General features: G+C 28.0%; 1 protein-coding gene and 3 long non-coding RNA genes across 7 annotated transcripts in view; 1 reads left to right on the top strand and 3 right to left on the bottom strand.

Annotated features, from left to right (window-relative positions):
* Positions 1-11,140: 11,140 nt before the first annotated feature.
* LOC129958700 (uncharacterized) lies at positions 11,141-29,424 on the bottom strand. Of its 2 annotated transcripts, none has more exons than XR_008783283.1 (5): positions 29,184-29,424; positions 23,398-23,455; positions 22,485-22,535; positions 21,428-21,486; positions 11,141-12,627 (listed from the first exon to the last, which is right to left on the bottom strand). It is a non-coding gene; the product is annotated as an uncharacterized LOC129958700 (long non-coding RNA). The 2 variants fall into 2 exon arrangements; XR_008783284.1 differs by lacking the exon at positions 29,184-29,424 and adding an exon at positions 27,332-28,028.
* Positions 29,425-45,997: 16,573 nt separating this feature from the next.
* LOC129958701 (uncharacterized) lies at positions 45,998-66,975 on the bottom strand. The gene is made up of 7 exons (XR_008783285.1): positions 66,728-66,975; positions 59,487-59,623; positions 58,020-58,077; positions 55,349-55,406; positions 54,435-54,488; positions 53,361-53,419; positions 45,998-46,184 (listed from the first exon to the last, which is right to left on the bottom strand). It is a non-coding gene; the product is annotated as an uncharacterized LOC129958701 (long non-coding RNA).
* A 14,565-nt stretch (positions 66,976-81,540) lies between these two features.
* On the bottom strand, positions 81,541-94,685 carry LOC129958734 (gastrula zinc finger protein XlCGF49.1-like). The gene is made up of 2 exons (XM_056071390.1): positions 94,429-94,685; positions 81,541-82,586 (listed from the first exon to the last, which is right to left on the bottom strand). The coding sequence occupies exon 2, from the start codon at positions 82,461-82,463 to the stop codon at positions 81,693-81,695; it is 771 nt and encodes a 256-aa protein (XP_055927365.1). The 5' UTR covers positions 82,464-82,586; positions 94,429-94,685; the 3' UTR covers positions 81,541-81,692.
* A 31,457-nt stretch (positions 94,686-126,142) lies between these two features.
* The window catches only part of LOC129958235 (uncharacterized), a 22,278-nt gene continuing 18,129 nt past the window's right edge, over positions 126,143-130,291 (top strand). For 2 of the 3 annotated variants that reach the window (XR_008783184.1, XR_008783182.1), the window contains exon 1: positions 126,143-126,276. This is a non-coding gene — a long non-coding RNA (uncharacterized LOC129958235). Of the gene's footprint in view, positions 126,277-127,366; positions 128,818-130,291 lie in introns of those variants that run through there. The other variant, XR_008783183.1, reaches the window with a different exon arrangement.

Genomic DNA, 130,291 nt, shown 5'->3' with positions numbered 1-130,291 from the left:
AGTGTGCGTAGTAAGTTTGCAATGCAATTGTAGGATTGGTTTGATCTGTGATTTTCAAAAAGAAGTTTCTAGATATTTTGGATATGTAAGTCCTAAAAGCCTCAATCTTGTGATCATTATGAATGACATCATTACGAACATACCAAAGTGCATTAGTTATCATTCTTAGAATTTTGAATTCGGTTTCTGTGCGCTTCAGCTGTAAGTCCACAAATTCGGCTGCATAAGTTAGGATAGGTCGTATTACTTGCTTGTATAATCTGATTTTGTTATTGAGAGAAGGCGGGGCATGTCGACCAATTAGAGAAATTATTTCGTGAACTTTAGCCCAGAATTTTTCAGAATTGAACTTAACATAATTTTTGAAGGTTAATTTGGAGTCATGAAGGAGGTCGAGGTGCTTGATTTAAGTATTCCATTTTAGATCACCATCGAAGAAGGAGAGTTGCTTGATAATTTTCTTGGATTTACCTTCTCGGAACAGGATAGCGTGAGTCTTTTCAGTATTGATGGAGACTCGCCAACGTGTGCACCAGTATTCAATTTGTGCAATGCACCTTGTAATTCGTGAACGACATATTTTGGGTTTATGCCTTGAATGAGAACTGCTGTATTATCAGAAAGCAGACAATTCATATTATGGTCAAGCTTAGGAAAGTCAGCGTTGAAGATACAGTAGAGAAGCGGGCTAAGGGCGCTTCCCTGCGGTGCCGGCCTGAATTTCACCAACTATGAATAACGTTTGTTGTAAATTTGAAATTTCCGATTAGAGAGGAAGTTGGAAATAGGTGCAGTGGGGTAGAATGGGAATTTGAAATTAATCAGTTTAAAAGTAAGGACTTCATACCACATTCGGTCAAATGAATGGAGGTGAATATATTTACTTTTTAATTATAATCTTCATATTAAAATACTGGTAGTAGATGAAAAATATTGAAATTAGAAATCACTATATTTAATTAGATATAATTCAATTCAATATTAATATTACAAAATTCATCAAAAACAACTGCAAATAAGCAAAATTAATTTATCTATCATGCATTTTATCAAATGACGTTTAGATTAATTAATAATTACAAGAAGTTTTTCAAATAAAAATTAAAAAGAAAGTGTTTCATAAATATATGAGATTAATACAAACTGATCGAAATCTAATACTGACACTCCATGAGTCAAAACAAGAAAAACATATATGGAAAAAAATGCATAGGTTTCATGAGAACGATTGCGGTGACATCCAACGACATGAATGGAAATTAATGGCCTCTTCGAAAATGAAATAATAGTCTAATAGCCTTTTGATAGAGATTCTCAAGATATTTTATTGAACTATTCATGTCCATTTTAATAATCAGAACAGGAAGGCATTCTAAACATTCAATAATTAAAACTTTGTCAAAATGATTAGAACTTCTTTACTGTAACTTTACACATTGACAAAATCGATACTGATTTTCTTAGGTTTCAATAACTAGTTTGAACCAAGGTGAGAATATTTTTCAGAATGTTTATATAAACCAATGAAGTAGTATTTTAGATTTAAGAATAATAGTGATTATAAATAATATTAAATAATAATAATAATTAACTTCACAAATGATTTCCTTTGTATGTAAATGAAACAAAAGTAAAATTATTTAAAAGATTTAAGTTAAATAAAGGTGACTTAATATTAATTTATTATTCAAGTAAAAAATTCTAAAAGTGATAGCGCAATACATTTAATTTCTCAAAATAATTAATTTTCTTTTCAATTACTTAAAATTCATATGTTTTGAGAGTTCATTTCACGAGAAGGAAAGTGCGAAACTAAATACAGGGTGTCGATACTTAAGTGACCCTATTTTAAAGTTGTCTATAGAAAAAATTATTGTTCAGAAAGATATGAAATTTTGTATGGAACATAATGAATTAATTTAAATTTATTTAAGCGAATAGAAAAATTAGTTCATAATTTCGTAGCCAGAGACCGCTTTTTAATGAATTGCGCATTTAGCATGCATTTACGATAAATTACAAATTTATTACAACAAAGTTTCAATATTACGGCCATCATTTTCAGCTCCAACTGGAATAGTAAGACAGCATGTTTCACTGATAACCGCAGTAGGCTTTGATAAATATTATGGACATATTCTGAACTGCTGTGTTTAAGATCAGGTAAAGTTCTTCGTTTATCATGACTTTTCAAATGATTTCAAAGCAAAAAGTTACATGGACTATGGATCGAAAAATCCACAGATCAAGAAACATGAGCCCGATGATAGGTTCTGGGAAGCGATTTTTGAGAACGTCCTTAAAGCAAATGTTAATGCATGGAATAACACCATCTTGCATAAAAATTGTCAGTGAAAAGCTTTGACTTGCATGTTGGGACAATTTTATTCTGGAACAACAATGCATATAGCTGCCTGGTGATCAAGCGTGTTACTGGACCCCTAGCACTTCACTCCTAAAAGAAATTTGAGCCAAGAATAAATGGCGCAATAAGCCTACACCATGTGCATTTACTTTTGGTACTGCAAAGAAGAATCTGTAAAACTGAACTCGGATTTACCGAATTCGACGGTTGTGAGTATTCATCGAATCGCCCAAATGAAAGTGCGCTTCATCTCTTCAGAGGATATTACACTCCATTCTGTATGAGCTTCAAAGCGAGCAAAAAACTGAAATGAAAGCCATTGTGAAGTATCGAAATCATGTGGAAATAACCTCTGCACTAGTTGAAGCTTTTACTGATAATATAAAGGATATATTGTATGATCTGGAACGGGGAGTTCCTCAGTTTTGTGCCATAAAACACTGCTTGTTTGTTGGAAGTTTTGTTCTCTTCTGCCTGAAGTGCAACCTTTTTTATTGCTTCTGCTAAAATATGTTTTTTTTCTTCCCATCTTTCAACAGTAGCTATTGATTTTCTATATTGTACAGTATTGATTAATCTCTTACCTTTCATTTTAGAAATTCTCAAAAATTTTGCTGAAATGTTTGACATGTTCCCGATGCTCCTGGTCATTTTCTGTTTCGTTTTGAAACGAGGATCAATCCATGTTTCTAAAGCTTTCTTCACTAAAGTCTATTAATATTGAAGTATACAATATTGGTTAGTTGTATTTAAAATTATAATACTGAGACTATTTATTATATTTGAAACTCCTAATAATTTGGTATTAAAAATTTTGGGAATTAAAATTATTCAGTTGCTGTTATCAAAATATCATCTTATGACTGTTCCAGAATCATTTTTATGACAAATGTCTATACGTTTCATCTAGATATACCTTCTCTAGCTAACGTTTATTTTAAACATTTTCATTACATGACCATAAGGCTACAGTTAGTTACAGTGATCAAATTTATGTTAGTAACTATGCTTTCTTACACTTTTCAATAACCAAGTAAAAATTGTAATGTTTCAAACAACCTTAATATCAAAGTTTTTCTATGATATTATGAATCTCTTCGTTGTGCTTGATGTTGTTACTATATTTATAATGATAATGTGAAGGTTTCCTGCCGGAACAATATATAATGTGGTATGCTTAATGATTAAAAAACGAAAAGCAAAACTGCGTTGCTCACAATATCATTATATATCCTGGAACTTTAGTAAAACTTGAAAACAGAACATTATATAAAGTTGCTTTTTTTTCTTCGGCAGATTACTTTTGGATAACTTAAGACTTATGCAAGAACTTCATTTTCCCCCCTTGAAACAAATTAACTCATGCTGTTTGAAAAGGTACTGTTTCAAGTAGGAAATTTTACTGAGAGAATTTGAAACTATTAATTGTGTATGGTAATGTATTTCTGTTGTTGGTACACATTTCCCATTATCCGAAATATGTATTTGGATATCATAGCTTTAAAGTCAATGATCTACTCTGTTGAGAAAAACCGAAATATGTTCTTCTTTATTAATCTTTTGTTTTCACAAGGGTGCAAAATTTTGACTTTTTTTCTGATTAACTTAAAAAAAACATCCAATTTTAATCTTTTTCATATTGAATTTAAGCATGTAAGTAATTTGGTTTTTATCATTCGGGAGTTGAATTGAAATTTGTCATTAATAAAATGAAAAAAGTATGCTGCAGTAAATGTTTATCATTTATAAAAGTAACAAAGTTTACAGACAGCTAATTACAACATAATATTATCATAATTTTGATACCTGCAGCTCCTCAATTTGGTCCTAATGCAACATGGTATCAGAAATATTTCAGATAAAAAATCAGAAAAGGTAAGGGGGGGGGTACATATGGGAAAAGTTATAAAGTATTTAAGAAGTAAAGAAAAATTCTAAATTGGCAAAGTTGCTCCATTCTTATCTAGATTTCTGGTATACCTTTGACACGTTATGTATTTAAACCAAAATTTAACAAAATTGAAATCTAAATATAATTTTGAATTGGAATTATATGCTGATTTAAGCAAAATAAGTGTTTTTTGTTTATTTTTGATGGGATGGACTGTTTAAATCACTTATATTGACTACCAAAAATATTTGTTTAAATAGTTGAAAGCAAAAGTGTTGATAAAACTTGTAAATAACTTATAAATGTTAAAACCGGCAGAAAAGCTCTTTTTAAATGTTTCTGTATGTGATGAAATCATTGTCACCTCTATTAATTGATTTAGGAACTTGGTAGCAAATTAAACTACCTTATTTGTTAAAAAATACGACATTTGCCACAGATGACAAAGCTGACCTACTGGAATTATGCTGACATGCAAGCTGTTCAGTAAAAGTCAAGAACTATCTCCATCTGTCTTTATGCTTTTATAAATTCTCAAATTGCATCTGCCGTTCTCAGAAGGTTTGATAAAATATATTTAGTACAGTTATATCATCCATGTATTGGTAGTGATCTCTAACTTTCAAACCAGTAAGAGTAGTCTTCTCACAACCTCCTTGCATATTCTTTGATAATAGTCCCCCCCCCCCTTTCCGAACAATTATGGACTTTGGCCAATGTGATGAATCCCGAGAGTACTAAGATTTTTATTTTCAGAGACTTGCACTTCTGTGTTTTGTGTTTCACAGTACAGTAAAGAAGGCCATTCATGAATGAAAAATGCCATTCAGTTCATGGGACAAAGAACATCGATACTGTTTATTCAAGTTTGAATAGAATATAAATAGGAATATTTTCCCTCAGCAGTTCTCGGTTTATAATAAAACATGTTATAATTAATGAAAAAAATTGGGGATATAAGTCCTCAATACACTTTTAAAAAACTGATATATTTATCAAGAATAATTTTTCAGTTCCAAAAATTGAATGTCTGAAAACTGTAATGTTCATCCTAATGTAATGTAAATACTCAAAGACAGAAATAAAAATTGTCAATTTAATATTCATATTATTTTAGATGTGTGTGGAGCTGTGGCGTCATCTACCCACAGCAACCCAAAGTCGTCAGACTCATTTGGCGCAACAGCAACCACCACAGACGCTCGCCATAACGCTTCGCAATAGACAGACAGTCTCATGTTGTAACTTACCTCAATTTGTTTTATACATATTCTTTTAAACTATTTTGGAAATCAAATTTTTTCATTCATTGGCCATGATAGCCAGAAAATTCAGGCATTCTTGCATTTTCGACAAATTATAAAAGATTTTAAGCAGCTTTAGTTTCGTGAAACTGCTTGCATTACTGACCTTTAAGCATCTGTAAATTTCACCACAGCCATTGCATTCGGGAAAGTTCATTGCACTATATCATCATTTCCTGAAAGTAAGTTAAATCGCATTATTGCATTCCCAACAATAGTTTTTAGCATATCCCTCTTACAGAACGACACCTTTGCGAAGCACGTCGTTCAATGCTATCGCATTCGTAATTACATTTAACGAGGAAAACAAAATTACAAACATTCGATTCGTAACAATAAGAACTTAACATACGGGCTCACTTTTATCTGGAAAGTCAAATGACGTGTAAAGCGCATCTGCATAAATCATTTGCTTCTTCCTGCCGTAAGCAAATAACAAGACACTGCGATTTTACATAACCCCACAAACAGTTTCTTTCAGAAACATTTTAAACCGATGTCTTTATATTATTTTAACAATATTGCATACAGCGCCATTTCTTCCCCTGATGGTCGTTTTTGAATATTATTATTATTATTTTTGGTGGAAATTTCCCATGTCATTCTTTAAACTATTACAAAGTTTGATAACATCTGGTCCAGTAGTTTTCCTTTTATGAACATTTCAAAGATGAACTTTAATTATAATCATCCTGTACTCTTGTTCAATTCTGAAATATTAAAAGTTATTCATATAAACAAAATAGGCAAATTTTAAACTACCACTTTTAAATAAAAGAAGCATTGTATATAAAATTTATCACTGCAAAATGTTGGTATACGCTCCATTGCGTTGTAGACGGAAATTAAAATTTTCAAGACAACGGCTGAAATAGCCGTTTATTTAAATAATGAAATATCTGGATCGCTCTGGTTTCCAATATGGTTTACATACTTATCATGGGTGAGTGAATTTATCCTTGTCCATCCCAAACCGTACATGTCGGAGGTTTGAGCGTTTTTGAGGGAGAAGTGTCATCATTTATATGTTGAGCACAGTGTGCTGGATATATATATATAAAAACACACATTTTATTTTATTTGTACCTTCATTTCCTCTCAAGTATTATCCTTCCGGACACTTTTAATAACAACATTAGTTGGCTTTTCTGCTTGGGAGGAGATCCCATGGTTTCTTTATCTAAATATTTGGTCAATTTCCGGAGATCTTCTGTTGTCTGGAAGAAGTGGAAACATTTGCTTAATGGTTTGGCCTAGCATTTTATATGAGGGTTTTCGTTAAGTAGTTGGAGTATAGTTTTGTATTTATTGGTTCGCTTAAGAACGACGGGGGGATTTTTTTTAAACCATTAATTTCTTCTATTTTCTTTCCTGGTTGATTTTTTTTTTTTTTTCCTTCATTAAAGATGTCTTCTTATGAGGGTTTTTGTTGTTGTTGTTGTTTGTTTCTTTTAATGTTCTTCGTTAACTGAGAGTGATCGTAACATTTTGTTTTTGAAATCTCTTTCGTTGTCAGGTTCAGTAACTGAATTTTTCCCTAAGAAGATAGCTAAGCCATATTCTAAATTGAGCATCTGTTTATAGGTTTATTTTTCATTTGATACTGGATGGACCTCTAGTTTATATATTCAGTGACACTGATTGTTACCCTACAAAATTAAAACTGTTCCTTCCTTTGATGCTTTCATTACAGTGCTTTGTGGAAATCTAAAATTTTATCAGGATACCCGACATTTTATTTCTATTTACATTTAAAATCGCTATAAATTATTAAAATCTTCAAAATAATAAAAAAATATATATATTTTTTTAATTCTCCAAACTAAAATATTTTGTCGAAAAAAGATTTTTTTCGGCGTAACTCAAGATAGAGGGCGCTAAAAGCATATATTACTATACGCCCACATTGGTATGATTTATTGATAAGAAAATAACGAAGCATAATTTCTTTATTTATCGAATAATGGAATAGAAATAAAGAATTCTAGTTCCAATTTCTCAGAAAGACATCATCATTTGATTTGAGAGATGCAGTATTAGAACTATACCACGATCTCACTAGTCAGCAACAAACCATTGTGTATACAAACATCTATAAATTCCAAATCTGCGCCAGTCCTCGTAAAGTACAGTCTTTATTTAATATTCTTTTTTGCAATTTAATTTGTTTATTAGTTAGCAATTTAATTTCAGTGGGGAGAATCCTAATTTTATCACTGTGCTGATCAGTATGGAAGCTGAGAACTGCAAACGAGATCGAAGCGCCACATTTACGATTAGAAAAAAATAAGCAGCAATGATTTGTTCCCATTCAGAAGAATTAAGTGCGTTTTGAAAGAAAGAATCCATAGAAAAAGTTTTAAATTTATTTTATGTTTATTCATATTTTATATATGACGCAAAGTAAACAAGCATATTATCAGTGACGGATTTTGATAATTTGAGGTCACAGGCGATAAATTATTCAGAGGCTTCCTTCTAGGTAAATTGCATGGTGATTAGAAAATAACGTGAACTAAACTTATTTGCGCTTTTAAATTCCTCTTTAAGCTAATTTTAATTATGTATATATATATGTGTGTGTGGCGGCTAGTTATGAGCGAGGATAGAACCTGGAACCTTGAGGTTCCCAGCTGAGTAACAAGACCACATTACAAAAGGAATTGCCCGTGTTACGTAGCTGTTAACTGGCTTATAAGCTTTTCACCACAGTACTCTCCCTCCAGTGAGTCGAACGATTTGGCAGTTGAGTGGTGATGGTATAAATGGCATGGTATAAATATAAAATATAATTTGTTTTATAATTCTATCGCATTTTATTTTTAATTTTAAAACTATCCGATCATTTAATTAAACAGTATTTAAATGGTGTTAAAAAGTTTTGGCATCTTTTTATTATTTTGCTGCCAATAAAATATTTGTGATTGCGATTTATTCTAATGTTTTTTTACTTAAAAATGCTTAATGGGAAATTTTTAGGTCATCAATTTTTCAATAATTGAGTTAGTTCTTTAAGTAATTTTAAATCATTATTTTGATAAGTTTATTAGCTTAATTTTAAACTTGAGTATTAATTCATTATAGTAAGATAATAATAATCTAATTATTTTAATACACCTTTTTACAAAAAAAATAAATAAATAAATAAAATAAAATACAGATATGCAATTGAATGGAAAAATACAATTCAGTTCATGAGACAAAGAACATAGGCAGTTTATTCCAATTTGAATAGAATATAAATAGGAATATTTTCCCTCGGCAGTTCTCGATTTATAATATTACTCCTTATAGTTAATGAAAAAAAAATTAGGAATACAAGTCCTCAAATTATTAAAAAAAATAATAATAATGCTGATATATTTGTCAAGAATAAATTTTCAGTTTCAAAATTTGAATGTTTGGAAACTGTAATGTTTAAACTAATGTAATGTAAATGCACAAAGACAGAAATAAATCATTGTCACATTATCATTTTATATTATCAAAACAGATAATGAAGATAAATGGTAGCAACTTTATTAATTATATATATGTATATATTACATAACTAAAAGAAGAAAAAATATGAATTTAAAAGTGCAAATAAGTTTCGTCATGTTACTTTCTAATCATCGGGCAATTTACCTAGAAGGAGGTCTCGGAATAATTTAGCGCCTGCGGCCTCAAATTGTCAAAATTCAACGCTGTATTTACAATATCCAGTTCTTTGTAACTGTAAGTTCATTATGAAAATTTAGATAGCATATTTCTGGTCGGGTATTTATTGTTTTCTAATTTTGTTAAAGGCCCTTTTGAATTCTATGTCCGTATGTTATGAACGAGACCATACAAAATTACAATAAGAAATTGATTTTTAATGCCCTACCTCTTCAATCAGATCATAAAATATTTCATTTTCTTCAGAACTACCTTCAGTCTCTGTAATTTAAATTCTGTTCTTGATTATATAAATTACATAATAGTAAATAAAAATAAAGGAGTTTTTTTCCTTCCATTTCTTTAAGCTAACTTTCGTTCCTAGTTAAGTTAAAAAATTTTTTTTGTCCAGATTTAAAGCTTAATAAACACAGAATAAATTGTAAATTATTTAAACTGCAATAGAAATATATATTATTACACGCATAATATATCAATAATTTTTAACAGATTGCATTCTTTATAGGTATCTCTTTGTGAAAGGAAGAATGTTTGTACATCATTGAAAAAACATTCTTTTAGAAGGTAAGCTTTTTAAATTTAATTTTAGCATATTTATTAATACAGATGATAGGTTTTGGATTTTAAATTAAAATTCATTTTAATTATTATGTATATGCAAAAAGATATATTTATATAATCTGTATTTGTGTATTTTGTATAAAGAAATTCATGAAGTATTTTATGATGTATCTTTAATTAGTTGATTTGATTTTTTGATATTAAATAGTATAAAATTTTCAAAACTATTTTTATATTTGTTATTAGTAAATTATAATTATTTATTTCACATAATTTTTTTCATACAAACTTTCAAATTCTGTTATCTATTTAGTATTTTCTAGGTTATATAAATTTCTAGAATCAATCATAGCAAAGTAAAGTAAATTAGATAAAATCTTCACCTCATAACTAAAATGTATTCATATTTTTATAGTGATTTCTTTTTTAATCTGATATAAAAATAGTTCTTATTTCTCATCATTTCTGTCATTGCCTTTTATAGGAATTATCTGTTAGTTCATTTATTAAATAGTAATTATTAACAATATATGTTTAAGTTTTATAAGATGCACAATTTTTAAAGCAAGGTGCTTACTTTAATATACAATAATAATATCTAAATTCTTTCTCTCATTTGCTTATTTCTTCCTTATTGACTAAGATTTCTGAAGTTAATAGAAAATGAAATGCAGAGGTTGCTCGGTTTGCTCACTTAGAGATTATTTTTTGTATGCATTTGTTGCCAGTTAGAAATTATTGTAAATTTTATTGTTGTGACTTTTGATGTTTCTTTGCACATTTTATTATTTATTAAAAAAATAACTTGATTTATTTAAGAGCATGATTGATTTTAATTTGTTAGTTCATTCATGTTAAACTGGTGTCAAAGAAGCATTCCAAATATTGTTCTGTTATTGAAACTGTGAAATTTTGTATATGTGCCACTGATTTCCTGCTTTAATTTTTTAATGAAATACATTTTTTTCATCATACGTTTTCTTCATATTTGACTTTTTTTTTTGTTCAAATATTATTTATATTAAGTATTGATAAAATTTATTATGTGTATGATAATGTATATATAATTTGCCGATAAATTTTTATATATTAAATGATTTAAACTTTATAAAAACATCTTTGTGTTTTGCTGTTCTTGATTATTTTATTATTCGACTCTGATTCTAGAGCTCATTATATTGCAGTGATATTAAGAGTGATTCTGATACTAAAATTGTTTTTGCAAAATTAGCTCCAATTTTTATGCTCAAGTGAAAATGAAATTTCTTGTTAATTCATTTTCTCTATGTGTATGACACTCAAATCACATCAAAACTGTTTAAGTTGGGAAAAAAATTATAATTAAATCATTGCCACAAACAGTCTTTATTGTGAAAAATAATCAATATATAAATCAAAAATTTAAATCAGTATACAAATGGATATTATATGCAAGTTAGAAAATTTTTTTAAACAAAATGAATGAATGAAAAAGCAGTAAATTTACTTTGATGTTTTTGGTTCATTACTATGGTATCCAGATGGAACTTTCTTTTTTGTGTATTACAGATATGTCCTAGATTTTAAGATGTGTTCAAATTACTTTGTAGAAAATGAACCTTTATGCTTATATTGGAATACAATTTTTCAAAATTTTTCAGCATACTTTGCACCATTTCTTTATTGTTTTCTGCTTTGTTATAACCTGAAAGATTCTAAATAACTAATGTGAAACATAACCGTGCAAAAAAAAAAAAAAAAAAAAAAAAAAAAAACTTTCCATATCTATGTCTGATATTGACTCTTTAAGGAATTTCTGGAAAGTAAAAAATATCTGCTTGTAGATTTTTATTATTCAGTCCAGAAAATGCTGTAAACATATTGAAAGAAACCATCATTATTATTTTGTGTCCAAATCAATTATTTCTTTAGATTCGAAGAATTATGAATCTATCATTCTAAGGATCCCAGATAATATCTACTGCACTTATAGCTAGGTTTCCTTTTAAATGCCATTTCATTGGTTTTGATTAGTGCATTCTTTACTATGTTGTAATAAAATAAAACAGGAGTATCTCCCATAACTGTTGGAAGGAGGCAATATTTAGATCTACACGAATAGACCTCTGACGCAGAGTTTCTTCAAGACCTTTTGATATTCTTTTCCAGGATGAGAATTTGAAAGTGAAAATAACTGATAGACATTGTGTGGCAACATACATTTGAATCATCTGCTTGTATTGTTTATAATAGGCCTCAAATCAAAATCATATTTTATTTCCATAAGAAAGAGAAGCTAGTGATTATTATTACAATATACAAGGTGCTTGCCTGAAGAATTTTCACCCCCTGGTTCTGTAAAGCAGTTATTTTAACATCAAATTTTAAAAATCACCCATCCTCTCTCTAATATAGATCCTAAAGATTCGGAGTTTTACTTTTACAGGTCAACCTGATAACTGAATGGAAATGCAAACAATCCATATTATGCAAGACTAAAAAATTTACTATTGATAACCTTTCTGTGCAAGGGCTCTGTACAGGTCGGGCAATCTCCCAAACAACTTTCTGGCCCTGGGGAAGAATAGATGAACTGTATGGCGAGTTCCCCTAATCTGGTCCATTTGTCCATCTGCCACATAAGTCGATCATATTTGAAATATAGTGTCATGGCAAACTCAATCAGATAGGGGATTCCTTCCATCTTCCGCAAACACCATAGCAGTCCATCTCGTTTCCTTGCGAAGGATTTCAATTCCTCGCTGAAGAAACTTTTATAAACAGGCAACAACCTCGCATCGTTAGTCGGAACCATCTCATTCACTAGATCGATCATCTCTTGCATGTCGGCCTCACCCACACTAACCCTAATATAAAAGACAACATTATTAGAGTATTTTATCCTAGTGTAGAATCAAAGCATATTATTACATGACATAGATAAATTAATAATCATGTGTAATTCATGATTTCAGTATTCCTACAATTAAGGAAGACAATTATTCCTATAACTTTTGAGAGTGAATAATCAAATTTTTAAAAATATATCTACTCAGAAGTCTTAAAAGGTGCATAAGAACAATTACTAATATAAGAATTTTGATTTTAGAATTATATGCAACAATGAAATTCACTAAGTTCAGCAAGATTTATACAATATAAATACAGTATATTGCCAATAATTGTTGAATATTTTTCACAAATATAGAAGCAATATTTTTTAATTTGCAAGTTTCTTATGAAAAAGCACTTTCAATGTATTCATAAAAATATTTTGTCATGCTACAGTTCTTATATTTATTTATATGTACCAAGAAAAAAATAAATATACTACCATTTCACTAAGACATCAATTCCTTCAAAGAAAAATGAAAGTTAAGGATCTAAGTTAACACATCTGAAACATACAAACCTGCATGTTTTATTAATAATACAACCAAAGATTTCTGTTCCATTTAATATTAAATTCTTACAAATGTTTAGTTTTTTCATCAATAACACTCAGCAACACATTAAATTTTGTCAACAAAGTAAAATTGGTTCACTTACTTTGCTCACAGAAAGGATAAGTTCTACAATCGAGTTCAAATATTTTCTTTTCAAAGAAATTTTCTTTTAAAGTAAAGACACAAATAAACCAGATTCTAATTTTCTCATATTTATGTTACTATCAGTAATTTATTTATTCCCCTCTTCCTTAAAAACAAACAATATTTTGAATGAAGAAATGGTAAGGACATTTTGTAGTAATTTTTATTGCATTACTTTTATTTTTGAATTCCTTAACTATTGTAAAAATATTCACTTTTATAGTCCATAATACTAAATTCATATTTTCCCTGGCATACTGTAAAAAAAGTTTTAAAACGTTTATATAAAAATTATTTGCATTAAAAATACCAAAATAATTTACTACTAATAATGTTCAAATACAATAAATAAATTCTCTATAAAAAAAGTAACCACAAGTAAAAAATGCAACAATAAGCTGAAGCCATTTGAAAACAAATTTATGCCATTTCTGGAAATACAAATTTATCTTTGAAGAGACTATTTTTAAAAACTTTTTTTCTTGCACTGATAAGTAAAAGGTGAAATAAGAAGAGTCAAGTCAATGAATAGATTATCTTCCTCACACTACCAGTAGTTCTCTAAACTGAATGAAAATCTTTTACAGTGGGTCTCAGTACTCAAAACATAAGCACGCTTCAAGAGATGAAACATCACACAACCACAAAGAAATTTCAGTCACATAATTCTACATTTCTAGACCAAAGAAAATTCTGCATTTTTTATGATTATTATTATCAACAGGGGAAAAAGAAAAAAAAACATCTAGAAAAATTATAGTTCTAAATGAGTTTTACTGATGCTACACAACACTATATAAGTGATTTTGAAAATTAATTTTGAGATTAAAAACAATTAAATTTCATTTAATGAAATGAATCATTTATCTTAATTTTACTCAATTAAATGTTACATCATGATAAGTTATAACTTACGATTACTATTTTAGTGCATCTCTACTAATGATCACTTTGATTTCCTGACCTTTCTTTTCATTCATTAATGTTTTCAAATTTTAAACTTTAATATACATTTGACACAAATGTAATGCAATTTCTGGATTGATTTACCTTCCAATTTACATAATAATCACTTTCTAGGATTAAACTGATTTATTGTATAGATTGAATTATATCACTGTTTTGCAACTGCTACAGTTGCATTGAGATTTTAATGCTACATACCCAGAAACCAGATTGATTCTCTGATTTCTGTTACTATCAGTAATTTATTTAGTCCTCTCTCCCCCCCCCCAAAACAAGCGATATTTGGAATGGGAAAATATTGACATTTTTTAGTAATGTTTATTGCATTACTTTTATTTTTGAACCCTTTAACTATACACAGTATTCACTTTTGTAGTCCACAATAAATTAAGTTCTTTTATAATACACCTGGAAAAATAAGAACTTTACAAACTTTCATATAAAAATTGCTTGCATTAATAATACAAAAATAATTTACTACTAATAATGTTCAAATACAATGCATAGCTTGCATTTCATTAAAATACATTGAACAGATAATATTATTATTTAATTTAAAAAAAATACTAAGCACATGTTTAATAAAAATAGAAATTATTAAAAATTTCTTAAGATAACTATTTTAATATATGTTAGAATAAAATTTCACAATTTCATTTGAAATGAAGGTAAGTGAAACAATATGCATATTATACAAAATTAGAAAAACAATTATTAAAAGACACAGGTGAATATATTTAATGCAGTTTACTTATAAGAAAGACGCAAGAAAAACGAAACTTTACATTATATATAATCAATATATAAAATTAGTCATTAAGAAGAAAAATTTTCAAATCATTCCTCAAGACCTTTTGAAATAAATTTAGAATATTGAGGGGGGGGGGGAGACCAAAATTTAAGACCATCAGAAAGGTTTAGAATTGATTCCAACAATTATGATAAGCTCTATCCTTATGAACATGTTAGAGAGGTTGCTCTTTCTTATTATCAATTATCTGCCTAAAAAAATTACTAATAATTTAACTAGAGAAAGACATTAAGCATCTTCCACTAAGAAATAACATTAAAAAAATTTTTTAGACACATTATTATTATTTTAATAATTACTTTTTCATTACTAATATTTACAAAATGAATGCCCACACATGTTGAAATAGTTGTTTAAGAACTTTATAGAGAATTAACTAAAACTGATAAATACTATATCTAGCAGTGTTTAAAATTTCGAAAGTCTTCTGATGACATAAACATAACAAGCACAAAGATGTGCATGCACAAAGTGAAATGAAACTAATCCTATTACATTCCAAAAACTAAAGAAAAGAAAGTCATTCGAACAACTAGTAAAAACCATAAAATAATATTAAGTGGATGTTAAATAAAAAAAAGAAATAAAACATAAAATTTAGAAAATTACTATTTTCAGATATTTTATAATAAAATCCAACATTTTCATTTGAAGTGAGAGTAAGTGAAATAATTTATGCAGTATTCAACATATGAAGAACAAAATGTAATAATTATCATGACATATATGTAGTTAAAGCAAATTTAATACAATCTACTATTAAGATTGATTCAAGAAAAATTTAAATCGCCAATAAAAAATTTATTAAATATTGAAGTCAAAATAAATTAATGAGTGAGATTCAGTATCAACTCTAAAGTTTAAAATACATTCTACCAATTAAGATACAACATTCCAAAGAATAGCACATTACGATCTTCATCATCCCCAGAAATGATTTTACATTCTAACAAAAGAAAGGTGTACAAATATATTTATATGAACATGGTACAGAAAGAGTAAACTATTTCCTATTTTTATAACTCAACCTATTAAATTTAATTTAAGTAGAAAAGGAAATTTAGCATTCTCCATTAAAATAAAAGAATTTTTAATGAACTTTATGGCATAAAATAATTTAAATTCACATTTTATATCATGGGTATTTGCACAACAAATTTCAACACAAACTAGAATTGATATTCTTGAAATTTTTTTAAAAATATCTATATTTTTAAATTAACTATATTATATCCAGCAGTATGTATTTATGAATATTCTAAGGGGAAAAAAAATTATAGAATCAGTATTTTAACTGTGACAAAATTCATTCTCAAATTTAAAAGATTTTCAAAAATATAAATCCATTCATATTTCCAAAGTTAAATCTGATACTGATCATTAATACCAAATTTTTTTTTATATGCAATTGTGCTTTAGTGTGAAAAGTAGAAATCCAATTATGTAAAAAAAAAAAAAAAAAAAAAAAAAAAAAAATGCGAATTGCGAAAAAAAATATTTTAACTGAGTTCAAAAATATGTTATTTTATAATCAAGATATTAATCCCCCAATAAGAATTTATATATAATAAATGAGCTTTAAAAGACCTTGAAGGCAAAACATTTAATGCAAGTGAATATTTTAATTATTCAAGTAAAATTCAGTTTTTTTTTTTTTTTTTTATTACTGTTTAATGTTCCGTTTTAAATGTTCAATACTCAAACATGTCAGAAATTTCTCCATTGAAAAGCAAAAACATCATCTAAAATAAAAACATAACACAATATATTTAGTGCATTAATATCAAAGGACAAAATAACACTGAGAAATATTAAGTGACACCTTAGAAGAGCTTAAATAATTTCTATTGGCACGGCATACTAGATGTGCATATGGTAATTCAGATTAAAAAGACTTTCAAACATTTAATATGAATTATAATAATTAGTAATGAGCCCTTAAATGAGGGATAAAATGCAATAATGAAATAAGAAAGTAAGAATAAAATCAATTCTACTACACTTAAAATGTTCTGGAACTTAAAAATTGCTTTCCAAATGTAATTAACATGACTTCTACAGAGCAAGCTAATAATATAGAGCAATATATTTTTTTTGCCAGTATCAGCATGTTATATTCTGTTCAAATATACAAAATCCATGCATATTTCTTGTAATTCCTGACATATACTTTCTGTCCCATGAACAGCACAGTTCTGTGTATTCTATCATAAAAATACTTTACTAGACACCTACAGGAATCAAATTATCTGTCTATTTCATTACTTCCTGAAACAATATATTTCCCCTATGTAATTGAATGAGTTTTTTACTGAGAGGAAGAGTTTCCATCTAGATACAATTCTCAACCATCATAAAAAATCAGAAACTAAATCACTGAAGGATGTGGGGAAAAAAAAAGACTTGAAGTGCCCCAAAACATCCTCATAAAGATAATAGCATAGAGTAATTTTTTTATTTTGAAGTCAACACAAGATGAAAATGTTTCATTTTCGTTCATCCTCTCATCATAAAATAAATATCAAGAGTTTTCGGGCATCATAAGGAAAGGGAATGCATTAAAGATGAAGAATTTTAGATTCAAGATCATAAAAATAATTAGTAGACACTACCAATTTTTATCTACAAAAATTAAACTACAAAGAAAAGTGTAAAATAAGATGAAAAGGAGCACAATATTTAAAAAGTATTAAAACAGAGGTAAAATATCTTTAAAGCATTATGTTTCTAAGAATGTTTCAAAAGGAAAATAAAACTTTATAATACATAATCAATATTCAATTTATGTCATTAAAAGAAAAGAAAATTTCCAAATAATCCAAAAGAATAAAATGTGACAGCATAAACATTAATAAAATTCAGTACTATATGAAAGTGTAGAATTCATTCCAACAGTTATGACAACATTTCAATGAATAGAAGAATCCGATCCTGCAGTGACAAATTGCTGCAAAAATTACACACCTTTTTATATGCATGCATATGTAAATCAGTGAGTGTATATTCTAAGAAAAGTTCGTCTCATTTTATAATAATACATAGTTTTTATTGAAATTTTTTTTTAATTAACTTTAAATGAGTTTTTAAAAAATTTAACATTTATTTCTGTATTTGCACAGCATCTTGTAATGCAAAACAAATGATGTTTTTTATTTTTATTTTTTTGTTTTTATAAAAACTATCACTACCAAAATATTTAGCTTTCAGAACACTTCCATTAAAAATTGTCATCTTTTCCAACAATAATTAAAATTAATAAATTATCAAATAATTAGTATGGATACATTATTTCAGAAATAAATATTGATTTCTTTTTAAGAAATGCAGCAACAAGTAAAATGCAACATGGCTCAGACAGAAAATGCAAATTTGCTCCTGCCCCAACTGGCCATATTTCGCAGTCTAGAACATTTTATTAGCAACCTTAGGAAGCAATGAGCTAATGCATTTCAGGATGGCTATTATAAAAAGAATTGCAAAACTGCCAGAAAATTGATAGAACAATACCATGTTCTAATTGACTTTTCCTAGATCAAGTTTTTTTTTTTTTTTTTTAACAGAAAAGAAGAGCAGCATTGAGAAAGGGACAGGATATAAAAAAATTATCTTAATGTTTATTTCTGAAGTTCAGTACACAGCTTTTTTGAAAATCACATTTCATAAACTTAATAAAAAATGCTTTTCAATCGATATGCAAAATTAAAAATAATTTTTTTTGGTATGTTTTTAAAAAGTTACCAATAACATGATCACATATTTTTCAAAATGAAAATGAATTAACAATTCCATGTTTTTATAAATAACACAAACAAATCCACAAAGTAAAAAAAAATGCCATTTTTGCAGTTAGTAATTAAATGAAAATAAAAAAGAAAAAACAGTTGATATATTTTTTAAATGTATCAACTGTTAAAGGCAATAAATGTTAATATATAACACTGACCTGAAAATTTAATAACTCATCAAGTACAGAATCTTATTCAATGAATTTCTTTTAAAGTTTCTTTTAAGTTAAATTAAATTATTTTAAAATAATTAAAAGGTGTTTTTATCATGATGCTGACAGCAGTAAAATCACAATGACTTGATGTAGCAAAATTAAAGAGTGTTTTGAATTTCATTACATTTAAAATAATTATTGCAAAAAGAGTCCAAACTTTATTTCCCAAAAACTATTATAATTAAATACAAAATACATTGAAATAAAATTGATATCATTGAAAAGTCACCTTTTTTTTCATCCCTAGGATGCTGCATTGCAAAAGTATGCTTTGATATTATGGTGGGAAAATGTTTAAATTTCTGTTTTTATTTATAACCATACTTCTAATAAAAATTTTCAGAAATCATTCTTAGAGGATCTGTATTGTCCAAGAAGCAACTTAATGAAAAATTTCATGTTCCTAACTTTTACCAAAATTGATATACAGATTTCACTGCGAATGGAAAAACCGAAAAGTCTGTAAGAGTTACAAAAAGAGAAAAAGCAAAAATCGTTAAAAAAGTGATGGAATCTGAATTCTGAGAAGTAAAAGCTTTGAAAAACAGTTTTCAATTTTAATTTAAGATCTAATCTAGAAATGTTTTAAAAATTAAAATTAAAATTTGGCAAGAGAGATCCAACAAATTATAACTAACAAAAAAATGGCACATAAAACACTGCACAAGAAGTCACAATCACTGAAAACGTATGACTTCCAAGTTAAAATTTCAGCATACTGGATATTAGGCAATCCACTAATGTATAAATGTCCACAATAAAACTGCTTTAACGAATTACTTTAAAACAATTTTTTAACCAGAACGATGATTGAATGTGTAATGTATTACAGAGGCTCCATTCCAAGTGTTTTTAGAGTAGCTTCCACCATATATTTGAGATGAATAAAATTAACCTTGATAATCCATATTCCATTTCCCATTGATAGGCACAATCTGCCTATTCTTTAACAACACATAAAAGGTAGAACATAAATTTGTCCGGCATAAATAAATAAATTCTTTGCTATCTAAAACAATAAAAATTTAATTTTGAAGTTTTTTGAATTGCAAGAATAACTCGGTACATATTTCATACTCCCTCTTTGAGATAATAATTCTAGTGTTTCAATAAACAGTGTTGAAGAAAAAGGGAACTGGGGGGAAAAAAATCTCTGAATTCCTTCTCCAAATTTTCCAATTACTTACCCCCTCCTTGATACATCTGATGAACAAAGCATTACAATGATGCTTTCAATTTATTGTATCCAGTGTCTGGAGGAAACAGAAACCAGAAAGTTTTTACAATTTTAAGAAAATTAAGCACTTCACAAGGACTCTTTTTCAAACTTAAGCATGTTTAAGGAGCTTAAAAATGATTTTAAAATTTATGCAATTCTCAAGACTACGCACAAGAGCAAAATTTTAATTTCAGCAGAAATTATTTTACAAATGAATCAAAGTATTCAAATATTGCCCAATTCTTGTGAAAATGGTAGAGAGGAAGCGTTTTCTTAATTTCTACATTTTGCCTCTAAAATTTACTTTTAATTTAACTAGAGAAAGGCAGTTAACATTTTCAAAAACACTTTTCAATGAACTGTTAGATATAAAACATTAATTTGAATACTCAACTTATTAGCATCTTCACAAATTTCAACACATTCTACCAGCTGTATATAGCAACAATTATTTGAAAGAATAGTTTCAGATAAGTCTGTACTCAAATCCCACCAACATTCATTATCAGTTTTTGAGACATTGTCTATTAAATTAAGACATGCAAAATTTTCCACTGAATAGCATATTCTATAATGCTGTTAAATACAAAGTTTGAATTTCATTACTTTCTTTTATATTATAATAATTTGCAAATTAAATATCAATCCATCCTGGATAAGCTGTTTACGAGTTAAATGGAGAATCACATATAAACCACTAGGAAAGAAATTACATCCATCCATGTGTGGCATTTCTATAACCTTCAGAACATTATATTTGCCTAACCTATATTTTAAATCTGACATTCATTCTCTAATAAACAATAATGACAAATTAATATTTATATACATTATAGTATTAATATATTCAGAGCAGAATGTGACAAAGATCACTTATTTAAATTGCACAAAATTGTATTTAAATATGAAAAGTTTAGATTTAATTGTGTTTAAAAAATTTTTTATAATTTTGCAACCAAGAAGCATATGCCTAGTAAGAATTTACGTTAATATTTGGGATTTAAAAGAATATGGATACACAGTAAATAAAACACAAGCTACCATTTTTAATATTTCAGACAAAACATAATTTAAAACTTACCACTCGTCAATATACACAATATATCAGAATATTCTCAAGTGAAATCAAAAAGTAACTATCTGAAATAGAAACATAACCATCAATATCAAAGAACAAATTATTATAAGGAAAATTAAATATAAAAAGTATTAAATACAGAAGTATTTAAAGCAATTTAATTCAAAAAATGATGCATAACAAAAGTAAATTTTATACTGCCTAACTAACACTGAAAATATGCATTCAAAGAGAAGAGAATTATCAAACCATTGAAAAGAAATATTTGAAATAACAAATTTATTAAATATTGCAGTAAAAAATTTTACGAGTAAAATTTAGTAACATCCCAAAAGTCTGAAATTCATTTCAATAATTATCACACAACTTTTCAAAGAATAACAAAATATAATTTTCATTATCAGCAGAAATGACTTTATATATCCACAAAAGAAAATATTCAATTACTGATGTATCTTGGTGAAGATTGTTGATTTGTTGCATTTTCTTATTTTTAACTCCATGCTTAAAAAACTTAATTTCAATTATCTAGAGAAAAATATTTACCATTCCCTATTAGAAAATAACTCTTTCAAATATTTTAAACACAATTCTTTTTTTATTATTATTATTTCAGTATTTTACATCATGAATATTTACACAACACATTTCTGCACATATTGGAACAGCTGCTTTGAATATTATGGAGAATTAACATTTACTAAATAATACAAAAAATTATATGCAGCACCATCTACTAGTTCTAAAATTTCCTGACATAGTAAATTTAATTTGTATGTATTGTAATTTTGCCATCATTCTCAAACATAATAGAGATGTTCATGAGTATTAATCCTAAAACACGCAAGAAGCTGAATGTTACAATGATCAATGATGCAAGCCTTCTTAAGGGAATTGCGTTTTAAATGAGATCACAATCATTTCATAGTTTTGCAACAAAACTTTTATGCCTAGTAAGAATTTAAAAACAATATTTGGTTTTTAAAGTACATGGAGCCATAGCACACTTAATGCAAGCTACCATCTTTAATAATTAAGCAAAATTTAAATTATTACTTACCACTGCTTAATTTTCACCAAAAAGTCTTTGAGCAATGTCCAAAAGCATCACCTGATATGAAAATAATATATTTAATTCCATTAGCATCAAGAAACTGAATAATAATGAGAAATATCAAAAGGCCTCCACAACAGCTATAAATATACAGCATTCTATGCAGAGTGAAAATGAATTCTAGCTGATATAAAACTTTCATGCACACAATATACTTGATGTGCATATAGTTTTCAAGTTAAAAAGATTTTAAGTGATGTAACATGAATTCAAAAAATTAGTAAAGCGTCATGGAATGAGTATTATGATGTAATGATAAAAAGAGAAATTAGAATAAACACACACATTTTTTTTTTAATTTGAATTTTGTTTCACATTTAAAATTTTGGAAATTTTTAAAATCTCTTTCCAAATCTAATTAACACAATTTCCACAAAGTAGGCAAATAATATGATGAAACTGGCTAGTCAGTTTAAATACACACATATCATACATTATACTGTGCATTTTCAGTAAGAGTAAACTTCCTGTCAATTCAAAAGAAATGCTCGAAATAAAATTAGCAAATGCAACAATAGTAAAAAAAGAAGTAAAACCTCAGTATCATCTTAAATTTTGGAATTGATTTCAAGAATGACATAACATTTAAATTAACATTAATATTTTCAAAGCTGAATTTGAGAATGAATACTGATGGAAACTTCTTAAACTATATTTAAATGTGAAAATTAGAAATACAATTGCATTCACAAAATATATTAATTGTGTACAAAAATATTTCATAATATAACAAAAAGATATGTCTAGTAAGATTGTACAGTCAATTAATTGTCTTTTAAAGCAAGAATAGGGAGGCACAATACATTTAATATAAGTAACTTATTTAATATTTCCATGTAAAATTTAATTTATTACTGACCACTCTTCAATGTTCTAAACATGCCTGAATTTTCTCAAGTCAAATCCAAAAGTAGCATCTGAAATAGAAAAGTATTATAATATATACAGTGCCATCAACAACAAAGGACAAAATTATTACGAGAAATATCAAGAGCCACCTTAACAGCAACTGAATAAACTACATTACGATACTTTTAGACAAGTAGAATAAAATTTTAGCTATTACAATTAAATGCACATTGTGAACTTAACATACATATAGAATGCAAGATTAGGATTTTCAATGATGTATTATGAATTGAAACAACAATTGAATAGCCATTCAATGCAAGTTTAATTCAGGTAAAATATAATACAAACAGCACAAAAATATATTTTGCAACTCCAGACAGGAAAACTTCCTATTACATGAACAGCAAAATCAACAGATTCCAATCACAATAAACCACTAGTTCATAGGCACCATTTGGACTGAAATTATTTGTTACAATGACACACTTCAGTACTTCCTCAAACTATTTATTTGACTCATCTAACCTGATGAGATATTTTCTCAGATAAAGAATGTATAAAAAGAATTATTGTTATTAAAGTAAAAAAATAAATACTATATGCATGCGGAATAAGAAAATATCTGAAGATAACTATTTCAATATACCTTAGAATAAAAATCAATATCATTTGACTAAGTGTAAGTAATACAAATTATGTGTAATGTATAAAACATGGCAAGATCAAGAAAAAAGAATTTAGAAAATTAAGGTAAAATATACTTAATGCAATTTACTTGCAAGAATCATTAAAAAGAAAAATAAACTTTATATTACCTAAACAATAATATGCGATTAAAAATATGTGATTAAAAAGGTCAAAGATCTTCAAATCAATCAAAAGAATTATTAGAAATTTATTGAAAGATGTTGTTGCATGTTTCTAGTGCATTGATATTTATTTTTTAAAAAAATTTGAAAAAATCATTCCACAAGTATTTTAAAAATTCTGAACTAATTCACCAAATATTATATAATAAATCTATGAATAGGAGAATAAGATTTTCATCATAGGCAGATACGATTTTATATCATAATGAAAGAAAAATGCAGAAAATATATCTTTCTAAACATGGTAAAAAAAACTTTTTTATACTTTTTACTCTCTGCCTATAAAATTTACCTTTCTCTGGAGAAAGGCATTTAGCATTCTCAACTAAAAAATACTACTTTTTGAAAAACTTTTAGCCACAAAATATTGATTTAAATACTTATTTTGCATTATGATTATTTGCACAATAAATTTCACTTCATGTCAGAATCATTGTTTTTAAACATTACCCAAAAGTATCTATTAATTATCAATAAAGAATGTTATATCCAGAAGCAGGAGCTAAAAATCTTCTGATGCAAATTATTACAAGCCAGTGCACAATATTCAAAGTTTATCAACAATTCATCAGGTAAAAAAGCACCAGCTGAAATAGAAATATATTTAGTTGCATCAACATCAAAGGCCAAAAATGATGATGAGAATTATCAATAATCACCATAGCAGCTATTAAATGACATTACAACACTTTTATGCAGGATACAATAAACCTCTGGCTATTACAATATTTTCATGCACATGATGTGCATATGGCTTTTCAAATTTAAGAATTCCAACAATATAATATATATTATACTAATTTGTAATGAGCCACTTAATTAGTATGAAAATACAATAATTAAAAGAAAATACAGAATGAAAGCAGTCATACAACATTCAAAATTACTCTATATAAGTAAATAACACTTCTGCTGCATTGCAAGTAAATAGTATGGTGCGACTGTTTAGTCAGGATATGTTTCATTCATTTCAAATATATGCACTTTGAAATCCCAGGCAGTCAATCTCCTTGCTACAAGAGTAGGAAAGTTGTGGATATCCTATTGTATGTTTTGTTCATAAAAAACTACACAACATTCTTTGACCTGGTAGATAAATTATAAACCGCTTGCTCAATATTTTTTTTTTTTTTTTTACATTTTATATTAAATATTCTGCACTTTTCTTTGATGAATTTATTATAAGGCAAGAATTCATTTATAAGTCACTTATGAATCCCATTTTATATATAGTTTTGTTCTTGAATCTTTAAAAATCAAACTAATACTGCTGTTGTTACCTATAAGCAAATAGGAAATTTCCAGATCAATATTATACTAATTTTTGTTCCACTTTCCAACAGATCATCCTACAGTTTAAGTTATGTACCCTGTTCAAGATTTCCCCAATACAAGAATAAGTCTTGAATTTTAAATAACCTAATCAATTTTGTTTAAGATTAAAAAGTTATGGCAGATATAAGTTTAACATAAATATTCGAAGAAGTATTTTTTTTTTTTTTTTACTACTACAGCACAGATCTTCTGAAATATCATCATTTCAACTGCACATGATAAATCAAATATATATAAAACGAAGTTCTTTTGTTAACTGATATCTATTTCATTTGTAAAACTGTCGAGAGAGCATACTGATGAAGGAGCTTTTAATTGCACACTGAAAGTTTAATAAAATGTAATCTCATTCAGGAAATCTATATTTTGATTTAATTAATAATCATCTTTATATGACCACCTGTTAAGTGATTTCTAGGACTGTATTTAATTAAAATTTACAGTAAGAATTTGTCAAGGATAATTGCTTAAGCCTAATATCAACAGAACCATTAAAATGTTTAATTTTTCCTTTTGTGTTAACCTTTCAACAATCCCAAACAAGGACTGATCCCAATGATGTAACGGAATAATTGGCTATTCAGATAATGTTATATGAATACGACGATAACTTAGAATGATGCGATTTTATTAAATAATATTTTCTTGCTATATAAATGCTCATTATTATTATTATTTAAATTCAGGCTCTATTACTCTTTCTTTATCACATGAGTGGCTGAGGTTGCCTATTATAGGTATTTTAGATGAATTTAAATTGACTTAACCACACTCAAATGAACATAATGAAATCTATTGAAAATTTTATAAGACGATATTGGATTGCTTGGTAAATATCAAGTTTAAATTCCTGAAACTTATTCTCGCCAAACTAGATCACAGTCTCCTCTCAGAATCAATTTAGTTGTCTAATGCAATATTCCAATGTTTCATCAATCAATTTATTTCTCTGATATAATCTAATGAGATCATTTCTCAGAGAAGAAATTTAAAAAAGGACACAAACTTCAACTTTTAGCAGAAATAAAGATATTTAAAAGTCAAATATTAAAATATTGAAAGAGCGAAAGAAGGTTTATATATATATATATATATATATATATATATATATATATATATATATATATATATATATATATATATGTGTGTGTGTGTGTGTGTATGTGTATTAGATCGAAAGCCATTTTACATTCAAATCATTCCTAACATGCATTCTTCAGTGAGAGAAAATTTTGCATTAAAAAAAAAGTGGCCAAATGTTTAAACAAAAACTAAATACAACCTTCACAAAATGACCACAAATACCTTGGTCAGACATAAACAGACACTAGATTTGAAATTAAATGAAAGTATCATACGCAAAAGATTTTTTTGCAAGGTCTGATAAAACTAGCAGAAAAAATAAATAATAAAAAATAAACATAAACCTAATTTAATATCACATAATAAATAAGGCACAAATACCAAGTGTTTCACATTGCAACAAATATTTTACTTATATGAAAGTTTGTCCAAAATGAACATTAGAAACAAACAGAAAAGTAAAATAATGGTAGACTTAATGCCTTTATATTATGTTAATAACAGAATAAAGGTTTCTATTATTCATATTTATCAGAGATTCAAAGCCTTTTCCTAAAGTCAAAATTTTCTAGTTCCAGGTTTAAAAGAAACCCCTGTAGTGAATAAATTATCTTTAAAAAATTTTAATTAAAGACTGAAAACATATATACATACCATCCAACAGCTACAAAATTTCTGTACTTGCTATGGAAATTGGAGGAAAACTACACAGTTATGGATATATAATAAGAAATTACAAAAAAACTTTAAGTGCTGAAAATGCCCTCTGTCCGAATCTTCACTCACAGCAATGGAAGTATTTTTAGCAAGGTTACATGGGGGGAAGGGGGGGGGGAGGATTTTGTTCTAGCATGAATGCAAAAACTTTGCAGTTACTCCTCATAACAAAAATGTATATTTGACTTTGTTTTGATGTTAAATTGAGCAATGCAATAATTTTAAACTGCAAAAGTCTTTGCTATGTAATAGAAATTAAAAAATAATAATAAAATGTTTAGCAAATAGTGTTAATTAGTTCGATGAACAAAACTGTTTTGTGTGATAAAATTTCACTTTTATATTTAATCAATAATAAATGCAAGTTAAATAATTTTGAATTAAGTTTGAAAACATTTGTTTCAATTAATAATTATTCTTTGGAAATATCTACTCTTTAACAATCTATTGATACTATATTATTTGCAATATATTGGCAGGAAGTGCTACTGATGACTGGACAACAATATTAGAGAGTATACATATACGTAAAATGTTGCTCTGAAGTCAAATTTTTCTAAATTCAGATGAATTTTTTGTGTTCATCTGAGTGAGAAAAGATTCATACTGAACAAACATACAAATGGAAAAGATTATAATAAATATTCAAAATAATTACTCAAATATTCATAATAATTACATAAATATTGCTGAAATAAAAAATAAATGAAATATGATTATAATAAATACTGAATAATAAAAATTCATGTGTAATAACACTTTTAACACATGTTTAAACTGCACATTAAAAGGTTTTTATTTGAATTTTTTTTCGGAATGTCACAAATAAGAAATATTTTTTCACTGTGGAAGAAAATATACTTTTGAAATGTAAAAAATGAAAACGAAATTCAGAATGAACCTAAATATCACATAGGAGTTACAGAAAAATTTAAAAGAAATGAGAAGAAAGTTTTAGAAAATTTATTTTAGTTAGAAAGTTTAAGTAAATAGATCAAAATGATGGAAACCGAGAGAAAAATATATACTATATGTTTCAGGGTAGTAAATAAAATAAAGAACTCGGTGAATAAAAAATGTTTAAGTTGAATGTACAGAAGATTGCATTTACATCATTTTCTAAATAGTTCAATAGTATATAAAATTAAACAGAATTAAAAATACAGAATGTGCTCAAAAGTGAAGCATAGCTGGGGGAAAAGGGAGGCGGCTATGTCCAACTCACGTCCATGAAATAAACTCAAGCCTGATATGACTGGTGAAACAGAAGTAAAATTTAAAAATTAATGAGCAGTGTAACTCATAGTTGGTATAAAATCAAATGAAAATAAAAACTTATGGAAAGAAACATTGTTAGTTTCTTAAAAATTGATCAGTCTTTTCGCAAGAATGTCCGGGCTATAGATGAAATGAATTAATAATCTTTTACAAATTTCTTACAAATTATATTACTTGTTTATGTCAACAAAATACATTTGTGTACATTTCGAACTGATCATGAAAATTAAATAAAGGATAGAAAAAAAGATGTACGCTTTCACGTGCCATTTCGAAAACAAATGTCGGCAAGGTTTAAGAATATAGTTCGATTTATCGTTTTACAAACTACAATCGAAGAATTCCGATCAGTAAGTATGATTAGTTACAATTACTTTGGCGAACTTAGTCTATTTTTAAGAAACTATTAAATAAATCTAATCTTAATATCACAGTGGAATTAAAGAAGGTAAAACTCATATCTGTGGTAAATGTATCATGCACTTCTTATTCAGAAATAAAAATTACTTACATTTAAAAATATGCACAAATGAAATATTCGCGCAATTTGTTAAAGGCCAAAGAAATACCTCCAAAAAAAATCTAAAGCACTTTAAAACAAATGAAATGGAAGGAAGGAATGAGGTTTGTTTTCCGGCGTATGCTCCTGTTCGGATTCTTAGCTTGTGCCGGGTTCACAAAAATCAAAACTCGAATAACACAAAAACAAATGAAATGATAAAATATTTTCATTTCTCCCTAAATAAATACACCCTTCTTATAATTTCAGTTCACTTCGCTACTACGAAATCTAATAAGTGTCCGTTTTCCCACTGCATATTTATTATATTATTTCTCGAAAAAAAGAAGAAAAAAAAAAAAAAGAATGACTGCGAATAAATTTTTTGAAACGACATTTAATATGGGATCATTTATTACAATCAAAATTTCTTGTTTGTTCTTTTCAGCATTTATTTCTGAAGGTTAACTTGAAACCTCACCAGAAATTGTTAATGGTTGCAAAGAAACGAAAAATCCAGAAATGCAAGATGAAAAATCAGTCAGTGCGAAATTTAACATGATGTTTGACGCAGTTTTTATTACTTAACATGTTCGTTTATACAATTGCATGCGTTTTTATACAATCTGAATATTTTCCACTTTATTATTTAGGAAAGGTAAATAGCTTTTCAACTAATTTATTAAAAAATATATTATAAAAATCAAGGACGAAGGATATTTTTTCTCATATAATTACTATATCTCTTTTTTTATACAAAATAAAATTTCCTATGTGTGAGGTCTACAACGAATTAAGAATCTCAGAATAATAACTATTATGTAGCAGAAAAGTTGCATTCTAAAATGTGGACTGTATCAACTCATTTAAAAAATGCTATTTCAGTTTCATAGTTTTATTGCAGATGCGACACTTTGGCGATCTTGAACTTTCACAATTCAATTCGTAACAAACTACACAGTATATGTACATTTTAGCAATCGCAGCACCACTTTAACATAACTAATGAAGAAAGTCAGCACATTTCCCAGGATTAATTAGAATAATTTCATTAAAGTTCCAAGGAAAATTAAATGTTAACAAACATAAACAAAGATATTTAAAATATCACATAGCAGACAACAAAATATTTATATTACATTATATGTGAAATTTTGTCATTCATTCTCATTGCCCTCTATGTTCGGGGATGATTTAAATTAGTGGAAATGTAATCCTTGCACAACTCCGGAATATCTTTGCTTTTCTGTACCCTGGGCATTCGAAATTAGCATAGTTTTTAATTTCTAAAATTAATTATATTTTAAGTAATAAATTAAAATAATTTTATATATGAAATAAATCGTAAATTGCTCGTATGTATATTTTTTGTTATCTCTTTCCAGTGGTACAATTAATGGATTTATAAATAAAGATATCAAAGTAATAATGCTTCCTTTCCCTCTCTCCATGGATTGTCTGATTAAGCGGTGTGAAATACGAAATTATCAAGCATCAAATCATACATAAAGCAAACATAAGAAATATAAAATAAATTTCATTGATCTAGAAAGCATTATTTAATATAAAAAACATTTCAAGTTTCAGCTTACATCTGTAATCCTTGTTCCGGAATACCACTTTTTGCATACAAAATTTATATTTTCCTGAAAGTTTAAAATAAATAAGAATTGTAATATATGCTTTTTCAAATGACCGAAGAGGCAAACAGTACTATACTTGTGTAATACTTGGGTCAAATATAGACGCAATGAAAATAATTTTCGAAACAAGCAAAAAGTGTGGAGTGTTCTTTGCGTAGAGGGTAATGTTAATCTCTGATAAAAACGACAAAGTATATCAACAATAAATTTCAGCACTTTTATTTCCCATGAAGAATATATTCAGTTATTTCCAAAACTATCAGACATCCATGATTATTAACCAATGGAAATGTATATTCAGAACTAGATGACAATTTATCAAAATTACTGGTTATCGAAATCGAAAGGAGAATATTTTCATTTTGGTAAATCAATTAAAAATAGCGTTTGTAAAGATGCAGGAAAATATTTATTTCACAAACAGAAATATGTGTTTCCTTACCTTAAGAAATTATGTACAGATATAAAAAAATAGTATTAAAACATTTTTTCTGATATAATATTATCTACCACTATTTTTAAAATGTTTGATTTTATAAAGTTTTAGCACTATACATGGAAAGGTTGAAGATTACCAGCACATAATATCCAGGACATGGCTGAATAAGCCGTGATAAATGAAGAATAGTATACCGCCGGTTGAAGAGCATTGGCAGACGATTCATGGCAACTTCATAAAAGTCATGTTATTTAGCTCAGTCTGCTAACAATGTGACGATTGTCCTGTTCCAAGGAATGGAAGAAAGCGATGTTAAAAAATGCCGCATTCTTAGTTGACTAAAATTAGTTCATGTAGGGAGGATCTCTGAAAATATTCGTATATTAATGTATATAAACGTATATTTTTCATTCCAGTCTGTGTTTATTTCATAAAAAAAAGTAATGAAATGATAATTTTATTTTTTAGAAAATTTTAAAAACTTTTTTTTTTCTGGTACAAAATGCTAAATGTTTTTCTCTGGTTAAAGTAAATTCTACGGGCAAAGGTTCAAAAATTATATATATATGTTCTGTCTTTCATTTTCATATATTTTAGCCTTTTTTTAAAAAAAAAATTCCAATTATACTTCTATATTTAGAATTTAAATACAAATCTATTTTTAAAATGTGTTTGCATAAGTGATCATTGTTAACATTCAGCTCTGAAAATATTGAGGGATTATTGTATGCAAACATAAATTTTAATTCGAGAATGAATAATGATATAAAAGTAATATTGAGTAAATTTAATGCGTCAGGAGATTTTAGAACTACTACACTTGGATATATACTTTATTTTTTTGCTGGCAGATAATTGATAATTCCCCATTATGCTCACATAAAAAAAAACCTCATTCCTTTAAGAGTTTAATTTCATAAAGTAAAAAATAGTAATAAAATTAAAATTTTATATCTCGGAATATTTTGAAAACTTTTTTCACTGTTTAAAACTTCCTGGCACTGATGGATATAATACTTTTTACTGGCAGATAATTGATAATTCTCCATTATGCTCACATAAAAAAAAAAAAAAAAAAAAACCCAAATTCCTTTATGAGTTTAATTTCATAAAGTAAAAAATAGTTATCAAATTAAAACTTTATATCTCGGAATATTTTGAAAACTTTTTTCACTGTTTAAAACTTCCTGGCACTAATGGATATAATACTTTTTACTGGCAGATAATAGGTAATTCTCCATTATGCACATAAACAATCATTTCAGTATGGTGTTATTTCGATAAAGTAAATTAGAAATTTTTAAAATGGACAATCCTATGATTAAAGATTATTAAATTCTTTTGCATCTTTTCACAATTTTGTTTAAAATAAAGTATTTGCTATTTCGCTTTGTTCTAATTTTTTAAATATAAAAAGCTCTGATTAAAAAATATACTTAAGTAGGTCAACAATTTTTGAATAATTAATTTAGTATATTAAAGAATTTTAAATTATTATTCCTAATAATAAATTTAGTAATTTAAATTAAAAAAAGTTAAGAATAAATTAATATAATGTAATATTTCGAATTTATTTTTAATATGCATTTTTAATAAAAAAAATTCACAAACAAATATGTAATTGAATAGAAAATACCACTCAGTCTTGGTAGAGAGTACGGTGACACTATGTATGCCAGTACGAATTAAGAATTAGAGTTATTAATTTTTCTTCATAATTTTCGACTCACTGGAGGGAGGGAGCAGCTGTTTTGATATAACTGTTCAGTTACTGGACTGCTAACCACACGGTCCGAAGTTCTATCCTTCGTCCATCACCCACCGCGTCATTGGTGACCCCGGACGCTGAACCTACTACCTTCGTACAGCTGTTGTGGCGCCATCTACCCGCAACCAAAGTCGTCAGACTCACTTGACGCAGCAACCCAAAGCCGTCAGACACACTTGGCGCATCAGCACCCACACACGCTCGCCATAACGCTTGGCGCTATTGAACTGGGTACCGGCCCATTTAGACAACAGCTAATAACTATTACTAATATTACATCACCACTTAACGTCCATATCGTTCGACTCACTGGAGGGAGAGTACTGTGGTGAATAGCATATAAGCCAGTAACAACTCTTCCTAGCAGCTGTTTTGGTAAAATGGTTTAGTTACTGGACTGCTAACCAAAAGGTCCCAGGTCCTATCTTAAGCACATCTCACTATCGCAAAATTATGCTATTCACCACAGGTGATTCAATAAACAATTCTGGGTTGCTTTTTTTTATTTTTGTAATTCGACATCAAATACAAAACACGAAAGAAAATCGCATAACATTGCATCCGACAATGAGCCAGCTATGCCTGATTGCACCAATTTAACATACAGTAGTCACGTTGATGTAAGAAGAAAAACTAAAGCTCGCCATTCACTCTCCAACTGTACAGTAGGAGAATAAATACACCGCTTTCACACACATACGCAGCATTAATTAGCATATTTAGGATATGGATAATTATACAAAAAATACCAATAAAAAATAACAGAATTGCACAAACACGGTTTATAATACTCAGTTCTTAAAAAAAAGTCAGTGATATATGAATCAAAGACAAAGTTTTAAAATTAAATAAGTTTCCTTTTTCACACTTAAACAAACAAATAAAAAAAAAAAACAGAGAATGATGTATTCGTCAAGAATACGCATTTCGATTTTTATTCCTGTTTAAATAAAAATTTGAAGTTTTGGGCAATCTAAAGTCTATCCTAATTGGAAAATAAACAAAGATAAAAAGAAATCACTGCTCATTTTTTTTCTTTTAAATAATAAAAATAAAGAGCAGAAACTTTATTCGTTTGATACATATCACATAAATAAAATTGCATATAATTTGTTTTCATACAAATTACAAGTCCACATTATAAGATAAAACACTTGTGCTTTTCTTGTCTGGAATTTCGTCAGCAATCGCAGCGCCCCAGTTTTTTAAGCTTGGCAAACAATAATTATCCGCAAAATTAAATCGTTATTATAACAAAGCTTTCTAAGCCTATGTAATGGAAAGACATCTTATAAATTATTCTGGCTAATTTTTAATCATAGTATAATGGATCACTCGTAAATAGTAACCAAATTATTTCAGAAACTCCAAACCAAATCTCAACTTATAAAGCTGAATACAACTACAGCAAAAAACTATACAAAAAAAAGACAAGAAATTAGCATTAAACCATTAAAATATGAACGTCAATAAGTTTGAAAACTAAGAAAAATTGCAATGTACTGTAGCCACCATTCTTGTTTTATTCTTCAAAGCATTGATCAACGGTAAATATACATAACCCGAGATATTAATTATTTTATTTTAGTGGTAGCACCATTTTAATTATGTACTGATCTTTTAGAGTTAGCAGAAAAACCAGCTTCTAATGAGAAGCTATCTCCTGTAGTGACGATAGTTTGGAGAAATTTCCATTCGTTGTTTCTATATTTAAATCCAAATAATTAGGGTTCCATATATTTTCGTTTTTTCAGTTAACTTGAAATCTTTTGGAAAATAATTAATTATAACAGTATAATAACTATTTATAATTATAACAGTAATAAATAATTATAACAGTAATAATTAATTATAACCGTATAGTAATATAACTATAAAGACGACCGTGCACTTCTACTACTTGATATAGTATATCATATCAAAATAAAGAAACAGTACTAAAGCTTCATAATAACTTTACATTGTCTGACTGATCATATGCATTCGCATCGTATTAGACGCAGTTTAAGGTCAATAAATTTGAGATATAATTTGAGAGACAATAAAAACTATTTAATATTTAACAATTTTTTAATATATAAATGTTCCTTGTATAACAATACAAATCAATTACACTATTCATTCTTTTGATTAATAAAAGGAGGGAAGCATTCAAAACGGTAAATTCACTATTTTAAAATATTTGAACTAGAAATTCTTCTGTGAAGCAAGAGATTTTATTAATAACTTTTATCTGTAAACAAGCATACCACTATTTTTATAAAATAATATTTTTGATAGAATTCACTGTATCCTTATGCGATATTTATTTTTCCAAACAATTCAAGCAAAGCGCGGTACTACCCTTGTGGTTGGTTACAGGCGCTGGTGATAAAAAAAGAAGCTTAATCGATGTGTAGAGATATTACTACTAACTTTTCAATTGTAACATTTATTATCCATATGGGATGGGCGAAACATCGCAAACTTTATTTTCTCAGGTGGGAGTGTCTAAGCGAGAGGGGTACTATCCATTGCCGTCTAGAAACGTTCTTACTCGCGTTCAACAGGGGGCGCTTTCCTCAACGTAAGTATTTTTTTTTTCTGTATAAGGGACTCTTAACAAAGAAGACAAAAATTTAATTAAGTAAATTCAATCTTTCAAAATTAAGTTAGTCAGCAATCTGGAAACATCACAATCAATTGCATCAGACTCCAGAAGTGAAACTTTACTGATTAGACATATTGTGCGAAATCATTTATTAATGTTATATGAACAAAGCTGCCCCAAAAGATCGCAAACGAAGTAGCATCAATTTCTGAACTTTAAAAAAAAGACAATATGATGTCTGGAGTTTTTTATATTAAGAAGTAAGTAAAATCGCTGCCACTCCTTTTTATGTATAACGGAAAATCACACATATTGATCGCAAAATTAATTTTGTTTTGAATCATATAAAAAAGCTTTTTTTTTTAATTACCCCAGTTTCTCAGTACATTATAGTAATTATCAGCATATGGTCAATTTATTCCAAGTTCTTGCAAGAGACCACGAACCATATTTAATCAAGTAGTGGAGAATTTTGCAGCTCTCAAAAGATACCATGATCTGAGCACAATCAATGAGAATCTCGACCCAATTATGACTCAAACTTACGCACATTAGATAACTTATTATTATACTGAGTAAATTGTGTGCTTTGTAAAGGACTCTATAATCCTTAAATTAGACCAATTATGAAAATGTTCACTCTAGTTCCTAAATTTGCTTAACCCTTTAAAGGGCCATTTTTTTCTAGTCATATTATGTTAAAATATTTTTAGGCTTGAAATTAGAATAAGAAAAGGGATTCATTTAACTTATTAACCATCCGAATAAGCCAACATTCAGTACATTCAGCTTTACTATTTTATTGCGAGGTAAGATGGTTATCGCGTGGGAAATTTTTGCAACGTGTTTATGAATTAAGAGAAGAATTCGCCATTTTCCTAGATGAAGAAAACAGACCGGAGGCCGAGAATTTTCGCAATGGTTTATTTGTGATGAAATTGAACTACTGGGTCGACATATTCGAGAAATAAAATAACTTGAATCTTCAACTCCAAGGAACAAATAGACGTATGTTGTATACCAGTGATAAAGTTAATGCTTTTTGTAGAAAATAGGAATTTTGGAGCAGAAATTTAAAGCAAAAAAACCTAACAATGTTTGCAAATGTGGATGATTGTACTAAAACTTACAAGGCTAAAGAAGAACATGTAGAAGTTGGTTTTGTACCCATTGAAAATTATTTAGTCATGCTGGAAAATAATTTTAAAAGGTATTTTCTTGTTGACGACAAATGGATAGGAAGTTACGAGTGGGTTAGGGATTCATTTCATAAGACTCCCGAAGGACTCTCAATTCATGAGAAAGAAAAATTCATAGACTTCACTACAAGTGGCGAAACTAAAAGACAATTTAGTAATAAATCACTATTTGAATTTTGGGCAGGAGTAGAGGATGATTTTTCTGCACTAAAAACAAAGGAATTTCGCTTTCTATTACCATTTTCAACATCCTACCTTTGTGAAACTGAATTTTCTGCTGTGGCTTCTTTAAAGACAAAATACAGATCTCGGCAAAGTATAGAAACATAACTCAGAGTAGCTATTTCAAATATTAAGCCTTCCTTCGAAAAATTTTGCTCTGAAAGACAGGTCCAAGAAAGTCACTAATAATTATTAAATTTGTTTTTTATTTAGTATGTTTTAATTAAGTAAATTTTGATTTAGTAAGTTGTTTTACTTTAATAAGTTATTAAATATGTCGAAATGTATTTTGTTTTATATGTGTAAGCTTTCCTTTCAGTCAGTTGATCAATTTTTTAAATAATATTTTATCTTGGATATTAATAACTAAATAATATTTATCTTGGATATCTTGAATATTAAATAATATTTTATCTTAGATATTCTATTCCCTTCTAGTGTGCTCACAAGTTGAGAATCGCTGCCTTAACACGTTTACTGCCATTACTCACGCCTGATATCCGGAACATTTATCTAATTAGATGACCCCTTCTTTGCTATCTTTTAACTGTAGTAGAGAAGGTGTCATCTAATAACATAGGTGGTTTGGTAAAATTACATATTAACTGTATTTGCGGCAGTCAATGTGTTAAAAGTTTTTATTTCCATAGTATATATTCGTGGTGTAAATTGGAATAAGTTTAAAAATTTCAACATGTGTATTTCGCCTTCAACTAAAAACCACAATTCTGGTAAGTAACTCTGGTTAAAAACAAACTGTTTTTCACATTAACTCAATGATTTCAAAGATAATTGATTCTTCGCTGCACGTCTACTGGCTGTGACTCCCTTTTCAAAACTATATCTTTATCTTCTTCTATCATCTGACACATTTTAAATTTGTATTTAAAAAAAAATAAAGCTAAATTTTTTAAAACATGTATGAGCTAAGTGTAAAATTGAAATGGCAAATTCTTACCCTCAGCCGATGACTAAAAGTCGTGGGTTTCCCGCATGATATTCGAAACGAATCCAAGTTGTATTTCAAACTTTTCTAGTTTATCATTTGGGATTCTATAGAATAGGTAGGAAATGTGCGATATATTATCACTAGTTTTATATGTTAGCGCCAGGTTTTCGGCTTTTACTTATACATTCTACATAATTTTGGATTTCGAAGTTTAACAGGAATATATAAAACATACCAGTAATAAAAATAAAATTTCATTTTGTATATTCGGAATATTAAAAAAGGGCTTTTCCAGATTGTTTTTCATTGAATGGACAAGATACACAATACCAAATTCCAGTATCTCAGTAAGAGGCCGCTACGATCGTTGATGAAACTCCGACGGCGAATCGGTTCAACTGTGTATTAAATAGAACTGAAGTTTGCTGACTTTTATTATTTTGATCAAATGCTCAAAACAATAAAAAGCAAAATAGGTGTGTTGGAACAAGGTGTCTATATACGAATTAAATAAAAGTTAAAATTTTTGTTGTGTCCAGAATGTTATTTTTAAACAGATTTAAAATACTTCTTATAGTTATATATGAATATATGCTTGTGTAGAGTACCACTTTTTTATTAAAAGATATGTTTTATAAATAAATACACCTACAGTGTATATCAATTCTTCTTTATTAGAATCCTTCAATATTCATTAAAGTTTTAGAAACAAAAGCTCATAATCTAATAATGTAGGTCACATCGACGTCCACTGTAAAAGCGGTGTATTTTTTTTTTTTTTTTTTTTTTTTTCTATTCGTTATGGCTAGGTCATTTCGTTTTGAAAATTTGCATACTCGGAAGTGGTACAGATTCTGAATTACAGCCCTAAATTTTTTTAGAATAAATATTTAATATTAAGATTCTATAATTGAGAATTAAATGAATAATTTTATTATTAATAATCATATTGTCATCTAGAAGGAATAATTAATATTGCTGTTAGAATAATTCAATTTGTTCCCTTTTTTATAAATTTGGATACAAAATTTTTTTAATTTTAATTAAACTCCTTCACATTAATCTTCTTGAGAAATTAAGTTCCGGATAGTGATAATCTTTTTAAAATAATATTCTTTTTGAAATTGAAATGTATGTTTTTTTTTTATTATTATTATTATTATCATTATTCTGTTTTACTCTGGTGTTTAAACCCAAAGTATTATTTGAAAAATATAATATAATGCAATACCTCTGTTAACTTTTAACCGTTACTGCAAACAAGTCTTTCCTAAAGTATAAATATTCATATCGTCGTAAAGTGTTACTCAGGGAACTTACTGTTTATAATAAAAGTACAAAGGGGAAAAAAAAAAAAAAATGCAAGTTCTTGGGAATTAAAGTTAAAAAAAATGATATTTTGCCGTCTTTCAATGACTAATATTTTATTCCTATTTCTTTTGTTATCGTTTATTGCCGTTATCCTTTCATTATCATTTCAAAAATATTATTTAAATGCTACTTAATATTTATTTTCTTAACTCCCTCTAAACTTTAATTTTTTTTATCATTTATCAATATAATTTCTTTTATTGCCATTCGAAAATGCTCGCTTAATTTTGCTTTCTTTATCAGAAAATATGTGAATAAATTAAATTTAGGACGCTGCTATATTTTGTGGTACACAATTTAGTTATGTTAGATTTGAAATTCTACATCATTGTTTTAATTTACAATTTATATTATCATTTTTTAAAAACATAACCTTTTAGAAGGCAATGGAAACATAATTGATAATTATTTTGGATTGGACTAGAAAATATTTTTTTTTTAAGTTTTATCTTAAATTGTGTAAAAATGCTTTTTTAAAAACATTCTGGGAAAGACAATTTTATGATGACCCTCTTTGTTTTCTGTATTGTTAATAGAGTATATAATTCAGTTCTCTGGGACAAAAGCATTTTGCACTATTTGCTTCAGCGTGAAGTTCAGATGGAATATTAATGTGCACTTAATTTTTATGTCAATAGGTGAAAAAATCATTACAATTCGTAAATAAGTTGATGATTAATGATTTCATTTTCCATATTTTTGTTGAATAAGGTTTTTTTTTTTTTTTTTTTTTTTTTTTTTTAACGTAGAAGAGAACTTCTACATTTAATGCTTCATTGGACAATAAGCTTTAAGTTCCGAAATGTGAAAGTAAAGCTTATCTCCCAGACTGTATATATCAGACTGTAAAATTTAATACCAACCGGCATAGATTTACCAAGCGGTGAGGCATAGATCTGTAAAATATTGAAGTGATATTCATGCATGTATACGCATCTAAGTACATGCAATATGACTGCAGTTATGTGGAATTTACATTCACCACATAATTTGTGTATTTATTCCTTTGTTCCTCATTTTCTTAAATATTGCAATTTCACTTTTTATTCATTTTCCCAAATAATTAAGTCTCAGTAATTTATTCATCCTAATAAAATTTGATTGATTAATCCTACAACTGTATTTTATCGTAAACATTTCATCATTGCATAAAAAACATTAGTGTCACATTTTTCTATTTTCTTTTTTTATGATGCAGTTTATTTGTTGATTACTGTATGTCTCAAATATAGATAATTAATTACAATTTATGTAGTACATATGAAGTAGTAATTTGAAAATAAATAATTTGAAAACAATGCAAGCTAAAATGATTAGATATAATTGAAAAAAAAATAGTATTCAGCTAAATAATCAATATTAATTGTATCAAACGTAGTGAAAAGTTTATTATTATTAAAATAAAAAAATAAATTTATTGATATTAAATATAGTAAATAATAATTATTACAATGGTAAATTAATATTATGATAACATTAATTATTTTTAGTACATTGAAAATTACTAATTATTTGAATCCAGTAAAGTTCACACAAAAAAAAAAAAAAAAAAAAAAAATGATTATTTTACCAGGAATTTTGCATATTTCTTGGTTTTTATTAATTTTATGAATGTTCTTTTTAATATCATTTCTAACTTTAACTTCAGTCCTTAAGACGAAACACATTCTCATCTAACTTCAAAGAAAAAGAAACGAATGAATATCCAAATATCGACTCAAAATTTAATAAATCTGTAACCAAAAGAGCATTATACTATTTATTTACAAAGAATTAAATAATAATGCTTAAGAATTTTTACAGTTTTGTATATGTAAATCCGAAAGAATATACTCCATAAATTCTGTTACATTCGGATGTTTTCTAAATTCTTTTTTTAGCATAAAAGTTTCCAAATCAAGCAAATTTCTGTACAGTTTAGCCAATCATCATTTAAAACTGAATGACATGAAATATTGTATGATAATTGTTTAAATGTAGAATTTGTTTGTTTCTTGTAGAATTTTAAGAACATTTTTGCAGGAAAGTGTCTATTGTGTTCAATGGATAGGAATGCATTTATTTCTAATTAATTATTTGTATTTTTGTCCTATAAAGCATGTTCATGTTTTCTTTTTGTGATATTACCTATCTTGCAATGTTTTTTTTTTTATATATATATATGAACAATATCCATTGTCTTGTAACAGTGAGTTCATTCTGTTTGGGCCTGTATTGTTTTAGTTATTTGTTTTCTAATTTTGCTCAAGGCCTTTTTAAATTGTCTGTCGTTAGGTGATGAGTGAGATCATACAAAATTACAATAAGAAATCAATTATTCTTAATGCCCTCCTCTTTAATCAAATAATAAAATATTTAATTTTTTTCAGAATTGCTTCTGTGTAATTTAAATTCTATTCTTGATTATATAAATTATATATTAGTAAATAAAAAGAAAAAAGACCCCCCACCTTCCATCTTGTATATATTAAGCTAACTTCCATTTCTAGTTAATATTAAAAACATTTTAGTGTTGAAGCTTAGTAAACACAGAATAAATTGTAAACGATTTAAACCACAATAGCAATATATATATTGCATATTATATTTTATTACATGTATAATATTTTTATAGTTTTAATGGATTTCATTATTAATAAGTATCTCTTTGTGAAAGTAAGAATGTATGTTCAGCATTTAAAGAACATTCTTTTAAAAGGTAAGCTTTTAAAATTTAATTTTAGCATATTTATTAATACTTACAATATACGTTTTTGCTCTTAATTTAAAATTCATTTAAATCATTTATCTCTATACAAAGAGATATATTTATATAATCTGAAGTTCTGCACATTGTATAAAAAAGAATTTTATTTATTATTGATATTGAATTGTATAAAATTTTTAAAACTATTTTTATATTTGTTATTGGTAAACTATAACTATTTATTCCCCATAATTTTCTTTTCATACAAACTGTTTTATTTAAAAAATTTCAACCTCTTTCCTTTCAGAATTTGTAAGACTGAAAGCAGAGATCTCTGCATGATCTAAGACTGAAAAATCTTCCTAAGGTTAGCGCTTCCCAAATTCTTTTATGTGTGTATTATTTGCTGGTTTGTATAAATTTTTAAAATCAACGATAGCAAATTAAAGTAAATTAGATAAAATCTTCACCTCATTATTGAAATTTATTCATGTTTAATAGTAATTTCTTTTTTAATCTGATGCAAAAATAATTCTTATTTTTCGGCATGTCTTTGATAGGAATTATCTCTTAGTTCATTTTTTAAATATATATTGTTAATAATTACTATTTAAGATTTATAAGATGGATATTTTTTAATGCAAGGTGCTTATTTTAATATACAATAATAATATCTTAAGTTTTCCTCTCATTTGCTTAATTTTTCCTTATTGAATAAGATTTATGAAATTAATAGAAAATGAACTGCAGAGGTCTGTTGCCAGTCAGAAATTGTTGTAAATTTTGTTGTTGGGATGATTCTTTGCACATTTTGCTCTCAGCTGTTTTATTAAAAATATAGCTTGATTTATTTATGAGCATGCATTCATTTTAGTTTGTTAGTTTATCCACGTTGAACTGATCTCAGGGAAGCATTTTAAATAGTCTTCTTCAAACTCTATTTTTAAAGTTTAGATAATAAAACTGTGTTCAGCTATGAAACATTTTTTATAATTTCATTTAAAAGATTAGTTGAAAGATCAAACGTTTTGATTTCGTGTGTGTTGGAAGCGCTTAAGAAACTATTTGCAGAATCTTTGATTTCTTATAGTAAAAAGTAAAACGACTAAAATCTTATGTTAAATTTCTTAAAATCTTCTGTGCCATCTTCTATTCCCAAATGTGAAAAAAATCTTCCCCTGAGAATAACCCTAACTAGAATCGATATTCATATATCTCTAATTTTAATTAAGCAACAGGATGCATTTTACCAGTTTTCTTGAGTTAAATATGAGCATGGGTAGAGAAACTCAACACAGAAGAAAAAATCAATAAATAGGACAGACAGACAGACAGACAATGTGGCTACACAATGAATAGTTCTTGAAAACCTAAAAATACATGAATTGAGCTCAGTTGAGTGACACATCGGGAGAAGACAAACAAGCAGCTAACCAATTGATTTCTGTATCCTCCCTCCCACAAATCAAATAAAAGGTTCACCTTCACTCTTTTGATTCTTTTTCCTCATTTTGTCAGAAGTCGCTCACCAAAAATGATACATCAGTAAATATTTAATATAAAAAAAAAATAATTACAGTCATAAATTTTGAATTGCAGAGATCAAGCCAATTTTTTAACTGTACATTTCTGAGAAATATCTTTTAAGTAATGTTCATCTTTGAGTCAATGAAGAGTCAGTAGTAGAATGCTCTGGATACTGTTTTTAATAAACTTAGTTCTGAAAGAAAGAAGAATAAAGAAAGAAATTGAGAATTTTTTTTCTTCTTCATTACAAATCTATTATATATATATATTATAAAAAGATGAAACTTAAAATATGTATTATTATGGACATTTTAATGTCATTATCTAAAATTTACAAGTAAATAAAAAAAAAGCATACTAAAAGTGAAAAGAATAATTCTTGTAAAGTAATTGTATTTGAATTCAGAATGAATTCAAGACTACCATCTAAAGTGATAAAATAGTTTAACATAATATTTTTTTAAAAAAAATCATGATTGATTACTTCAATATTTTCACAATTTATAAAACATAGAAACAGCATAAAATAAGGGGAAAATTTATAAAACCTTTAAATTATTGAATTCGTAATAATTTACGAAATCCCAACAACAAAATGTATTTATTATATCAACACTCCTACGTTATGAATTTCTAGAATTTGTATTATGGCTGTTTATTTATATGAAAACAACATATATTTTAATTAGCCAAGTTTTTAAAAGCTGAATAATACATGAAACCAAATTTCAAAATGCAAACATTTTTAAATAACTTAAAGGTGTTCAAGAAAATCTACTACAGATGTGGAGCAAATAAATAATTGTCTCCACAAATGAGTGAATCATCTTGCTGATAGAATTTAAGCAGGGATTCTTTGGGTTCTAAAAATATTCATTCTTCAGATTCAGTATCCATTATGAGAAAAGCTGAGTTGATAGACGTTTTGTGCATAAAATATATAAAGATGCAAATGACAAACATAAATTCAGCAAAAGGAGATGAGAAGAATAATCTTGAATCAGAAACTGTTATGAAAGGCAGTTCCACAGCAAAAACTCAAACCCTATCATACAAAGAAACATGTCAAGTAAAATTTGTAAAGCACTTAAAAATGGACAAAACAATATTTAATGACAAAACTAAAAATATAAAGAAACATTAACAGATTTGCTATATATTAATGTCTTGTTTACAAGTTATATGAAATAAATCTTAGGAAGATCACATATTAATCTATAAAATAAGAAATAATGGATGCAATTATGACAATAATTAAAAACAGACTATAAAAAACAATATTACGAGAGTATTTTGCCCTAGCATAGAACCAATCATAGTGTTAACGATATAGATTAAATAATAATTTTGTTTAAATCATGATTTTAGTATTCCTACAATTAAGGAAGATTATTACTTTGAGGGTGAATAATCAAATGTTTAAGAAGCTACTTCCGAGAAGATATAAGAACAAACATTCATATAATGGTTGTGATTATAGAATTATATGTTACAATGAAATTAACTAAGTTGAGCAAGATTTATACAATATAAATATAGCACATTACCAATAATTGATGAAATATTTTTCACAGACATTGAAACAAATGTTTTTAAAGCACTTTCAATGTATTCATAAAAATATTTTGTTATACCAGTATTCTTACATTTATATGTACTAAGAAAAAAAAAAAAAAAAAAAAACAATATTATACTACAATTTCACTAACATATCAATTCCTTAAAAGAAAGTTAAGGATCTAAGTTAATAAATCTGAAACACAAAAGCCTACATGTTTTATTAATAATACGATTTCCGTTTCATTTAATATTAAATTCTTACAACTGTTTAGTTTTTTTCATCAGTAACGCTCCACAACACATTAAATTTTGTCAGCAAAGTAAAATATTTGGCTCACTAACTTTGCTGACAGAAAGGATTAGTTCTACATATTCGGGTTCAAATATTTCCTTTTATAAGAAAATTTCCTTTTTATGTAAAGACACCAAGAAACCAGATTCTAATTTTCTCTGCTTTATGTTACTGGCAATAATTTATTTAGTCCTCTCTTCCTCCAAAAAACCCCCCAATATTTTGAATGGTGAAATGTTGATGATATTTTATAGTAATCTTTATTGCATTACTTTTATTTTTGAATTCCTTAACTATTGTAAGAATATTCACTTTTGTAGTCCACAATACTAAGTTCATATTTTCCCTGGCATACTATAAAAAAGTTTTAAAACATTTATATAAAAATTATTTGCATTAAAAATACCAAAATAATTTACTACTAATAATGTTCAAATACAATAAATAAATTCTCTATAAAAAAGTAACCACAAGTAAAGAAAGCAACAATAAGCTGAAACCATTTGAAGACAAATTTATGCCATTTCTGGAAATACAAATTTATCTTTGAAGAGACAATTTTTAAAAACTTTTTCTTGCCTTCATAAGTAAAAGGTGAAATAAGAAGAGTCCAGTCAATGAAAAGATTATCTTCCTCACACTACCAGTAGTTCTCTAACCTGAATGAAAATCTTTTACAGTGGTCTTAGTACTCAAAACATAAGCACGCTTCAAGAGATGAAACATCACACAACCACAAAGAAATTTCAGTCACATAATTGACAGTTCTAGAGCAGAGAAAAATATGCATTTTTTATGATTATTATTATCAACAGAAAAAAAAAACCATCTAGAAAAAAAATATAGTTCCAAATGAATTTTATTGATGCTACACAACTCTATATAAGTGATTGAAAAGAATGATTTATCTTCATTTTACTAAATTTAATGTTAAATCATAATCAGTTGTAACTTATGATTGCTATTTTAGTGCATCTCTACTAATGATCACTTTGATTTCCTGACATTTCTTTCTTTTCATTCATTAATATTTTCAAATTTTAAACTTTAATATACATTTGACACAAATTTAATGCAATTTCTGTATTGATTTACCTTCCAATTTATATTAAACTGATTCATTGTATGATTTATTTATACCGCTGTTTTGCAACTGCTACAGCTGTATTGCAATTTCAGCGCTACATACTCATTACAATCAGAAATATCAACATTATTTTTCAAATTAAAATTAGATAACAGAAAAAAAGGCAGATTTGGAATTAGTACCCTGAAATATTCATATTCATTACTGGTACACCATTAGCAAAAAGATAGTTGCAATTCTAGACAGTTAAAATTTCCTGTCACAAGACAAGCAAAGCCGTGATTGTTCAATAATTATAAGACTTTAGTTGAAAAGGTCGACTGAGAATAAAATTATTTTCCTAAACGCACAGCCCAGTACTTCTACCATCAATTTATTTCTCTACTCTAACTTAAGAAGAATTTTTACCAAATGAATTTTTAAAAGGAAACAATTCTCAACATGAAAAAATAAGAAACAGACATTTAGTCATGCAAGACATTTTATGCTCAGTTTTTATTTGGATTATTTCACAGATATTTATTAACTTTGAAAGAAACAACCAATAAAAAGATTCAATTTAAATTCATTCTCCCATCAAAGGATCAATCTTTTAAACTTGCTTTTCATTAAAATACATTTAACAGATAACATTACTATTTAATCTTTCAAAAAATACTAAGCACATGTTAAAAAAAAAAAAAAAAAAAAAAAAAGAAATTATCAAAAATTTCTTAAGATAACTATTTTAAGATATCTTAGAATAAAATTTCACAATTTCATTTGAAGTGAGGGTAAGAGAAATAATATGTGCATTATACAAAATTAGAAGAACAATTATTAGAAGACACAGGTGAATACGCAATCTACTCACAAGAATGATTCAAGAAAAACTGAATTTTATATTATATAATCAGTATTTAAGATTAGTCATGAAAAAGAAAAATTTTCAAACAATTCCTCAAAACTTTTTGGGTATTATTAAATATTGTATTAAAAAAGGGAGAGGGGGGAGGAAAAAAAAAGCAAAATATATGTCCATCTCAAATGTTTGAATTGATTTCAACAATTATAATAAGATCTATAGTTGTGAAGATGATAATAAGAACTCTACCATCTATCTGCCTAAAATTAAATAATAATTTAACTAGAGAAATACATTAAACATCTTCCACTAAGAAATACTATTTTTAAAAAAAATTTTTAGACACATTATTATTTTAATAATTACGCTTTCCATTACGAATATTTGCAAAATAAATACCAACACACATTGAAAAAGTTGGTTAAGAAATTTATAGAGAATTAACTGAAAATGATAGATATTATGTCTAGCAATGTTTAAAATTTCGAAAGCCTACTGATGCAGCAGATTTACGTCATTTGTAACTCGCATCATTCATTCTGAAACATAAAAGGTGTTCATAAGTATTAATCCAATAATTGTCTCAAGGCTAAATGTGATATCAATCATTTATGCTAGGTTTGTTAAAAGAATTGTGCTTATACGTTAAACATATGTGTTCAAAAATATTTTATAATTTTCCAACCAAAAACTATAAGAATTTATGAGTTTGAAAAGAACTTGGAAGAATACAACATTTAAAGCAAGTTCCATCATTAAATATAACAGATAAAATTTAATTTATTACTGGACACTGCTTAATTTTCAAAATACGTCAAAAAATTCTTAAGTCCATAAGTACTATCTGAAACACTATATATGTTTAGTACAATAAACAACAAAAAGAAATAATTATAAAGATAAATGATATATCACATAAGAAGCTATTATGGCATCATGATATTTTAAAATGTGAAATAAAAGCCCTGCCTGACATAAACAATTAATGCACAGAGATATGAATAAGAATAAATAATGAGCGATTAGAGTCGAATAATAAAAAGTAGAATGAAACTAATCCTATTACTTTCCAAAAACTAAATAAGTCATTTGAAACTATTAAATAATATTGTAGATGTTAAATAAAAATTAAAAAGAAATAAAACAGAAATTTTAGAAAATAACTATTTTCCAATATTTTATAATAAAATTCAACTACTTCATTTGATGTGAGAAAGTGAAATAATTTATGCAGTAATCAACATATCAAGGAATGAAGAACAATATTTAATAATTGTTAGAACATACAGTGAAAACAAATTTAATACATACAATCTACCATCAAGAATGATTCAAGAAAAATTTAAATTGCAAAGCAAAAATATTTGAAAAAATTTATTAAATATTGAAGTAAAAATAAATTAATGAGGGAGATTCAGTACCAACTCTAAAGTTTAAAATACATTCCAACAATTAAGACACAACATTCCAAAAAAAGTGCACAAATATATTTTTATGAACATTAATGCAGAAAGAGTAAGCTTTTTCATATTTTTAAAACTCAGCCTATTAAATGTACTTTTAATTTAAGTAGAAAAGGAAATTAGCATTCTCCACTAAAATAAAGAATTTTTAATGAACTTTCAGGCATAAAACTGTTTAAATCCGCTTTTTATATCATGGGTATTTGCACAATAAATTTCAACACAAACTAGAATTTGTCATTCTTGAACATTCTTTTAAAGTATCTATATTTTTCAATAAAGTATATTATATCCAGCAGTATGTATTTATGAATATTCTAAGAAAAAAAAAAGTTTGTATTTTAACTTTGACAAAATTCATTCTACAATTTAAAAGAGATTTTCATAAATATCAATCTATTAATATTTCACAAGTTAAATATGATGCTGATCATTAATGCCAACTTTTTTTAAAAACACAATTGTGATTTTATGTGAAAAGTAGAAATCTAATTGTGTTAAAAAATGCTAATTGTGCAAAAAATATTTTAAATGTGTTCAAAAATATATTATAATTTTGTAACCAAGATATTTATCCCCAATAAGAATTCATATATAATAAATGAGATATAAAACACCTTGAAGAAAAAAAATATCCGCTTGCATTAAATATGAAAACTATTCAAGTAAAATTCAGTTTATTTTACTTATAAATGTGGAATACTCAAACATGTCTGAAATTTCTCCATTGAAAAGCATCATCTAAAATAGAAATGTAACCCAATATATTTAGGGCCTTAATATCAAAGAGCAAAACAACATTGAGAAATATTATGACACCTTAGCAGCGATTAAATAATTTATATGGGCACAGTGTACTTGATGTGCATATGGCTATTTGGATTAAAAATACTTTCAAACATTTCATATGAATTATAAAAATTAGTAATGGGTCATTAAATGAAGGATAAAATGTATTAATACCATAACAAAGTAAAATAAAAGCAATTTGACTATATTCAAAATATTCTGAAGCTCAAAAATAGCTTTCAATATGTAATTAACCTGAATTCCATAGAGCAAACAAATAATATAGGGCAATATATTTTTGGCCAGTATCGGCATGTTATATTCTGTTCAAATATAAAAAATTCATGCACATTTCTTGTAATTCCAGAAAAATACTTTCTGTCCCATGAACAGCACAGTTGCGTGTATTCTATCATAAAAATACTTTACTAGACATTTGCAGCAATCAAATTATCTGTCTATTTCATTACTTCCTGAATCAATATATTTCCTTATGTAATTGAATGAGTGTTTTTCTGAGAGGAAGAGTTTGCAAATGGATACAATTCTTAACCATCATAGAAAATCAGAAACTAAATCACTGAAGGATGTGGGGAGAAGAAGACTTGTAGTGCTCCAAAACATCCTCATAAAGATAATAGCACAGAGTATTTTTTATTTTGAAGTAAACACCAGATGAAAATGTTACATTTTCGTTCATCCTCTCATCATAAAATAAATATCAAGAGTTTTCGGGCATCATAAGGGAAGGGAATGCATTAAAGATGAAGAATTTTAGATTCAAGATCATAAAAATAATTAGTACACAATATTAATTTTTTTGACCAAAAATTAAACTACAAAGAAAAGTGTAAAATAAGAAAAAAAATTCAAACTTTCAAAAATTTTGGAAGAAAGTAAAGTATAAAAAAGAATATAAAATATGATGAAATGAAGCACAATATTTAACAAGTATTAAAACACATAAAATAATTTACTTTTCCTAGATTAAGTTTCTTTCTTTCTTTTTTATCAGAAAAGAAAAGCAGCATTTAGAAACGGACAGGTTATAAAAAAATTATCTTAATGTTTATTTCCAAACTTCAGTACACAGCTCTTTTGAAAATCGCATTTCAGAAACTTAATTTTGCATATCGATTGAAAAGCATTTTTAATTTAAAAAGAATTTTCTTTGGTATGCTTTTAAAAAGTTATCAAAAACATGATCACATATTTTCAAAATGAAAATGAATTAACAATTCCATGTTATCATAAATAATACAAACAAATCCACAAAGCTAAAAAAATGCCATTTTTGTAGTTAGCAGTAAAATGGACAGAAAAACCATTTGATACATTTTTAAAATGTATTTTTTGAAGGCAATACCAGTTAATATATGACACTGACATGAAAATTTAATGACTCATCAAGTAAAGAATCTTATTCAATGAATTTCTTAATTAAGTTAGATTAAATTATTTTAAAACTAACAAAAGGTGTGTTTATCACGACGCTGACAGCAGTAAAATCACAAGACTGAATGATCTGATTTAGCAATATTTTAATCAATATTAGCAATCTTTTGAATTTCATTACATTTAAAACAATTGTTACAAACAGGGTACAAACTTAATTTTCCAAAAAATTACTATAATTAAATACAAAATACAGTGAAATAAAATTGATATCATTCAAAAGTCACCTTTTTTTAATCCCTGGGATGCTGCATTGCAAAAATATGCTTTGATATTATGGTGGGAAAATATTTAAATTCTTGTTTTTAATTTTTAACCAGACTTCTAATAAAAATTTTCAGAAATCCTTCTTTGAGGACCTGTATTGTCCAAGAAGCAACTTAATGCCAAATTTCATGTTCCTAACTTTTACCAAAATCGATATACAGATTTCACTGCGAAAGAAAAAAAAACAAAGTCTGTAAGAGTTACAAAAAGAGAAAAAGCAAAAATCGTTAAAAAAAGTGATGGAATCTGAACTCTGAAGAGTAAAAGCTTTGAAAAACTGTTTTTATTTTTAATTTAAGATCTAGTCTAGAATTTTTTTTTTCTTTTTTTTTAAATAAAAATCACAATTTGGGAAGAGTGGTTCAACAAAAAATAACTTTCGAAAGGATGGCACATAAAAAAAAGACTGCACAAGAAATCACAATCACTGAAAACTTATGACTGCCAAGTTAAAATTTCAGCATACTGGATATCAGGCAATCCACTAATGTATAAATGTCCACAATGAAACAGCTTTAATGGATTACTTTAAAAAAATTTTTTAACCAGAACGATGATTGAATGTGTAATGTATTACAGAGGCTCCATTCCAAGTGTTTTTAGAGTAGCTTCCACCATATATTTGCGATGAATAAAATTAACCTTGATAATCCATATTCCATTTCCCATTGATAGGCACAATCTGCCTATTCTTTAACAGCACATAAAAGGTAGAACATAAATTTGTGCGGCATAAATAAATTCTTTGCTATCTAAATATCTAAAAATTTAATTTTGAAGTTTTTTGAATTGCAAGAATAACTCAGTACATATATCATACTGCCTCTTTGAGATAATAATTCTAGGGTTTCAATAAACAGTGTTGAAGAAAAAGGGAACTGGGGCAAAAAAATATCTGAATTCCTTCTCCAAATTTTCCAATTACTTACCCCCTCTTTGATACATCTGATGAACAAAGCATTACAATGATGCTTTCAATTTATTGTATCCAGTGTCTGGAGGAAACAGAAACCAGAAAGTTTTTACAATTTTAAGAAAATTAAGCACTTCATAGAGATTCTTTTCAGACTTAAGCACGTTTAAGATGCTTAAAAATTATTTTCAAATTTATGCAATTCTCAAGACTACGCACAAGAGCAAAATTTTAATTACAGCAGAAATTATTTTACACATTAATAAAAGTACTCAAATATTGCCCAATTCTTGTGAAGATGGTACAGAGCAACCTTTTTCTTAATTTCAACTTTTTGCCTCAAAAATTTACTTTTAATTTAACTAGAAACAGACAGTTAATACTTTCAAAAACACTTTTCAATAAACTTTTAAATATAAAACATTAATTTGAATACTCAAGTTATTAGCATCTTCACAATAAATTGCAACACATACTACCAGCTATATGTAGCAACAATTATATAAAACAATAGTTTCACTTAAATCCAACCAACATTCATTATTAGTTTTTGAGACTTTGTCTATTAAATTAAGACATGCAACATTTCATACTGGATAATAGAATATTTTATAATATTGTTAGATATAAAGTTGAATTTCCATTACCTTTATATTATAATAATTTGCCACTTAAATATCAATACATACTGGAATAGTTGTTTATGAGCTACATGCAGTATCACATATAACCCACTAGGAAAGAAATTACATCAATCCATGTGTAGTAGTGGTATTTCTAAAACATTATGATGCATTAAATTTACTTGACCTGCATTTTAAATGTCATTATTCATTCTCTAATAAATAATGATCTCAAATTAATATTTATATACATTATAGTATTAATATATTCAGAGCAGAATGTGACAAAGATCACTTATTTAAATTGCACAAAATTGTAATTAAATATGAAAAGTATAGATTTAATTGTGTTTAAAAATATTTTATAAATTTGCAACAAAGAAGCATATGCCCAGTAAGAATTTGCTTATAATATTTGGCTCTAAAAGAATATGGATACAAGGTAAATAAAATACAAGCTACCATTTTTAATATTTCAGACAAAACATAATTTACAACTTACCACTCGTCAATATACAAAATATATCAGAATATTCTCAATTGAAATCAAAAAGTAATTATCTGAAATAGAAACATAACTATTAATATCAAAGAAGAAATTATTATAAGGATTATGAAATATAAAAAGTATTGAATACAGAAGTATTTAAAGCAATTTACTTCAAAAAATTATGAATAACAAAACTAAATTTTATATTGCCCAATTAATATCGAAAATATGCCATTCAAAGAGAAGAGAATTATCAAAATATTGAAAACAAAATATTTTAAATAACAAATTTATTAAATATTGCAGTAAAAAAAAGTTACGAGTAAAATTTAGTAACATTCCAAAAGACAAATTCTTTTCAATAATTATCACACAACTATTCAAAGAATAACAAAATATAATTTTCATTATCAGCAGAAATGGCTTTATATATCCACAAAAGAAAATATTCAATTACTGATGTATCTTGGTGAAGATTGTTGATTTGTTGCATTTATTATAGATCTTGCATTTTCTTATTTTTAACTCCATGCTTAAAAAAACTTAATTTTAATTATCTAGAGAAAGATATTTACCATTCCCTATTAGAAAATAACTCTTTCAAATATTTTTAGACATTATTTTTTTTATATTTTATTTCAGTACTTTACATCATGAATATTTACAAAACACATTTCTGCACATATTGGAACAGCTGCTTTGAATATTATGGAGAATTAACATTTACTAAATAATACAAAAAATTATATGCAGCACCATCTACTAGTTCTAAAATTTCCTGACATAGTAAATTTAATTCGTATGTATTGTAATTTTGCCATCATTCTTGAACATAAAAGAGATGTTCATGAGTATTAATCCTAAAATAATTAAGAAGCTGAATGTTACAATGATCAACGATGCAAGCCTTCTTAAGGGAATTGTGTTTTAAATGTGATCACAATCATTTCATAGTTTTGAAACAAAAGTTTTATGCCTAGTAAGAATTTAAAAACAATATTTGGTTTTTAAAGTACATGGAGCCATAGCACACTTAATGCAAGCTATCATCTTTCATAATAAAGCAAAATTTAATTTATTTCTTACCACTGCTTAATTTTCACCGAAAAGTCTTTGAATTATGTCCAAAAGCATCACCTGCTATGAAAATAATATATTTAATTCCATTAGCATCAAGAAACTGAATAATAATGAGAAATATCAAAAGGCCTCCACAACAGCTATAAATATACAGCATTCTATGCAGAGTGAAAATGAATTCTAGCTGATATAAAACTTTCATGCACACAATATACTTGATGTGCATATAGTTTTCAAGTTAAAAAGATTTTAAGTGATGTAACATGAATTCAAAAAGTTAGTAAAGCGTCATGGAATGAGTATTATGATGTAATGATAAAAAGATAAATTAGAATAAACACACACTTTTTTTTTGAATTTGAATTTTGTTTCACATTTAAAATTTTGGAAATTTCTGAAATCTCTTTCCAAATCTAATTAAAACAATTTCCACAAAGTAGGCAAATAATATGATGAGACTGGCTAGTCAGTTTAAATACACACATATCATACATTATACTGTGCATTTTCAGTAAGAGTAAACTTCCTGTCAATTCAAAAGAAATGCTCGAAATAAAATTAGCAAATGCAACAACAGTAAAAAAAGAAATAAAACCTCAGTATTATCTTAAATTTTGGAATTCATTTCAAGAATGACATAACATTTAAATTAACATTAATATTTTCAAAGCTGAATTTGAGAATGAATACTGATGGAAACTTCTTAAAAAAAAACTATATGTAAATGTGAAAATTAGAAATACAATTGCATTCACAAAATATTTTAATTGTGTACAAAAATATTTCATAATATAACAAAAAGATATGTCTAGTAAGATTGTACAGTCAATTAATTGGCTTTAAAAGAATAGGGAGGCACATTACATTTAATATAAGTAACTTATTTAATATTTCCATGTAAAATTTAATTTATTACTGACCACTCTTCAATGTTCTAAACATGCCTAAATTTTCTCAAGTCAAATCCAAAAGTAGCATCTGAAATAGAAAAGTATTATAATATATACAGTGCCATCAACAACAAAGGACAAAATTATTACGAGAAATATCAAGAGCCACCTTAACAGCTACTGAATAAACTACATTATGATACTTTTAGACAAGTAGAATAAAATTTTACTTATTACAATTAAATACACATTAACATACATATAGAATGCAAGATTAGGATCTTCAATGATATATCATGAATTCAAACAACAATTGAATAGCCATTCAATGCAAGTTTAATTCAGGTAAAATATAATACAAACAGCACAAAAATATATTTTGCAACTCCAGGCAGGAAAACTTCCTATTACATGAACAGCAAAATCAACAGATTACAATCACAATAAACCTCTAGTTCATAGGCACCATTTGGACTGAAATTATTTGTTACAATGACACACTTCAGTACTTCCTCAATCTATTTATTTGACTCATCTAAGCTGATGAGATATTTTCTCACATAAAGAATGTTTAAAAAGAATTGTTATTAAAGTAAAAAAATAAATAAATATTATATGCATGTGGAATAAGAATGAGAAGAATCACAGAATGAGTAGTATGATGCAATGATAAAAAGAGAAATTAGAATGAAAGCAATCCTTTCACATTCAAAATTTTGGAAATTTTTAAAATCTCTTTCCAAATCTAATTAAAACAATTTCCACATAGTAGGCAAGTAATATGATGAGACTGGTTAGTCAGTTTAAATACACACATCTCATACATTATACTGTGCATTTTCAGGAAGAGTAAACTTCCTGTCAAAGGAGCAGCAAAGTCCAGAAAGTTTTGTAACGATAAGACTCGCAGACCACACATAAAATCAAATGATCAGTTACAACATCAATTTCTAATATTTTTCCCACACATTTTTTCTAACTTATCTAACATGATGAGAATTTTCACTAAGACGTAAAATCTTAAAATAGGATACAATTCTCAAACAGTGCAATATAAATAAGAGAAATTTCAATAATAAGTCAGCAAAAGATTTAACAAAAGAAGGCTTGTAATCCTAATTTACACCTTCTTATGGATAATTATACAATGCAATTATTTACTTTTTTTTTTTTTTTAATAAACACCAGATAAAAAATTTCAATCTGAAATGATTCCCTCAGTAATGCCAGAACTCTTTTAAAAACCATATGGAGATTAAAATTAAGTTGCAATATTTTAATTTACATCTAATAAAAATATATTTTAAACACACTACAATTTTAAACCATTAAAACACATTAAGTGGATGTTAAATGCAAAAAAGGAAACCATCGGAAATTTTACAATTTAAATATTTTGAGGTAAAATAATATTCAACAATATCATTTCAAGTGAATGCAAGAAAAATAATTTACATGTTGTATACATAAAATGGGAGAATGAAAAACAATACTTAAGAATTATTAGAAAATGTCCGTAAAATATATTAAATGTAGCATACAAAACTTGGAGGAATTATGCACAATAATAAATAAGTGTTAAAAAGGAGGAAATAATATTTAAAACAATGTGCTTAAAAGAAAAGAATGATTCAAAAGCAAACTAAAACTTTATATTACATAAACCGAATTGAAAATATATCATTAACAGAAAATTTCCAAATAACACAAAAGAAATGCAGGAAATAATAAAATTAGTATATGCAACAGTAAAAAAACAGTAAAACCTCAGTACTCTCATAAAATTTTAGAATTGATTTCAACAATGGCGTTTTGCTAGGAATTGAAATGTTACAAGATTTTCATTATCAGCAGAAATGATTTACAAGCTAATAAAAGAGTACTAATATATTGATCAACCCTTGAGAAAATTATAGAGAATATGCTTTTTCTTAATTTCAATTCGCTTCTTATATAATTTACTTTCAATTTAAGTAACACTTTTAGCATTCTTTATTATAAATTATAGAATTTGAATAAACTTTGACATAAAATTATTATTTTACCCCTTTTAATCTATTGTTTTTATTACAGTATCTGTAGATAATGTAATAAAAACAATAGATGTAGGTCCAAGATGACTTATACAACAAAATAAATCAATTTGAATAAATTGAGGGGAAAAAATGGTATACAACATTAATTTCAGGAAAACTAAATTATGAATTTTATGTCCAGAGACACCAGACAGTAGAACGCAAAAGGCAACATTCATGTTTCAAGAGTATCTGCACAGTGAACTTCAACACAAAATTGAATTATCATCTTTGATTATTACATGAAAGCATCTATTATTTACTAATAATGAATATATCCAATGATAAATTTACATAATTACTTTAATTTTGATTCTATTCATTCTCAAATTTAAGAAATAATGAAGTTTTATAAATATTAATCTATTAATATTTTGAAAGCTGAATTTGAGAATGAATACTGATGGAGACTTCTTAAAAAGAACTGTATTTAAATGAGAAAAGTAGAAATACAATTGCATTCACAAAATATATTGTGTCCAAAAATATTTCATAATATAGCAAAAAGATACGTCTTGCAAGATTGCATATTCAATTAATTGGCTTTAAAAGAATAGGGAGGCATATTACATTTAATATAAGTAACTTGTTTAATATTTCCATGTAAAATTTAATTTATTACTGACCACTCTTCAATGTTCTAAACATGTCTGAATTTTCTCAAGTCAAATCCAAAAGTAGCATCTGAAATAGGAAAGTATTATAATATATACAGTGCCATCAACAACAAAGGACAAAATTATTACGAAAAATATCAAGAGCCACCTTAAGAGCTACTGAATAAACTACATTATGATACTTTTAGACAAGTAGAATAAAATTTTAGCTATTACAATTAAATGCACATTGTGAACTTAACATACATATAGAATGCAAGATTAAGATCTTCAATGATGTAATATGAATTCAAACAACTATTTAATAGCCATTCAAAGCAAATTTAATTCAGGTAAAATATAATACACACAGCACAAAAATATACCTATCAAGTCCAAATAGGGAAAACTTCCTATTACATGAACATCAAAATCAAGAGAGTGCAATGACAATATACCTCTAGTTCACAGGCCCTTTTTGGACCGATATTATTTGTTATACTTCAGTACTTCCTCAAAGTATTTATTTGACCCATCTAACCTGACGAGAGTTTTTCTCAGATTAAGATTGTTTAAAGAGAATGAAATTCTCAAATCTCATGAGAAATCGGATACTAATTTACTAAACAGGTGAGAAAAGAAGCCTTGAAATAACCATTTGAATCTTTATACATTTATTCCACAGTGTATTTATTTATTTTGAAGACAATACCAGATTAAAAAAAGTTCAATTTGCATTCAGTCTCATTAAAATAAATACCACATCTTATATGGCGATCCAATAAAGATGCAATACTCTAAGTTGCATCTTCTAAAAATACATTTAATAGATGTTATTGCTAGTAAAGTATGCATGTGATACGAAATATGTGTAGTTTATTAAACATGGCAATATGATGAAAAAATTTTAAGAATTATTAGGAAATTGAGGTAAAATAATACTTAATGCAATTTACTTGCAAGAATCATTAAAAAGAAAAATAAACTTTATATTACCTCACAATATACAAAATATGTGATTAAAAAGGTCAAAGATCTTCAAATCAATCAAAAGAATTATTAGAAATTTATTGAAAGATGTTGTTGCATGTTTCTAGTGCATTGATATTTATTATAAAAAATTTTTTTTGAAAAAATCATTCCACAAGTATTTTAAAAATTCTGAACTAATTTAACAAATATTATACAATAAATCGAGGAATAGGAGAATAAAATTTTCATCATACATAGATATGATTTTACATCATAATGAAAGAAAAATGCAGAAAATATATCTTTCTAAACTTGGTACAAAACACTTTTTCTTATTTTTTACTCTCTGCCTATAAAATTTACCTTCCTCTGGAGAAAGGCATTTAGCATTCTCAACTAAAAAATCTACTTTTTGAAAAACTTTTAGCCATGAAATATTGATTTAAATACTTATTTTGCATTATAATGATTTGCACAATAAATTTCATTTCATTTCATGTCAGAATCATTGTTTTAAAACATTACCCAAAAGTATCTATTAATCATCAATAAAGAATATTATATCCAGCAGCATGCGGTAAAAATCTTCTGAAGTAAATTATTAGAAGCCACTGCTCAGTATTCAAAGTATATCAGTAATTCTTCAAGTACAAAAGCACCACCTGAAATAGAAATATATTTAGTAGCATCAACATCAAAGGGCAATAATCATCATAGCTGCTATTAAATGACATTCCAACACTTTTATGCAGGATGGAATAAACCTCTAGCTATTACAATATTTTCATGCACATGATGTGAATATGGCTTTTCAAATTTAAGAATCCCAACAGTATAATATATATTATACTAATTTGTAATGAGCCATTTAATTACTGTGAAAATACAATAATTAAAAGAAAAGAGAGAATGAAAGCAATCGTACAACATTCAAAAAGTTCAAAATTACTTTATATTAGTAAATAAGACTTCTGCTGCATAACAAGCAAATAGTATGTTGGGACTGTTTAGTCAGGATACATTTCATTTATTTCAAATATACGCACCTTGCAATCCTAGGTAGTCAAACTTCTTGCTCCAAGAGCAGAAAAGTTGTGGATATCCTAGTGTGTGTCTGTTCATAAAACACACAACATTCTATGACCTGATTGATAAATTATAAACTCTTCACTCAATAAAATATATATATATATATATATATATATATATATATATATAATAAATATTCTGTGCTTTTACTTAATAAATTTGTGATAAGGCAAGATTTCATTTAAAAATCACTTATGAATCATATTTTATGTATTATTTTGTTTTTGAATCTTTTGAAAGCAAACTAATGCTGCTGTTATAAGCAAAAAGGAGATCTGTATTATGCAATTTTTTTCTGCACTTATCCTGTAGTTTAAGACAGGATTCCTGTTAAAGATTTCCCTAGAACAAAAATAAGTCTTGATTTTTGAATAAGCTGTTCAATTTTATTTAAGATAAAAAAAATTATGGCAGATAAAAGTTAAACATAAAAATTCTATGAAGTATTTTTTTACTATCAGAGCACAAATCTTCTGAAATCTCAGCATTTCAATTTTGCATGATAAATCAAATATATATAAAAAACGAGCTCTTTTGTTAACTGATATCTATCCGATTTGATTTGTAAAACTGTTGAAAGAGCATACTGATGAAGAATTTAAACTGTTCACTGAAAGTTTAAGAATCTGTCAAGGATAATTGCTTAAGCCTAATATCAACATGAAGATTAAAATGTTTCTTTATTTTTCCTTTTGTGTTAACTTTCAAACAATCCCAAAATAGGACTGATCCCAATGATATAACTGAATAATTGGCTATTCAGATAATGTTATATGAATATGACGATAACCTCGAATGATGCAATTTTATTAAATAATGTTTTCTTGCTATATAAATGCTTATTATTATTATTATTTAAATTCCGGCTCTGTTACTCTTTAACACATGAGTGGCTGAGGTTGCCTATTATAGGTATTTTAGATGAATTTAAATTGACTTAACCACACTCAAATGAACATAATGAAATCTACTGAAAATTTTATAAGACAATATTGAATTGCTTGGTAAATATCAAGTTCAAATTCCTGATTCTTATTCTCACCAAACTAGATCACAGTCTCCTTTCAGAATCAAATCAATTTATTTCTCTGATAAAATCTAATGAGATCATTTCTCAGAGAAGAATTTTTAGAAAGGACACAAATTTCAACTTTTAGCATAAATTAAGATAGCTAAAAATCAGATATTAAGATATTGAAAGAGAGCAAAAGAAGGTTTATACATATATATTAGATTGAAACCCATTTTACGTTCAAATGATTTCTAACACACACTCTTCAGCGAGAGAAAATTTTGCATTAAAATGAAGGTGGTCAAATGTTTAAACAAAAACTAAATACAACCTTCATAAAATGACCACAAATGCCTTGGTCAGATATAAACAGACACTGGATTTGAAATTAAATAAAAGCATCATATGCAAAAGATTTTTTTTTTTTTTTTTGCAAGGCCTGATAAAACCAGCAGAAAAAATAATAAAAAATAGACATAAACCTAATTTTAATATCACATAATAAATAAGGCACAAATAGCTTTTCACATTGCAACAAATATTTTACTTATATGAAAATTTGTCTAAAATGAACATTAAAAACAGAAAAGTAAAATACTGGTAGACTTAATGCCTTTATATAATGTTAATAATAGAATAGAGGTTTCTACGAGACATATTTATCAGAGATTCGAAACCTTTTCCTTCTTAAAGAATTCTCAAATTAAGAAGAATTTATTGAAAGGAAAACAAACAGAATTGTAAATCTTAACACAAAATAGCAAGCTAAAAGAAAATTATCAAAGCCCACTTCAAAATATAGAATATAAATAATGAAAACTGAAATGACAGGCCAAAACAGGCATTTTTATAATTTTCAATTCATGCAAATCATTTATTTTGCTGGACTAGCAAATTTAAAAACTTATTAAAAATATCTTTAAAACTACCAAGGGATACAATATACAGATGTTATTAATGTGACAAATTATATACATATATATAGTAATACAAAATATTCTTGATGTCTGTACAGAGTAAAGAAACAAAACGTATATAGTTTAACAGTTTTTATCTACTCTTGTATCTAAATGGTCATTAAGAAATTAAATCAAGGATTATAAATATAGAGATATATGCAAAATCCAATACTAAAGTCAACACTTTCTAGATCCAGGTTTTTAAAAAAAAACCCACTTTAGTGTATAAATTATGTTAAAATTTTTTAAATTAAAGATTGAAAATATACATACCATCCAACGGCTAAAAAATTTCTGTACTTGCTATGGAAATTGGGAGAAAACTACACAATTATGGATATATAATGAAAAATAACAAAAAACTATAAAAAAGTGCTAAAAATGCCCTCTCTGAATCTTTGCTCATAGCAATGCTAGTATTGGAAGTATATGTAGCATGGTTACATGAGGAGGAAAAAAAAAAAAAAAAAAAAAAAAAAAAAGGAAGGGGAGTAGGAGGATTTTGTTCTAGCATGAATGCAAAAACTTTGCAGTCCCTCCTAATAACAAAAATGTATATGGGACTTTGTTTTGATGTTAAACTGAACAATAATTACAATTTGCAAAAGTGTTTGCTATGTAATAGAAATTTTTTTTAATGTCTAGCAAATAGTGTTAATTAGTTTGATGAACAAAATTGTGTTGTGTTATAAAATTTCACTTTTATATTTAATCAATAATAAATGTAAGTTAAATAATTTTGCATTATGTTTGAAAACATTTTTTTCAATTAATAATTATTCTTTGGAAATATCTAATCTTTAATAATTTATTAATACTATGTTATTTGGAATATATTGGTAGGAAGTGCTACTGATGACTAGACAACAATATTGGAGGGTATGCATATATGTAAAATGCTGTTCTGAAGTCAAATTTTTCTAAATTCTGATGAATTTTTTGTGTGCATCTGAGTGAGAAAAGATTTATATTGTACGAACATACAAATGGAAAAGAGATTCTGAATAATAAAAATTCATGTACAATAACATTTTTAATGCATGTTCAGATTCCACATTAAAAGGTTTTTATTTGAAATTTTTTTTAAAGTGTCATCAGCCAGAAATATTTTTTCACAGCAGAACAAAATAAATTTTTAAAAAGTAAATATTGAAAATGAAAGTCAGAATGAACCTTAATATCACATAGCAATTATAGAAAATTTTAAAAGAAAAGAGAAGAAAGTTTTAGAAAATTGAAATAAATAGAGCACATTGATAGAAACAGCGAGAGAAAAAAATATGTATATTTTGTGGTAGTAAATAAAATAAAGAACTCAGCGTATAAAAAATTTTAAGTTGAACATGGTATTCAATGTATATAAAAATGTGTTTGCATTATTTCCTACAATGTTCAATAGTATATGAAATTAAACAGAATTAATTAAAATGACAGAATGTGCTGAAAATTAAAGCATAGCTGGGAAAAAAAGGGGGAGGGGTATGTCCAACTCGCAAGCATGAAATAAAAAAAATTCAAGCCTGCTATGACAGGTGAAACAGAGGTCAAATGTAAAAATCAATTAGCAGCGTTTCTCATAGATGAATAAAATCTTATTAAAAAAAAACTTGTCGAATGAAATCTCTTTATTTTCTCAAAAATTGATTAGTGTTTTTGCAAGAATGTCCATGGTATAAATGAAATAAATTGATAATCTTTTACAAATCCTGTTCACTTATGTCAACAGAAAAGAAAATACATTTGTGTAAATTTAAAACTGATCATAGAAATTAAATAAAAGATAGAAAAAAGATTACGCTTTCACATGCCATTCCAAAATCATATTTCGGCAAGGTTTAAGAATATAGTTCGATTTATTGTTTTAGAAACGTCAAATTGAAACCGCAACCGGAGAATTCCACATCAGTAAGTACGATTATTTACAATTACTTTGGCGAACATAGCCTATTTTTAAGAAACTATTAAATAAATCTAATCAATATCACAGTGGAATTAAAGGTAAAATTTATATATCTGTCGTAAGTGCATCATGCACTTCTTATTGAGTAATAAAAATTACTTACATTTAAGAATATATGACATATGACATTAGATCATTAACTTTTGGTTTTATGTCTTCTACTCATAAAACAAGTAAAAAGTAATGTAAAAGTAAAGTAAAAGAAATTTAGATTTATTCAATAGTACACAATATAAAAATAAACTTTAGATTTATTTCAATTTATGAAACTTATCTCTTCCAACACCAATATATAATTGTAATATTTATCAATATATATTTTTATACTAGGAATGATGATTTGAACTTATTAAAAATAAATATCTTTACTTTCTTTATTCATCAGCCAGGAACTAAATATGATATTTGAAACTGATTAGAAAATTATATGTATTGTAATCGTTTCAGTAAAATTATCATCAAAAATGTAATCTCTTTTTTTAATCTTTAGAATTGCAAAACAAAATAAGGTATTACTTTTGATATGTTAACATTAAAATTCTATTAAAAGAATATGTGCTGTTTCTGATATAATTATTAAACAAGAATGTTTATATTTGTTTATATTCAAGAGTACTTCATTGCAACACGTTACATTATGGATTCCTTCGTTTAATAAAACACAGCAGTTTAGAGTATTTGAAAAAATTTTATTTTCAGCATTTTAGTAATAGTAGGAGCTTGAATTTAAAAATATTGCTAATGTTTGCATTAAGTATAGATGATGAGAAAATTAAAAAAGGAACTGTCAAATTTCAGTTTGTCAAGAGCAGAGTTATTTTTGAAATCCCTGCTTAATTAAATCCCTGCCTATATTAAAATAATTGAGAAAGTTGAAATTACCTTATCCATTGTGGAAGCAAGATATTTTACTTTTATTGCTTTCTTGTGTTCCACTGTGTAATAAATGAGTATTCAGATTTTTTTTTGTGCGTTTTCAAAATTTCGTAAATACTGTTACATTAACACTATACCATCTGGCAACACTGCAATGATGTCCTACGAAAACTATCATGCAAATAACAACGACACCATGCTGGTATCCCACAAAAATTGATTTAAGGATAAGTAAAGTGATCTGAATCAGTCCTATAGGGGTCAAACAAAAGCATGTCGATTAGACATGCAGATGGTATAGTTTTAATAAGTTCTTAAAGAATGTGTTTTTAATGGCACGATTGGAACATCAGTACTATTTATGTTATCCTTGTTGAGCATCAGGCATAATATTTAGGTGAACACTAGCAATAACTTTACTGTGTAAAATATAAAAATTAGTTGTTTATTTTTTAGTAATGTCATATTTTAACTCTTTCCTATTTAATTTTTTTGGATCAGACTTTGCAAATACTAAAATTTTTAAATTGTTATCTTAATTATCTTACCTTTAAAATCAATTATCTTTCATTAAAAGTGGCTAAGCACTGAAACAATTGTGCTAATTTTTAGTTAAGAAAGTCTTTCCTTAATTTATTGCTCTATTTGTTTTAGTATAGCTTTTTTCCCAAGTGAAAAACTCATACAGTCACTCAATCGAGTGGAACACATGACATTTATATCATATAAATATTTTATAAACAAAAATAGAATTAATGAAGAAATGCTTTAATATTTCGCATACTTTTTAGAACAAAAATTTTCTTACTGTTTTGAAGTACAATTTGATCTAGCCTTTTAAATATAATTTAAATACAAAGACTTGTCAAAAAAAAAAGTATTGGGACACTTTTGAAATGAGAAATTTATAAAAATATATAGCACACCGTTAAAATTTGATTTATTTGCTGTAATTTTTAAAATATTGGCATAAGACGTTGCATATGAAATAATGGTGAGAAACGAAATATGGTTGATTATCAAAATCTGATAATTAGTCATTAAGAAAATAGAGATCAGTTCGTTGTACAGGATATATATAGAAGGGACAGCATCAGTATTGGATATTTAAGAAGAGCTTTCAAAATGCAATGACTTTCTTCATGAAAATGTTCCATATTTCTAATTATATCTTCATCTTTAAAATGCAGTTCACAGACTTGTGAAAGTGCAGAAGATAAATTAGAATTAACTAACGCTGAAATTATATATGTAATTATTTTTAAGATATAAATAAATGCTATGAATTAAAAAATTATTGCATTAAAATTTTATTTTCTTTAATGTCTGTTTTCAAAATTTTTGAATTCAGATGTTGCATTTATCATGTTTGTACATATATTTACTATTTGGTTATACAGCTGATTAAAAAATTACAGTTAAAATAATAAGACAGCGAGTTGAAGATTAATTAAAATTTAAATCATTATTAAAACAGATAGAAATTTTCATAGTTAAATATATAAAATTAACTTGTAACAAGAAAAAATTTTGAAACACAACTAAAATTATACTTTAGGAAGGCATTATATTGTTGCTAAGCCTGTTCGTCTATAGTTATGTGGCGATATGCAAGATTTTTATCGAATCAATCTTTCAATTCATTAGTAAATTAAAAACAAATTCTATGAATTTAAGTTGAAACATGGTTTTGCTGCTGGAGGTCTTCAGATTCGAAACAAAGAGAAAACGAAAGAAGCAATTCAAACTGTTACTAATAACACTATTCACTATTGAAAGTTAAAGAGTATTTATACATTTAAATATAAATTCGAATTGAAAATTATTTGAATATCATCTTTCGAGAAAGTTACTAAATAGATGTACTTACTCTTGAGCTTTTGCTTGGCTTGAAATCCTTACGAAGGAACCTGTGAGTCCACTATGCTTTTAACTTTTCGTCCTCGGGAAATTTAAAAATGGACACTTTTGGACCAATATCATAATTTCCTTTGCAGTTGAAAACTGAACAGTGGAAAGGCATTATATCATTGAAAAAAACATCTATTTATGAAAAATAAATTGATGTTGTTTTCTGAAAGAAATACAGAAGATGGGAAGCTAAAGCTACTGCCAACTGTTTGAATGCATTTTATGCGTCTGTAACTCGCAGCCACCTGCTACTCGTCAGACTTCTTATGACTCATCGTACGTCATTCCAGTCAGAGCTGAGACTTTGTACTTCAGGAGGTGTTGACCGGACCACTTCCGTATCGACCATAAAATTGTCAATCAATGGTCTTGTTCGCAAGGTATTACTGATAAGGATCAGTTCTAGAAGAGGTCACATTTGAAACGTTATTTAAAAGTGTCAGATTTGGTGAAAGTTAACATGATGTTTAACACAATTTCGAATACTTAATGACATATTGTTTAATACAATTTCATGCGTTTTAATACTTTCTGAATACTTTACACTTTGTTTTTTATGGAACATGAATTGCTTTTCAATGAATTTATTCAAAAATGTATGATAAAAAGCAATTACGAATGATATTTCTACTAATATAAATACTGTAACCACTTCTAAACAATAATTAGATTTTAATAAATGCATTACTTTACATAAATACAACGATTTGCATCAAACGAAAGAGTTTTGGTTTCATTAGTTTTTGTTTTATTTCTTCTTGATTCGTTTGTTTAATTCAATAAGTTCGAACACTGAAATATATGTTATTTAAATATAGGCACTGAAAAAAAAGTTGTTTCTTAAGTTTGAAGTACACTTAAATGAAGTTAGTGTTATTGGAATGATTTGCAAGGAAGTAATAGTAGAAAAACAATTCTTGAAATGCCGTAAGTAGTAAGAAAAGATTCTAACAACGGATATTAAGTTTCCATGCTATATCAGTTTTTAAAAAATCACTTTCCGGATTAGAAGTGCCATTACAAATTTAAACTTTTCTGTTTATCATCGTAGATTTAATTTCAATGTTGTTGCATTTTTTTTTTTTTTAAATCTGTACTCTGGTGAAGATAAATTATTTGTTCCTTATATAGCTTCGCATTTTGTATATTAAATATTGTAAGTGCACAGTACTTAAAAAGAAACAGCGTGCTAAAACATAAATATATTAATATTTTGCAAATTGATCATTTGCATCTGCAAAAATCTGCAGGAGATGTTAGATGAATTCAAATTTAATTTTCTTCTAGTTGCGCTATTTATTAAACCATAACCCAAATCTACAAGTGAAAAATAAAACAGAATGAAATATGATTTTTACATTAAATCATGTAGTATATATTCTTCAGAAATTTTAATTTTTTGAAAGATCGTTCTTATATGTAAAATAAGTCATTAAAAATAGTGGTGAATGAAGTTCTGTTAACACAATCTTCAACAATATACATCTACACTTTTATTGAAGTTTTTACTGGTTAACTGTGCTTTTTTTCTATATTTTAAACAATGTAATTATTTCCAATTTCAGAAGAAATCAGGGCAGTTTTAAACCCTCCAGCGAACCTGAGGTAGTGCAAATCTCGAAGCCCCTTTTTCTCTCCACATTTTTTTTTATCGATTTTAATTTAATATTTATTCAGCAATTTTAAGTAGCAAATTTTGAAAAACTACAATTGTAAGTCCCTTTCTAAAAAGCACATTTCAATATTTTACAAATAAAAAAAGTGCACAGTTAAAACGTAAAATCAACTTTAAGCAAAATATTAAAAACAAAAAACAACTTTCCATAACATACTCTAAATAATATTGTAAAAGGAGGGTCATTTTTTAAAAACTGTAAAGCTCCAAATTTCTTAGAATTATAAAATAACATAACGAATAACTTGTAAATGGTTATTAGGAATATTACTAAAATAAAATTCCAAAATTAATTTAATCAATACTTGATTTTGACTTGAATAAATCTGACTGCACGGTCCTCTGTCATTAAATAAAAATATAAAACTAAATAACTTTCTACAACTGAGGGGCTCCTTGACAATTTCCAACTTTGCCTATTTAATAATGTTACCCCCCCCCTTTGTTATCAAAATTATTTAAATAATCTCTTTGGACTGTTGACATTACAGCTTCGGTATTGTAGATTTCAATCTCTTGGAAATTTAATAATATTTATTAAAAATGGCTATAAGGGCGCGTTTCGATGTGCCCATTGATTCGGACGTTCTTAAACATTTTTTTTTTTTTCTTCGTGAAAACAATACGCATGTTGCAGACATTTAGCTATGTTAAAAATCCGGTTTTCTCATAATGAGCCCATAGTTAGCAGAAGTCCAGTCTAGATCAATAATATAAGATTTCAAAATCAAATGAATTTAGAACATTAGTTTCTTTATTAAAAGAAATAAAGGCAGACTTCTGTTATTTCATTGCAGGAGTAACTCTTGCTGAAACATTAAAGATGCTTTTAAATATATATTTTATTTCCTCATAATGATATGCGTGAACATCACTTCTATTTCTGTAATTTACTTTCAACTATAATATGCTTTAAATTTAACAGGTATTTCCAAATTTTTCATTAAAAATCATTCAAAAATTAAAGTATAGAATATTCAGACTTTAATCTAAAAATTTTAATTTACAAAATAAGATTTTCTTCCAAGAATAAAAGTGAATGTGTGTATATATATATATATATATATATATATATGCATGCATCTATCATTCTGTTTTACAAGATAGACCATTGTACATAGAGATACTAAATTTAGCATAAATACATTTGGTAGAAAGAAATATACAATTCAGTGCAACTGAGAATATTAACACAAAAAAATGTTATCTCTAAAGTAAATTATCTTTAAAAATTCATTAATTTTATTGGTGTATCCGTCTTTTTGATGCATGTTTTTATTCTGTTAAAAATATATATATTAATAGATCTTAGATAGCATGTACGTTTTATAGTCAATATTTTCGGTTTATATTTACGTATGAAAAGACAAAGTTTTCATGTAAACGTAAATACTAGATTTTTAAATAAGAGATATTATGTATTTTTATAACTATATTAGGTTTGTTAAGTTATTTATTTCATATTTATATGAATTATTTATTCGATTACTGGAAATTCAAAAGCTTTGACCAGATTTAATTTCAAATAGTAAGAAATTTATCATCTCTCAAAACAGTTGGAATCGTCTGAGGTGGTAGTAGGTAAGTTCAGGCGTATTTTTTTAGAATAAAATTTCGCTACTTTAAATTTATTAATTTTTATTTGAGAACTATATATATATATATATAAATATTTATATTACGTGATTTCAAAAGCCTTCACTGCTTTTATCTTCATTGTGTTTTATACTCGCCCAATCTATATTTTATGCACATAATATTTATTTTTTTCAATTATACCACAAGTAAAAGCAGCAACATTTTAAAATGGAGGCATTAAAAAAATTTCCAACATTGCTACATTTTGAAGTTAAATCTTATTCGTAAATACAAAAAATATCAAGAAATGTATTTCAAGTTTACCTAATATTGAAACCTATTCATCATGGAAAAATAAATCTAATCTTCATATCCTAATCACAACGATGGGGGGGGGGGAAATAAAAAGATGAAATATTCGTAACAAGATTAAAAACAAGATGAAATATTCGTTCGATCGGTTGTGAGTTTCTTTTCAACTATGAAATATATTGTTACAAAATACGTTTAAAATATTTCAAAAAATTTATTAAATACAGAAAGAAAAATTATATGGTAAAATATTTGATATCATCAAAAAGACAGCTTTTACAACATCTTAAAATTAAAAAAAAATTATTTTTCTACTGTTAAATTTTAGAAAATTATCACGAAAAATTCAATATTTCTCTTAATTTTTGATTAATTAAAATTCTAATTTAAAATTTTAAAAAATTGCTCCGAAAATCACTTTTTTTATTCTCCAAAGTATATATTTGCCAAATTTGATAGACATAAGTCAGACGGCCTGGTTTGTACAGAGCCAATACATACACACAGAGACAAACAGACAAAAGCTTACTTACGGATGAGTCCCACTACCCATTAATTTTTCAAGTTTGAGCTCAAACAACTGTTTTTTTTTTTTTTTTTCAATTAATAACAAATATCCTTGTTTACTAAATTTTCTAATGAATATGAGACTATATGCTCATATTATATGAGAGGGGGTGGGAAAGAAAGGAAGTAATTTCATTATTTCTTGAGAAAATTTCAGTTTTTTCATTTAAAATTTGAAAAATTGAGACAGATAATGTTGCTTGTATATGATGGTGTACTTAAGAATTATAGATGTGGATAAAGTGTTCAAATGTAAATCAGCAGCTACTCTTATAGATGATTTTTACGCCCAAAGTGTGTTTCCAGGGGCGCACTTGGTTAGCGCATGGTGCCTTTAAGGGAGTATATGCGAGAAATGCTGAGACTGTGAATTTGATCTCACCTGCGGAGATGAAAATCTTAAGCCACGATAGCCTGGTGGTAAAGAAGGTTCGAGACCCGATTCCACGAAAGAAAACTGTCGTGTAAGCGGGTGTGGGGCACATTAAATCCATCGAGGTCCTCCCGCTGGCGTGGCAAGGAAGTTTGAAGAGGGGTGCCAGCTCAGATGTCATCATCATCTGACAGCGGTTCAAAATTAAGAGGTCCGTCCCAAAATAATCCTAGTATTGCTTTAAAACGGCGTATTAATAAAACTAAACTAAAACATATGCCCAAAGCCCAGCATGGAAGAAGTTCAATCACGTGATGTGATAACCACATAGTATCCAAGACTAAGCATGTCATCCGAAGTTTCAACCGTAATTGAATTGAGGATCGGCCGGACATTAATGTATTCCATTGACTGTTTGTGATATTTGGAGTTATGAAATTATGATATTTTCTGTAGCAGACTGCTAAATAAATCATTACACATTTATTACATGTATATAATAATTTTTTATGGATGTGCATTTTCATTTTTTTCTGAAACAAAAAAGCTTTCATCATGTGTTTTCAATAAGATGCTTTCGATTTTAACTATGCCTCCATTTTCTGCAAACCGATTCCTTCGAGAATGTCTGTTTCTTTTGCCGAGGATATTGTATTAAATGAAATACTTCTAATTTATATTGGAGGAGACATGTATAATATAACATAAACTAGCATTTCAGATCAAAAGATTTCTTTTCTTTTTAGAATGGACGAATTTTCTGGTTTCTTTAACTGGAATAATATAAAATTTTCACATCAGGAATTATTTATTTGTCAATGGGGAATCTTTTAGATTTCAAGTTTTTCTCAAGAGATTAAAGAGAATATAGATTTCTTTTAATATTATAACTTGAAAATATTTTTTAATTACTGAATTGGATATTTTTATATTTATAGCTTTCAATATTTATTCAAAAGTAACATAATAAGTTTACTCTTTTAAATTAATCAAACGATTAAGCTGAGTAAAATCGTTTTATTTGTTAACGTCACTTTATGATTATTACAGAAACTCTTGCTCCAATTCAGAATAAATTTTTTTAAATTAAAATTTAATTTTTTAAAAATTTGCAATATACTATAATTGAATAAATTGCAGCATGCAACGGTATATTCAGATAAACCACATCGCATCAATGCATTTTCTTGCGCAATAAATATATTATTTGTATTCTTTTATGTATCTATTTCCAGTATTTTAATCGTTATGCATCATAAGTGTATAAAAACAAGCAAACTCTTGAAATTATGTCAGTTATGAAATATCAAAATAACACATGATTATATTCTGTATATACATATAATTTCATAGAAAATACAATTGTTATTATTCTGAACAATGTAATCTTAATTATAAAGTTTCTAGCTATTTATAAAATTCTGTTCAGAGTTTCCAATTGAACTAAATTTTTATTTTACAAAAAATGCACAGATGGAAAACGATGAGCAGTTAAATTTTAATGCTTCGTAAAAATGTTCAAAATATTTGACATTGCAACACTAAATTTTCAAGTCTACTGTTAACTTTTACTAACAACAATTACTTTATAATCCGGGCTTTCACCAGTTATAAAGTAGTTTTTGTAAACTGAATTAATTCCATGGCTAGAAAAAATAAATGTAAATGAATTTAATTCCTTTAGTTTCCTTTTTCAAAGAATGTACAGAAATGAATCAATTTCCATATTATAAAAAAAATGAAATTAATGATAAAAAGTAAATTTCTCAACTTCTAAATGTTATAAATTTATATTATATGTATGTGTTTTTTGGTTTAATTTTTAAAATTATCATCTGATGATAATTGATCTATTATATTATGGTAGACAGTACTCCATAATTCCTAAAATGTTATTGTAATTCAGATGTGTTGCATAACATGCCATACCAATTATGCTCTTAACATGGATTCCCTATCGAAGCAAAGTAAACAAAGCTTATCCATATGGACATATAATCAGAATTGCGTAGAAACGTTGTGTATATGATATTTGGTAATTAATACCTGAGCATGAAATTTATTTATTTATTTGAAATAATTACACTACAGAGATTGACTCCATTTTTACAGAATGTATTAATCAAAAACCCACAAGGAAAATAAGCCACAAAGCAAATCAAAATACACATAAAAAAGCAACAGCAAAAAATAAAGAATTACAAAATTCTAAACCATATATATAAAAAATTGTAAACAGCTAGCTAGGGGTCAAAAAGTAAAACACACACAAGCACAATATTAACACAGAATGTATAGTTGAAAATAATGTGCTGTCGAGCATTAAAAAAATAAAGCCAATAAAAAAGAAGTAAAATCTGAGAACAAGTCGCTTTAGAAACGCTAGAAGTCAAATGATGAATGTCAAATTCCTCAGGCATCCAGTTAAAAGTCTTATAAAATTTATACTCATTTGTCGGAGGCTGATAAAAACGGATGATGATGGTAACTTTCAACTGAAGTATATGACCTAGAAATAATCGTTCAATACATCCTCAATCATTACAGTAATAACAATGAAACTATTACAGATCTTGTATTTAGAAGAAAAGTAACGACTACCTCCCCATCAAAACTGTTTACATGAATAAATTCGTACACAAGGAGAGTCTGTTTCCTTAGATAAGAGAGTTCAAATAGGTTTTACTAAACACAGATTTCCATTCACACTTCCTTCAATCGTTGATAAGAGCAAACTAACACATAAATCAGATGATTCACGACAGAACAAATCAAGACACTAAAACTATCTCGAAGAGGAATTGAGAAAAAGAAAGTTCAATCAGAAATATAATTAAAGAAAAAGAGACATCCTGAGAAAAATCTAATAAGCTAATATAAACTCCAGTGACAAATACATTTTTTATCGGATCCAAAAACCACCTAAGACTTTTCGAAGAGAACAGAAAAAGAAAATACCAGATATTACCTGATAAGTAAAATAAAAATTGACAACATTTCGTGAGGTGGCTCTTTAAAAGAATAATGAACAACAGATTCCGAATACCTTCGATAATTCTCTTCTAACATTCTTATCCACAAAGAGGAGACGGCGGTGAAACAGAGAGAAGACTATGTTGATTCAATGCGGTTTTAGATAAGCTCTGTAAGCACTAAGCAAACTAATACGAATGGCAGAAAAAATAAGGTATAGATTTAACAGATGGTATGACAATAGAGTTTTGATCGAACTTCCATAGAAGAATCCACCTACAAAGTGGTGAAAATGAAAATACCTAATGAGTTGGTGAAATTCCTCGCTCTGTACCTCTCGAAGAGAAAATTCTCAGATAGAGCTTGCAATGATAAAATAGTTTTTTTAAATGTCTGTCTATCTTTATACACACACATGAAAAAAAAAAAAAAAAAAAAAAACCTCCACAATAAGCATTTGGGGGGGGGTGACCTAGACTACCTGACCTAAAAAGACTAACTGATCTCATACTGACCTGGGATTTAATAAACTCTATTACAATAGGAACTCGGAAACAAACTATGCAGAATAAAAAAACTTCTATAACTCTATTGTCTTGAAATATGCTAAAAACTAAGAAATAAATAAAAAAAAAGCAATTTTCAATGTTACAGTTGTGCTCAGTCAGATTTGCTTCGATCATTAACTAATGGCATTTGCGCTTACATTGTAAGTTTACTACAAGAAAAGAAAGGATAGATTTATTTTGAAAGGAAAATTTGGCAAACAGTTAGAGTGGACATAGATAATGCAATTTTCTCTTATTAATAAAAAAGTGATTAATGTTTGAAAGTTCTCTGCATGGGATAATTGTCATTTTCCCCATGCAAAAATTTATAAATTTTTAGCATCGCGCATTTTAATGAGTAATTTAAATAAAATGTTAAATTAGCGATAAAAGTGAAAAGTTTGATACTTTTGTCTGCAATGCAAAATCACTTCTAAAATGTGATTGTAATCGCTTGTTTCAGAAGAGCAATAAATACGGTATAAGTATTTTCACACAAATGCATTTTTTCCATGGTCACATTGACAATAATCAATTACCATATGACATAGATTTTCAATCTCCCAATAACGCAATACATCGATAAATTTTACAATGCTGCAATCTTTCCATGACTTGTGCGCGAATGCGACTAAGCACATCTACCGCTGTCCCCCTTTCAAGAGTTAAGTTCTTGAACATAGCATTCAAGAGAAAATATCAAGTGTACAGAATATTGAAAGAGTCATATTTAAACGGCATGATGATAATTAATTACATTATACTGAAAAGACAATTTTCTCCCTTAATATAATTAATTACATTATACTGAAAAGACAATTTTCTCCCTTAATATATCAATAAAATACTAAATAAGATGTCAGTGATGTTTCTTTTATCGCTTCGCCCAAATCTACGAAATGCTTTTCGATAATAAATCTCACCAGAAGTAGAGCCGAAAAAAGAAAGAAAAGAAGGAAAAAAAAAAAAACAAAAAAAAAAAAACCCCACTAATTTTGGACGTAGCTCTATTATGAAATCCACGGCGTCCTATTCAAAAAATGGTAGAGTTCGGCTTTCAGTTCTCTAGAAAGGGCTGTAGGTAGACTATATCTTCAAAATGCTTCCCGTCGAGAGACAGAAATTAGCTCCCATGAGTAAAGCAAATTTTGATTTCTTCTTCACATTTTGACAGAAAACGAAAATTCTTTTAAAAGAAAAGAGTTATCTGCCCTGCCAGATGATGAGATGTTTCAAAAATTTATACTAGAAACCAGTGGGAGTGGTCTCTTCAAAACTTTCTCGCATACTCTCTAATAAATTTGTTATGCCAGCGAACGCCTTGCATGACACTGGCGTACAATAGTTACGATATATTAACTTTTGGCATGGATTTAGCATTTTTACTGAATCTATCGTATCATCCACGGCGAGTTTTTTGGCGATTAATCCACGGAATGTGGTTAATAGTATGCGAAAATAGAATTTGTGCTTTAGACACGTTTTTCTCAATCGACTGAAATAAAGATTCGACAGAAAACTGCAATTGCAGTCAAAAAAATTGCATACTTAATTTGATATATTAAAGTCATTGTGTTTTTGAATCATCGCGTTTACATGTTTCTGAAACCGGCAGAAGGTCAGCCCTCGTTGGATTTGGTTCAAAGTTTGATAGGTATAAACAATATGGATATTAAAATATTTGCACTGAATTTTATAAATCTAGTTCTCTTCTTTTTTAATAATCGTGTTAACATATATTCGGACAGCCGGACAGAGTACCTTTGAACGGAGTTTGTTCAAAATTGGATAGAAATCTATCTATCGCGTTTACATGTTTCTGAAAGTACAGAACGACAGACAGTAAACAGTTGACTTTGTCTCAATCTTTGACAGCTGTCAAGACTATAGGTATTAAATTTGTATACCGAATCTTATTTACCTAGCTCGCTTCATTTTGTAGTTATCGTGTTAACATACATTCAAATAGCCAGATTGCCTCTGAACAAATTTTACTCAAAATTTGATAAAAATCTGCAAATTTGGTGTAAAGACTGTATACCAAACCATCTAGCTTTAAGTGTTTTTTAGTTATCTTTGTTGCAGAAAGACAAGAAATTTTCCAAAAATGTGTTTTCCGAACTCAGGAGGGGGGGGGGGTCTAAAACGTGGAGATTCGTCAATATCTCCAGTTCGATTTTTTTTTTTTTTTTTTTTTTTGACGATTACTATACTTTCTCTATACTACGTACAGAGAAAGTAAAAAAGTATGTGTTCTTAAAACAAAAACTGATTTGTTTCTGCATGGAAGGGCAAAATTTGTTTATTTTGTGTAAGAAAGAAAAACCAGTCGGTAGTCTTATTGTGGCATAATCTCCGAGAAAGAATTACAACGGTTCTTCAGTTTAATTCGGACCAGAGAAGAAAGGTCTGTTAGTAATTTTTGAAAGTTGCATTTTTCACCCGAGAAATTTGAAAAATTTTGATTATTCGCGCAAGAGAAAGAAAATCAGGCAGCGATTTTGATGGAAATCCTTTTTGGATTCAGTAAAGTGTTTTTATCCAGAGAGTGGAAAAAAAAAAAAAATTGAAGTTTTGAAAAGTAGGTAGATAAAACAAATCAGGTAAGTTTTCAAATTCCTTATCCAATCCTGTGATGGATTTGTTTTGAATCTGTCTCTATAAATCTGCAATCTCTTTTGGAAATGTTTCTTTTTTGAATTGTATATTTTTAAATAAATCAATAACCAAAATCTTCTTATTCTTACTTGTTTTTATTAAATAAAAATTAGTTGTTAAATGGAAAAAAAAAAAAAATTCAGAAAGACAAAATTTTGTCAAACTTTTCACGATGTTACATTGCAATACAACAATAGACCTCACAATCACAGAAAATAATCATGGATTAACTATTTAGAATTTTACTTATATGCAATCACTGATATGCTTTTTTAAAAAAATAAAATGATTATCTGAATACTCATTATATGAAAGAGCAGAAATATTAAAGAAAAGAAAATTTTATGTCTCACGAAATTCAATCGTACTATTATATTTCATTACTATAAAGATATAACATTAAAAAAAGTAAAGTAGGGGCGGGGTAAGAAATTTAATCAAGAAAATATTTACATCATATTAATAGCATTTTCTTAATTAGTTAAGCACAAAAATATTTATAAGAAAATTCATTTTTGTAGGTCACGAGAAAAGAAGTTTACAATCGTAAGGGTAAGAAACTATATATTTAAATAATCATTGATACAATTAATTAATAATCATTGGTAATCAGTCATTCTTTCTTGGATAAATCACTTTCTTTGAAAAACCTTTTCCGAAAGAAAAGGTCTTTCATTTTTATGAAAAAGACTATTTTTATTAAACATATCTTTCAGTAAGAATAATTCTTTCAAGTGTATACTTCATAAGTAGGGCCAACCATCTGGGGGGGGGTGCTATGCACCTGGGTCCCGCCATTGAGGGAGCCATAACATGATAAATAAGTAAAATAATGTTCTGCACAATAATAGTGGGATGGAAAGAAGAGTGTAGATACATTACAAGTATATATATGAAGTAACAGATATATTACAGTTTACTGCAAGTGTGCAACGTATGGTAAAGTAGATGTACGGTCATTTACTTCGCCGACTAAATTCGGTTACATGTAGTATTTTGAAAATCCATACTATAAAATGTTTAATATTGTTAGATCTAATCATGTCCATACCAGGGAAATATCCCTCTTGGTGTCAAAAAAAAAAAAAAAAAAAAAAAAAAATTAGTAGGAAAGAAAAAGAAAAAGAAAAAAGTTAAATTTCAAAAAATCACGAGTAGGTGAGTCATCTTGTTTTTGAAGTAATTCTGGAAACGAAGTTTCTTTGACTTCAGAAGTTACAATTCAAACTTCAACTAAACAAATTACACAATCTTACAATACAAATGTGGAACTTGTCAAATTCGTTGAAGAACTGTATGTTTATAAAAATACGATCGAATCAGTAAATAATGACGAAAATGGCAATAACAAATATGGTCAAGTAAATATAAGTGATCCAGGTTTATGACCAAATATTATAACAGATGTTTAGAATGTTTTGTGTTAAAACCGGACCTGTAGAACACAAAGGAGTTTTTCTAAGAATGTTGAAGGTATACTATTTTCCAATACGTACTGCTTTAAAAATGTCAAATGGTGAAACCCAGCCTTGCAACTGGTTAATTTATTTAAAAAAACCCAGGACTTCATAATTTATTTTTGTTCTATACTATTTTCCAAAAAAAAGGGGGGGGGGCGAACAATCTACACGGTTTACAGGCAGCTAGAATAACTGAAGAAAGCTGTCAACTATAATTCAAGATCATGAGAGTTCTATTTGTCATCTTAATTCGTTTATTGCTTCGAAAGAATTATTAAAGCGACTAAATTTATGTTCGACTATTGATAAAACAAATCAAGTTACTATAAATAAGGAAATGGAACGATGTAAATTATTATTTCAAAAATCTATAAATGTAATTCTATTTTTAGCATGTGATAATCTTCCATTTCTAGGAACCCATGAAATAATAGGAAAACCTAATAATGGATTTTTTTTATAATTTAATCAAATTATTAAATAAATACGACTCTGTGCTAATGAATCATATAAACAGTATAAAGAATTCGAAAAATAGAATCGTGCATAATTTAGCACATCGATCACTAAAACCAATCATTTCTGTGTTAAGAAATGAAGTCATTAACAAAATTAAAGACGATACATGAAAGTATTATAGTATTAACTTCAGTCGTTAAGTACGCAAATTTTGAAGATAAAAGATTAATTATAAATGAGTCATTTATAGGGTTCATTGAAATAATTCATGTAAATAGAGAAAGTTTAATAAAAACTCTATTGTAAAGATTAAGAGAGTTTGATTTAGATACTGTAGAAAAATAGAAGAGTGAATTGTAGAGGTCAGGTACACAGCTATGGTAAGAACATGGAAGGGAAATAAATATAAAGGTGTACAACCTAGAATAATTGTTCTAAACCCTCATGCAATTTATGTGCCTTGCCTATCACATTAATTTATTAATTTGTGATGCCGCTTCCAGCAGAATATATTTCAATTTTTTTGGATAGTTCAAAGTTTATATTGCTTATTTTCTGTATTTACAAAAATATGGGAAATTTTACAAAACATTTAAATATTTCTCTTAAACCATTATGCGACATTCGTTGGGAAGTCAAAATAGATACCGTTAAAGCAGTGTACACATAGTTTAAACACTTTTGTAATACCCTAGAAGAATTTATTAATGCAGATTACGATGATACAGAGGTATTCGAAGCTAAAAGTCTACTGGATTCAATGCAAGAAATGTCATTTATCTAATATTTTATAATATGGTTTACAATATTGTCCACAATTAACACTATCCATAAACTATTTCAAACAAAAACAATAGCTATTGATTGATTTAATTTAATTTAGTCAATAAAATTAAAACTGAAATCCAAAATTTAACACAATTTTAGATGAAGCAAAAGCAATAGCACATAATTTGAATATTTTAGAACGTTTTGCAAAAAAACGAATTCGAAAAGATTATATTCCAAAATAGCAGAAGATGAAGTTATAGAAACCCCTGCAGAGGAATTAAGATGCTATTTTTTAACACTTTAATTAATGCTGTTATTGTAGAGATACAAAATATATTTAAAAGTGTTTTAAATTAATCGCTGATAATAAAGAATTTTAGAAAAACAGTATTTAGAAAAATGTCCCAAAAACTTAGTAAAATTTTATAACAACAATGTAAATGAAAACCTAATCCAAGAAACTGATTTGCTACTGGATTTGATTTCGAATAAAAGGGATGTAAATAATGCACAAGACATACTGTAGTACACACTGAATAATAATGAATTATTTCTCAATGTACTGACTGTGTTGAAACTTTTCTTTACATAGTCATTTATTACAGCAAGTGCTGAATACTCTTTCTGCAAATCAAAATTAACAAAGAATTGTTTTCAGTCAAGCATGTCTATAGAGCGCTTAAATGCATTTGCTATATTAACCCTTTAAGAGGCTCTTTTTTTCTAATCATGACACAAAATATTTTTCAAGATGGAGACTGATTTAAGAAAACTGATTCATTTAGTTTATTACATAGATTTAATTTGATTAATAAATTAATTGGTTAGTTAATAATTAAGTAACAAATCAAGATACACCATTTTGTGTGACATAAGAAACAGAAGCATCTAGGTGTTTGGCCTTATTGAAAATTTTATCAGAATTTATTCCAATATAAATAAATGCAAACAAAAATTGAATAATTAGGAGAGAAGCATACTTCACATGGTCATAGAAAGGGTTAAGCATCGAAAAACAAATTGCAAAATATTGTAATTTTCTAAAGTAATTAATAGCAAAAACAAAATCGCGCATTAAATAAACATGCAATAGTAATATATGTTTGCGTTTGTAATTTTTTTTTTCTTTACTAAAAGTTTAGGGCCCCAAATGGTTTGTTGCACCCATGCCCCTTTATAAGAAATGCCTGCTCTGTTTACAAGAAAAAGATTTGGGTGAATTCGAAAATGTTCATTGATTCGCTAATATTGATTTAGAATTCATTTTAATGATTTTGAAAATGTATCTTCAAATCACTCTTCTGACAAAACCTTTTATTACAGATTTCACAAGTGAAGTATTTTATATTATATATATATATATATATATATATATATATATATATGAGTGATGAAAGGATCTTGAACTCTTTTCCTGAGCAAATACTTTACAGCATAATTCACAAGAATATAGGTTATAACTGGTATGAATTCTATAATGCTCAATTAATTGATTTTTTTTTCCTTCAAAAAAAAACTGTTTTCATGCACACATCACAAACATTAAGCTTTTAATCTTTATGAGTTCGATAATGCGCATTTAAATTACTTCTCCAAGAAAATTCTTTAAAACATACATCACAAGAATAAGGTTTTTCTTTTGTGTGGGTCCGAAAATGTAATTTTAAATCTCCTCTTCGACAAAAATTTTTCTTGCAAAAATCACATGCAAAAGGTCTTTCTTTTGTATGAATTCGATAATGCTCAATTAAATGATGTTTTCGAGAAAATCCTTTCATGCACACATCACAAACAAAAGGCTTTTCTTTTGTATGAGTTCGATAATGCACTATTAAACTACTTCTAACAGAAAATTCTTTACCGCATACATCACAAAAGTAAGGTTTTTTCTTTGTGAGAGTTGAAAAGGTTTTCATCATTGCACCTTTTCCAGAAATACCTTTATGAATTCGATAATGCTCAATTAAAGTATTTTTTCGAGTAAATGCTTTCATGCACACTTCGCAAACAAAAGGCTTTTCTTTTGTATGAGTTCGATAATGCATATTTAAATTACCTTTCGTAGAAAGTTCTTTACAGCATACCTTACAAAAATAACGTTTTGCTTTCATATGAGTGCGGAGATGTCGTTTCAAATTCTGTTTCTCAGATATTCCTTTATAACCTACATCACAAGAATAGGATTTTTCTCCAGTATGAATTTGATAAAAGAATGCATTACAGGAATTAGTTTGAATTTCAACCTTTGTATCCGCAGAAAATGCTTTAACTGATGAATCACGGGCCATAAGAGTTTTTTTCGCCTGTACAGATATATCCATCTTCTATGCTCTAAAATGGTTTCTTCCAAAAAAAATAAGCTATAGAACATTTTCTGATATAGAGCAATTTTCATCTGTATGGAATCGTTATTTGTCTGTAAACTGGTCATCCTCAAAAGTTTTCTGAAAAGAAAATGAATTTCCAATATCATATATCAGTTGTTGTTTTTTTTTAACTAAACTAAAATGATTAACATGGAAGGAAAATGTTCCACTTATTTTTGGAAAAATATTTTAACAAGTTTTCTTACGAAATTAAAACGAATAATATTTTCAAAAATAAAATTAAAAAAAAACTGGCATTATGGAAATTTTTCATAATTCATAAGTATATGGCTTCACGTCAAATCAAATTCATAATATCACTCGAATATATATATATATATTCTTTTTGCTATGCAACCAAGAATTTTTGACTCGCATTCATAGAAAAATCTCTAAAAATACATAAATCCTTCTTTCAAGAGTCTTACTACGATTGTTTGTCATTTCATAATTTGATATTTTCCATAAATGTGGGGTGGAGGTAGGAGCACTCTTTAAAGAGCAAATAATAAAATATATATATTGAATTTATAATTATTTTATATTCTTTGTGAGTTGAATTTTGCATTGCACAGCAATTGCGCACACAGTGCACGGGAAAACCATGACATGAAGTTAAACGCTAAAAAGAGCCAAGTATAACACTGTCTTAGGATCGCGTTTTGTAGAAATTAAATCCGAATGCGCATGTGCTGAGTGTTAAATTGCAACGAAATAAAAATGAATCACATGAAATCATTTCACGAAATTTTTTTAAAATATAAAACTTTGTATATTGTGTTATAACGTACGTATTTATGAAAGTTATTTACATCACATGAAAATTAAAAAAATAATAATAGTAATTCTTTAACTTTATTTTTATTTTTCTAACTATTATAAGCGCCGAATTCTGACAAACGCATTTAAAGAAGAAATTCCATGAGAAAAGCGTTATTATTTCGTGTTAATTTTTTCAACATGCAATAGAGATAAAATAAAATACTAAACTTAAACTAGAAAATCATCAAAGAATGTAATTCAGTCATAGAATGTTCAAACACACTTACACAATTTTGTTACATTAGGTTTAAGCCATCTAAATTTTAAATATTTAACTCATTTAAAACATTTTAATTCTTTCTCTGGGGCAAATATGCTTAAAAAAATTCTTTAACATAGACCTGTTTCTTAACTTTAACAACTATAATTTATAAGACATTTAAGAACTAAGTTTAATATCTGAAAGATATGTATATCTTTAGTAATAATTACTTAAAAGAATAAAAAATGACCAAGAAAAAACGATTATTTAAAAATGTTGTCAGAAAAGACTTTTAGTAATATCACTCATTGCTTTTTATGTAAAATTGATTTAAATGGAAATACAAGTTAAACTTGCACTGCACCCAATAACAAAGAGTTCAGCATAATTTACACCAATATATCTCAGAATAAGATACAAGATAGTCATTTAAAAAATCCTCCTCTTGCATGAACTTACAGCGGCGATCCGTATTAAATGGATCGTACAACCATTCATACTGCAGACAAAAGGAGAGTCAAATCACGTGACATCGCTGGTACACTTGTTGAAAATATTTGAAACCAGTATACAATAATATTGCAAATCACAGCAATATCAGTTTCTTTCACATATCCATCTGAAAACCGATTCCGTCCTCTTTCAGGCAACACTTTCAGTCTCTTCAAATTTGATACCCATCTTTTTCAATCTATTCTTCCACAGGGGCAAGATTCCTTCCATTTTGCAAGCTTTTTAAGAGTCGATATTCTGCAATTCTGATTAAAAAATCCTATTACAGTCTGATCTTTCTTCTTTAAAGGCATGATAAATAATATAATTACGACACTGACTATTGGCATTTTTAAGTGTTCTTAATTTGCATAATGGCCTTTTTTACATTGCATGAAAAAAAAAAAAAACCCTATCTAATAGTTAAAATTTAAGTTATTATTTTGAAGTTTTCGTTTTCTCATAAGTCTCATAACGAAAATTCTATGAAGTACATCAACCAAAATAGGTTTTACACGGGTATAAATAGAGTCACTTTAACTATAACCACGCCGCATATAACCGTTTTGCGAAGAACACGATAACAAAATATATACAAACACTTCAATTGCAATTGCATGCAAGTATTATTATCGTAACAAATATTTATTTTATAAAAATATTTAATGAATCGATCTTGCTATGGTCTCTGTCATATAGATATACTATGAAACAATCAAATAAGACATAAAACAGTTTTTAAAAAATATTTTTCCTTTAAAAAAGAACCGAAAATGCAGTTTTCATTTATTCATAAAGCATCTCCATAATTAGAAATAGATACAAAAAGGTAATAATCTGAATGTATTTTTTTTCTGACCGATAGAATAGGAAATACCATCCAAATACCAATAGGAATACCATAGGAAATACCATCACAACTAAATAGAAGTTATGAAATATGAACATCAGAAATAGCATTAAATGTTTTAACTACAAAAAAAATTAATTATGGTTCCTTTTGATTCGTAGTAACAGAGGGGGGAGGGAGGCGAAAAAGCCATAATGCAAGTCTTTATTATCCGATTAAACTCGATATATGCTAAATATCAATAATATATTACAAACTTATAATATCTTGGCACATAATTGCTCAAGTTGGTGTATATTTGGCTGAAACCATGTCTAGTCAGCCTACTAGCCAATCTAAACAAATATAACAGCTAACGTAAAATATACGATTTAGAGATATGTACGTTTTAGTATACATATCTTTCAACAAGACAAATTGTTCGTTATACAGTCAAACCTCATTTAACGAGCATCTTTCATAATGAGAAAATCGCATAACGAGCAAAACAAAATGTCAAAGGTTCCCTTAACGAACTATGTTTCGTAAAACGAGTGACCACTATACATCGCGACTTCACATGCAAGATATTGCAAGTATCTCTTTGTTATCAGTCTGGGTTTTCGCCTTTTTAGAAGCGGAATTGTAAAATATATAGTTAACTGAAGGGTTTAGAAAAAAATAAAATAAAAGTGGGAAACGCTTTGATAAGCGTCATGGTTTCATAGCACGATATGAGAAAAAAGAATTTCAGTAAAATGTAAAAACAAACACAAGTATAAACAGAAGTTGCAGTCTGTGTCGCAGCAGAAGTTGTGGTGGAGATTCCGTCAAGAGAGGAGGATAGCATTCACCTGTCACCTTGTAGGTTATATTGCCAAATAAAGGCATGCAGTTTAAATCGTTACTCGGATATTTCGATTGTTTACCGTATATTAACTTTAAGATGATTTTTAAGTTATCACATTTTGTGAATGCTCGGTTCTCCACAACCGTCTTGAAAAGTTTAAAATTTTTGATGATGAAACTCCCAATCTCTTGCCGATGAGGAGGGGCAAGCCCCTTGCTAACGCCGCCTCTGCTAGTACCACTATTATCATCTATCGGTCTTTTCTACAAATTTTTATCAAAAATGCATTGAAAAAAAAAAAGATATCCAAACACTCACTGTTACCTTATGGAACAGTCACGTGAGGCTTGTAAATGAAAATAAAAGCGTGTAACCAATTGGCTACAAAATGCACTGTAGAGTTAAAGAGCTCCACGACTGCTGTACCATAATAAAAATGCAGGAAAGAGTTTCGTGGTGTCATTTGTAAAATTGGCGCAGATATTTGCAATTAAAATTGCCAACTTTCAGTGACTTGAAAAACGGTTCGCTCCAAATTTGAAAAATGCATTCTCCTGAATTATCATATAATGTTTCTAAGTTAAGCAAGGATGAAGTAAAGTTAAGAAGAATGTAAAAAAAAAAAAAAAAAAGTAATTTCAAAAATGCTCTTTGGGCGGGGGAAATGGGGACATTGAAGGAATCTTTTGGAAAGAACCCTTTTTCAAATCAAGGGAAGTTCACAATTTTAATCGCTAAGATCTCCGCTAATTTTAGAGAAAACTCCATAAAACTTCTCCCAGCGTTTATATTATGATATGGCATACATTCTTTCATAGGAATTTTGGGGCAATATCTTTTTTTTTTTTTAACTTTTTTTGTTTTGCCGTTTAAGACGCTATAACCTATCTCAATAAATTAAGCATAGTCACTTTATTACAAAAATACGCTACTTGCCTAGCTATACGAGACGCCGATTTGAATTTGAAAGATTTTACCGAACACCCTGTATATAGGATACTTACTCTAATCATCGCCCAACAGCTAATTTGTAAATCGTTATAGGTATAGAGTTCAGATAGAAAAAAAATATACAGTAATGATGTAAAGAATTATATTTAATGTTATTTCAATCCTAAAAGTACGTGTTGAAAAAATTACGAAATCTAAATAATTTTATATCCCTCTAATTCTGTCAGCCATATTTAATAGAATATTTTTAGAACAATAACATTTTAAACACATATCTAATTTTCTGCGGTCAAAACTGGTTAAGTTATAAAGCTTTGAATCACATTATTTAAGAGAAATCAACGACGATCCCGACGAAAGGGCGTATGTTAAATGGATAATCTTTCCTGAGAATAGCTGATATTGCTTAAAATAGCGATAATCAAAGCTTTATAATACATTTACAGATTCGGACACTGAAGAGAGGATTTTTGTTTGAAAGTATTCATGCATATTCATGAATATTTTAATATGACTAACAAGATAGAGAAATTATGTAACATTTTAGATTTCGTCGGAGTTTTCTCCCCCCTCTTTCAGCAATACATTTATTGCTTAAACTACATAAAATATAATTCTTTCTGAGTTAAATAATTTTACTTAACTGGAATTATATAACATCTTTAAAGGTTTTGAAATTAGTTTTAGGACCGCGATCAGAGTGAAAAGCTATCTTGTATTTAGGCTATATTCACGTGATATCTAGAGTGCGGTAATTTGAAAATAATATATCATACTTTAGTTACCACAAATCGATCTACCTTATTTATATAGCGATTCAATTGCCACTGGAAGAAGCCATGGGAACGGATGCAGTACCGTATGAATGAATCGACACAAATTTAAGCAAAATAAATTCCTTAAAGCTTTTCAGACCAAATTAAAAATAAATATTTATTAATTAAAATTTTATCAACCAAAAATACCATCTTTCATATCTTTGATCTTTCCACTTCATTGAATTTTAAACATGCAAATTAAATTTTAATTCTTCAATTATAATGCAGCCGAATCGTTATGAAAAATAGCAAAACATAGGAAAAAAATACCTAAGAGCAATTTTATTAGTTTAAGTTGTTTTAAAAATTGAAAGTCAATGAAACTTGGCAGTTAAAAAATTTTTTTTAATTAAAATATTTTCTACATGAGAAAGCAAAAATGAGGATTAATTATGAGAAAATAAAATCTATAAAAATAACCAACAATTTTTTATAGTTCATAAAAATTTATTATAAAATCAAGAAAACAGTAGTATTAGTATACAAGAGATTTTTAATGATATGAGTTGAGTGGAATATGAACATTTAAAACACTCTAGCCAATCTGACTTTTTTTAACCCTATTTCTCTTCGGCCATTAGATCAGATATTTAGAAATCTGTAGTAATCAATTTTTATGGCTCAAACATAACTTAAAAGAGTTTACAATTTAAAATTAATAGCAATAAAAAAATTTCTATATAGTTTGTATAGTTATAATGAACATCTCACTTTAGTACTTTATACTTGGCTAACCTTTCAATGTGAAGGTATTCAGATCGTACTCAATATATATATATATATATATATATGCGAAAAATGTTCGTTTTTCTCCCTCACCTTCATAGTCAATGGATTTTATGTTTTGAAATTACTTTTTCATGAGTACAAAAAAAGACAAAAAATGAATTTTTAAAAAGAATAAAAATTGGCTCAAAGAATAAATATATTCATTGAAACTGAGAAAAATAATGTTGTTGATTTCATTATATGTAAAAACATGTTACAAAATAATTTAGTGAATTAAAAAAAAAATACTACAGTAGCTGCCACTAATGTGAGCATTTCAGAACTTAAGAATTTGATAACATAAACCAATTGATAAAAATAATCAAAATGGATAAAATCAACTATATTTTTATCACGTCAAAAAAAAGTGAAAAAAAAAAAAACTTTATTTCAGGGCTCACTAAAATCTACTTCAAAAATAACAAATGAAAAATCTTTCAATAGTTGCTCAGTGACATTTACTTTTTAAAACAGTTCACTTATAAATTGTTTATCATCTTATTTTTTTTTTATAAAAAAGTTGGCCAACTATGCTGTAAGGCTTCAAATCACCAAATGATTACCTCATTCCTGTATTTATTGAGTTTTTTTTTTCAACATTTGTACCCATTGAAATCATTAGCATTTATTATTTAATCACAAAAAGCTCATATTCTTTTCAATTGCACCACAGTGTCATGATGTACTTTTGATAAACTTTCATGCCTATTATAATTTCGACTTTGCCTTTAACACTCAAATAGCTCTTTTTTATCCATTTTTGCTTCCCATTGAGTAGCATCTTATCTATAAGGATGAGACGTTGATGGGTAAAGAAATTGTATGGGGTTGACTATCCCCATCAGATGACAGGATATGCTTCCCATGGGAAGGGTTGTATCTTGGCTGGTGATGACTCTTAGGACTCAACCCTTAATACAATTCCTACAAATGCTTTTGTAGTGGTCTGGTTATTCAGATTTTTAAATATGGCGAGTTGGAGTAGCCAATGAGTCGTTTATCTATTTTTATTTCATAATTTAACTACAAATAACTTTATGGCTGTTCAACAGATTTCAAGCAAGACCTGGTAGTATAGCTGTCCATTTAAACAGCTCTAGTCTAGACAATAAAGCGCGTCTCAAAAGTATATGGACAGGCGATTTTTTAAAGTAACAGTTCAAAAAATGAAGCAATTATCATGAAAAAAATAATAAGCATCTGTAATTGTAATATTAGTTTATTACAACAAAGAAATACAGTATAGTTTTTATAGAATATGTTCAAAAAAATAATAAAAAAAAAATTGGCTGTTCCAAAAATATATGGATTTTTTAAATATTTTGTATTTAAATTCAAATTTGGATCCATTGCTTTTAATTATATTGAAAATCCTATCAGGCATGCTTCGAACTAAATTTTGAAGAAAGTGCGGCTCTAAAGAGGACCAACTCTGCTCTACTTATTGCTTTAATTCCTGAATAGTCGAGAATTGACGACCATGAGCATACACATCCCGTGCAAGTACTCCCCAAAGGTTTTCCATGGGATTCAGGTCTGGGCTAATAGCTGGCCAGTCTATAACAGTCACTTGATTCCGAGTAAACCAAACTGTTGTTGAGCGCGAGGCGTGAATCGAAGCATTATCCTGTTGGAATTTCCAGTTTTTCCCTCCTAGGATATTTCCAATTGGAAGTAGATTGCTTTTGAGGACATTTTGATAATCTTCAGAGGTCTGTCGACCATCAAGAAAAGCAATATCGGTTGTTCCGTTGAAGCAGAACGCGCTCAACCATGTGTTCTCACACCATGAGAGAAACCCCTCCTTGTTGTCGACTAAAGAATTCACGAGGTTCTCGTTGTAAATCATGCCAGTAGTATGCCCAGCCATCAGGGCCATCTAAATTGAATTTTTTCCGTCACTGAAGAAAACATTTAACAATTCATCCGTCCAATGCATGTACTTTTTAGCCCAAAGGGCGCGTGCTTTTCTGTGGTGCAATTTCAGCATAGGTGTCCGACGCATTCTGCGATATCTATGAAATTTGCTTGACTGTATGCGACGATGAACAGTAGATCTTGAAATTGGAAACGCTCAAGTCCTCGTAAATTCACGAATAGACTTCTGGGTTGAAACTGCGCGCAAAATATCTCTGTCTTGTCGCTGGGATGTTTTTCTTGGTCTTCGCTTTTTTACAATAGAATTTGCATCTTTCGACAAAATTTCATAAATTCCAGATTTGCTACACTTCATTAGTTTAGCAATATCAGAAACTTTAACATTTTGAACTTTTAAACGCCAAATGTCAGTTATATCAGCAGCAGAGAATTGAACGTTGCGAGACATTTTTCAACTACTCGAGAGTTGAAGAACAAGCCGCGATTTTATACTCCGAAGTTGTTACGTCAGATGTATAGACCGCAGAATATGCAAATTTTTTGGTACAGAAGAAATAAAAGCGTTTTTTTTTTTTTTTTTTTTCCCATTGTCCATATATTTTTGGGACATCATATTTTGAATTTTATTTTTTTACACACAATCTGTGATACAAGTATAATATTTCTGTATTGTAATATACGTATTTTATGATTGTATATGCTAATTATTTTTTTCGTGGTCATTGCTTTATTCTTTCAACGGTTACCTCAAAAAATCGCATGTCCATATACTTTTGAGACGCACTTTAATGTGAATTACATTCAGATGTTTCTTTACAAATAAGGAAAAATACCATGAATGTCAATCATTATGCTAGTTAAAGATGAAGGAAGGTTCAATTTTCTTCATCAAATCTCATAACATCATATAATGTAGTAATCATACTAATCAAATATTTTTGAGTACATTTGAATACACTAGTTCAGGACAACAAGATTTTAATAATTTAAAGTAAATGATAATATTAACTGCAAACACATTAAGGACCATCCTCAATATTTAGGAAAAAAATAGTTTCATAAGATAAAACATGATTTCAAGAAATCAAAATCCTAAGTGTTTTTGCTTCTATAATGTCTCTTAAAAATAATGGTTTTGTTAATGAACTCTATAGTTAAAATAAAATATTCAAACTTCCAAATCCATTAAATAAAATGTCATTCCAAAAATGCATCCTCATCAAAAACTTCTCAACGTAACCAGTAATTTAATAAACAATATATATTTTGTTTTAAGAAGAAATAAATGGAGAAGTTGCAACTGCAGAACCATTTATAAAATTTGAAGAATTGCATCTCTGCATTGTGACATAATACAAAAATAATTAACTACTTGGAAATATCATTAACAAAATTTATAAAAAAACAAAAAATCTAGCAAAAAAAAAAATGAAAATATATCATTTTAAATATTAATACACAAATACTTTTATGAGCAGGGAGAAAAAAAGAAGACAGAAAGGGAGAAAAATTTATATGGGTTGAGAGTGATATAAGTCGGATATTTCACATAGATTAATTTATTTAAATTGCATCATAAGAAAATGGGAAATATATAAACGACTTCTTGTATTAATTCAGATCTCATCAACTTTTTACCTCATACTAGGAAATCTTTTCATATTAGCTATAAAAATAATACCTCCTTCAGACATGTTCTCGTTACAAATAAATTTTTTAAATTTACACAAAATAACTCTTTTTTTAAACTGTACAGAAACCCATATGAACCTATTTACCCAAATGTTGATAGAATTTATTAGTCAAAGGTTTTCTCAATACAAAGGAGTTGTTTTTTAATTAAATGATTTTTTTCTCTTATTTTGATATGATATTTTGATTTGATATTTTGATATTCAGACTAATTTCACTTTATCTAGTTCCCACTTGCACACTTTTTCATGGTATCTCAATAAGATCGGAAGCACTAGTTTAGAACTATTGGCTTATTTCATATTACTGCATACAGCAACCATTAAATGAAAAGTTAATTAAATTAAGAAGAAGAAATGAACATGTTAAAAAAAACATTTCAGAAATTATCAAAAAGTAAAATACAATATATCCATTTATTAAAAAAGATAAAATCTTTTGCAGTTAGTTCCAACGATTGAACAGTTTTGTAATCTTGTATTATTCCTCATTATGTTTACTAAAAGTAAAAGAAAAAAAAAATGATATAAAAGGGTTTTTTTTTTTTTACACTTAATAATAATACAATCACATATACACAATTATATGAAATGATATTCAAGATTGAAAAAAAAAAGGGGGGGAATTTATATCAACATCAGTCTTAAAAGGAATTTAATTCCACAGGGAAATTATGATATTTTGATATAAAAAATTGCATTGGTTAGAAAAATTTCAAAAAGGCAAAACTGCCTTAAATACAATAAATTGAAACCTCACTTTGCAACTTCTGAAAATTGCATAACATTATGCACCTTGCTTGCCACAGATGAATCATACTACTTGCTCAATAACATCATATCTAAACATTATTTAATAGCAAAAGTATAACATAATATATTTATAATATCCTTTTGAGATTTTGTGTTTGTTCTTCCTGCTCTTTCCAAAGGAATTGCAGTTTAAATCCCTTTAAACATTAGATAATGACTTTGAATTAAAAAAGCAATAATTACCTACATATTACACCTAATTTAATAAAAAGAGAAAATTGAAAAAAAAAATCCATCAAGAAAGGAGATCATCATTAAACTATCAAATAATAATAGTCAAAAAGCTAAATGAATTGCTGAAAATGAAGCATATGAATTAGAGATAGCAAAAAGAACAAACTTTTGATCTCAACACCATTTACAATTTTATACATCAAATAAATGATGATTCCCAGAAACTGCCTTCAAATTTGCTTCAAGTACATCTAGAAAATAGACAAGCAGAAATAAAACCATGAAGAGTTGTATGGCATTTTGAAACAGGAAAAAGACTACTGCAAATTATAATTCAGGTATTGCTAGTCATATAAAATAGACTTCATTAAGAGCATTTAATGTGTAACAGATTAAGTCCCATCATTATCATGTTACCAAGAGAACAGCCTAACTTTGGGGCATGTTCTTATAATATAAACCAATAAAACAAGAAAGGAATGTCCAGTAGCAAATATAAATCTAATAATCAGATTCACACACAAAAAAATGTTGATAATTCAACACATATTTAATGATATCACATAATATTTGTTTTAAACAATTCTTCACAGTGAGGAAGTAAATAAGGCTTAGAATAAACATATTAGAAATTTTGTTAAAAAAATTATCACAAAACTAAATTTTTTCAGTCCAAATGTAACTGCATACCAATCCTGCATGCTGTAACAAATTTGATTGAAGAATAAAATATTTCTCAAAATTTTTACAGAATTTCATAAACAGAATTTGTTAAATTTGAATTCTAGAAAAAAAAAAAAAAAAATACTAGGCAAGACACCCTTTCAATGTTCTCAAATTCTGTTCCATTATAGTGAATATCTATACATTCTAGTTCTTTTATCACATGGCAAATTTTAAATCTGGCAGATTAAAGGAAACACACATTTTTTTATAGTCTTAAATATCAGAAGCAATGATAAAAGCTTTTACTGAAAATAGCAAGCATTTTGACTTTTTTTCTCTCACTTTACAAAAAAGACAGATAAAAAAGAAATCTATTATAAAATTTATAGTTCTTTTTAGTTAATATAATTTTGTATTATATTTTTTAAAGTCATTAAAAGTGTTTTTATTATAACTATCCAGTATATAATTAAATAAATGAGAAGAACAGAACTAGTCTGGCATTCTCCTTTCATTACAATTGTTTTAAACTTGGACAAGTATTATTCTATACTCATTCAAATTTTAAAAATGCCTGAAGCCAATAAAGAGAAATTAGCATAATACTGCTCTTATGCTCAATACTTAGATATATGTACTAAATTATCTACATTTACCAACAATTCATTAAAAAAAAAAAGGGCAGAATTTATAGTATTCTTTATTTCACAAATTATAGTATATAATGCTTTTATAAATCAGGATGGAATATCATGAAATGTTACATGAAAAAAAAAAATCATTATCAATCTATTTGTCATAAGCCATATTGAATTTATTAAAAAAAATAAAAGTTCTCAAAATATATATACATTTCTTATTATTAGAAATCAATTAATTTAGAAACAATTCACTTTACAAAATGTAAAGTACAAAGTCAGTGGAACAAATAAAGCACGAGTAAAAACATAATTGACATTAAAGTACCTCCACAGATGTCAATAGAATAGCCATTTTCCCTAAAGGACTGTGTTAATATCAACAAGACAAGGTGGTAATATCACTTCCTTCAACGTTACACAGAAACAAAAAAACACTAGAGTTGCTCTTGGTCTAAAAAGTAAAATAAAACAAATTAATAATATAAGAAAATGTGACACAAATACCGAATTTTTGTTCTATTATTTTGATCAACAACAACAAAGTAATTTTTGATTGATTGATTGAATTGGAAAATCTGAGATTTTTAGCAGCAACGGCTGTCATCCCCTCATGCCATAGAGTCAGAGTTAATAAATAATAAATATAAAAAAACTTCAGAGAACGAAGTGATTGAATAATCAATAATAGGTAAGCGTGGCTATGCTTGAGGGTTCGTATAATAAGTAAAAGTGACGAAGTTTATCTCTTTACATAGCAAGAGTAAGAATTGAGGGTTTGTGTAGATATTTATAAAAAGTGAAAAAAGGTCACTTCTTAAGTGTACAAAACTGTTATTTTAACAAAAAGAATTCCTGAGGAACCAGACGAAGTCACACAGTTTTTGAATGATTAATATTATTGTAAATTTAATGGCGACTTTTCTCTTTTAAAAAGGAATAACTGGAATGTCAGAATTAATTGGAATTTTATTCCCAGTAGAGAAGATTTTGACGATTTTGTTCGAGACAAAAATTTTAATATTTTACAATTTATAATTAAACGATTAATTCAAACAATAAAATAATTTATAGTCAATTAATTTTAACTATTTTATTAAAATAAATATCTTGATTGATAGACTATATAATTGCTTTAAAAAATTAATGAATAAAACAAGCAAAAAAGGCATAGATCGTCAAATAAATAATTGTGTCAATATTTAATAAAAAATATCTATTGTTTTTAGCATCTGCTTTGATAAAATTTTATCTATTAAATTATTTATCGACAAGATACAAAGTTTTTAAAACTAAAAATTTCAACAAACGCCATTAATTTAGAACAATATCTTTCGATGATAATAAACAAATATTTCTTATTAGTTTATTATACATATACATATATACAATACATATATTATACTAATAATTATATACATTATTTCAATATTTGTTCAACTAACTCTTTAAAAAGTAAGATTAAACATTGTCATTTATTAATTGCTAATTGTTACAATATTTGTTTAAAATAACGTAGAAAATGACGGTAAACATATGAAAGTGTAAACTACAACATATTTTAAAACTATGCAAAAAAAATACTACAAAATATTCTGTTTTTCCAATAATTTTTCAAAAAACCAAATTTGCCTCGTATGACCTCCTTTTCACTTCGGAAATTTAAAAAATATATTTTCGAAACTGCCTTAAAATTAGGACATTTAGATTTGTGACTTTTTTTTTAAGGGAATGAAGGACAATAAAAAATATTTTTATTTTTTAAGGAAACATTACAATTTTTTGCAGATAAGCAGGTAAAAATTATAATCCCGAGAGTTTGCAAATTAATCTGAGCATTGGACTTAGGAATGCTAATAAACTATATAAACACTTATCTAATAAAAAAAAAACTTCTTTTAAATTAAATCGCATTTTGAGATTTAAAAAATCAGCGGGAATGATCTCCCCAAAACTTTATCGCTATACTCAAATAAAGGTTTGATCCTTTTCCCTAACCCTTCATAAAACTGCGGACCTTGGATAAAATCGTGTATCTTTTGCATAACATTCACAAACACTGGTTATGAAAGATAACTCTTTGGCGTAAATTTAGGGATTTTACTGAATCTGTCGAGTGATTCTTGACAGTTTTTTAGGGGGATTACTCCCTAGCATGCGGATAATAGAAGCCAAAAATCGAATTTTTGTTTTAGGCTAGTTTTCCCCTCAATCCATTGAAAACAAAATTTGAATAAAACTGCAATAGTAATCAGAAGTTCATATACCAAATAGAGTTTACATGCATACACATTGTTGCTTATGAAAACTCTTTTTTATAACTCTATTTCTAGCATACAGATCAACAGACGGTCAACCCCTTGACTGATTTGATTCCGAATGTGATAGATATCTACACTTTACATGTTAAATCTGTGTAGCAAATTTAATCCATCTAGCTCTCCTCCTTTTGTATTTATCATGTTAACTTATATTCGCAAAGATGGACAGATCGATTTCTGAATGAAATTCGCTTTAAATTTGGCAAAAAATAAATTTGTTGTAAAAACCATGAACCAACTTCATGGTCATTTCATTGCAAAAGAAACAAGAAGAAGAAAAAGAAAGAAGATTATTTACAAACTTTGGATAGATATATTAAAAAAGAAAATATCAAATTCAGGAATAAAATATCATGACAAGTATTTTAGTGTCATTAAAATGAATTTTCGAGTTTAAAGATGTAATATTTGTAATATTGACTTTTTATGATAATATTTCAGAATGCTATCAACGAAATATACCAAATTTAATTTCTTAGTTTTATATCAATTCTAATTCAAATTTTTAAAAAAGTTCGAGGTAGATTATTTCTATCTCCAAAATCCAGAAGGTAGTATCTTATTTTCCTCCGGCTCTATCTTCAATTACTTGCTCTGTAAAACCATAGCAGTTTCCGCTTTTTGTCATTTTTGAAAACCAATGTACTTACTAAAAAATGTAGAGAGTAAGTAAAAAATCCAGTTTTGAGATTCTAAAACTGAGAGCGATAGCATTCTATAGAGCCAGATATTTTTATTTACATTGCAAGCTTTTTTGGATTTTATTTGTGACATTCATAGTTAGCTATTATTAGCAAACATTTTTATTTCTACAAATATAAACATTATTGAAAAATTAGTAACAATACTTTGTTTTCAAAAAGTTTTATTATGTTTTTCATATATTTCTAATGTTACAAAAATATTCTATTAGTAAATAATTTTAAAAAAAAATTAGAATACTTGTTTTAAAAAAAGAAAGCTGCATATTTTGCTGTAATCTGTTGTAGATGTTATGTGGATCAGAAAGTTTTTATTTCTCGGATATCTACGAGGAAACGTTTCTTGCATTTGAAACAAAATACGACATAGAATGTTTCTCCCATGTTTGCTTTGAAACTACCTCTGGTAGTATTCTTGAATGTCTTCCAACCCAATAATTGATATTGTATCCTTAATCATGTATCTAGGTCTATTCCTTACATAATCATGAAGAATAATACAGGCTTTAACAATATCATTAACTACATTAAAAGGTCGATGGAATATTGACCATTTATTACTGAAAATACCTAAAGTGATTTCTTCGTACCTTCTTGCTCGGCATAATCGATAGATGGCATTTCTGTTTTAGACTGTCAAAGATGTTACAGCATATGACCTTAAAAGTGTTTATGCCGCCCAAATGCTTCATCACCAACAAAAATATATGGAACTGTTGTACTTTCTGTGTCTGATAAGCACTTCTCATCAGGAAGAAGTATTGAATTACTTTCAATTAATTTCCATAATTGACTCCGCTTAAAAGTCGACGAGTCACAGTCTTTTCCATAGTTATCCATATGTACAAAAACAAAATGATTTTACTATCTGCAGTGCCCATTAATACAACTGAATAGCAGTCTTTATAATTAAAATACATAGATCTCCACTTTCTACGGTACTGATGGGGAATGCAACAGAGAAAATTTGCCGCATTGTCAAATCTACTTGCTTCTGATTCCTATAATTCTTTAGAAAGAGAATTTTTGCATTCACAATACTGACAAATATCTCTGACTATCATTCTGGCTGTTGAGATTCCTATTCAGAAGGAATAATTAAAGTCGTTGAAAATACATCCACTTGATAAATATATTTTTTTTTGAGCAACTGAAGGTCCAGATGCCCATGTATCACAATTTACTGCCTCATACAGAAAATTTTAAAAGTAATGAATAGCTTCAATTTGAAATGGATGGGGTCTGGGGCCTCTGGGTGTCAAAAAAGAAAATTGGTGGAGAAAGAAAAAAGAAGCAAAGCTGAATTTTAAGAAGTCACAAATAGATCTGTTTTCTTGTTTACGAAGTAATTCTGGCTATGAAATTGCTTCGACTTCAGGAGTTACAATTCAAGTTCCAACTGGAGAAGAAAGTACTCCACAAATTACACAATCTTGTAATGGGAATGTAGAAATTATGAAATTTATTGAAGAACCGTATGTTTATATAAGTGTGATCGAATCAAAAAATAACAACAAATATGATCAAATGAATATAAGTAATCTAGGTTCATGGCCAAGTATTATAATTTATAAGTTTAGATTGTTGTGTTAATATCAGACCTAGCACAAAGGAATTGTTGAGAAGAATGCTCAAAAAGTAGATCATTTTCCGCTACGTACTACTTAAGAAAATTGCCAAAGAGTGAAACCAGCTTCGCAGTTGGTTAATGTATTCAAAAACGCAAGACTCTGTATTTTGTTTTTGTTGTATACTATTTTCCAAAAAAAACAGGAAATAAACAATTCATACGATTTATAAGTGGGGACAGCTGCCAAAATGTAATTCAAAATCATGGGAGTTCTATTTGCCACTTTAATTCGTTTATTACTTGGAAATAATTACTAAAACGATAAAATTTATGTTTAAGTTATTATAAATAAGGAAAAGGAACGATTTAATTTACTATTTCAAAGAATTGTAAATGTGAGTCTAGTTTTAGAATGTAACAATCTTTCACTTCCAGGGAAGCATGAAATAATAGGAACACCTAATAATGGAGTTTTTAAAATTTAATTAAATTATTACGTAAATACGACTCTGTGCTAATAGATCATATAAATAGAATAAAAAATTGTACATCATTTAACACATAGATTACAAGAACAAATTATTCTTGCCTTAGAAAATGAAGTTTTTAACAAAATAAACGACTGTTGTACTCCTAATACCAAATGGATTGTACTCCTGATATTCCCCATAAGGAACAATTTCAGTCACCATTAGGTATGTAAATTCTGAAGAAAAGGATTAACTACAAATGAGTCATTTATAGGGTTTATTGAAGAAGCTGATGTGAATAGAGAAGGATTAGCAAAATCTCTGCTGGAAAGATTAAATGAGCTTGATTTAGATATTACGAACTGTAGAAGATAGGCATACGACAATGTTAGCAATATGAAAAGGAAATATAAAGGTACAATCTAGAATAATTTCCGTAAACTATCATGCCATTTGTGTGCCATGTATATCACACTCTTTCAATTTATTAATTTATGATGTCGCTTCCAGCAGTATATATAGTAAATTTTTTTTCGATATTGCTATATTTATATTGCTTATTTTCTGCATCTATAAAAATATGGGAAATTCTACAAAAACATTTAAACATTACAATTAAACCATTATGCGAAGCCAAAATAGATTCGGTTAAAGCATTGTATATGTTACGGTCAATTTGAATAATCAGTTATTATTAATACTAACAGGTCATTATTAATAATAACTGATTATTCACATTGACCGTAACATATATACAGTAGCAGTTTAAAGAATTTATTAATGCAAATACCAATAATTCAGCGGGATCCGAATCTAAGTCGGATTCAATACAAAAAATGCTATTTATTTCATGTTTATTAGTATGGTTTACAATAATGTCCAAATTAACTCTATCTTTTAATTATTTCGAGCAAAAAAAATTGTTTTTTATTAATTTTATTTTATTTAGTAAATTGAAATCCAAAATTTAAGAACAAAGTTTAATACATTTTTAGACGAAGCAAAAGTGATTGCACGTAATTCGGATAGTTCTGAACATTTTCTTGAAGAAAAAAAAATTAAAAAAGAAAAAGATTATATTACGAAATAGCAGAATATGAAGTTATAAAAGACCAGGTAAAGGAATTTAGATATTATTTTTAACACTGTAATTAGTACTGAGATTGCACAGATAGAAGATAGATTTAAAAGTACTTGAAATTTATTCATTTTTTTAAAAATTAATTATTTGAATTATTAATTTAGAAAAACAGGAATTAGGAAAATGTTTCAAAAACTTTGTAAAGTTTTATAACAAAGATGCAGAGGGAAACCTAATCATGGAAATTGGTTTGCAACGGAATTTGAATTCGAATGAAATCGATGTAAATAAAAAGAGAAGATATATTGCATTATGTATTAAATCATAATTATAATGAATTATTTCTAAATCATTCACTATGTTAAATATTTTCTTTACATCGCCAGTTACTATAGAGAGTGCTGTGCGTTCTTTCAGCAAATTTAAATTAATAAATAATTGTCTTCTGTCAAGTATGTGTGTAGAACGTTTAAATGCATTTGTAATTAAGCCTTGAAAAATCGAAAAAATTGTAATCTTTCTGAAGTAATTAATAACAAAAGCAAAATCATGAATTAATTAAACATGCAATTGTAATATTTGTTCGTTTTTTTTTTTTTTTTTACTTTAGAAGAAGTTTAAGGCCCCAAAGGGTATACTGCACTCAGGCCTCTTTATAGAGACGGCTGTCCTTGTCTGGCGCTGAGACACTTCGATTTAATTCATATGATGACAAAGCGTTTTAACCAAACGTTGTGAGCGAGTTTAGCCTTAAGCACTGGAGAGTTTTAATTCAATAGTTCTACCTATCTTCAGGATAAGTTTAGGTTTTTTCTTTATCCAATTGTAGGATATTTACATTCAACATGCGAATCCCTTGTATTCAGCTTAGTATTCTTAGATTTAGATTTCAATTTTTGAAATAATTTGTTTATTAGATTAGTATTCTTGTATAAACAATGATATTATTATTAAAATTAGCAAGAACAATTTATACGATGTCGTTCTATTGCATAGGTTTAGGAAAATCAGTTAAAGTAACGATTTAATTTGTCGAATAATTACTGTTCACTAAAAATTAATCAGAACAATTTATAAGACATTATTGAACCATTACGTAGGTTTAGGAAATTAGTTAAAGTAACGATTTCATTTTATGAGTGGCGCTGTGATCGTTTAAGAAATTCCAAAGGAAAAAAAGTACATTATCGTATTAAGTGGACATGTTATTTGGATGAAAATAAATTCTTTTCAATTTTGTTTATGTGATATATATCAAATAAATAAAGTTGCTGCTTTTTTGTATTCTTTTTTTAAAATATAAATCCTGAGATTCCACTAACCACATAGCTTATCAGACAGAATTTCAATGAATTCCTAGCCTCCACTTGTTTCCTTGCAAGATCCAGAAGTCGACGACGTGATGGGTATTTCGACGGAGCACCTGGACTCGTAGGTCCTTAATCTCCGAAACCTTATAATAATTTTAATAATTTAGTACTAGTATTTATGATTTAAACATGAATATTTAATTGCCTGGATATCTATTGGACTCTGTAAGGGAATATGGTTATTAAGATTAAAAAAAAAGATAACATGCATAAAAGTATTATATTACTAATTATGATATATAACTGATTAATTTTAATTAGGTATCCATTACCTGCTGTAGGCACGCCTTCGTCGATTCTGTCCGGTCCGGTTAGGTAGTCAAAGGGTTATCAAAGGGTTAATGATCTCGACTTTCCTTAATAGCCCTGATAAGGGCATGTACAGTCAATGATCATTAATTTTTACTCTTCCAGGAGGAGTGTTCTGGGTCTTCTCTTCTTCTTAGGATTTCTTGGGTTGTAGGTAGGTATATTTGCTATTGCAGGGTTGTTATGATTATCTATTGTATGGAAGAAATTTATGGCTAATTTTTTAAAGTAATTGGCTATTGTTTGTAAATGGAGTTCTTTGAGGATTTGCCTATTTCTGATGTACCATGGTGCTTGGGCTATTTGTCTGGCTATTTTGTTTTGGGTTGTTTCTAGTTTGTTGATATGAGATTTGGCTGCCGCCCCCCAAACTGGTGAAGCGTAGTCTGACATTTTAAAATATGTGACGAAATAAAATTTTGAGTCGATGTATGAAATAATTTTATATGGTTCTGAGACATTAGAACTTATTTTCCACTAAAATGTTAAAGAAAATTGTATAAATATTATCTTTTCATTTAATTGTCGTAACCATACGTTTTGCTTATAATCTATCCAGGCTACCTGTGTGGTTAATGATATGTTAAACAGAGCCCCTAGGGTTGGGGTTTAATCTCCGAAATGAGGTGGGAGGTGCTTGATGAAGCTCAGGTTTTTATTGGCTGTCAGGATGTGATAGGAGGTGCAACAAGGATTGTTATTAAACCAGGGGCTTTATTGATTTTAAGATTTTTAATGCAGTCAGAAATTTCAGTGGTAGATGGTGGAATAACATCATGAAAGTAATTAGGAAGAGAATTCTGATAGTCTTTGACTCTGTTATTTACAAGCAGCTCTGTATCATCATGCTTAAGATTATTTAATTGAAACTGGGTCTCAAGGCTATTTGCCAAGCAGTTTGCTTTATCACTGCCAGAATTAACAATACTAGCCCGGGCCTTTAAGGGCGGAAATTTTTTGTGTTTTCTTTTTAAAGGATGAGACAAAATTCCAGAAGGTGCCATCATATGTGTTAGCATTAACCAGTTTATTAATGAATTCATTTTGTTCAGTTCTTTCATTAAGAATTTGGATATTTTTATTGAGTTTGTTCATAATTCTCTTGAAGACTGGGTTTCTAGTGTTTTGAAAGACCTTTCTGGCATAATTTCTTTCTTTGTGAAGAAACCGAATTTTTGGGTCAGTATAATTTTGATTAAATTTAAGTGGTTTTGACGTAGCAACTTTAGTATCAATAATTATTTTTTCAAAATATTCAACCAATTCATCAAGTTGCTCAGGGGTTTGTGGATCTAAATTTTGATCGAAGCTAGCATTAGATAATAATTGTTTAAAATTTATCCACTTAGTGGCAACTTTTCTATTGTTATCAGGGAGTGAGTACTTAAGAAAAAAGTTAAGAACTGGATTATGATCTGAACTGAATTCAGGAATAGATGCAATTTCGAATGGGAAAAGAAAGTCTTTGACAATTGCAAGATCTATTGTACTTTCTTTCTTTCGCCACAGAATATCCCCGAAGGATCTATTGTACTGGCAAAATAAACACCATATCTAGTGGGGGAGCAAGGAGCTAAAATTTCTAAACCTACATGGAGTGCAAAAGAATATAATGAGTTACCGCGTGCATTATTATTTTGACAACCCCAACTGATATGATGGGCGTTAAAATCGCCACAAATAATTTGGTTCGAACTGATTTGCAGCAGGTTTTCTAAGTCAAAAGTGACGAGAGCATTATCGAAACTGGGGGGGGGGGACGTAAATAGAGGTAATAGTAATTGGATCATATTTAACGTCTAGGGCAACCACCGTAGCTTCAACATAGTATACCATAGGAGGAGTTATCTCATGATGGGGAATACAGTTAGTAACCAGATTGCTGTACCACCACCAGTATTATCAATCCTGTAGCTATAGTATGAGCGGTAATTAGTCTGAAAAATATTTCTTTGCGGTCTAAGGTGAGTTTCTTGGATAAGATTAACATCGGGGTTATACTTATTTACAAAGGAGCGAAAATCATTAATTTTGTTTGAAATGCCATTTGCATTCCAAAAACAAAACGCAGGCTGTTACACTTGAATATATATTTTCAGAGGGGTTGATTAGACTAGCAAAAATTTCTGACAATATTAAAACTTCATCTACTGATGTTTGCGCATTTTTAACTTTTCTAATTTGTATAAGTAGGTTAGGAAATTCGTTTAAAAGCTTTTTAATTTCTTTCATGCCCTCAATGAGTTCCTTAAGGTCATTCGAATTCATGAAATTGAGTGTAGAAGAATCATTCTTATCATTTTTTGCGTTTCTCGTGGCGCCATCTGCCTTACATCAGCTGGTTTAAAAAGGTCAGCGAAAGATGTATTTTCACGGATACTGGCCTGATTATTGTTGAATGTAGTTCTGCGCTGATTAGTAATGTTATTGCGATTTTGTTGGGGGGGGGGGGGTAGTCGTCTTCGGGAACGCCTTGCATATACATATGAATTATTTTCACTGTGAGATATGAAAAAAAAAAAAAAAAAATGGGTACAAAATTTTTCAAACTATAATGAATGTTTTAATTTATTTGTAAAAAAAAAAAAATCTTGTCCTTATTAAGTTTTTCATTTTGAGTTTTTTAGATATACTGCATAAATATAGTTCACAAAGAGACTAAGTATTTAGAAAATTCGTGTTTAAAATCAGTATACATTTTTTCATTAAAATAATTTTTGTCAACAGTAAAAATTGTGCCAATAAATATTTTGCAAAATATATTAAATTTCTTAATTCTATTTATTACTATGAAATATATTTTTATATAAATAAATGAAATATTTACATTTATCTCCTCCCCCCCTTTTTATGGTTTACATGTAATATTAATCTGGAACACATATACAGCAAAAAAGATCAAATCCTAAAACCTAAATTCAAGAAATATGAAAATTACAATTTCTTACAAATGGTTTTGTGTTTCTTCTTAATATAATTTTGATATAACTAAAAAAAATTAGCTTCGGAATCACATATTCTGTTTATACGTTTTGTGGTATTAAGTAATCATCTCCCCCCCATATGTAGTTGATACGATAATAACAAATGTATTTAATTACTGCATCATAAATTTCGCAATTACGTTCATATACTTTTTATACTTCTGTGCATAAATGACATTAGTTAATTCTATTACTAGTTTCTTAAATCAGAAATAGAAACGTTTTTCATGATTGAAACAGTTTTCTAGATCGTATTGAAAAATCACTCGTATATCTTCCATAAAACTAATGAAAACCATAACGTGTGAGCCAAAAAAAAAGAAGAAAAAAAAAGGGATAATTACACTATGAGCGCAAAACATAGTCAAAAAGATGCCAAGGCGTAAAGCAATCAGAACACGTCGGTGCCCTTGCCGTAGAGTTAGTCTGTATAATCTGCGAACTCGCAAACGTTCTTACCCGTGAAAAGTAAAGTTTGCGATGGATACGCCGATCCCATAGGGATAGCGATTGAGAAGCTTGTACATTATACAAGCATCGATTAATATTCCTTATTTAACCCAGCGCCTGTAACCAACCACAGGGGGTTATAGATTACTATTAATATTTTTTTTTTTTAAATCAGTAAATCACCACCTTTAAAGATTTATCGATGAAAACATTCGTGAAGCAAAAAGTATTTTTAATTAATTTCAAGATTCATTCATATCAGGAAATTCAGAACCCTGTAAAAGCAGCAATAAAAGTCTTTAAAAAACAGTAGAAAATAAATAAAAGCCACCAGAAAAAAAAAAAAAAAAACCAGTTTGAAATTTTTAATTTGTACTGAACGATTAACACTGTGTAATTTTTCTCCAGCATTCGTTGTAATGAAACACTAAACAAAGAAAAGCTTATAAAACATGAAACGGAATTTATATTAATTAATCATTCCATAAATAAGATTAAATGGAATGTGCATTTATTATCCGATAAATAAGTAGAAAGGTTACTGAAAAATTCGTAGGCATATCCTTTAGAAACTAATATCATTCCGCTAACAACAAGCGTTGTGATACAACTCAACATTTAAAAGACAATACTTAACCCCGGTACCATCCTCTGTCAAATGCTGCTACCTGTAAAAAATGCTGTTTGGAGTTAATTCTTCCATACTATGGAGATATATACTGGGATCGAAACAGAAGCAATAAAAAGTAACACTCTACTAACTGAATGCATAAGTTAAGCTTTCTTTTTAATCGTTACCGCGGGTTACCGCACTTTCATGAGATTATGATTACACAATCTAGAATAGTTGTAATTAACAGTTTGGGTGAAGAAAATAATAATATTTTTTTTTAAATAGAAATAGTGGTGTGTTTGTAGTGCTATATTTGTTGGTCCTGTAGTAGTGGTGGTATATTTGTTTGCAAATATAAGCTATTGATACTGTATCTTGCTTTACAGAAGAATTTCTAGTTTAAATTTAACGTTTCGGACATTTCCTTCCTTTTATTAACCAAAAGACTGAATACTGTAATTGTCTTGTATAGTTATACCAGAAACATTTATTTATTAAAAAAATTGTTAAATTTTAAATTGCTTTTATTGTATCTTAAATGATACTTCAGATTTATTTATCTTAAACTGAGTCTAATACGGTGCGAATGCATATGACTCAGTCCATTTTTCTGACCGAATTTAATCAAGAATTCGACATTATGTAAAGTTATTGTAAAGCTTTAGTAATGTTTGTTTATTTGGATAAGATATATTTTCGGAGATAATGCATTAATCGATACATAACTTCAGAAAATTATTTAGAATAAACTTTCTGGAGCAAGAGGCGCTGCAGTGCCTGTCCAAATAGAAGGAAATAATCGGAAACGACGAGAGCGCCTCTAAAACCATTGCTTTATTCTGCATTACCTCTGGTTTTGCAATTATGTGATAAAATATTAACAGACATTCATGTTGGAACTTGAAATTATAGCATTTTGTTATTTTAACATAATTTGAAATTGTAATGTTGGACATGTTTATAGTAGAATCACTTCGAAGATTTATTATTCTCAGACAGATTGAAATTTACGTATATTACAATAACGGAAATAATGTTACATACACTTAACCAATTCTTTAAGCGATCTCTTGTAGAAAAATAGTTTTCCAAAAACATGCTATCTATCACTGCGCAAAAGTAGCTGTAACTAAACAGTATGGAGCCTCGCAACAAACGCTTAGAAAACCTTTTGAACATAAAAATTATGACTAATTATTGAAGTTCTTCATTTTTTAGGAATTTGATTGTTCTTTATAAAAGTGTTTATTATTTTAAAAGAGATTTTAATGAAGAAGAAATGAAATAAAAAGCAGTATTTAGTATATTTTAGTTGTCATAACTTTAATTTTTATAAATGCTTTTACTAATTTTTCACTCCTAGTTTGCCAATTTGTAACGATGTCTATGCGTTTATGTAACTGTAAGACTTTGTGTCGCTCCCTACAAATGGATTTAGTCCTTCTATTCTATAACTCTCCACTGCAAACGAATTTTAATTAAATTAAGACTTTTTTCTGGCATAATTTCTTTCTTTGCGAAGAAACCGAATTTTGGGTTCAATATAATTTTGATTAAATTTCAGTGATTTCAACGCAGCAACTTTGGCATCAATAATTATTTTTTCAAAATATTCAACCATTTCATCAAGTTGTTCAGGAGTTTCTGGATCTAAATTTTGATCGAAGCTAGCATTTGACAATAGTTGTTTAAAATTGATCCAATTAGTGGCAACTTTTCTATTGTTATCAGGGAGTGAGTACTTAAGAAAAACGCTAAGTAGAACTGGATTACGATCTGAACTGAGTTCAAGGATAGATGCAATTTCGAATGGGAAAAGAAAGTCTTTGACAATTGCAAGATCTATTGTACTGACAGAATAAACACCATATCTAGTGGGGGAGTAAGGAGTTAAAATTTCTAAACCTGCATGGAGTGCAAAAGAATATAGAGTTACCACGTGCATTATTATTTTGACAACCCCAACTGATATGATGGGCGTTAAAACCGCCACAAATAATTTGGTTCGAACTGATTTGCAGTAGGTTTTCTATGTCAAAAGTAACGAGGGCATTATCGGAACTAGGGGGGATGTAAATAGAGGTAAGAGTAATTGGATCATTTTTAACGTCTAGGGCAACCACCGTAGCTTCAACATAGTATAGCGTAGGAGGAGTCATCTCATGATGAGGAATACCGTTAATAACCAAATTGCTGTACTACTACCAGTATTATCAATCCTGTAGCTATAGTAGGAGTGGTAATTAGCCAGAAAAATCTTTCTTTGCGGTCTAAGGTGAGTTTCTTGGATAAGATTAACATCGGGGTTATACTTATTTACAAAGGAGCGAAAATCATTAATTTTGTTTGAAATGCCATTTGCATTCCAAAAACAAAACGCAGGCTGTTACACTTGAATATATATTTTCAGAGGGGTTGATTAGACTAGCAAAAATTTCTGACAATATTAAAACTTCATCTACTGATGTTTGCGCATTTTTAACTTTTCTAATTTGTATAAGTAGGTTAGGAAATTCGTTTAAAAGCTTTTTAATTTCTTTCATGCCCTCAATGAGTTCCTTAAGGTCATTCGAATTCATGAAATTGAGTGTAGAAGAATCATTCTTATCATTTTTTGCGTTTCTCGTGGCGCCATCTGCCTTACATCAGCTGGTTTAAAAAGGTCAGCGAAAGATGTATTTTCACGGATACTGGCCTGATTATTGTTGAATGTAGTTCTGCACTGATTAGTAATGTTATTGCGATTTTGTTGGGGGGGGGGGGGGGTAGTCGTCTTAGGGAACGCCTCGCATCCTCTGTATTAGGCAACATGCCCACTTTTGCCACAGTTGATACATTTCGGTATTTCAAAACGCTCCTTAATTTCGTATGCATTGGTTTCATGAGTATCACCGCATTTAAGACAACATGGCTTAATGCTGCAGCAATCTGCACTATGGTGAAAATAGTTACATTTAAAACACTGCCTTGTCATGTTTCGAGCACGATATGGCTCAATGGAAACGCGAAGATAGTAGATACTATTTATGTTGTAAATACTGCTTGCTTCATCATTGCGTTCTAATTCAACTAGAAAGAACGGCAGCGCCTTCTTTGTTCTTCTTTGTGTGAGTTGCACATCTTTAATTACTGGGAATCCAAGTTCATTTTTAATGTATGCAAAAATTTCTTCTGCTTCATGATCGATAGGTGGACCTTTAATGACTGGGCGTTTGTTTTTTGGTTTTATGATGTAGTAATCGTAGCCTTGAGATGTTGCATAAGATTGGATTTTTTTGATGTTGCTCAACGGAATTTGGGAAAAATTTGGATGAAACCGTTTTTAAATTTATTATCAGTGGGGTCGCAGACCTTTTGAATATCACCTAATATCTTTTGGAATTTATTTGCATACCTAAGCATAATTGGTGGAACTTTAGTGGGTAATGCTTCAATTTCGCCATTTTAATATTTTTAATCAGTGAGAATCTATTTCTAGTGGTAATTTCGGGGTTAGAATTTTGAGAGGGGTTATTTCTTGCTGTTTTACGTTTAGTGGGGGATTGAAATTTTTCGTTCTCTTGCGCTTTAAGGAAGGTTGGGGAATTTACATTTTGCATCCTGATAGACAAAATGAGAAAGATTACCTTGTGCTTCCACCAGTCTTGAAATGTCATCGGCACGTTTGGCATCTATACCCAGTAGAGTAGGGTGATCTAGGGTAGGTTTGGGTTCTTTATCCAATTTTTCAATGTTTTATTTAAACCGTCAACTTCCATTTGGATTCCAAAAATGGCAATTTCTGTGAAATTTCTCTGAGCACATGTCTGGCAAGCAGGTGCATCCTGAATATTTGGATCGTTTTCCTGACGATCAATAATCATTCCATCGTGGGTATTGTTACGTCATGGCATGCAAGAGCGCCACCTACAACAAATGTGATCTTGTACATTCGAATGCTGTAACCCGTTGAAAGCGGTTGCACAAAATAAAGCCTGAATAACTACATAACGTCATCCGTATTTTCTTCTAATACAACCATTTTTAATCGACGATAACATTGGTCAAAAGCGAGTCGGAGCAAATACCATGGATAAAAAAGTTGAAAAAAGCGATGACCGAGAAGCGGTTTCAGAAAAGAAACTAAATAAACTGAAAGGCTCGATAAAAACTACTTTGAAAAGAATCGAAAGTTTTAGTGCCGAAAAGTCAGCTTCGAAAGACATTAACGCAATGGAATTAGAAGTGAAATTAAGGAAACTTGGACAATTGCAAGCACAGTTGGACAAGATATCCGAACAATATTGCGGTATTGAAACGTCGGAAGATATAGAAACCATCCTAGAAGATATTGATCAAATAAATATACGGATTGAAGAAACAGAGGTAGGTCTGAAATTGCTATTAAATTCAATTAAAGATGAATTTAAAATTAACCCTGTTTCAAAGGATAATGCAGTAACTAAAATCCGACTACCGGAAATTCCATTACCAGAATTTTCTGGAAAAATAGCTGATTTTGCAAATTTTAAAAATTTATTTGTTAATTTAATTAGCAACAATGAGCAATTAAATGATTCTCAAAAGCTGTATTATCTCCGTGCATGCTTAAGAGGAGAAGCTAAATTATTAGAATCGTCTAGTGATAACTTTCAATCACTCTTTAAAGCATTATCAGATCGTTATGAAAATCAACGTCAATTGATAGAATCTCATATATTAGAAATAATAAATTTTGAGAAAATTCGTAGCGAATCTGCTAAAGAACTGCGTGCCTTAATAGACTGCGTTAATAAAAACATCAGAGCGTTAAAGGTTCTTACATTCGAACAAAATAAGCTATCTGATTTAATGCTTGTAAACATCATTCTACAGAAAGTAGATAAAGAGACAAGGAAGCAATTCGAGCTTTCTCTAAATACGGCAGAAATTCCTACATTTGAAAATTTGATGAAATTTCTAGAAAAGCGAAGTTCTTTGTTAGAAAGTATTAACCGTATTCCTAGTAAATACGAACATCCACAAAATACGAGCATATTTAAAAGAGCGAAAACACTTATAGTTAATAATAAAAATTCCAATGCTAAAGCTTGTATTTTATGCAAAAACTATCACGCACTATTTAGATGCGTTACTTTTCAAAATATGTCTATCGATGACAGAAAGAACTTTGTTAGAAATAACAAATTATGCATTAACTGTCTTAAACCTCACCCGGGGATCTGCAAATCAAAATATTCTTGCAACATTCCAAGTTGCGGTAAAAGGCATAACTCGCTCATACATGATGAGTCAACTGAAAATCGCGCTACCACTTCAGATTCAAGGGCACGGGCGAGCGAAAGCCAAACAGATGCAGAAACGAAACCGAAACTAAACGTACTAACCGAAGTATCTGCTTTGACGTTGAATCCGAGAGAGACTAAACAGGCGATAGAAGGGAATAAATCAGTTATATTAAACACTCTTCTTATTTATGTGAAAACTGCAGATGGTCGGAGAGTTCAATTAAGAGGGCTCTTAGACAATGCTTCGACTTTATGTATTCTTCGAGAAGATGTAGCTAGAAAATTGGGAATCAAACTAAAATCAATAAAACAAGGTATAACTGGTATAAATGGAATTACGCAGTTTATTAAACACGCTGCTAACATTGAAGTATCAAATCGAGATTATTCATTTTCACACATGGTGAAATGTTCTATTCTTCCTAAAATAACCGATGAGATTCCTGTATCGAAATTAAATATATCTGCATTAAATATTCCCTGTTCAATTGAACTAGCTGATTTCAATTTCCACACACCAGGTCAAATTGATATACTATTAGGAAGTGAGCTATTTTTTGAGATTTTAAAACCTGAGCAACTTCGTCTGCAAAATGGAGATGTAATATTACAAAATACTAAGTTTGGTTATTTAGTTACAGGCATTCTTCCCCAGTTACCTCAAAAAGCCAATTGTTATCTCGTAAGTGAACCAAATTTAGATGAAGCAGTTAAACAATTTTTTGAATTGGAATCATTGCCGGGTAATGTTAAAGAAATAACAAAGAGTGAAGAAGAAATTTATTGTGAGGAGCATTTTGTTAAAACCTATAAAAGAGATAAAACGGGAAGATTTATAGTTCAGTTACCCATAAAGGAAAATGCCGAATCATTACTAGGAAATTCCAAAGAAAATGCAATCAAGCGCCTAAATGGTATCTGGAATAAATTAAACAAAAATAATACTATGGAAATCTTATATAAGGAATTTATGCGAGAATATGAGAGTTTAGAACACATGGAGGAGATTAAAATTGAAGCTGATAGCAATGTGAACTATTACATTCCCCACCATGCGATATATAAACCTGAGAAAACGTCAACTCCCTTAAGAGTGGTTTTTGATGCAAGTGCAAAAACAACAAGTGGATATTCTCTGAATTCCATTTTACTAAATGGAGGTATTATTCAGCAAGATCTTTTTTCCATAGTAAGTAGATTCAGAAAGCACAGATATGCATTTAGTGCAGATATTAAAAAAATGTACAGACAAATACTGATCGATCCCACTCAAAGAGACTTACAGCGTATTGTCTGGAAATCAAGTGCTGATGGTCCAGTGAAGATTTACAAACTGTCTACAGTAACCTATGGAACAGTTTCTGCGCCATTTTTGGCTACCAGGACCTTAAGAGCTTTAGCAGATGAGGAAAAAAAGGACTTTCCTAAGGCTGCAGATGTGATTTGTTCTGATTTCTACATGGATGACATTCTGTCAGGTGATGCAACGCTAGAAGATACTAAAAATCTTCAAACCCAGATTTCTGAACTCCTCGGAAGAGCTGGATTTGAGCTTCACAAATGGGTCGCTAATAACTCTAATTTACTACAAAACCTGTCTACCACATCCTATTCATTTTCGAAAGAACAAGGTGTTAGTTCTGTAAAAACATTAGGTATGTTTTGGGATCCAAAAGAAGATTGCTTTACATATAAGGTAAAGATCAAGCCTAAGGACTCTTTTTCAAAGAGGGAAGTGCTGTCAGAAATAGCGAGTCTTTATGACCCACTTGGACTTTTTGGCCCTCTCATTACAAAGGCAAAAATATTTATCCAAGGACTTTGGAAGATAAAATTGGACTGGAATGAAAAATTACCATCTGATGCAATGACAGAATGGAAAAGGTTCTACATAAAACTCTCGGAAGTAAACAACTTCAGAATTCAAAGGTTTATTCTACTTCCTGATGCAGTTCGCATTGAGATTCATGGATTTTCTGATGCATCAGAACGTGCCTATGCTGCTGTTGTCTATTTAAAGTGCTTCACCCAATCTGGACAGTTTAAAACTAGTCTAGTATGCAGCAAATCCAGAGTGGCTCCATTAAAGTCACTTACCATTCCCCGACTTGAACTGTGTGCTGCGTTGCTGTTATCTAGATTAGTGAAAAAGATAGTTCCAATTCTGCAATTACCCATTGATGTTATCTCATTGTGGACAGACTCTACTATTGTTTTGGCGTGGATCAAGACTGAGCCCTATAAGCTAAAAACATTCGTCAGCAATAGGGTTGCGGAGATCCAAACGCTCACATCAGATTGTCATTGGAAACATGTAAGTAGCAAAAACAATCCTGCTGACATTATTTCTAAAGGATGCAGTGCAGATGAACTCATAAGAAATAAAATGTGGTTTGCTGGTCCAGATGAACTTACTGATGAACCAGTAGACAATCCATGCAAGATTTTGCCTTTGCTGATGAACTAAAATGTGTTGTGACTCTGAACATTAATGACTCTAATTCAAATTTTTATGATGAACTCTTTAATCTTACAAATAATTTCATAAAACTAATTAGAATAGTTAGCTTTATTTTCAGGTTTATTAACAACACTAAAGCAAAAGAGTCTCGTAATAAAATAAGTAAATATTTAACTGCTGAGGAGCTGCAAAGAAGTACTGAATATTTAGCTAGTTTAGCACAGTTGAGTGAATTTAAATCAGAAATAGATGCACTAAATAAAGGTAAAAATATTTCAAAAACAAGTAAGTTAAGATCTTTAGATCCATTCCTAGATGAAAAAGGATTACTTAGGGTTGGCGGTAGACTTAAAAATTCTAACTTGCCATTTGAATCTAAACATCAAATAATTTTACCCAGTAAGCATACATTCACTAAGTTACTTTTTGAACATGTACATAAAAAATGTCTACATATTGGTGCACAAGGTTTGTTACATCAAATTAGACTACAATACTGGCCCTTAAATGGTAAAGGTATTGCAAGAAAAATTGTCCATGATTGTATTAGATGTTTTAGGCAAAGGCCTAGGGTGTTAGACCAGTTAATGGGAAATTTACCTTCAGAAAGAGTAACTCCTAGTTCTCCATTTTTAAATTCTGGTGTAGATTTTTGTGGTCCTTTTCAAATAAAGTTTAAAAACCAAAGAAAGGGAATATATTCAAAGGTTTATGTAGCGATTTTTGTATGTTTGTCAACTAAAGCTATTCACCTAGAAACGGTAACAGATTTGACGACTGAAGCTTTCATTGCATCTTTAAAGAGACTCTGCGCCCGTAGAGGCCGCATTGCAACATTGATGTCGGATAATGCATCTAATTTCAAGGGTGCAGCTTCAGAATTAAATCGCTTAAAAAAAACTAGTTTGTCAGACTAATGAGACTTTAGCCAATTACCTATGCGCAGAATCAATCCAATGGAAATTTATTCCCCCTTCTTCTCCCAATTTCGGAGGCTTATGGGAAGCAGGAGTAAAATCATTTAAACATCATCTTTATAGAACTTTAGCTAATAGTAAAATAACTATTGAAGAATTTGAAACAATAGTAATTCAGATTGAAGGTATACTTAACTCACGTCCCTTAATTCCATTATCAGATAATATTAATGAATATGAAGTTTTAACTCCTGGACACTTTATCATTGGACGCCCAATAACTTCAATACCTGAACCGGAAATTGTAGACATTTCTGACAATAGGTTGTCGCGCTGGCAATATACTACCAAATGTGTTCAAACAATTTGGAAACGCTGGAAAATTGACTATTTGAACCATTTACAGCAAAGAAATAAGTGGCAATTCAAAAAAAAATAATGTTAAGGTCGGATGTTTAGTATTGTTAAAGGAAAATGATTTGCCTCCTTGCAAATGGGCAATGGCTAGAATTTTAGAGATAATTTATGGAAATGAAGGCAGAGTAAGAGTTGTTAAATTAAAAACTAACACAGGTATTTTTACACGCCCTATTTCAAAAATTTGTCTCTTACCAATACGGGATAACTTTGAAAATTAAAATAGTTAAGATAGTTGTATATATTGTATGTACATAATAATTGTATTTATATCATGTTTAATATATAAATTTAATATATATAAATTAATTAATATAAATTTAATATATATTTTGCAATTTTGTTGTTCATTTGTAAATATTTCATCTGAATAGTTTATTTATTTGGTTTTAGAAAATGTAAGCTAATTGTATAATTAAAAGTGTTTTGAAATCTTGCATATTTCAACGCCGGGCGGAATGTTACGTCATGGCATGCAAGAGCGCCACCTACAACAAATGTGATCTTGTACATTCGAATGCTGTAACCCGTTGAAAGCGGTTGCACAAAATAAAGCCTGAATAACTACATAACGTCATCCGTATTTTCTTCTAATACAACCATTTTTAATCGACGATAACAGGTATCGGCGTAAAAGCGCATGCTCCCAGCATCCTAAATATCGCCACCTTTCATGACGGTAGCTAACTGAAAAATGTCTGAAAAATCTACCTGTGTGGTTTGCATTGTATTCAAATATTAGGGAGTTTGTTCCACAGTCGGTGGTACTGAAGTCGTTGGAGAGTTATGTAGCATTCTTTGGGGGTGTCGTTCATGTGACATAAGAAAGTTACTGGGGCTAGAATTAACTCTTGGGGAAAACCAGCATTTTTTTTCCTTTGAAGAAGAGTCTATTTATATGTAATTGAAATGGAACAACCACTATAATAAAATAAAAGTTCCATATAAAGTTACCGATTCAAAGGTTTGTCATCGTTGAATGTAGGAACCTCATATAATATTTCAGGTCAGCTGTTTAATGAAACAGTAAGTATAATGAAAAAAGTTGAAATGGCACCATCATATTTACAGAACATTGCAGTCGGTAGTGATTTTAAAACATTGCAATAGGGTTCTAACAATATTAAGAGGGTTTTGCTCAGCGATAAATTATAATACGGAATTTATGCAATAAATGTTATATTTTCATGTCCTGACTCATTAATCTCTGAATGCTGATGCTATTAAGGCAGGAGAGACGTTTGCGAGCGCTATGCGGCTGAAGTTGGATGCGTCCGATATCATCTTTGGAAAAATTGAATTCTTCGACGAGGCATATTTTTCCATTGAAGGTTGGAAGTTCCAGAAGCGATTGTAATGATTTATATGAAATGATACAGAAAGAATGTGAAAAGAAAAAGCAACAACAATAAAAATAAAGTAGGTGTAATTAAAAATAATGAGACAAATTTTGTATAAAATTTTCCAACGTTAGCAGCGTGTAGTATTCTACTTCAAATATATCAAGAAAGCGCAGAAAACAACGCTCTATACGAAAGAAGTTGACTGGCCCGCTGAAATATTTCATAGAGTGGCACCATCATACTTGCATCAAATTTTGTTATATTTCGTCCAGTATAAGGCACGCTACAGGGCTCCGAACACTTCCTGTTATTTCTTAATCACCCTGTACTTCAAAAGGAATGGCAGACCCTACCAAGGCACGGACTAATTTTTCTAAATCAGTACCATTTTTGTGAAGCAATTGCAAGCAGCTAATTTTAATAAATATCAATTAATGCGAAATATATAATGCTTAGATAAATCATGATATAGCAAGAGATAAAAAAAGAATCATAGACAATAACTTATTTAATGCCTCATGTGAAATATAAATCACAATAGCAAAAAAGCAATTTTACAGACACCTTAAAAATTGAAATGATAAAAAGATCTTCAAATAAAATGAAAACTAAACTATTCGTAAGAAATAATAGCTATTTTAATTACTATTAAAAAATGCAGCTTTTGCATTTAAAAAAAAAAAAAACTTCACACTCACAAGAATTCTAAATTACATTAGAATCATTCTAGTTCTGTTGTAGAGAAACGTAATCACCGGCAGGTGGCGATGCTGTAGAGAGTCAGCACACCAGCTGCTTAATGAAAACAGAATTTGAGAACTCGGTCTGTGCACGAACATTTTATGTGTTCTTTGTGTCTTTTATTGTCAATATACGTTCTTTCATAAAAAGCTTTTTAGTTTTATTTGTCCGAAGTACCTAGCATCGGGTAAATGTAAGCTCCATTAGAATCCTGAACTTGATTCTATGATTATTAGTTTCTCGAACAAGTTCGATTAGCATACATTTATATACTTATCTTCAATAATTGTTAGCATTCTAACTAAAAAAAAAAAAATACTGCATTAGAGACGAAATTTAAAAAGGATTCCCATGTGACAAAAAGAATTGAATATATTTTCCTACGAAGAAAAAGAATCGAATGTTATATCTCTTTACTTGAGAGCATGGATTTTCTGATTCGGAACTTTTTGATTTCAGTAACATCAATGCATTAAGCCTGAGGTTATATTCATGTAGATTATTTTTATTCGATTCAAATAATTCAAGCTGGAATTATCATTATAAAAATAGGTTGTTTGCTCTTCATGGAGAAAAACAAACTTTTTTTGTTCTCGTTTATTTTGTGTTAAAAATTATTTCGAGTGATTATGGAAAAAATCACCTTCTATTTTTATAAAAATTGCATGAAATTCTGAGTATGTTAAAATTTAGAAAATAGAAAAGAAATAAATCATTACAAGTACACATGTAAGTGCAAGATATGACATTATATTCGTTCTTTTAATGAATTTTTTAAATATTTCTGTATTAATTAACAATTTTATTAATTTTTATAAACACAGTCGTTATTTAATATAAGATGAAATGGTTCAAATATTTCTTACAAGTAATACAAATTATTTTATAATACATTTGCCTCCAAGATTTACCGTTATAATTTAATAAAGAAAACTCTCAATTTATGTAATTGGAATAAAATTTTTATTATATATTTAAAACGTTATTATATATTTAAAACGTTATTATACATTCACATTTATTTAATAATTTCTTTGATGATATCTAGCAATTCGATACTTACTACCACCTTGTGGTTCCAGATAATTCTATTTAAGGCTTAAAATTTTTGGACTTCATTTGTCAATATACATTTCTGATAATTATATGGTCTGTATATTTTTATATATCTTATAGTAAGCACTCTACTGAATTATCTACTTTGCTTTGCTATGGTTTCGTGATTAAAAGCAAAGGAAGGTCAACATGAAAATGATTTAATTTGAAGAATTTGAAATATGTGGTTTTAAAATGCTGTTATAACATATTAGAAAGGTACTTAAATTTTAATAGAATAAAATGTAAAATTGACTGGGGGAGATCTGGATTTATTTGGCCATAAATATGTATAGAAACAGTATTAATATTTGTAAAAGTAGCAAAGATTTGTGTATTTAAATTTTATTTTTATAGTTTGATTCTAATTATACTGCATATTTTTTAGGATCACTCCAACCAAATGTACGCAATATTTAGTTTTGATTTTATTTGTGTATATTAATAAATAAAAACATGTTAAGTATTTAATATCACTAAATTCAGAAATACACTATTCAAATTTGCTACATTCATCCTTTTCATTACCATAATCTTAATTTTTTAGGAAATCATTAAATCTTAATACTGCATTAAGATTGTCAGTATATGAAGTTTAAAAATTCATTTTCTTTTATAGTAATTGTCTGAAAATCTCAGAATTTTAGATTTAGACCATTGTTCATTGAAAAATTAATAGTATTGGTATTCTATAACAAAGTGTGACGTTCTGAAATATATGTGATTTAATGTAAAATGCTGGAGTAAAGTTTTTTACTTCTGAGATTATTTATCATTTTTCATTGAAGATTAAATATTGCATTTTCGATTGTTGATTTTAGAATATAAAATTATTTCTTGACTATTGCAAACATTTCCCCTTTAATAAAAAAATGAAAGTTATTCTCTTTCATGACAAAAATAAAACATTATGTTGTACACTGGGGAGAATGCTTAGTGAATTTTTAATTTATATTATATTGAAAATTAAATATTGTAGAGCAAGTGGTTTTCTTATCATTTCATGACTCTGATAATCTTTGTATTTAATTATTAACTATAAAAAGATGGGCATGTTTGCATTTATCAATGCATGGTAATTTAATAACTTACAATAGACTTTTAAAAAAATCATTACTATTCCAGTTCCATAGAATGTGTGTTTTAAAATGGTTGGATGAATTTATACTTTTAATGGTACTGCTTTCACTTCAGGATATCAGTTTTGAATAATAAAAATAAATTCATAGTATACTTTTTAATTCTAATATAAATATTCTTATTTTAAAAATTAACCTTTAAATATGTAGTTTCCCCATAATCAATAATCTGCCAAATTTCTTATTTGACATTATTCATATTCTTATTAATACTATGCTAAGCTATAAATTCTATGTCACCTTCAAATTTTTTAAAATAACGATTAATTCTTTAATTCAAATAACAATTAACTCTTTAACAATTAATTAAAACATTTATAAATTGAAATTGGTCAGCAGAACATTTGTATTTTGTTTAAAATATATATTGATAATCATAAAGGGTTTTGTTAACTGGAGCACATATTAGTACACTTCTATAGGCTATTTAGGATTTTGTATTCCATCTTGATACTTAAATAGATGGTGGCATAAAATTTATTCTGCATTTGAAGCTTGTTCAATTCTTTAGGATAAAGTTAATGTCTGCAGCAATATTGGATCTTTCTAGGTATTCCTTGGCATATATTTTTATCCATTTTATATATTTTTAATATCATCCATCCAAGATACATTATCTTTGAGCTCTTCAATCTCTATAAACTTAATTTATTTAATTACATTGTAAGTTTTGAGAATAATTTTTTATAAATTTTCTGATACTATCTACCTGCTTTAATCTATTAATTTTGAGCGAAATAGCATATATAGCTCGTAACAAGCTGGCTTATTCCTCTAATGTAAAATATAAGGCTCTTGACCCAGTAAGTATGAATGCAGTTATATAAAAACTATTTAATAAAGTTAATCAACTTATCTGAAGTTTATATATAGACATTTATTTTATGATTCTATACAAAATAAGCATAGTAACAAATCATTTGAGATTTTTCATTTTGTTAGTAGTCTGAAAATAGAGAACCAACCTAAAAATATGTTACTTAACAATTGCAGAGACAGAATCTTGATATATCATTTATAAAGAGTGTGACAATCTATAAAAATAAAATCATTATAGATATGGATTTGAACGTTCATACTGAGAAGATCAGTTATAGAATTGATGATAATTTAGTCCAAAATTTGAAAAGATCTACAATTTTGGTATAAAAATTTCAAGTTACTTTAAATACGTCTATCTTGTGCTTTCAATAATGCATTTACATATATTCAAATACACAGATGAGGGGTTTGATCCAAAATTTGACTAAGATTTATAATTTTGCTGAATTAACCATATATCAAATTTAATCCATCTATATGACAGTGGTTTCAAGTTTTTTTTTTCTGTTCACAGACGGGTATATTCCCAGAAGCTGTTTCTTCCACCCAGCGATTTAGGTGGGATAGAGTTTCAAAGTGTAAATATTCATCGAAATCTCGATAGGATTTTTTTAACCATTATTATATTTTATATATAACATTTTAATACCATATTTATCTATGTGGATTTGAAAAATCATTTGGCATTTAACAGGTTGGCAGCAAAGTCCTTAAAACCATGCATGCATACTTTTTCTACACTTGTTATGATGTTACTGCATGACATATGATTGATTGCGCATTCCAACATTTTTTTTACTTACAAAAAAAAAAAAATACAGAGTGTAAGATATTTGTCAAATTATTGTAATTAAAGGCACATGGCATAGGCTCTTGTGATAACACATTGGAATAATTAAAATTTCACATTTGATTTGCATATTTTTTTATCTGTTTGTAGATTGTCGTTACAGTACAGCATAATTTTATCACACACACAAAAAAACTCATTAGTATTTAACATGATTTAGTGATAGTGTTGGACTATTAACCTAACTTCTCTTGACTTGAATCCCACCCAGGGTAGTTTAATTCAAAGCCTGGAATTTTAATTCTAAAATGTTCATGCTATTTAGTTTTTCATATTCTAGGACTTCTAAATTGTTATTTGTAATGCTGGGTGAATATTTCTTCAGTGTTTAAATGTGTGTACTTTTGGGCTAAATATTGTGGGCAAATTTTCTGTTCATTCGGATTTGCAAATTGCTTTGAGTTAATATATCTGTATCATTCTTAAAGTGATATTGCAATTCTTTACATTTTAGTGACAGTATATCTTAACTGCCTAGCTGTTGAATGATTTGCTCAGTTATGATAAAAGTAACAAAGAGCTGAAAATTTGTGCAAATGAATTTCATTTAATTTTTCAATCTGTTGAGATTCTTTTCTTTGGCTGTAATGATTTGAAATTGAATACTCATGCAGTATAAGACAAAATACTGTTCTATGTTATTTTGAAAATTTGCCTTTAAATCCTGAAATGAAATTTGACTTTAAATCTTAGTAATCCTGTAAGTCTTAGTTCAGCAGGAAATTTGTTTTTACTTTTTGTACAAGGATATTTTTGAGGGAATAAATAGTACATGTAAATCTAATCAAACAAGATTTGAAAAGTTATTTATTAGCTTTCAGATTCCATTTTTTAAATTTTGAGAGATATTCGCAACAAGAATGGATGTGTTTAACTTATAAAAAGAAAATAAATGTTTCGGAACATAATCAAACTTTCTTGATGCAAAAAGGCATCCTTCACAATGCAGAGATATATCTGCATTAAACGTTAATCTGGACAATAAAGGTGAGAAAAATTTCCTAACAGTTCATAAATTTTTGAATATACATTATGCGTGACATTAATTCAGCTCTTTTTAGCTCATTTATAAAAAGTATTCTATTTCTTAAGACATATAAATTTTTAATGAAGATATACAAAAATCATATATGAATGAATGGGAAAACTTGGGTGTTAAAGGGTCCTTATGCATCCTCTGTAGCATACAGTTCCGAATTTTTTTCCCTGCTAGATGTAAAATGGTTTTGTGCTTCCACTTTAGTACAAAGTTCCTTTTACTAATGATATTATTACAACACATATTAATAAAATTGAATTATAAAAAATTAGTAATATGTAAAAATCTGAATTAAAAAAATGTTTACTTTTTAATTTCCATGTACTCTGCACTTTCAAGTAATTTATAAATTACTTTTAATGTAATTAAAAAATTTCACTTTTTTTTAATACTAAATTACTGTTATAGTAGTAGTTACATAGTTCAAATATATATATACTCTTTAAATTGTATTCAATAATTTTTTCTTTTTAGTTTCCAAGCTTTTATTTATTATTATTATTGTTTTTTCTTTCCTTTGACTCAAATTTTGATATAAAATTCATGTCAATGTCAACAAAGAAGTTCAAAATTATAAACAATTATGTGAATAACATGCTGTAAAAATAACAAAATGCAAAATTGTGCTTACATTATTTGTGTTCCAATTATACCCATATAATTTTTAGACTACAGTTGTTAATAATAATAATACTTTTGTCTTTCTTTACTAAAGTTAGACTGAAATACTTGAAAGAATGAAGAGATAAATTTACATAGAATTATATGAAACAATGTTTCATTTTATTTTTGTTATGCACTTTTATGAAAATAGACGATAAAAAAACCTACATAAAAATTTCTAAAGAAATTGTATTATTATTTACATTCTCTATGCCTGATGAAGTTATACTTTTTATACTCAAAAAAAAAAAAAAAAACTATATATTTGGCCTTTTTATAGGATCATCTACAAATAGCTCCTTGATTAAATCTAGTGATAGCATTTGTTTTGACTCCAGAAATACCAGCCTAGTAGCATTACTAATTTTTTGTTAAAACATATAGCAAATGACATTTTCTTATTGAAATTTACAAAAGAAATATTTTACTGTCATGTAATTATTTATTAAAGAGCACAATTAAAAAGAAATCAAAATACTAGAACAATTTCCATTTTATAATGGTGTAAAAGTTTAGTGAATCTCAAAAAATAAACTTTGTACAGCTTTAAAAAATATGGTATTTAATCAAGATGGGTATAACCTTTAAATTAAATTGCTAAACATTCTCTTGCAAAATAAAAAACATAAACAGAACAGGTCTGTTTTAAAGCAAAACATCTCATTACCTGAGCAACAAGCGCTTTCTATTGGAGTAAAAATAATTTTATAAACAGTTTGAAATTAATTGTATACTTTTCTTCAACACATCAGTTCATTATTCTTGAAATAAATAGGTATTAGTAATTGAAATTGTTTATAAAATTCAGTTTGATATTCAACAAATATTTATCCTTTCTAGAATCAAGTATCAATCATTTCTAGAATTTCTTTCTCTTTCATGATCAGTTTATATAACATATATATAATGAAGCTTACTTATTTGTTTGAATGATTAAAAATATCGTTGTAAAAAGAAGTTCATCGAAAATCACGAAAAATCAAGCATGCTAAAATCCAAAATATTCCACATGAACGATTTCTATTGTACTGAGCATTGGAAAACTTGCAAGTCAAATTTCTGACACACCAAATTCAGCGAGTCAGAAATCAGAGTCAAATCCTGATATTTAACTCGCTGCTTAAGCGACGAGAATAACAAATTTGCGATTTACTTACCTTTAACTTGCAAGTCAAGGTTGGTCGTATATGAACACTTTTATGCTTTCACAGAATTTTATAATTCAAAATTGATATGTTAAAAGAAATAGAAAAAAGAAAGAAAAAAGTGAATCATGCATGTAGTATTGAAGTTGGGAATAAAAATTATATAATAAATGCTGATATGGAAATTGATTTTCAATGAAAAGACCTTTATTTATAAAAACAGAATTTAATGAGGTGCACAGTGTTATAACAAGATATTATGATAACAGTCAATTTCAATTTAAATACAATAAACTTTTGACATTTCATTTTTAACAATAGAAAAGTTGTTTGATACAAATTCACTTTGAATCCATCACAAATCTGCAAATGTAATTAGGAAACTAGTAATATTCACTTCCACCTAAGTTAAGCATTAAAGCAGCTGTTATTTTTGCAACAGGAGTTTGTTTACTTACATTAATTAAATTTAGATAAGATTTTGTAATAAAAAAAAATGCAATGTAATATTCATGTAAACAGTTAGAAACCTTCTAAGCATATTCAAAATTATCAGAAATTTCATCAAATGTGAATCAAGTAAATTAGAAATGTACTCACAATTTTATTTGATTGTTTTTGACGGTAAATCGCTTACAGATTTCTTTTTCTTCAAAGAGTTTTTCTAACAAATTACTGGAACAGCTATATTTAATAAACACTGAATGAATTCTTCAAAATGATCGGAGCATATCGCCGACTTTGAAGGCTTGAAAAAATCTATACTAAAGCTATCAACCCAAGTCTGGATTATTGAAAGGAAAATAAGAAAACATTTTATCATGACAGTCATTCTTGTGTTTCGCATTAAAGCATGCATCCATCAGCACACCAGTATTTCCTCTGTTAACACATAATAAGAGGAAAGAAAATGACTCAAAAATTATAACTTCAAATATAAACAAAATACCCGTTTCATACTTGGCGGAGAACGTTAATGGCAGACTGATCGATGAAAGGGGTACGGACGAAACTTAAAGCCAAGCACAAGAATTACTTGACATGTGACATTTACGTCACATGTATTGACCCCATTATCAGAACCTTAAATTCCTTCATGTGGTATGTTGGCATACTAGCATCAAATATTAAAAATGAAATAATGAAGTCTATTTGGCATCTTACTACCTACCAACTACTGAGTACTACTACCTACTTTGCTATATTCATTTTAATAGAAAAGCAAGTAATAATAATAATAATTCACTTTTAAACTATCAATAAAAATATTATAAAAACTGTCTTTACTATCAAAATATTTTTGCTAGGCATTCTAATCAAAAGTGCTGGTAATTAAAAAGCCACATACTGATAAATACATAGATACAGTCTTTCAAAAGCATTCTAAGAACTCAAAATTGAAGAAACCACCTTTCTGAAACCAAAACAATTTTTTTTTTTCGAAACGTCAAAGTAAATTCGATGTCCTAACTAATATCTCTACAATTGAAATAAATCTTTCACAAAGGAAAATCCGAAATGAACTTATTTGTAACACTAGATGCAAATGAAACGGTTCTGTGACTGAAAGAAAAATTATTCTACATTAAAATTAAAATTTTATTTGCCATTTATAAAATTCTGATGTATTATCATTTAAAATGCTGATAAAATTTGAAAAGAGAAGTAAATACTCTGATAGGAGCTCTATCTGATGCTCCATAAATTAAAGCTCTTTAGAATAGATAATAATATAATAGAATTAGAATTATTAGAATAAAACGGGAATGGAGCAATCCGGATATGTGAAAACGCCAAAATGATTGTATTCAGTTCAGGAATTAAATAAAAATTAAGTCGCTTATAGCAAAACATCATCAATTTTGAGAAATCTTTTCTTAATATGCAGCAAAGAAGTAATTATATTTCAAATATCATAGCTCCAGTTCCAAAGTTCTGCTTTGTAGAGCATTTTGAGTCATTTTTCATCTTGCATTGCTAGATTATTCCTTTCTTTGCAACCATTAACAATATACGGTGAGGTTTCCAGTTAACTTTTAGAAATGCTGAAAAGAACAAACAAGAAATTTTGATTGTAATAACTGAAGCCATATTAAATGCCATTTTTTAAAAAAATTTATTCTCCATGATTCGTTTTTTTTTCTGTATAGAAAAGAAACAAAAAATAATGAGTGGATTTTTACATAGGTAAAAATAAACGAATAAATATCTAGTGGAAAAACGGACACGTTTTAGATTTTGTAGTAGGGAAGTGAACTGAAAGTATAGCAAGGGTGTATTTATTTAGAAAGAAATGAAAATATTTTATGATTTCATTTGCTTTAAAGTTTTTTAAATTTATTTTTTGGAGGTATTTCTTTGGCCTTTAACAAATTGCGCGAATATTTCATTTGTGCATCTTTTTAAATGTAAGTAATATTTATTTCTGAATAAGAAGTGCATGATACATTTACGACAGATATGAGTTTTACCTTCTTTAATTCCACTGTGATATTAAGATTAGATTTATTTAATAGTTTCTTAAAAATAGGCTAAGTTTGCCAAAGTAATTGTAACTAATCATACTTACTGATCGGAATTCTTCGATTGTAGTTTGTAAAAAGATAAATCGAACTAGATTCTTAAACCTTGCCGACATTTGTTTTCGAAATGGCACGTGAAAGCGTACATCTTTTTTTCTATCCTTTATTTAATTTTCATGATCAGTTCGAAATGTACACAAATGTATTTTGTTGACATAAATAAGTAAAAGATTTTGTAAGAAATTTGTAAAAGATTATTAATTTATTTCATCTATAGCACGGACATTCTTGCGAAAAGACTGATCAATTTTTAAGAAACTAAAAATGTTTCATTCCATAAGTTTTTATTTTCATTTGATTTTATACCAACTATGAGTTACACTGCTCATTAATTTTTAAATTTTACTTCTGTTTCCCCAGTCATATCAGGCTTGAGTTTATTTCATGGGCGTGAGTCGGACATAGCCCCCTCCCTTTTCCCACAGCTATGCTTCACTTTTCAGCACATTCTGTCTTTTTAATTAATTCTGTTTTATTTCAAATACTATTGAACTTTTTAGAAAATGAAGCAAATGCAATCTTCTACACATTTAAACCATGTTCAACTTAAAATTTTTTTATTCACTGAGTTCTTTATTTTATTTACTACCCTGAAACATATATATATATTTCTCTCAGTTTGCATCAATTTGATCTATTTACTTAAACTTTCTAACTAAAAAATTCTTTTTCTAAAACTTTCTTCTCATTTCTTTTAAATTTTTCTATAACTCCTCTGTGATATTTAGGTTCATTCTGACTTTCGTTTTCATTATTTACATTTTAAAAATTTATTTTGTTCTGCTGTGAAAAAAATATTTCTGGCTTATGACACTTTAAAAAAAATTCAAATAAACTTTTAATGTGCAGTCTAGACATGTGTTAAAAATGTTATTACACATGAATTTTTATTATTCAGTATTATTATAATCATATTTCATTTATTTTTTATTTGAACAATATTTATGTAATTATTATGAATAATTACTATAATCTTTTCCATTTGTATGTTTGTTCAATATAAATCTTGGGTTAAGTAAAGTTTAAGGTATGGCGCCAAATTTCAATTTTTTCCTGGTTTGACCGGTGGCTATCCTATGACAACGCTAAAGTGGTCTGTTCTGCAAGGTCAGGGGTCGCTCTTTTCGACTTGTCACTCCGTTAGGGTCAGACGTTTTTTTTTCTGTTCCCTTTGTCGATAGGGTTAGTTTGTGACCACGTGCTCCTCGTGATGATTGCTATCGCTAAGAAATTGCCTCGGTTTGAAATCCAAAAGAAATTCCTTGTCCAAAAGTATTTCGTTCATTTCTTGACCATTTTTATGTATTCTTTTTGTGCTTTAAATATGTTTAATATTTGCTAATCGAGGTTTTTTGTCTGTTTTATCATTGGTTGGCCCCCCCATTAGAATCGTTAAAAGGGTTAATTTTTTGTCTGTTTTATCATTTTTTAAGTAAAAATTGCTTCATTTCATCTTTTTAATGATATTTTATTTAATAATAATTAATTATCCTGTATTGGGGGGGCTGCCCCCCCCCCCCCCAATTAGAATCATTAAAAGGGTTAATTTTTTGTCTGTTTTATCATTTTTTAAGTAAAAATAGCGCTATTTTGGAGCAATCTAAGATGGAGAACAGTTGGCGAATTTTGTAGAATTTGGCGATATTTTGGCGCAGTTTGGCAAGGGTCCGTACCTTAAACTTTACTTTTACCTAAATCTTTTCTCATTCAGATGCACACAAAAAATTCATCCGAATTTAGAAAAATTTGACTTCAGAGCAACATTTTACATATATTTATACCCTCTAATATTGTTGTCCAGTCATCAGTAGCACTTCCTACCAATATATTGCAAATAATATAGTATCAATAAATTGTTAAAGAGTATATATTTCCAAAGAATAATTATTAATTGAAACAAATGTTTTCAAACTTAATTCAAAATTATTTAACTTGCATTTATTATTGATTAAATATAAAAATGAAATTTTATCACACAAAACAGTTTTGTTCATCGAACTAATTAACACTATTTGCTAAACATTTTATTATTATTTTTTAATTTCTATTACATAGCAAAGACTTTTGCAGTTTAAAATTATTGCATTGCTCAATTTAACATCAAAACAAAGTCCCATATACATTTTTGTTATGAGGAGTAACTGCAAAGTTTTTGCATTCATGCTAGAACAACCCCCCCCCCTTTCCCCCCTTGTAACCATGTTAAAAATACTTCCATTACTAGTATTGCTGTGAGTGAAGATTTGGAAAGAGGGCATTTTTAGCACTTTTTTTATAGTTTTTTGTAATTTCTTATTATATATCCATAACTGTGTAGTTTTCTTCGAATTTCCATAGCAAGTACAGAAATTTTATAGCTGTTGGATGGTATGTATAAATGTTTTCAGTCTTTAATTAAAAAATTTTTAAGTTAATTTATTCACTAAAGTGTTTTCCTTTAAACCTGGAACTATAAAATTTTGACTTTAGGAAAAGGCTTCAAATCTCTGAGAAATATGAATAATAGAAACCTTTATTCTGTTTTTAACATAATATAAAGGCTTTAAGTCTACCAGTATTTTACTTTTCTGTTTGTTTTTAATGTTCATTTTGGACAAATTTTCATATAAGTAAAATATTTGTTGCAATGTGAAACACTTGGTATTTGTGCCTTATTTATTATGTGATATTAAAATTAGGTTTATGTCTATATTTTATTATTTATTTTTCTGCTGGTTTTATCAGACCTTGCAAAAAAATCTTTTGCATATGATACTTTTATTTAATGTCAAATCTAGTGTCTGTTTATGTCTGACCAAGGTATTTGTTGTCATTTTGTGAAGGTTGTATTTAGTTTTTGTTTAAACATTTGGCCACTTTTATTTTAATGTGAAATTTTCTCTCGCAGAAGAGTGCATGTTAGGAATGATTTGAATGTAAAATGGCTTTCGATCCAATACATATATATTCAATATCTGAATATCTGATTTTTAAATATCTTTATTTCTCCTAAAGTTGAAGTTTGTGTCCCTTTTAAAATTTCTTCTTTGAGAAATGATCTCATTAGATTATGTCAGAGAAATAAATTGATTGAGGAAATATTGGAATATAGCATTAGAGAAATAATTTGATTCTAAGAGGAGTCTGTGATCTATTTTGGTGAGAATAAGTATCAGGAATTTAAACTCGATATTTACTAAGCAATTCAATATCGTCTTATAAAATTTTCAATAGATTTCATTATGTTCATTTGAGTGTGGTTAAGTCAATTTAAATTCATCTAAAATACCTTTAATAGGCAACCTCAGCCACTCATGTGTTAAAGAGCAACAGAGCCGGAATTTAAATAATAATAATAATAAGCATTTATATAGCAAGAAAACATTATTTAATAAAATTGCATCATTCGAGGTTATCGTCATATTCATATAACATTATCTGAATAGCCAATTATTCAGTTATATCATTGGGATCAGTCCTTGTTTGGAATTGTTGAAAGGTTAACACAAAAGGAAAAATAAAACATTTTAATGTTTCTGTTGATATTAGGCTTAAGCAATTATCCTTGACAAATTCTTACTGTAAATTTTAATTAAATACATTCCTAGAAATCACTTACAAGGTGGTCATATAAAGATGATTATTAATTAAATCAAAATATAGATTTCCTGAATGAGATTACATTTTATTAAACTTTCAGTGTGCAATTTAAACACTTCATCAGTATGCTCTCTCGACAGTTTTACAAATCAAATAGATCAGTTAACAAAAGAGCTTTGTTCTGTATATGGGTCATTTTCAAAATTCGGTGCCATTTGGAAATTGAAAAGGCAAAAATAAAAAAAATTTTAATTAGTAAATT

Source organism: Argiope bruennichi, chromosome X1 (genome assembly GCF_947563725.1).
Source record: "Argiope bruennichi chromosome X1, qqArgBrue1.1, whole genome shotgun sequence".
NCBI lineage: Eukaryota > Metazoa > Arthropoda > Arachnida > Araneae > Araneidae > Argiope > Argiope bruennichi.
Note: the sequence above shows the minus strand (reverse complement) of the source record. Positions and strands in the feature narration are given on the sequence as shown.

Bases quoted from the DNA above. Each gene is read 5' to 3' on its own strand.
- LOC129958734 (XM_056071390.1), bottom strand. From the start codon at position 82,463: ATGGATATATCTGTACAGGCGAAAAAAACTCTTATGGCCCGTGATTCA.